The sequence below is a fragment of the Dendrobates tinctorius genome, unplaced genomic scaffold, assembly GCF_039654945.1.
Source record: "Dendrobates tinctorius isolate UK_male_01 unplaced genomic scaffold, ASM3965494v1 ptg000143l, whole genome shotgun sequence".
NCBI classification, from domain to species: domain Eukaryota; kingdom Metazoa; phylum Chordata; class Amphibia; order Anura; family Dendrobatidae; genus Dendrobates; species Dendrobates tinctorius.
Window position 1 is genome coordinate 9271666 of NW_027361810.1, and position 144179 is coordinate 9415844.

A 144179-nucleotide genomic window follows, 5' to 3' on the forward strand; every position below is an offset into this window, starting at 1 on the left:
GTATTATAGTAGTTATATTCTTGTACATTGGAGGCAGTATTATAGTAGTTATATTCTTGTACATAGGGGCAGTATTATAGTAGTTATATTCTTGTACATAGGGGGCAGTATTATAGTAGTTATATTTTTGTATATAGGGGCAGTATTATAGTACTTATATTCTTGTACATAGGGACAGTATTATAGTAGTTATATTCTTGTACATAGGGGGCAGTATTATAGTAGTTATATTCTTGTACATAGGAGCAGTATTATAGTAGCTATATTCTTGTACATAGGAGCAGTATTATAGTAGCTATATTCTTGTACATAGGAGCAGTATTATAGTAGTTATAGTCTTGTACATTGGAGCAGTATTATAGTAGTTATATTCTTGTACATAGGAGCAGTATTATAGTAGCTATATTCTTGTACATAGGAGCAGTATTATAGTAGTTATATTCTTGTACATAGGAGCAGTATTATAGTAGTTATAGTCTTGTACATTGGAGCAGTATTATAGTAGCTATATTCTTGTACATAGGGGCAGTATTATAGTAGTTATATTCTTGTACATAGGGGGCAGTATTATAGTAGTTATATTTTTGTATATAGGGGCAGTATTATAGTACTTATATTCTTGTACATAGGGACAGTATTATAGTAGTTATATTCTTGTACATAGGGGGCAGTATTATAGTAGTTATATTCTTGTACATAGGAGCAGTATTATAGTAGCTATATTCTTGTACATAGGAGCAGTATTATAGTAGCTATATTCTTGTACATAGGAGCAGTATTATAGTAGTTATAGTCTTGTACATTGGAGCAGTATTATAGTAGTTATATTCTTGTACATAGGAGCAGTATTATAGTAGCTATATTCTTGTACATAGGAGCAGTATTATAGTAGTTATATTCTTGTACATAGGAGCAGTATTATAGTAGTTATAGTCTTGTACATTGGAGCAGTATTATAGTAGTTATATTCTTGTACATAGGGGGCAGCCAGTATTATAGTAGTTATATTCATGTACATACAATAGGGGGCAGTATTATAGTAGTTATATTCTTGTACATAGGGGCAGTATTATAGTAGTTATATTCTTGTAAATAGGGGGCAGTATTATAGTAGTTATATTCTTGTACATAGGAGCAGTATTATAGTAGTTATATTCTTGTACATAGGGGCAGTATTATAGTAGTTATATTCTTGTACATAGGAGCAGTATTATAGTAGTTATATTCTTGTACATAGGGGCAGTATTATAGTAGTTATATTCTTGTACATAGGGCAGTATTATAGTAGTTATATTCTTGTACATAGGGGCAGTATTATAGTAGTTATATTCTTGTACATAGGGGCAGTATTATAGTAGTTATATTCTTGTACATAGGGGGCAGCCAGTATTATAGTAGTTATATTCTTGTACATAGGAGCAGTATTATAGTAGTTATATTCTTGTACATAGGAGCAGTATTAGAGTAGTTATATTCTTGTACATAGGAGCAGTATTATAGTAGTTATATTCTTGTACATAGGAGCAGTATTATAGTAGCTATATTCTTGTACATAGGGGCAGTATTATAGTAGTTATATTCTTGTACATAGGGCAGTATTATAGTAGTTATATTCTTGTACATTGGAGGCAGTATTATAGTAGTTATATTCTTGTACATAGGGGCAGTATTATAGTAGTTATATTCTTGTACATAGGGGGCAGTATTATAGTAGTTATATTTTTGTATATAGGGGCAGTATTATAGTACTTATATTCTTGTACATAGGGACAGTATTATAGTAGTTATATTCTTGTACATAGGGGGCAGTATTATAGTAGTTATATTCTTGTACATAGGAGCAGTATTATAGTAGCTATATTCTTGTACATAGGAGCAGTATTATAGTAGCTATATTCTTGTACATAGGAGCAGTATTATAGTAGTTATAGTCTTGTACATTGGAGCAGTATTATAGTAGTTATATTCTTGTACATAGGAGCAGTATTATAGTAGCTATATTCTTGTACATAGGAGCAGTATTATAGTAGTTATATTCTTGTACATAGGAGCAGTATTATAGTAGTTATAGTCTTGTACATTGGAGCAGTATTATAGTAGTTATATTCTTGTACATAGGGGGCAGCCAGTATTATAGTAGTTATATTCATGTACATACAATAGGGGGCAGTATTATAGTAGTTATATTCTTGTACATAGGGGCAGTATTATAGTAGTTATATTCTTGTAAATAGGGGGCAGTATTATAGTAGTTATATTCTTGTACATAGGAGCAGTATTATAGTAGTTATATTCTTGTACATAGGGGCAGTATTATAGTAGTTATATTCTTGTACATAGGAGCAGTATTATAGTAGTTATATTCTTGTACATAGGGGCAGTATTATAGTAGTTATATTCTTGTACATAGGGCAGTATTATAGTAGTTATATTCTTGTACATAGGGGCAGTATTATAGTAGTTATATTCTTGTATATAGGGGGCAGCATTATAGTAGTTATATTCTTGTACATAGGAGCAGTATTATAGTAGTTATATTCTTGTACATAGGGGCAGTATTATAGTAGTTATATTCTTGTACATAGGGGCAGTATTATAGTAGTTATATTCTTGTACATAGGGGGCAGCCAGTATTATAGTAGTTATATTCTTGTACATAGGAGCAGTATTATAGTAGTTATATTCTTGTACATAGGAGCATTATTATAGTAGTTATATTCTTGTACATAGGAGCAGTATTATAGTAGTTATATTCTTGTACATAGGGGCAGTATTATAGTAGTTATATTCTTGTACATAGGGCAGTATTATAGTAGTTATATTCTTGTACATTGGAGGCAGTATTATAGTAGTTATATTCTTGTACATAGGGGCAGTATTATAGTAGTTATATTCTTGTACATAGGGGGCAGTATTATAGTAGCTATATTCTTGTACATAGGAGCAGTATTATAGTAGCTATATTCTTGTACATAGGGGGCAGTATTATAGTAGTTATATTCTTGTATATAGGGGCAGTATTATAGTACTTATATTCTTGTACATAGGGACAGTATTATAGTAGTTATATTCTTTTACATAGGGGGCAGTATTATAGTAGTTATATTCTTGTACATAGGAGCAGTATTATAGTAGCTATATTCTTGTACATAGGAGCAGTATTATAGTAGCTATATTCTTGTACATAGGGGGCAGTATTATAGTAGTTATAGTCTTGTACATTGGAGCAGTATTATAGTAGTTATATTCTTGTACATAGGGGGCAGCCAGTATTATAGTAGTTATATTCATGTACGTAGGGGGCAGTATTATAGTAGTTATATTCTTGTACATAGGGGGCAGTATTATAGTAGTTATATTCTTGTACATAGGAGCAGTATTATAGTAGTCATATTCTTGTACATAGGGGCAGTATTATAGTAGTTATATTCTTGTATATAGGGGGCAGTATTATAGTAGTTATATTCTTGTACATAGGAGCAGTATTATAGTAGCTATATTCTTGTACATAGGAGCAGTATTATAGTAGCTATATTCTTGTACATAGGGGCAGTATTATAGTAGTTATAGTCTTGTACATTGGAGCAGTATTATAGTAGTTATATTCTTGTACATAGGGGGCAGCCAGTATTATAGTAGTTATATTCATGTACGTAGTGGGCAGTATTATAGTAGTTATATTCTTGTACATAGGGGGCAGTATTATAGTAGTTATATTCTTGTACATAGGAGCAGTATTATAGTAGTTATATTCTTGTACATAGGGGCAGTATTATAGTAGTTATATTCTTGTATATAGGGGCAGTATTATAGTACTTATATTCTTGTACATAGGGACAGTATTATAGTAGTTATATTCTTGTACATAGGGGGCAGTATTATAGTAGTTATATTCTTGTACATAGGAGCAGTATTATAGTAGCTATATTCTTGTACATAGGAGCAGTATTATAGTAGCTATATTCTTGTACATAGGGGGCAGTATTATAGTAGTTATAGTCTTGTACATTGGAGCAGTATTATAGTAGTTATATTCTTGTACATAGGGGGCAGCCAGTATTATAGTAGTTATATTCATGTACGTAGGGGGCAGTATTATAGTAGTTATATTCTTGTACATAGGGGGCAGTATTATAGTAGTTATATTCTTGTACATAGGAGCAGTATTATAGTAGTTATATTCTTGTACATAGGGGCAGTATTATAGTAGTTATATTCTTGTACATAGGAGCAGTATTATAGTAGTTATATTCTTGTACATAGGGGCAGTATTATAGTAGTTATATTCTTGTACATAGGGGGCAGCCAGTATTATAGTAGTTATATTCTTGTACATAGGAGCAGTATTATAGTAGTTATATTCTTGTACATAGGAGCAGTATTATAGTAGTTATATTCTTGTACATAGGAGCAGTATTATAGTAGCTATATTCTTGTACATAGGGGCAGTATTATAGTAGTTATATTCTTGTACATAGGGCAGTATTATAGTAGTTATATTCTTGTACATTGGAGGCAGTATTATAGTAGTTATATTCTTGTACATAGGAGCAGTATTATAGTAGCTATATTCTTGTACATAGGAGCAGTATTATAGTAGCTATATTCTTGTACATAGGGGGCAGTATTATAGTAGTTATAGTCTTGTACATTGGAGCAGTATTATAGTAGTTATATTCTTGTACATAGGGGGCAGCCAGTATTATAGTAGTTATATTCATGTACGTAGGGGGCAGTATTATAGTAGTTATATTCTTGTACATAGGGGGCTGTATTATAGTAGTTATATTCTTGTACATAGGAGCAGTATTATAGTAGTTATATTCTTGTACATAGGGGCAGTGTTATAGTAGTTATATTCTTGTATATAGGGGCAGTATTATAGTACTTATATTCTTGTACATAGGGACAGTATTATAGTAGTTATATTCTTGTACATAGGGGGCAGTATTATAGTAGTTATATTCTTGTACATAGGAGCAGTATTATAGTAGCTATATTCTTGTACATAGGAGCAGTATTATAGTAGCTATATTCTTGTACATAGGGGGCAGTATTATAGTAGTTATAGTCTTGTACATTGGAGCAGTATTATAGTAGTTATATTCTTGTACATAGGGGGCAGCCAGTATTATAGTAGTTATATTCATGTACGTAGGGGGCAATATTATAGTAGTTATATTCTTGTACATAGGGGGCAGTATTATAGTAGTTATATTCTTGTACATAGGAGCAGTATTATAGTAGTTATATTCTTGTACATAGGGGCAGTATTATAGTAGTTATATTCTTGTATATAGGGGCAGTATTATAGTACTTATATTCTTGTACATAGGGACAGTATTATAGTAGTTATATTCTTGTACATAGGGGGCAGTATTATAGTAGTTATATTCTTGTACATAGGAGCAGTATTATAGTAGCTATATTCTTGTACATAGGAGCAGTATTATAGTAGCTATATTCTTGTACATAGGGGGCAGTATTATAGTAGTTATAGTCTTGTACATTGGAGCAGTATTATAGTAGTTATATTCTTGTACATAGGGGGCAGCCAGTATTATAGTAGTTATATTCATGTACGTAGGGGGCAGTATTATAGTAGTTATATTCTTGTACATAGGGGGCAGTATTATAGTAGTTATATTCTTGTACATAGGAGCAGTATTATAGTAGTTATATTCTTGTACATAGGGGCAGTATTATAGTAGTTATATTCTTGTACATAGGAGCAGTATTATAGTAGTTATATTCTTGTACATAGGGGCAGTATTATAGTAGTTATATTCTTGTACATAGGGGGCAGCCAGTATTATAGTAGTTATAGTCTTGTACATAGGAGCAGTATTATAGTAGTTATATTCTTGTACATAGGAGCAGTATTATAGTAGTTATATTCTTGTACATAGGAGCAGTATTATAGTAGCTATATTCTTGTACATAGGGGCAGTATTATAGTAGTTATATTCTTGTACATAGGGCAGTATTATAGTAGTTATATTCTTGTACATTGGAGGCAGTATTATAGTAGTTATATTCTTGTACATAGGGGCAGTATTATAGTAGTTATATTCTTGTACATAGGGGGCAGTATTATAGTAGTTATATTCTTGTATATAGGGGCAGTATTATAGTACTTATATTCTTGTCCATAGGGGCAGTATTATAGTAGTTATATTCTTGTACATTGGAGGCAGTATTATAGTAGTTATATTCTTGTACATTGGAGGCAGTATTATAGTAGTTATATTCTTGTACATAAGGGCAGTATTATGGTAGTTATTTTCTTGTACATAGGGGCAGTATTATAGTAGTTATATTCTTGTACATAGGGGGCAGTATTATAGTAGTTATATTCTTGTATATAGGGGCAGTATTATAGTACTTATATTCTTGTACATAGGAGCAGTATTATAGTAGTTATATTCTGGTACATAGGGAGCAGTATTATAGTAGTTATATTTTTGTACATAGGTGCAGTATTATAGTAGTTATATTTTTGTATATAGGTGCAGTATTATAGTAGTTATATTTTTGTACATAGGTGCAGTATTATAGTAGTTATATTATTGTACATAGGGAGCAGTATTATAGTAGTTATATTTTTGTACATAGGGAGCAGTATTATAGTAGTTATATTTTTGTATATAGGTGCAGTATTATAGTAGTTATATTCTTGTACATAGGGACAGTATTATAGTAGTTATATTCCTGTACATAGGGGCAGTATTATAGTAGTTAAATTTTTGTACATAGGGGCAGTATTATAGTAGTTATATTTTTGTACATAGGTGCAGTATTATAGTAGTTATATTATTGTACATAGGGAGCAGTATTATAGTAGTTATATTTTTGTACATAGGGAGCAGTATTATAGTAGTTATATTTTTGTATATAGGTGCAGTATTATAGTAGTTATATTCTTGTACATAGGGACAGTATTATAGTAGTTATATTCCTGTACATAGGGGCAGTATTATAGTAGTTATATTTTTGTACATAGGGGCAGTATTATAGTAGTTATATTTTTGTACATAGGTGCAGTATTATAGTAGTTATATTCTTGTACATAGGAGCAGTATTGTAGTAGTTATATTCTTGTACATAGGAGCAGCTGTGGCCCCCGCCATTCTTCTGATGTTGGCCCCTCTGATCCTTCAGACCTGCTGCACTAGTCACCCTCTGCCTCTGGCCAGGGGAGCACTGAGATATAGCAGAGCTGTGGTGGTCTTGGCCCTTGAGTATCTGGAGGCTTTTTCTTGTGTCTCGCTCTGGGTAATGTAGGACAACAGGTTTCTGGATGGTCAGACTATGGTTAATTAATACTGAGTGCAAATATATCAATCGCAAGTCTAGACTCTTCATGCAGCCGCTGATGTATATAAAGAGGTAGAGCGATTATTAATACACTCCATGCTCCATATTTTATATTGTATTACAGGAGACGTCTCAATGAACGCGAGGCTGATTTCATGACCAAAGTGAAGTTCATGGGTCGCCCTCCCAGGGCTGTGGGGTACTCGGTACGGTCTCTCAAAGGGGAATGTCACAGTAGCGGTGACCCGGTCCGTGGCCCTGGGCGCCCATGAAAAAGGGGTTAAGTGATGGAATAAAGTTTATGAGTGAATGATTCGTGACGCCACCTGTGGTGCTCAGCAAATAGGGGGTTAAGCCGACGCTGCCAGCAGATCCTCTGGGACAGATGGTGTAAGGCAGCAAGGTGTATTAGCTCCCCACAGGTAGAGCTGTAATCCCAGGGCAGCGAGGATAGGTGTTGACGAAGAGGGTGCAGTGTCTGGCACAGGGATGAAGCAGTGCTGATGGGGTTGCAGGAAGAAGGCAATGACACAACAGGGTGCAGTTTCTTTACCTTTACTTTGCTTGGCAAATGCAGTCCAGTGTCCAGATTGCAGATGGCACAGGAGCTGGCTAGCCTGGAAGCAACTTAGGAATCTCTCTATACAGATGGGTTGTGTAGTCTCCTTCCTAGCGCTTACTTTTAGGTACTTGCAGTACTGTGTTACACTGAAGTTCCACTTGCTTATTCTCTTTAGAACTCCCTCGTATGGCAGACAGCTGTAGCCTTCCTCTTCTGGCTCACCCGTCGTTGTTGTGCCTCCGAGTCTTATGTGGGAATAGAGGATTTACAGCTTCCTATTCCTCCGGTTTCTGTTGCAGGACCATCAGTGTCTGTACAGCCTTGGAGACTGGGCTCCAGATCATGCGCTATCACTGGGACTGAGCTTGAACTCTCTGCTCAATCTCACAGCTCTTCTCCTCCACGTCCACACACGTTGCCCTCCCCACACGAACTCCTCTAATTTTCCCTCCTGGCCCCCAGAGAGTAGCTCCTCCCCCAGTTTTGGTTCAGAGCTCCCTTTGCTGGCCTGTAATGGAAACTGTGTTGTGTGTTGTGATTAACTGATAGAGAGATCCTTTATTGCTTCCAAGCATGACATCACCCTCCCTAGGAGGAAGGCAATGCCACTGTGGTGACCATACTCCTGGGGGCGCCACATTCACCCAGATAGAGGAAACTGAAATAAGATTCTAAGACCCTTATCATGTCATGAGCATTCACCCTACAGTAATCCCAAACATTTTCTAAGGTATCAGAGCCATTATCCTGTACCCCAAGTGTCAGTGGCATTATCTTGTACCCAAGTGTCAGTAGCATTATCCTGTACCCCAAGTGTCAGAGCCATTATTGTGTACCCCCAGTGTCAGTGCCATTATCCTGTACCCCCAGTGTCATTGCCATTATCCTGTACCCTGAGTGTCAGTAGCATTATCCTGTACCCCGAGTGTCAGTGCCATTATCCTGTACCCTCAGTGTCAGTGCCATTATCCTGTACCCCGACTGTCAGTAGCATTATCCTGTACCCCAAGTTTCAGTGCCATTATCGTGTACCCCTAGTGTCAGTGCCATTATCCTGTACCCCCAGTGTCAGTGCCATTATCCTGTACCCCGACTGTCAGTAGCATTATCCTGTACCCAGAGTGTCAGTGTCATTATCCTGTACCTCCAGTGTCAGTGCCATTATCCTGTACCCCAAGTGTCAGTAGCATTATCCTGTACCCCGAGTGTCAGTGCCATTATTGTGTTCCCCAAGTGTCGGTGCCATTATCCTGTACCTCCAGTGTCAGTGCCATTATCCTGTACCCCGAGTGTCAGTAGCATTATTCTGTACCCCCAGTGTCAGTGCCATTATCCTGTACCCCCAGTGTCAGTGCTATTATCCTGTACCCCGAGTGTCAGTAACATTACCCTGTACCCCGAGTGTCAGTGTCATTATCCTGTACCCCGAATGTCAGTGCCATTATTCTGTATCCCGAGTGTCAGTAGCATTATCCTGTACCCCAAGTGTCAGTAGCATTATCCTGTACCCCGAGTGTCAGTGCCATTATCGTGTTCCCTGTTGTGAGTTCATTTTTCCCTTCACCAGTGAGGTCTGATGAACTCCCTCTTCTGGAGGGAGGTAGTGAGGCTGATTACCAAGCAGCTGAGCAGGTAGATGATGACTGGGTCACAGGAACTGATGATTGGATAAAAGGCAGCCGACGCCTTGCTGCCTCTCCGGTGATTTTCCTGCTGGATTCTTGGAGACCAGTCTGATTTCTGCTTCTCAAAGCTAAGTTTTGCTCTGCCTTTTGTACACTTTAGTTCTGGTTTTGTTTGCCTTCTTTTTTGGAGTTCAGCCATCCCCGGCCGGGGGTGAGCTGAATTCCATTTTTGTCTCTGATCTGTTGATCTCTGGCTCTGTCTTCAGAATATACCTGAGTGCTGATATAGTCTTTCCTATCAGTCTGTTGGTTCATTTTTGGATAGGGTTTTTGCGGATTGCAGACAGCAGCTTTTCTATCCTTTCCTATTTAGTTAGCTTGGGCCCCATCATTTGCTCAGGCTATCTTTCTATCTGTGTTAGTGTTTTTCATCTTGCTTCACAGTCATTATATGTTGGGGGCTGCCTATTGCTTTGGGGTCTGCTCTGGGGCAGTTTAGATTTCCCCTTTCTGTCTTTAGGCTAATTTAGTTCTCCGGCTGTGATCGAGGGGTCTAGGGCACCGTAGGAACCCCCCACGGCTACTGCTAGTTGTTGTGGATAGGTTCAGGGGTTTGCAATCCGATAGCTTCCAACTTCTCTGGTTTTCTGGACTTAGCTATTATTTTTGTTTTTTCCTCCTTCGGTGACTCATCCATAACAGAATCACCGGCCATACCGCAGATCCTAGGGTACTCAATAGCAGGAAAGAATTGTAAGGGAAAAAAAAAAAGGTGTCAGAATTTCTTTGTGTATATTTTTTCCTCTATATCTCTTAGGCCGTAGGGGGAATTTTTTTTTCTCTCAATGGAGATGAAGCAATTGTCTGATCGTGTGGAGCAGCTCGCTGCGGAAGTGAGGGGAATTTCCGCCTATCTTACTGTTTCACCTGCTGCTGAACCAAAGATCCCCACTCCTGATGTGTTTTTTGGGGATCGGTCTAAATTTTTGAATTTCAAGAATAATTGTAAATTATTTTTTGCCTTGAAGCCTAACTCGTCGGGGAACTCCGCGCAGCGGGTTAAAATTGTCATCTCTTTGCTGCGCGGCGATCCCCAGGATTAGGCGTTTTCTTTGAAACCTGATGATCCTATTCTAAATAATGTGGATGCATTTTTTCAAGCCTTGGGGTTGTTGTATGATGAACCTAATGCTATTGATCAGGCTGAAAAGGCCCTGTTGGCATTGAGCCAGGGTCGGGATTCTGCAGAGTTGTACTGTCAAAAATTCCGAAGGTGGGCGGTCCTTACTGCCTGGAATGATGGTGCCTTGGCAGCTCTCTTTCGGAAAGGTTTGTCAGAAACCGTAAAAGATACTATGGTGGGATTTCCTGTTCCCTCTGGTCTTGACGATTCTATGTCATTAGCCATTCAGGTTGATCAGCGTTTGCGTGAACGCAGGACTGCACGAGAGGTGTTGCCACCTGTTGAACAAATTTCTGAACCTATGCAATGTGATAGAGTTTTGTCCAGGGCGCAACGTCAGGAGTTCAGAAGGCGTAATAAGCTGTGTTTTTTTGTGGAGATGCCTCGCATATTATTTCTGTCTGCCCTAAACGAGAGAAATGTTGTGCTCACACGTTTTCTGTGGGTGGTGTTCAACCTAAGTTTCTTCTGGCAATTACTCTGATCTGCTCCCTGTCCACATTTTCCGCCAAGGCTTTTGTGGATTCGGGAGCAGCTCTGAACCTGATGGACTTGGATTTTGCTAAACGTTGTGGATTTCCTATGACGCCTTTGCGGACGCCTATCTCCTTGAGGGGTATTGATGCTACTCCTTTGGCAAAAAATAAACCTCAGTTTTGGACCCAGGTGGTAATGCGGGTCGCCCCAGACCATCAAGAGAATTGCAGATTTTTGGTGCTGCATAATTTGCATGATACCATTGTTCTGGGGTTTCCCTGGTTGCAAATCCATAATCCAGTTTTGGTTTGGAAATCTGTGTCTGTGGTGAGTTGGGGTTGTCGGTGTGCCCTTAGTGATGCTCCTGTTTTCTCCACCTCTCCCCAGTCGCATGATGTTCCTGACTATTTGGCTGATTTTTATGATGTATTTAGTGAGAGTAAGTCTGCGTCTTTGCCTCCTCATAGGAGTTATGACTGTGCAATTGAGCTGAGCCCTGGGTGTAAATTCCCCAAGGGTCGGCTCTTCAATTTATGTACCCGAGCACGAGGCTATGCGATCCTATATTAAGTAGACATTGGAGAAGGGTCATATTAGACTATCCTCTTCACCCTTAGGTGCTGGGTTTTTTTTTGTGGCTAAAAAAGATGGTTCATTAAGGCCTTGTATTGACTATCGTGTCCTCAACAAAATTACTGTTAAATATCGGCATCTGTTACCCCTGATTTCTGATCTATTCTCCAGAGTTAAAGGTGCCTGCTGGTTTACCAAGCTTGACCTCAGGGGGGCGTATAATCTTATTCGCATTAAGCATGGGGATGAATGGAAGATGGCGTTTAATACTCCGGAGGGACATTTTGAGTACTTGGTGATGCCTTTTGGGCTCACTAATGCCCTTCTGTCTTCCAGTGCTTCATGAATGATATTTTCTGGGACTTTGTGGATAAATTTTTGATCATCTATCTGGATGATATTTTGATCTTTTCCAGGGATTGGGACACTCATGTGGAACATGTTCGGACTGTGTTCCGGATTTTGAGGTAGAATTCCCTGTATGTCAAGGGATCGAAATGCCTTTTTGGGGTACAGAGGATTTCATTTTTGGGATTCATTTTATCTCCGTCAACTATTGAAATGGACCCGGCCAAGGTACAGGCCATTTATGATTGGGTTCAGCCCACTTCTTTGAAGGCCCTCCAGAAGTTTTTCGGTTTTGCTAATTTTTATCGGAAATTTATAGCTAATTTTTCTAGTATTGCCAAGCCATTGACTGATTTGACTAAGAAGGGGGCTGATGTGCTGAATTGGTCTCCGGAGGCTGTTTCTTCCTTTCAGAAGCTGAAGCGAAGATTCACTTCTGCTCCGGTTCTGCGGCAACCTGATGTCTCACTCCCGTTTCAGGTAGAGGTGGACGCCTCTGAGATTGGTGCAGGAGCTGTTTTGTCCCAAAAAGATCCTGTGACATCTAAAATGAATCCCTGTGCTTTCTTTTCCCGAAAGTTCTCCCCATCCGAACGTAACTATGATGTGGGGAATCGGGAACTGTTGGCCTTGAAATGTGCATTTGAGGAGTGGAGACATTGGTTGGAGGGAGCTAAACACCAGGTCATGGTCCTTACTGACCACAAGAATTTGATTTACCTGGAGTCGGCCAAACGCTTGAATCCTAGACAGGCTAGGTGGGCCTTGTTTTTCACACGTTTTGATTTTGTGGTCTCTTTTCTTCCTGGCACTAAGAATGTCAAGGCAGACGCCCTCTCTAGGAGTTTCTTTGCTGATTCTCCTATTGTGACCAAGCCTGCTACCATCTTAGGCGAGGGGGTAGTTCTTTCTGCCATCTCGCCCGATTTGAGACGTGCTCTGGAAGAGTTTCAGGAGGACAAACCTGAGCGTTGTCCCAGTGGAAAGTTGTATTTTCCTGACCAGTGGAGGAAGAGAGTGATGATTGAAGTTCATTGCTCTGCATTAGCTGGTCATCCAGGTATTTTTGGTACTAGAGATCTGGTGAGTCGGTCTTTTTGGTGGCCCGCCTTGTCTTGTGATGTCAGGAATTTTGTGCAGTCCTGTGGGACTTGCTCCCGGTCTAAACCTTGTTCTCGCTCTAGTGGGTTGTTGAAGCCTTTGCCGGTGCCCAAGAGGCCACAGACCCATATTTCAATGGATTTTATCTCTGATATGCCTGTCTCTCAGAGAATGGCTGTTATTTGGGTGATTTGTGATAGATTCTCTAAGATGGTCCATCTTGTACCACTCCCTAAGTTGCCATCTTCCTCTGAGTTGGTGCCCTTGTTTTTGCAACAGGTGGTTCGCTTGCACGGGATTCCTGAGAACATTGTGTCTGACAGAGGAGTTCAGTTTGTGTCTAGATTTTGGAGGACTTTCTGTTCCAAGTTGGGAATTCAGTTGTCCTTCTCCTCTGCTTTTCACCCTCAGACCAATGGGCAGACAGAGAGAACAAACCAGACCTTGGAGTCATATTTGAGATGTTTTATTTCCGCTGATCAGGATGATTGGGTTTCATTTTTGCCCTTGGCCGAATTTGCTTTAAATAATAGAGCTAGTTCTGCCACTTTGATGTCACCTTTTTTTTGTAACTTTGGGTTTCATCCTCGATTTTCTTCAGGGCAGGTGGAGCCTTCTGCCTGCCCAGGTGTTGACACTGTGGTGGAGAGAATGCACCAGATCTGGGACCAAGTGGTGGATAAGTTGTCTCTCTCCCAGGAAAAGGCCCAGCGGTTTTCCAACCGGCGTAGGACCGTTGGTCCCCAGTTTAAGGTGGATGATATGGTTTGGTTGTCAACAAAAAATATCGCTATGAAGGTGGCTTCTCCTAAGTTTAAGCCTAGATTTATTGGACCTTACAAGATTTTGGAGATTATTAATCCAGTCTCTTTTCGGTTGGCTCTTCCTCTCACATTTAAAATTCATAATGTGTTTCATAAGTCCTTGTTGAAGAGGTTTGTTGAACCAGTAGTTCCTGTGGTGGCACCTCCTGACCATGTATTGGTTGAAGGTAACATGGAATATGAGGTAGAGAAGATACTGGATTCCCGTCTGGCTAGACGGAGACTCCAGTATTTGGTTAAGTGGAAGGGTTATGGTCAGGAGGATAATTCCTGGGTCTCTGCCTCTGATATTCATGCCGAAAGATTGGTGCGTGCCTTTCATCGGGCTCACCCTTATCGCCCTGGTGGCATGGATGAGGGTTCGGTGACCCCCCTCCTCAAGGGGGAGGTACTGTTGTGAGTTCATTTTTCCCCTCACCATTGAGGTCTGATGAACTCCCTCCTCTAGTGAAAGAAGGTAGTGAGACTGATTACCAAACACCTGGGCAGTTAGATGATGACTGGGTGGCTGGAATTGAGGACTGGATATAAGGCAGCCGACGCCCTTCTTCCTGGCTGGTGATTTTCCTGCTGGATTCCTGGAGACCAGTCTGATTCCTGCATCTCAAAGCAAAGTTTTTCTGCTCTGCTTTGTACTCTTCAGTTTTGTTTTTGTTTTGCTTTGTTTTTTGGGAGTTCTGCCATCCCCGGCCGGGGGTGAGCTGGATTCCATTTTTGTCTCTGATCTGTTGATATTTTGCTCTGTCTTCAGAATATACCTGAGTGCTGATATAGTCTTTTGAAGCCTAGCGACTTCAGGGCCTGTTTTTCCTATCAGTCGGTTGGCTCATTTTTATAGGGTTTTTGCGGATGGCAGACAGCAGCTTTCCTATCCTGTCCTATGTAGTTAGCTTGGGCCCCATCATTTGCTCAAACTATCTTTCTATCTGTGTTAGTGTTTTCATCTTGCTTCACCGTCATTATATGTTGGGGGCTGCCTATTGCTTTGGGATCCGCTCTGGGGCAGTTTAGTTTTTCCCCTTTCTGTCTTTAGGCTATATAGTTCTCCGGCTGTGATCGAGGGGTCTAGGGCACCATAGGAACCCCCCACGGCTACTGCTAGTTGTTGTGGATAGGTTCAGGGGTCTGCAATCCGATAGCTGCCAACCTCTTTGGTTTTTCTGGACTTAGCTGGTATTTTGTTTTTTCCTCCTTCGGTGACTCATCATAACAGTACCCCCAGTGTCAGTGCCATTATCCTGTACCCCAAATGTCAGTGCCATTATCCTGTACCCCAGTGTCAGTGCCATTATCCTGTACCCCGAATGTCAGTGCCATTATCCTGTACCCCCAGTGTCAGTGCCATTATCCTGTACCCCGAGTGTCAGTAGCATTATCCTGTACCCCGATTGTCAGTGCCATTATCCTGTACCCCCAGTGTCAGTGCCATTATCCTGTACCCCGAATGTCAGTGCCATTATCCTGTACCCCCAGTGTCAGAGCCATTATCCTGTACCCGGAGTGTCAGTAGCATTATCCTGTAACCCCACAGTGTCAGTGTCATTATACTGTACCTCCAGTGTCAGTGTAATTATCCTGTACCCCCAGTGTTAGTGCCATTATCCTGTACCCTGAGTGTCAGTAGCATTATCCTGTACCCCGAGTGTCAGTGCCATTATCGTGTTCCCCCCAGTGTCAATGCCATTATCCTGTACCCCCAGTGTCAGTGCCATTATCCTGTTCCCCGAGTGTCAGTAGCATTATCCTGTACCCCGAGTGTCAGTGCCATTATCCTGTACCCCGAGTGTCAGTGTCATTATCCTGTACCCCGAATATCAGTGCCATTATTCTGTATCCCGAGTGTCAGTAGCATTATCCTGTACCCCGAGTGTCAGTGCCATTATCCTGTACCTCCAGTGTCAGTGCCATTATCCTGTACCCCAAGTGTCAGTAGCATTATCCTGTACCCCGAGTGTTAGTGCCATTATCGTGTTCCCCCCAGTGTCAGTGCCATTATCCTGTACCCCGAGTGTCAGTAGCATTATCCTGTACCCCGAGTGTCAGTGCCATTATCCTGTACCCCCAGTGTCAGTGCTATTATCCTGTACCCCGAATGTCAGTGCCATTATCCTGTACCCCCAGTGTCAGAGCCATTATCCTGTACCCGGAGTGTCAGTAGCATTATCCTGTACCCCCACAGTGTCAGTGTAATTATCCTGTACCCCCAGTGTTAGTGCCATTATCCTGTACCCTGAGTGTCAGTAGCATTATCCTGTACCCCGAGTGTCAATGCCATTATCGTGTTCCCCCAGTGTCAGTGCTATTATCCTGTACCCCGAATATCAGTGCCATTATCCTGTACCCCCAGTGTCAGTGCCATTATCCTGTACCCCCAGTGTCAGTGCTATTATCCTGTACCCCGAATGTCAGTGCCATTATCCTGTACCCCCAGTGTCAGTGCCATTATCCTGTACCCCGAGTGTCAGTAGCATTATCCTGTACCCCCAGTGTCAGTGCCATTATCCTGTACCCCCAGTGTCAGTGCCATTATCCTGTACCCTGAATGTCAGTGCCATTATCCTGTACCCCAGTGTCAGTGCCATTATCCTGTACCCCGAATGTCAGTGCCATTATCCTGTACCCCCAGTGTCAGTAGCATTATCCTGTAACCCCAGTGTCAGTAGCATTATCCTGTAACCCCAGTGTCAGTGCCATTATCCTGTACCCCGAGTGTCAGTGCCATTATCCTGTACCCCGAGTGTCAGTAGCATTATCCTGTACCCCGAGTGTCAGTAGCATTATCCTGTACCCCCAGTGTCAGTGCCATTATCCAGTACCCCCAGTGTCAGTGCCATTATCCTGTACCCCGAATGTCAGTGCCATTATCCTGTACCCCAGTGTCAGTGCCATTATCCTGTACCCCGAATGTCAGTGCCATTATCCTGTACCCCGAGTGTCAGTAGCATTATCCTGTACCCCGAGTGTCAGTGCCATTATCCTGTACCCCCAGTGTCAGTGCCATTATCCTGTACCCCGAATGTCAGTGCCATTATCCTGTACCCCCAGTGTCAGAGCCATTATCCTGTACCCGGAGTGTCAGTAGCATTATCCTGTACCCCCACAGTGTCAGTGTCATTATACTGTACCTCCAGTGTCAGTGTAATTATCCTGTACCCCCAGTGTCAGTGCCATTATCCTGTACCCTGAGTGTCAGTAGCATTATCCTGTACCCCCAGTGTCAGTGTCATTATACTGTACCTCCAGTGTCAGTGCCATTATCCTGTACCCCGAATGTCAATGCCATTATCCTGTACCCCCAGTGTCAGTGCCATTATCCTGTACCCCCACTGTCAGTGTCATTATACTGTACCTCCAGTGTCAGTGTAATTATCCTGTACCTCGAGTGTCAGTGCCATTATCCTGTAACCTCAGTATCAGTGCCATTATCCTGTACCCCCAGTGTCAGTGCCATTATCCTGTAATCCGAATGTCAGTGCCATTATCCTGTACCTCGAGTGTCAGTGCCATTATCCTGTACCTCCAGTGTCATTGTCAATATCCTGTACCCCGAGTGTCAGTGCCATTATTGTGTTCCCCCAGTGTCAGTGCTATTATCCTGTACCCCCAGTGTCAGTGCCATTATCCTGTACCTCGAGTGTCAGTAGCATTATCCTGTAACCTCAGTGTCAGTGCCATTATCCTGTACCCCCAGTGTCAGTGCCATTATCCTGTACTCCGAATGTCAGTGCCATTATCCTGTACCCCCGTTGTCAGTGCCATTATCCTGGACCTCGAGTGTCAGTAGCATTATCCTGTAACCTCAGTGTCAGTGCCATTATCCTGTACCCCCAGTGTCAGTGCCATTATCCTGTACCCCGAATGTCAGTGCCATTATCCTGTACCCCCAGTGTCAGAGCCATTATCCTGTACCTGGAGTGTCAGTAGCATTATCCTGTACCCCCACAGTGTCAATGTCATTATACTGTACCTCCAGTGTCAGTGTAATTGTCCTGTACCCCCAGTGTTAGTGCCATTATCCTGTACCCTGAGTGTCAGTAGCATTATCCTGTACCCCCAGTGTCAGTGTCATTATACTGTACCTCTAGTGTCAGTGCCATTATCCTGTACCCCAATGTCAATGCCATTATCCTGTACCCCCAGTGTCAGTGCCATTATCCTGTACCCCCAGTGTCAGTGTCATTATACTGTACCTCCAGTGTCAGTGTAATTATCCTGTACCCCGAGTGTCAGCGTCATTATCCTGTAACCTCAGTGTCAGTGCCATTATCCTGTACCCCCAGTGTCAGTGCCATTATCCTGTACTCCGAATGTCAGTGCCATTATTCTGTACCTCGAGTGTCAGTGCCATTATCCTGTACCTCCAGTGTCATTGTCATTATCCTGTACCCCGAGTGTCAGTGCCATTATTGTGTTCCCCCAGTGTCAGTGCCATTATCCTGTACTCTGAATGTCAGTGCCATTATCCTGTACCCCCAGTGTCAGTGTAATTATCCTGTACCCCCAGTGTCAGCGTCATTATCCTGTACCCCGAGTGTCAGCGTCATTATCCTGTAACCTCAGTGTCAGTGCCATTATCCTGTACCCCCAGTGTCAGTGCCATTATCCTGTACTCCGAATGTCAGTGCCATTATTCTGTACCTTGAGTGTCAGTGCCATTATCCTGTACCTCCAGTGTCAGTGTAATTATCCTGTACCCCGAGTGTCAGCGTCATTATCCTGTAACCTCAGTGTCAGTGCCATTATCCTGTACTCCCAGTGTCAGTGCCATTATCCTGTACTCCGAATGTCAGTGCCATTATTCTGTACCTCGAGTGTCAGTGCCATTATCCTGTACGAGTGTCAGTAGCATTATCCTGTAACCTCAGTGTCAGTGCCATTATCCTGTACCCAAGTGTCAGTGCCATTATCCTGTACTCTGAATGTCAGTGCCATTATCCTGTACCCCCAGTGTCAGTGCCATTATCCTGTAACCTCAGTGTCAGTGCCATTATCCTGTACCCCCAGTGTCAGTGCCATTATCCTGTACCCCGAATGTCAGTGCCATTATTCTGTACCCCAAGGTTTCTCTTCTTTGTAACCTCACTCTATGTATTTTACACAATGAACATTTTACAATTTTTTGCTTTTTTGAGGATTTTATTAATATTTATTGCTAATTTCACATTTTTCTGGTTTTTCATATCTAGGATCCTGATTTGTCATGTGACGCTCAGCTCATTATTTCAGGATTCGGATCCTCCACTCCTGCACGTGTTCTCTCCACGAATTCCAGATTAATGGCTTTGCTGGGCACTAGAACAATTCTCACCATTTGGTTTTATTTCTTTTTCTTGGTAGTCATAATGAACCTCAAACATCTTTATTATCTGTAAGAGAGAGGAAGGGATGGAGTGAGAACAGTGACAGAGGCACAAGGGCACACAAGGCAGGGGCTGGTTTCTATTATTTTTTTCTACCATAGTGTTGTATTCACAGCTACATTGCTTAGTACTGCTGTATAATGTCCTCCATGCTGCCAGTTTTCTAGTAAGTGTTTTATAACACCCAGTGCTGGCTTCACATTTACACTACTCAGAACTGTTGTGAGTTCATTTTTCCCTTCACCATTGAGGTCTGATGAACTCCCTCCTCTAGTGAAGGAAGGTAGTGAGACTGATTACCAAACACCTGGGCAGCTAGATCATGACTGGGTGGCTGGAATTGAGGACTGGATATAAGACTGCCGACGCCCTTCTTCCTGGCTGGTGATTTTCCTGCTGGATTCTTGGAGACCAGTCTGATTCCTGCATCTCAAAGCTAAGTTTTTCTGCTCTGCTTTGTACTCTTCAGTTTTGTTTATTGTTTTGCCTTGTTTTTTGGGAGTTCTGCCATCCCCGGCCGGGGGTGAGCCGAATTCCATTTTTGTCTCTGATCTGTTGATATTTTGCTCTGTCTTCAGAATATACCTGAGTGCTGATATAGTCTTTTGAAGCCTAGCGACTTCAGGGCCTGTTTTTCCTATCAGTCGGTTGGCTCATTTTGATAGGGTTTTTGTGGATGGCAGACAGCAGCTTTCCTATCCTGTCCTGTTATGATTGAGTCACCGTAGGAGGCAAAAACAGAAATGCTAGCTAAGTCCTGAAAACCAGAGAAGTTGGCAACTATCAGATTGCAGACCCCTGAACCTATCAACACAACTAGCAGTAGCCGTGGGGGGTTCCTACGATGACCTAGACCCCTCGATCACAGCCGGAGAGATACATAGGCCTAAAGAAGGAAAGGGGAAATCTAACTGCCCCAGAGCAGACCCCAAAGCAATAAGCAGCCCCCCACATATAATGATGGTGAAGCAAGATGAAAACACTTACACAGACAGAAAGACAGGCTGAGCAAAGACGGGGCCAAAAACTACCTAGATAGGAACGGATAGGAAGGCTGCTGTCTGCAATCTGCCAAACCCTATCAGAGACAAAAGCCAACAAGCTGATATAAAAATGGCCCTGAAGCAACTAAGCTTCAAAAACTAAATCAGCACTCAGGTACTTTCAGAAGACAGAGCTCAAGGAACACTGCACACTCCAGCAGGGAGTGGCAGAATCCAAAAAGCAAGAAAAACAAAAAACAAATCTTAGATGCAAAAAGGCAAAACAGAAAACTTAGCTTTAGGAGAGCAGGAATCAGACTGGTGTCCAAGAGTCCACAGAGAAATCACCCGCAGGGCAGAAAGGGTGTAGGCTGCCTTAAATCCAGTCAGTGACTCCACTCAGCCAATCATCTTCATTAGTCCCAGGTGCCTGATAATCAGGCTCACTACCTTCCTTCACTAGAATAGGGAGTTCACCAGGCCTCAGTGACGGAGGGGAAAATGAACTCACAACAGTACCCCCCCCTTGAGGAGGGGTCACCGAACCCTCAACAACGCTACCAGGGCGATCAGGGTGAGCCCGATGAAAGGCACGCACCAATCTTTTGGCATGAATATCAGAGGCAGAGACCCAGGAATTATCCTCCTGACCATAACCCTTCCACTTAACCAAATACTGGAGTCTCCGTCTAGCCAGACGGGAATCCAGTATTTTCTCTACCTCATATTCCAAGTTACCTTCAACCAATACAGGGTCCGGAGGTGCCACCTCAGGCACAACTGGCTCAACAAACCTCTTCAACAAGGATTTATGGAACACATTATGGATCTTAAATGTGACAGGAAGAGCCAAACGAAAAGAGACCGGATTAATAATCTCCAAAATCTTGTAAGGTCCAATAAATCTAGGCTTAAACTTAGGAGAAGCCACCTTCATAACAATATTTTTTGATGATAACCACACCATATCACCAATCTTAAACTGGTGACCAATGGTCCTATGTCGATTGGAAAACCGCTGGGCCTTTTCCTGGGAGAGAGATAACTTATCCACCACTTGGTCCCAGATCTGGTGCATTCTCTCCACCACAGTGTCAACACCTGGGCAGGCAGAAGGCTCCACCTGCCCTGAAGAAAATCGAGGATGAAACCCAAAGTTACAAAAAAAGGTGACATCAAAGTGGCAGAATTAGCTCTATTATTTAAAGCAAATTCGGCCAAGGGCAAAAATGAAACCCAATCATCCTGATCAGCGGAAATAAAACATCTCAAATACGACTCCAAGGTCTGGTTTGTTCTCTCTGTCTGCCCATTGGTCTGAGGGTGAAAAGCAGAGGAGAAGGACAACTGAATTCCCAACTTGGAACAGAACGTCCTCCAAAATTTAGACACAAATTGAACTCGTCTGTCAGATACAATGTTCTCAGGAATCCCGTGCAAGCGAACCACCTGTTGCAAAAACAGAGGCACCAACTCAGAGGAAGAAGGCAACTTAGGGAGTGGTACAAGATGAACCATCTTAGAGAACCTATCACAAATCACCCAAATAACAGTCATTCTCTGAGAGACCGGCATATCAGAGATGAAATCCATTGAAATATGGGTCCATGGCCTCCTGGGGACCGGCAAAGGCATCAACAACCCACTAGAGCGAGAACAAGATTTAGACCGGGAGCAAGTCCCACAGGACTGCACAAAATTCCTGACATCATGAGACAAGGTGGGCCACCAAAAAGAGCGACTCACCAGATCTCTAGTACCAAAAATACCTGGATGACCAGCCAATGCAGAGCAATGAACTTCAGACATCACTCTTCTTCCACTGGTCAGGAACATACAACTTTCCACTGGGGCAATGCTCAGGTTTGTCCTCCTGGAACTCTTCCAGAGCACGTCTCAAATCGGGCGAGATGGCAGAAAGAACTACCCCTTCGCCTAAGATGGTAGCAGGCTTGGTCACCACAGGAGAATCAGCAAAGAAACTCCTAGAGAAGGCGTCTGCCTTGACATTCTTAGTTCCAGGAAGGAAAGAGACCACAAAATCAAAACGTGTAAAAAACAAGGCCCACCTAGCTTGTCTAGGGTTCAAGCGTTTAGCCGACTCTAGGTAAATCAAATTTTTGTGGTCAGTGAGGACCACAACTTGATGTTTGGCTCCCTCCAACCAATGTCTCCACTCCTCAAATGCCCATTTCATGGCCAACAGTTCCCGATTCCCCACATCATAGTTACGTTCAGATGAAGAGAACTTACGGGAAAAGAAAGCACAGGGATTCATTTTAGATGTTACCGAATCCTTTTGGGACAACACCGCTCCTGCACCAATCTCAGAAGCATCCACCTCTACCTGGAACGGGAGTGAGACATCAGGTTGCCGCAGAACCGGGGCGGAGGTAAATCTACGCTTCAGCTCCTGAAAGGAAGCAACCGCCTCCGGAGACCAATTCAACACATCCGCACCCCTCCTGGTCAGGTCAGTCAATGGTTTGGCAATACTAGAAAATTTTGCTATAAATTTCCGATAAAAATTAGCAAAACCCAAAAACTTCTGGAGGGCCTTCAAAGAAGTGGGCTGAACCCAATCATAAATGGCCTGTACCTTGGCCGGGTCCATTTCAATAGTTGACGGAGACAAAATAAATCCCAAAAAAGAAATTCTCTGTACTCCAAAAAGGCATTTTGATCCTTTGACATACAGAGAATTCTCTCTCAAGATCCGGAACACAGTCCGAATATGTTCCACATGAGAATCCCAATACTTGGAGAAGATCAAAATATCATCCAGATAGATAATCAAAAATTTATCGACAAAGTCTCGGAAAATATCGTTCATGAAGCACTGGAAGACAGAAGGGGCATTAGTGAGCCCAAAAGGCATCACCAGGTACTCAAAATGTCCCTCCGGAGTATTAAACGCCGTCTTCCATTCATCCCCATGCTTAATGCGGATAAGATTATACGCCCCCCTGAGGTCAAGCTTGGTAAACCAGCAAGCACCTCTGACTCTAGAGAATAGATCCGAAATCAGGGGTAACGGATACTGATATTTAACAGTAATTTTATTGAGGGCACGATAATCAATACAAGGCCTTAAAGAACCATCCTTCTTGGCCACAAAAAAAAAATCGGCACCTAAGGGTGAAGAGGATGGTCTAATATGACCCTTCTCCAATGCCTCCTTAATATAGGACCGCATAGCCTCGTGCTCGGGTACAGATAAATTGAAGAGCCGACCCTTAGGAAATTTACACCCCGGGTTTAGTTCAATTGCACAGTCATAACTCCTATGAGGAGGCAGAGACGCAGACTCATTCTCACTAAATACATCATAGTAGTCCGCCAAATAGTCAGGAACCTCATGCGACTGAGGAGAGGTGGAAAAAACTGGAGCCTCACTAAAGGTACACCGGCAACCCCAACTCACCACAGACACAGACTTCCAATCCAAAACTGGATTATGAATCTGCAACCAGGGAAACCCCAGAACAACGGCATCATGCAGACCATGCAACACCAAAAATCTGCAATTTTCTTGGTGGTCTGGGGCGACCCGCATGACCAACTGGGTCCAAAACTGAGGTTTATTTTTAGCCAGAGGGGTAGCATCAATCCCCCTCAAAGGGATAGGCGTCTGCAGAGGTGTCAACGGAAATCCACAACGTTTAGCAAAATCCAAGTCCATTAGGTTTAGCGCTGCTCCCGAATCCACAAAGGCCTTGGCGGAAAATGTGGACAGGGAACAGATCAGAGTAATCGCCAAAAGAAACTTAGGCTGAACACCACCAACAGAAAACGTGTGTGCAAAACGTTTCTCTCGTTTAGGGCAGACAGAAATAATATGTGAGGCATCTCCACAGAAAAAACACAGCTTATTACGCCTTCTGAATTCCTGACGTTGCGCCTTAGACAAAACTCTATCACATTGCATAGGTTCAGACGTCTGTTCAACCGGTGGCAACACCTCTCGTGTAATCCTGCGTTCACGTAAACGCCGATCAACCTGAATGGCTAAAGACATAGAATCGTCCAGACCAGAGGGAACAGGAAATCCCACCATAGTATCTTTTACGGCTTCTGACAAACCCTTCCGAAAGAGAGCAGCCAAGGCACTATCATTCCAGGTAGTAAGGACCGCCCACTTTTGGAACTTTTGACAGTACAACTCTGCAGATTCTCGACCCTGGTTCAATGCTAACAGGGTCTTTTCAGCCTGATCAATAGCATTAGGTTCGTCGTACAGCAACCCCAAGGCTTGAAAAAATGCGTTCACATTAGTCAGAATAGGGTCATCTGGTTTCAAAGAAAACGCCCAATCCTGGGGATCGCCACACAGCAAAGAGATGACAATTTTAACCTGCTGGGCAGGGCTACCTGACGAGTTAGGCTTCAAAGCAAAAAATAATTTACAATTATTTTTGAAACTCAAAAATTTAGATCGATCCCCAAAAAATACATCAGGTGTGGGGATCTTTGGTTCAACAGCATGCGAACGAGCAAGATAGGCGGAAATTCCTCGCACTTCAGCAGCGAGCTGCTCCACACGATCAGACACTTGCTTTATCTCCATTGAGAGAAAAAAAAAAATTCCCCCTACGGCCTCAGAGATATAGAGGAAAGAATATACACACACCTTTTTTTTTTTTTTTTTTTTAAACACAATTCTTTCCTGCTATTGAGTACCCCAGGTTCTGCGGTTTGGCGGGTGATTCTGTTATGATTGAGTCACCGTAGGAGGCAAAAACAGAAATGCTAGCTAAGTCCTGAAAACCAGAGAAGTTGGCAACTATCAGATTGCAGACCCCTGAACCTATCAACACAACTAGCAGTAGCCGTGGGGGGTTCCTACGATGACCTAGACCCCTCGATCACAGCCGGAGAGATACATAGGCCTAAAGAAGGAAAGGGGAAATCTAACTGCCCCAGAGCAGACCCCAAAGCAATAAGCAGCCCCCCACATATAATGATGGTGAAGCAAGATGAAAACACTTACACAGACAGAAAGACAGGCTGAGCAAAGACGGGGCCAAAAACTACCTAGATAGGAACGGATAGGAAGCCTGCTGTCGGCAATCTGCCAAACCCTATCAGAGACAAAAGCCAACAAGCTGATATAAAAATGGCCCTGAAGCAACTAAGCTTCAAAAACTAAATCAGCACTCAGGTACTTTCAGAAGACAGAGCTCAAGGAACACTGCACACTCCAGCAGGGAGTGGCAGAATCCAAAAAGCAAGAAAAACAAAAAACAAATCTTAGATGCAAAAAGGCAAAACAGAAAACTTAGCTTTAGGAGAGCAGGAATCAGACTGGTGTCCAAGAGTCCACAGAGAAATCACCCGCAGGGCAGAAAGGGCGTAGGCTACCTTAAATCCAGTCAGTGACTCCACTCAGCCAATCGTCTTCATTAGTCCCAGGTGCCTGATAATCAGGCTCACTACCTTCCTTCACTAGAATAGGGAGTTCACCAGGCCTCAGTGACGGAGGGGAAAATGAACTCACAACATTGTCCTATGTAGTTAGCTTGGGCCCCATCATTTGCTCAACCTATCTTTCTATCTGTGTTAGTGTTTTCATCTTGCTTCACCGTCATTATATGTTGGGGGCTGCCTATTGCTTTGGGGTCTGCTCTGGGGCAGTTTAGTTTTTCCCATTTCTGTCTTTAGGCTATATAGTTCTCCGGCTGTGATCGAGGGGTCTAGGGCACTGTAGGAACCCCCCACGGCTACTGCTAGTTGTTGTGGATAGGTTCAGGGGTCTGCAATCCGATAGCTGCCAACCTCTCTGGTTTTTCTGGACTTAGCTGGTATTTTGTTTTTTTCCCCTTCGGTGACTCATCATAACAGAATCAAAAATGGAATTCGGCTCACCCCTGGCCGGGGATGGCAGAACTCCCAAAAAACAAGGCAAAACAAAAAACAAAACTGAAGAGTATAAAGCAGAGCAGAAAAACTTAGCTTTGAGATGCAGGAATCAGACTGGTCTCCAAGAATCCAGCAGGAAAATCACCAGCCAGGAAGAAGGGCGTCGGCAGCCTTATATCCAGTCCTCAATTCCAGCCACCCAGTCATGATCTAGCTGCCCAGGTGTTTGGTAATCAGTCTCACTACCTTCCTTCACTAGAGGAGGGAGTTCATCAGACCTCAATGGTGAAGGGAAAAATGAACTCACAACACAGAACTGCTGTATAATGCTCTCCACTTTGCTGTTTTCTAGTGTTTTATAAAACCCCAGTGCTGGATTCACAGTTACACTGCCAGGACTGCTGACTAATATCCTCCATGCTGCTGTTGTTTTTGAACATGTACTGGATAGAAACAGGGGAGCAGAAATCCCTCATGTCTGTGTGAGCTGTATATGGAAAACATCTTTACAGCTAGTCTCTACTCACTAGCTCACAGATAACTGATCGTTAAAGACATAGGGGGCAAATGGAGAAAAATGCAGGATATACGTCATATGATGGCCAATGGCCTGTGTTACCCATCATGTACACAACTTACTCTGATTAGTCGCCTGTAATGACAGGTACGCCTCAGACCTACTTTTCAGTATTATGTTTTACTTTAGTTTTGCCTCGTAATGATAATGGTATCATTATCTTACTATATGGCATCTACTTTTGTTCGTTGGGAGGCAGCCACCTATAGACAGCTGATGAGTACAGTCGCCCGCTTCGCAACACTGTCAGAAACTAAAAGTGTCTGCTCCGTAGCATGCATGCTCCCTGTTCATGCAGTGCACACTATCATATGATGAATTTACCCTTGCTAGGGCCAAATACATCTCCAACTCGGCAATCCTCCTGCCAGTGCAGGCGCGGACCCCGTACCCAAACGGAATGGAGCTGAAAGGGTGGTGCTTCAACCGTCCACCACGTAACCATCTTTGGGGCAGTAACTTCTCCAGTTGCTCAAAGTTGTTCTCATCCCTGGAGATGGCGTAGTGATTCAGAACAAATTGTGTCTGCAGGATTAGAGATTACATAAGGACAAATCAATGATCTGGATTCAGAGCTACACTGCTCAGTCTTGTTGTATAATGTCCTCTATGGGGCTTTATCCAAACATGTGCTACATAGAGACAGGAGAGCAGGAGTTCCTCATGTCTGTGTGCTCTGTGTATGGGAGATGTCAAAGTCTACACCCAGTAGCTCAGAGACAAGTGAAAATTAAAGTTAGAGCCCACAGAGGGGAAAATTGGCGAATAATGTCCAGAATAAGTGCTATTTGTCATGTACACACAGCACAGTTTACTCTAAATAGCCACTGGTGATAATGTGTGCATTATATTTAGTTTTCAGTACTTTGTGAGAGATTTGTTCCCCTGGTGAGAAGGGTCTGCGATTCTCGTCTCATTTCATACAATAACAGCAAATACCTGCGGCCACCACTAGAGGGAGCACAATATATACATTTGTTACAGCTCCCAATGAATTCAATAGTAGATATAGAAATCCCTATGCAGTGAGCTCCCCCTAGTGGTGGCAGCAGGAACATAGGATTTTATCAATCAACTCTGATCAAATTCAATTTCAGTATGAAAAAAATCCATCATATATAAACATTAAAAAGGAAACTAAACAAAATCTGGTGGATCTCTCAGTGCAGCAGGACTCCCAGTTATCAGCCTGTTATAGGGGATATAGAAGCAAAGCATGAAGCCAGTGCATTTAAAGGGTTAAACGAAGGTCGTGCATTTTTTTTCCAGGAGCACCGTGCCGGTCGTCAGCCCAATAGCCCATTATATAAGAAGAGCTTATATGTTTTATCATTAACCCCTTCCTGACAGACGGCCCACATGTACGTCATCGGCGTGGGTAGTCCCTGGTGCCACGGTGGTGGTGGCACGTGAGTCCAGTAGTGGCTGACGGCTGTAACCGGTGGGATTGGCGATGTCTCTAACCCAGGCAACGTAGCACCAATAGTGATGGCAGCATTTTAGTACTCAGGGTTCCTTCACCCATCGCCTTCACCGCGCTGATGGAGTGCTATGGCGGCTGGAGGCTTAGTAATGGCCCCAGGTTACGGCCTTTTATGGTAGAGGAAGCATCGGATGTGGTTTGCAAGCAAAATCCAGATCAGAATTCCATGCATTTTTTGCATGACCACTCCACATGGAAGAAATGAGTTAACCCTTTTTTTTTTCCAAAATATTATCAGAAAAAAACTCCCTGCATGAACAGAAATATGGATTTGTCATTGGGAACAATTGGAAAAAAATTCAAAGCTCTAAATTGTTTTTTTGTTGTTTTTTTTCAAGTGGATTTTGGAGCTGAATCTGCATCAACATTTACATAATTTTATTTCCAGTGAATTATACCAGCAATTAAATGGTAAAATCCCTTAACCCCTTCACTCCTCAGCCATTTTCCGTTTTTTTGTTTTGCGGGGGGGGGTTCATTTCTTCCCCCTCTTCTTCCAAGAGCCGTAACGTTGTTAGTTTTCCGTTCACATAGCCGTATGAGGGTTTGTTTTTTGTGGGACAGTTATGCTTTCAATTGACACCATTCATTCTACCATATAGTGAACTGGAAAATAGGAAAAAAATTCAAGTGCAGTGAAATTGCAAAAAAAAAAGTGCAATTCCACAGTTGTTTTTTTTGCCATGGTATTTTCCGTGTTCACTATATGGTAGCACTGACCTGGCATTAGGATTCCCCGGCTCAGTACGAGGATGCAGACACCAAACATGGAACGTTTATTATTTTAGTGGTGAAAATTTTTTTGGGAAATTTGAATAAAAAAAAGTTTGCTTTTGTCGCCATTTTCCGAGGCAGGTAATGTTCTCATTTTTAGGCTCTGGGCTTATTTTTTGCACCCTGAGCTGACTTTGTGATTGATACCATTTTGGGGCAGATGTGATATTTTGATCTCATATTATTGCTGCTTTCCAAAGCTGCAGGAGCCAAAAAAACATAATTCTGCCGTTTCATTTTTTTTTTCTCTCGTTACGCCGCTTACCGATTGGATTAATTTATTTTATATTTTGATAGATCAGACGCATTTTTTTCAACTGCTTTATTTCTAACGGGGCAAAGGGTGATAGGAACTTTTGTGTTTTGTGGGGTTTTTTTTTCAACTTTTTATTGTCTTTAGTAGTCTTTTTAGACGTGAGTCTAGAAGCTGTGATCGACTGATCGCTTGTGCTACGTAGTAGGGCTTCAGCACTGCTATTTATAGCAGAAATCACGACCTCTTATGAATGCCGGCTACGTTCTGGCTTTTAAAGGAGGATTGTAATGTCAGGCATGGTGGTCATCAGCAGACCCCCGACTGTCATGGCAACAGTGTGAACACGTTGCGAGTGCGCCAATGGGACTGTGGAATTACGCACGCTCCTGTCAGTGCTTGTTGTCGGAGATTGGCAGCGAGATAGATCCAGGTTAACAGCAGCGGGTGGAGCAGTTGTTAGAGGCACATGATGGCTGATTAAGTCAGCCATCATGTGCAGGGAAAGATGCAAGCTCACACGCATCTTTTACAGTCGCGGTGATACTTATTGTACTTAATTGTTTTATTTATTTTTGAATTTGGAAAAAGAGTGAATCAAACTTTTTAAAATCTTTTTTTAAACTTTTATTGTTTTTTTTACTTTATTTTTTATCTTCTCTGGGGTATGTGAAACTGCAATCATCTTGGTCTATAGGAAGCGTGTGGCGCCCCTGAGGGTTCAGTTGCCACAGAGGTACTCCCACTCCTCAGGTAAGATGGAGACACCTGACCAGACTCCAGCACCTACATCCAGCACAGACACCTTGGAACAGCAGAGTCCCCTCTATGGCCCCTGCATGGTTCATGAAGGGTGCTGGGAGGTGGGTGGAGCTTAGTTTGCACTAGAGAGGGGGAAAGCTGACAGGAAGTTAGAGCAGTTCGCCAGAGAGGGATGGAGTGAGAGGACTAGATGCAGCAGCCTCCTGTGAGATGGAGCTGCTGGCAAGGAAAGGAAGAGAAAGATCAGTTCTTCAGAAGAAAGATAGATAGGGACGGAGCGTGTGGAGACGAGCTGGGGACTGGGGCTAGAGCAGAGCCCTTCCTTAAGTTAAGGTGCCAGGCGCCGGTATCCGAGGCTGTGTGAATGCCAGTGGTTCTACAGCAGAAACCGGAGGAATAGAAATTGTGACCACTTTATTCCCACCTAAGACTCGAAGACACAGCAGCAACGTGTGTGAGCCGGGACATGATTGTAAGGAGACCCTGAAGAAGGCTACAGCTGCCTGTCCTACGAGTGGAGTATAAGTAACAGCAAGAAAGAGGAACCTGAGTGTAATTCAGAACTGGAAGTACTTCAGATTAACGCTAGAAAAGAGACGTTCAGAAAAGGAATGGAGTGCTGGAAGGGTGCACGTCATCTGCCTTGGAGTTGGCTGAGCCCCTGACCTGGAGGACACAGCACTGAAGCAGGCACCTGTGTATGCCAGAAACGTGAGTAAAGCTTGGGAACTACATTCAGCTGTGTCTCTGCCTTCTTCCTGCGTCACCTTTTCAGCACTGCTACATCTCTGTGCCTAAACACTACACCATCTACCTCAACATCTACTACTGCTGCCCTGGGACTACAGCTCTGCCTGTGGAGAGCTGTTACATCTTTGCTGCACCACATCATCTGTCCCAGAGGAGCTGCACTGCAGCGCTGGTCCCCTTCTGACCAGATACCACAGGTGGCGTCACAAACTTAGGCTACTTTCACACATCCGGTGTGTGGGGTCCGGCGGCGTGCGGCGAAAAGCCGGGCTGCCGGATCCGGCCTGCAGCCGTGACACCGGATGTGTATGCGGCGAGACATACGGCTCGGACATGATTTAAAGGAGCCGCAGGAGGAGGTGGACAGAGGCAGCCGCTGAGAGATAGCTGCTGAAAGGGAGGTGAGGGGAGGGGAAGAGAGGAGACAGAGGAGAGGGGAGGGGAGAGGAGACGGGGGTGGAGAGAGGGACATGGGGGTTTAACACTTAGTGTCTCCAGGCGAGAGAATCTCTCTCTCTTGCCGGGCACTTGTGGGGTTAACCCCACAGAGAGATCTCTCTCTCTCACCCAGACACTGTGACTGTTAACCCCACAAGTGCCCGGCGAGAGAGATCTCTCACAAGTGTCCGGGTGACAGAGAGAGATCTCTCTCGCCGGGCACTTGTGGGGTTAACAGTCACAGAGTCCGGGCATGCGCTGTGGAAAAAGCCGGTCTGGCGCTGACAAAAAACGTTGCAGAGAACGTTTTTTGCAGATGCCGGACGGCTAATTTTTGCCGTGTCCGGCAACAACCGGACACAACGCATAACCATCCGGCACGATGCGGCGACCATGAAAGCTTATGGGACAAAACCGGATCCGGTTATGAAAAATTTTGCCGCATCGTGCCGGATTACAAAAACCGGATGTGTGAAAGAGGCCTTATCCATACATAAACTTTATTCATTTCCACTTATTTTACATGGACACCCAGGGCCACGGACCGGGTCACTGCCACCGCGACACCTCCCTTTAAGACACCGGCCCACTACCGAGTGAGTAAACCACAGCCCTGGGGGTGCTACAAGTGTATGTGGATACAATGTATTTTACCCGCAGATAAATCTGCTAAATTTTTTAAGAAGGAGATGCTTCAGGACATGTTGGCGTTTTTGTCCTGAAGTGACTTTTTTGGCTTGTTTTTAACCATTTCTTGAACACTTCTTTGTCATTTTTCCCTGCTAGAATTTTTAGACATTTTTCCAGTATTTTTGTGGCGGTTTTTGTAATTTTCTCCATTCAACAATGAAGAGACCGGTAACGCTTTCTGAATCACAAGTTAGCAAGAAGGTGACGGTCACAAGGGGGCATTCTCTGAGTCTGGAGGAGAAAAGGTTTTTCCACCAACATAGAAGAGGATTCTTTACTGTTAGGGCAGTGAGAATCTGGAATTCCCTGCCTGAGGAGGTGGTGATGGCGAACTCAGTCGAGGGGTTCAAGAGAGGCCTGGATGTCTTCCTGGAGCGTAACAATATCGTATCTTAGGCCTCATACCCATTGGCGATTAAAAAAACGGTCCGATTTCTGGACTGGAAAAAAGGGTGGAGTGTTATGCCAGTGTCATGCAATTTCTATCCATTTTTTTTCCCAGCCAATCTTTTTCTACAGTCATTTACAGGACCATTTACAGTGTTCCATACCACAGAATGGTGATGTATCCGTTAAAAACGGATGGAAAATGGATGGTCCGTTTTTTTAATCGCACCCATTGACTTCTATTGGCAAAAATCGCTGCAAATTGCAGCATGCTGCGATTTTTTTTCTCAGACCGATTTTGGCTGAGAGAAAAATTGCAAGTGAGATGTCACCCATTCACTAACATGGGTCAGAGTGCAATCCGATTAAAAATCGGATTGCAATCGTCCGATTTTATCGCCAGTGAGTATGAGGCCTTACAGTGATTTTTAGGTTCTTTAGAAGGACATAGATCTGGGGATTTATTCTGACAGAATTTTATAGGCTGAACTGGATGGACTAATGTCTTTTTTCGGCCTTACTAACTATGTTACTATGTTAGCAACTGCTCAAAACATGGCCACTCGTCTTCTGGGTGTTTTTGTGCCTTCCCATTGACGTCTACTGTAAAGTAGAGAGAGTCTTTAGAGCGGAAATCGTCTGAAGAAAGGAACGATCACTTATTTACCACTCGGCGTCTTTGGAAACCTCAAGGGTTAAAAGGGATAAAAGCCTGAACATACGAACAGTAAGTCGTTTTTAGGTACTGTAGGAAAGCAGAAGGTAAAGTCCTGGATGGCAGGAATGTGTCATTGAGGTGGCTAGCCTCAGTGATATAAATCCAGGAGGTGAAGGTGCTAGCAGCAATAGGTTGCTGAATGTTTTTTTTTTATTTTGACTGGATTTTGGGTCCAGGTTTTAGGAGCAACCAGAAGAGCTTGGGTGGGAATGGTCGCTCCCATATCTCCAGTCCAGGCTTTCCGGGTTTGATATAAGACAGCTTAGCTGTCTTAGAGCTGTTTGTATGTGGGAGGAGGAAAATTAAATAGCAACTATAAGTGACTTGAGGATTGGAACATAAGAGGTGCAAACTTGACTGAGCTGATTTCTAGCTTGGAGGTACCTTAGGGTCTCTTTGATGGCAGCCTTTAGTAAGGGCATCCGGGCGATGTCTTCTGCTGCAGGGGTATGATCAGGCCCGGATTGGCAATATAACCAACCGGGCATTTTCCCGCTGGGCCGCTGTCACGTGTGCCGCGGGTGGCAGCGCCCGATCATCTGGCCACTTGCCAGCTGCTGCGGCCACTGTTGCTCCTGCCGCCGGCCCTCTGCGGGCATGCGGTGATAGTTTCCAAGTTCCTCCCGCACTGCAGGGAGATAAGCCGCCACGCCCCCCCACGCACCCCATCCTCACACCCCATCCTCGCCTTAGCATGAGACCCCCTCCCCCCGCAGCCACTCACAGCGTCGCACTCGCTTGCCTGCTCGCTCTGTTCGCAGGACCTGTGATGAGGTCACAGGAGGGGAGGAGTCAGGCGGTCACATGATCAGGAGCCTTTGTCCAGACCCCCGATCATGTCACCCCTGACTCCGCCCCTCCTGTGACCTCATCACAGGTCCTGTGCGCTCAGCCTTGCCTCTACCATCTGCAAGACTCTGCTTTGCTATTGTCATGGTGCTGGTTGAGGTAAGTATGTGTGGGGTCAGGATTTACAGTGTGGATATAGCAGAGCTGTGTGTGTACGAGGTGTACGGAGCGGAGCCCTGTGTGTACGAGGTGTACGGAGAGGAGCCGTGTGTGTACGAGGTGTACGGAGAGGAGCCGTGTGTGTACGAGGTGTACGGAGCGGAGCCGTGTGTGAACGAGGTGTACGGAGAGGAGCCACGCATGTACGAGGTGTACGGAGAGGAGCCGGGTGTGTACGAGGTGTACGGAGAGGAGCCGCGTGTGTACGAGGTGTGCGGAGAGGAGCCGCGTGTGTACGAGGTGTACGGAGAGGAGCCACGCGTGTACGAGGTGTACGGAGAGGAGCCACGCGTGTACGAGGTGTACGGAGAGGAGCCACGCGTGTACGAGGTGTACGGAGAGGAGCCACGCGTGTACGAGGTGTACGGAGAGGAGCCACGCGTGTACGAGGTGTACGGAGAGGAGCCACGCGTGTACGAGGTGGACGGAGTGGAGCCGTGTGTATGGAGTGGAGCCATATGTGTACGGGATGTACGGAGCGGAGCCAAGTGTGTACAAAGCATACAAAGCGGGCTTTTCCCACGGACACAGGAGTACACGGCGGAGCCCCGAGGAGCATTTTAAAACACACACATGACGTTCCACCTGAAGTGATGTGCTGGAAGCTGACCGGAAATGAGATAATTTCTTGAGGAGATTGTGACAGAACCAGGAATGCTTCAGATCTATCACCGTGTCCTCCTCCGACAGCGCAGACAGCAGGATCGCCTTGGAATCGGGGATGCCGGCCATGTGAGCGGATCATGATATGTCCTGCACCAGGAGGCTCAGGTGGGCACTACAATGGGAGCTGGGCTGCTATAGTATATTTGTAGAATCTTTCTTTATTTCTTTCTCTCTTTTTCTTTCTTTCTCTGTTCTTTCATTCTCTGTTCTGTCTTTCCCTAATTTTCTTTCTCTCTCTAATCTTTCCTCTCTTTCTTTCTCTCTGTTCTTTCTTTCTCTCTCTGTTCTTTCTCTGTCTCTCTCTGTTCTTTCTTTCCCCTTTCTTTCTCGCTCTCTCTGTTTTCTTTTTTCTCTCTCTGTTTTCTCTCTCCCTTAGTGCCAGTCAGTGTGCCCATAATGCCAGCCACTGTGCCCTCAGTACCAGTCAGTGTGATCAGCAGTGCTAAATGGGTGCGATTAGGTGTGGACATGGGTGTGACTAGTTGTGAAATGGGTGTGGCTGGGCGTGGCCAAAAATTTGCAGCTGCGCGCGCCGCAGTCTTTGTCCATCTTTCCCTTCTTCAAAAGTTGGGAGGTATGATAGGGGCAGCTATGACCAGGGGGTCTGGTTGCCCAATAAAGAGCAGTTCTGCCAGGAATTCTGTAATCATGCATACAAAAGGGGACAGAGATTTGGGAGGAGTACTGTACCTAAAAGCAATAAATAGGACTGAGCTGAAATACTGGGCACAGCTCTGACTACATGTTATATAGCCGTGTTAATCTCCTCTCACTTCTTGTAAACTACAAGTGTACAAAGATATTATATAGTCACCATGTGACTAGTGGGCCTGTGTAACTTCAAATGCCAGGGCTGAATTTTAGTCCCAGTCCGGCCCTGGGTATGATCAACAGGAACAGCCTCTGTAACCTCATCATACAGGGACTGCTGGAGCTCCGGATCTTTTGCCAGATGATAGAGACCATGATAGTGTTTGATGTCTGCAGAAAGTTAGTAGGATTTGGATAAATGATGCAGGAAATAGGGTGAAATGGTTGCTGGCCATCCTGCACCGACTACAGACTGTCAGTAGCAGATTATGGCCCTCAGTAGTCGGCCACTAGGTCTAAACCAGAAGCGAATGTGCAGCAAAACTTGCAAAATAGAATCACAGAATTCTTATTTTTGAGATCTCTCCTTCTTTTTAGTAAACAGTAACATTTTTTTTGACCAGTCTGATACACAAATATCTGCTTTGCTATAATTTTGTTACAATGTATCAGTGCAGGTATTAGATGTGAATGGGTCTCCAGCCTCTGGATATAAAAGGCCACAATTCTTATCAATAACAGGGCTTTTGGTCCCTGTTTTGTCTTGTGGCGATCAGTGAGGTTTTTTGCACCAAATTCTTCAAAATTGTTCACATGGATCATGAATTCTATGCAAAATAAATTAAAGTTCTATATCTTTGTCTCCAATCTGTTTTGTGAGTTTTTACTTAAAAATAAATAAATCACATTTCCCTAAATGGCGCAAAATGTGCATTATAATAAGTGGCGTTCAAACAATCACTCCTGTGGGGCTGCAGGATATTTGTGCCAATTTTTTAACTAGTTGTAATTGATAAATATTTGTAAAAGAAAAACACCACTCAAATGGTGAACAAAAACAAACAAACAAAACAGGCAAACACCTAAAATAGGCAAATTAAAAGAAGATTTTGCGTAAATAAAAACATGTCACCCCCCCCACAAAACAATAGAAACAAAGTCACAAATGCAATAATTAGTAGAATCCAAACTGCGTCTTTCATCTGACAGCAAGCAGAGATTTTGAAAGTGTTGCAGAACTGATATACAGTGTGGCAGACTCATTAGCAGTGTCCGCTCATAGAACTATGAGCGGACACTACTATGTTCTATCATATATATATATATATATATATATATATAGCCCCCCCGACACTTTCCCCTCAGCCGGCTTTGATTGGTTCCTCTGGGAATAACGATCAACTTATGTAAGTTTCGGTAACCACTCCTGTGTTCGGTTTGAGAAACTGCCAAAAAAAAGAAATTTGTGATTCATGCCAAAGAAAAAATAATGTATATGCACGGTGTCCACGCCGGCCAGCAGCAGCTCGGCCACGCTGCCGTACACCTCCTCTACGCTCAGCTTCCCGCTAGAGAGCAGGTACGTCAGATATTCTCCCTGCACCTCCTCCCCGCGCTCCAGACGCTGCTGGATCTCACTCATCTTCAGATCCACCAGCTTCTTACCTGGAGGGAAGCAGAATATATACATGTATAAATCTAAGATAGATACAAAATAGAGAAATACAACATCCATCTGACATCCATCCAATGGCGGACACAGACAGAGGACCCCTGTGCAAGGACAATATATGGGTTCTTTGCAGTCCAATATCTCATTATAATGCACAAGCCCACCTAGGTAGAAGGGGGGGGGCTCATCTTAGGCCCCTGTGCAGCTGCACAGTTAGAACTAATGATATGTCTGCCCCTGTATCCATTCATCCATTCATCCATCATCCATAAATCCATCCATCCATTTATCTATCTATCCATCCAGCCATCATTTATCCATCCATTTACCTGTACATTCATACATTCATTCATTTATTCCTCCATTTATCCATCTATCCATCCATCCATCAATTTATCCTTCCATCCATCTATGACTAAATTCAAAACTGTTCATGTTCTCAATAGGTTATATTATTATTATTATCATTATTAGATGGGACATAATATTTTCTATTACACAATATTTTTTCCATGTGTCTTTTCTATCGCATCCTTTTTTTTTTTTTCCTCATCCATTTTCAAAAAGTGACGGTAAAGAGTCTTAGACTTTTTTTTTCCCCAATGACCCTTAGTAATAGATCAACATATCTTCTCCTTTGGACATATCCGCATGGAGAGGCCTCATTGATTATTATGGGGTCTGTCTTGGTTCCGATTTTTAGAAGAGAAAAACAATGTTCTGCATGTATAACTTTTTTTTTCCCATTCTAAACAAACTGATCCCACACGGAACCCATAGTAATCAGTGGCGCCCCTCTGCTCCTGTCCGCATTACTGTTGCCATGGATACCTTATTCCATATGTTCCTAGAACTGACTAATTTCCTGATCTGTCTTTCTAGCGGACTGAGCTCATGTTACTGATACAAAGCTCCAAATTTAAGAGGACATGCTAACACAAGGGACGTGAACAGAACCTTTCACTGTACGTTACTGTCAGCGCCCGGTTATTGTTTTCAGAGGGGTCACTTACTTTATCACTGTCTCCTCTCTGCCCCAGTCACTTGTGACCCGTACATTCCGCTATATCTCGGGGATCATTGATAAGAAGTTATATATATATATGTGTGTGTGTGTGTGTGTGTGCTCTGCAATCTCTCCCGGCCTTGGACTGGGTTTATATAATCTCCAGTCGATAAATTATAGATTCTGCTGGAAGGTCACTCGTTATCATAAATGATTGTAAACCCCTGAGGCAGAATCGATGGATAGGTTGATACATTGTATCAGTGCAGGTAAAATGTATCAGATGAGTTCAGGTTGTTTATCTCAAAGATGGTAGTTTACATTAGATACAACTGTAGCAAACCCTCAGCTGTGAGGAGTATTGTATTTATACATGCTTTTGATTCTGGATGTAACCAAGTATGTTCTCATTCACTGACAGCAACCAGAGATCCTGAAAATGGTAAGAAATTGAGGAAATATGTAAATACAATCTAAAATCTGTACAGATCTCAAAGGTCTCACAGCTGAAGGTTTGTTACAATTGTTTCCATTCTAGACAATCCTCTGTGAGAAGAATATGTGAAGTTTTGTCCTCTGTTTTTTAGCCATGTGGCACAGTTGCTGTGTGAACAGGCAGCGTAAGGGCTCATACTCTGCCTTTAAATCAGACAAGTACAATCCGATAAAAAGTCGGACTGCACTCTGACTAATGTTAGTCAATGATTCCGTGCCGGGACTGAGAAAAACGTCACAGCAGTCGCAGCATACTGCAAGTGGCCGCGTATATGGGACGAGACTCGCCAATGCAAATCAATGTGTGCCAGAAAAAAATATGGCACGACGAACGGACTATGCGTGTTCTGTCCGATTTGTACACACCCCTCTCCTAGAAAAAAACAGCAATCATCAGCCGAGTACAGTAAATTCACAGTGTGAACAGTCAGAATAGAATATATAGAAAGATGTCAGTGACATATATAATTAGTGCAGTGCGTGTGTAGTTTAATATATACATATTTAGCTAATAATTAAATAAAAGAACAAAATGGCATGGGATCTCCCTTATTTTTATTAACCAGCTGAGAGAAAGCCATCAGCTGGAGGCTGGTGTTATTATTCTGGGAAGGGGCCACTATCGATGTATCTTCGCAGCTTATAAATAGCAGCTCACAGCTGTCTGCATAGCCTTCACTGGTTATTAAAAAGGGGGGACCCCAACAAAAATTGTATTAAGTCCACCCTATTTTTAATTACTAGTAAAGGCTAAACAGACAGCTTCGGATTGCTACTAGTAGGCTCAGAAAGAACCATAGGTATTGGCCCCTTCCCTGACTAATAACACCAGCCCTCAGCCACTGCAGAAATGGCGCATCCATTAGATGCACCAATTCTGGCGCTTAGCCTTGGCTCTTCCCACTTGCCCTAGTGTGTTGGCAAGTGTGGCAATAGTTTTGGAGTTGATGTCAGCTTTGTATTGTCAGCTGACACCAAGCCCAGGGGTTAATAACAGAGTTATCTATCAGACACCCCCATTACTAACCCTGTAGACAAAATGAATAAAAACCCACACATAGAAATGTTTTTGATTAAAAAAACACTCCCCGACCCTGTTTTACCCATTTATTAACCTAAAAATAAAAATCTAAGCAATCCTCACCTGTCCGCCATTAATAAAAAATGATGAGGTTCCACGACGATCTCCAACTCTGCTACATCTGGATGGTGTGGTGAGCAGAGACATGAGAAATGTGACCGCTCAGCACGTCAGCCGGAACACAGTGATAGCACCGTGAGAACGCGGCTGCAGAGACGAGCGATGACGTAGTTAAGGTTACCGCCGGTCACAGGCAGCGATTTTCACGGTAAGCTCTATGTGAGCCGGCCTGTGAAATACTTTAACCTTAATGTCATCACTACTCGCAGTGTGAGAAGTTTCAAGTGAGGATTACTTTGATTTTTTTTATTTTTCATTTTAGGTTAATGGGTAAAACTGGGTTGGGGACTGTTTTTTTTCAATTAAAGGACTTTTCTATGTGTCTGTCTTTATTCATTTTGACTACAGCGTTAGTTATAGGGACAATGGGGGTGTCTGAGGCTTGATGTCAGTGAAGATAAAACAGCTGACATCAACCCCAAAACTATTATTTCACTTGCCAATGTACCAGGGCAAGTGGGAAAAGTCGAGAGGCTAAGTGCCAGAATTGGTGCATCTAATGAATGTGCAATTTCTGGGGCGGCTGAGGGCTGATGTTATTAGTCTGGGAGGGGGCCATTATCCATGGCCCTTTCATAGGCTATTAGGCTATGTGCACACGCTGCAGATTCACCTGCGTTTTTTTCCGCGCGGAACCTCAGGTAAAACCGCAGGTAAAGTGACCAGCGGTCCTGTGGTTTGGTCTGCGGATTTGCCCTGCGGTTTCACACCTCTACTATGTTAAAGGTGTGAAACCGCTGCGGAAACCGCCCAAACAATTGACATGCTGTGGTTTGTAAACCGCAGCAAAACCGCGCTGAAAAAAACCGCACTGTGAGCACAGCGTTTTTGAAACCCCATAGGGTTTCATTGTACTGTACTTTGTCAGCAGAACTGCTGCGTTTCCGCAGGGGCAAAACCGCTGCGGAAACGCAGCAGAATCCGCACCGTGTGCACACAGCCTTAACATCAGCCGCAGCTGTCTGTTTAGCCTTTGCTGATTTTTAAAAATAGTGGAGACCTCACGTCATTTTGTTTTGTTGGAGTCCCCTATTTTAATAACCAGTAGAGGCTACGCAGATGTCATTAGCTGTTATTAATAAGCCTTGAAGAACCATCAATAGTGGCTCCTTCCCAGAATAATAACAGCAGCCCCCAGCTGTCTGCATTCCCTCAGCTGGTTAATAAAAAAGGGGGGAACCCCACACCATTTTTTGTTAAAAGATTATTTAATAGGTTTAAAAATGCTAAACACCCTTTAGTGCCACATGAAAGGCAATAAAGGGTGCTAGTTTATTAAATGTAAGGGGTCTTCTGACATTAAATATCTACTGTATCTATCCATCTATCTATTATCTATCTATCCTATTCTATCTATCATAAATCTATGATGTATCTATCTATTATCTATCTATCTACAGTGCTTTGCGAAAGTATTCGGCCCCCTGGAACTTTTCAACCTTTTCCCACATATCATGCTTCAAACATAAAGATACCAAATGTAAATTTTTGGTGAAGAATCAACAACAAGTGGGACACAATTGTGAAGTTGAACGAAATTTATTGGTTATTTTAAATTTTTGATGAAATACAAAAACTGAAAAGTGGGGCGTGCAATATTATTCGGCCCCTTTAACTTATTACTTTGTTGCGCCACCTTTTGCTGCGATTACAGCTGCAGTCGCTTGTGGTATGTCTCTATCAGTTTTGTACATCGAGAGACTGAAATTCTCGCCCATTCTTCCCTGACAAACAGCTCGAGCTCAGTGAGGTTGGATGGAGATCGTTTGTGAACAGCAGTTTTCAGCTCTTTCCACAGATTCTCGATTGGATTCAGGTCTGGACTGTGACTTGGCCATTCTAACACCTGGATACGTTTATTTGTGAACCATTCCATTGTAGATTTTGCTTTATGTTCGGGATCATTGTCTTGTTGGAAGACAAATCTCCGTCCCAGTCTCAGGTCTTTTGCAGACTCCAACAGGTTTTCTTGAAGAATGGTCCTGTATTTGGCTCCATCCATCTTCCCATCAATTTTAACCATCTTCCCTGTCCCTGTCCCTGCTGAAGAAAAGCAGGCCCAAACCGTGATGATGCTGCCACCACCACCATGTTTGACAGTGGGGATGTGTGTTCAGGGTGATGAGCTGTGTTGCCTTTACGCCAAACATATCGTTTGCCATTGTTGCCAAAAAGTTCGATTTTGGTTTCATCTGTCCAGAGCTCCTTCTTCCACATGTTTGGTGTGTCTCCCAGCTGGCTTGTTGCAAAGTCTAAACAACACTTTTTATGGATATATTTGAGAAATGACTTTCTTCTTGCCACTCTTCCATAAAGGCCAGACTTGTGCAGTGTATGACTGATTGTTGTCCTATGGACAGACTGTCCCACCTCAGCTGTAGATCTCTGCAGTTCATCCAGAGTGATCTTGGGCCTCTTGGCTGCATCTCTGATCAGCCTTCTCCTTGTTTGAGATGAAAGTTTAGAGGGACGGCCAGGTCTTGGTAGATTTGCAGTGGTATGATACTCCTTCCATTTCAGTATGATCGCTTGCACAGTGCTCTTTGGGATGTTTAAAGTTTTGGAAATAATTTTGTATCCAAATCCAGCTTTAAACTTCTCCACAACAGTATCACGGACCTGCCTGTTGTGTTCCTTGATCTTCATGATGCTCTCTGTGCTTCAAACAGAACCCTGAGACTATCACAGAGCAGGTGCATTTATACGGAGACTTGATTACACACAGGTGGATTATATTTATCATCATTAGTCATTTGGGACAACACTGGATCATTCGGAGATCCACAATGAAATTCTGGAGTGAGTTTGCTGCACTGAAAGTAAAAGGGGCCGAATAATATTGCACGCCCCACTTTTCAGTTTTTTACTTTCCACAAAAATTTAAAATAACCAATAAATTTCGTTCAACTTCACAATTGTGTCGCACTTGTTGTTGATTCTTCACCAAAAATTTACATTTGGTATCTTTATGTTTGAAGCATGATATGTGGGAAAGGTTCCAGGGGGCTGAATACTTTCGCAAGGCACAGTATCTATCGATCTATTTTTAAATATACATAGAGAATGACAGAATATAAGAGCAGATGGTAAAAACCCATTACATACTTGATAAAACTCACATCGTACTCACAAGACACTTGTCCTACTTTTCAGGAACAACATCGGAACAATTTTATTTATGCTGTTGAATGCGAGACCTAAGACTAGAAAACTCCAATTCCAGGTCATGTGTCCTCCGAGTACACACCTTCAATGTGATTCAGCAGTTTTTCCAGTTTATTATGTTACAGTGATACAGTGGCATACCGTGCAGCTAGAATGATCTAACAGGTGTAGGAAATACTGAAATGTCGCCTGTAGTACAGTATATCTACGTTTGCAGTGAATTCTCACAATTCAACATCATTTACTAATCTAAAAGTTCAAAATTCAACACTGATTAATTTCCTAATATATCTTTGTACCATTCCAAGGTCCATTTTACTGACACAAAGCTGTAAATCTCCTCTATAGAATTAGATGATACCATGAAATCCACCTGCAGCCACCAGTAAGCGGAGCTCCCTGCATACAGAGACTCCTATAAGGTATCTCTGTATACATGGAGCTCCCCCTAGTGTTGACTGCAGACAGAATCTTATCATGTATCTCTGTATACATGGAGCTCCCCCTAGTGGTGACTGTAGACAGGATCTTATCATGTATCTCTGTATACATGGAGCTCCCCCTAGTGGTGACTGTAGACAGGATCTTATCATGTATCTCTGTATACAGGGAGCTCCCCCTAGTGGTGACTGCAGACAGAATCTTATCATGTATATCTATATAGCAGAGAACCTAACAATTTTTGTATGACTTAATGTTTACACTTTATTAATCTAAACAACTCTTTTAATTGATCCATGATCCCCTAAATGCTCATACTCTGGATAGTAGATCCTGTTACTTGGGCTAGGAAAAGCCTAAATGGAGAGTCTCTTCTTATGATCCTGACTTTTGGGACAATAAAAAGAAAAATTTCTTTCCAATATTAGATATCTTCTTCTTGCATTTATATAAAGAGATTGGGACAGGTCCACAATGACATGAGTCCTTGGTCTATCCCCGCTTAGTACTAGGAGGGAGACACCACAATGAAATACCTGAGACCCCTATTTGGTCTCATACTCACCGTAATCAAAGATATCGTCCCAGCCTTTGATGTAACGCATCCAGTATGGCAAAACCTTCCTGGTCCATGGCGGCAGGTAGGTGACATATACTGAATTCTTAAGCATAAACCCAATGGAGTCAATGAATTTTTGGTCTCGGGAGGAATCTGTTGGCTCATGCAGCCAATCCGGGTCTCAAATAAAATGTATGACACCCCTGCAGGAGAGAAGAGACATTTGGGGTCACGTGTGATAATTAACTGAGAGGGGTCGCGCAGTTTTATATTTTTGTAATGCAAAACACACGGTCCGTGGAAACACACATTTGAATGTGTCTACGTGTGTCAGTGTCTCTGGTGTGAAAACTGTCACCACACGTACCGGAGACACAGGATGTACCGGAGACACAGGATGTACCGGAGACACAGGATGTACCGGAGACACAGGATGTACCGGGGACATAAGATGTACCTGAGACACAGGATGGACCGGAGACACAAGATGTACCGGAGACACAGGATGTACCGGAGACACAGGATGTATCAGAGACACAGGATGTATCAGAGACACAGGATGTATCAGAGACACAAGATGTACCGGAGACACAAGATGTATCGGAGACACAGGATGTACCGGAGACACAGGATGTACCGGAGACACAGGATGTACCGGAGACACAAGATGGACCGGAGACACAAGATGGACCGGAGACACAGGATGTACCGGAGACACAGGATGTACCGGAGACACAGGATGTACCGGAGACACAAGATGTACCGGAGACACAGGATGTACCGGAGGCACAGTATGTACCGGAGACACAGGATGTACCGGAGACACAAGATGTACCGGAGACACAGGATGTACCGGGGACACAGGATGTACCGGTGACACAGGATGGACCGGGGACACAGGATGGACCGGAGACACAGGATGGACCGGGGACACAGGATGGACCGGAGACACAGGATGTACCGGAGGCACAGGATGTACCGGAGGCACAGGATGTACCGGAGGCACAGGATGGACCGGAGACACAGGATGGACCGGGGACACAGGATGGACCGGAGACACAGGATGGACCGGAGACACAGGATGTACCGGAGACACAGGCTGCAGATGATTTTCTGGATTAGATACACTTGGAGCAAAGTCCAATGAGTATATAAGGGTGTGTGCACACATTGTGGATTATGTTGCGGATCCACAGCGGAATTGGCCCTGCGGATCCGCAGCAGATTCTCCTGCATTGTACAGTACCATTAAAGTGTGCGTAAAATGAAAAACGCTGTGCACATGCTGCGGATTTTTCAGCGCAGATTTGCTGCAGTTTTAAATCCTCAGCATGTCAATTCTTTGTGCGGATTCCGCAGCGGTTTTACACCTCTTCCATTATAGAAATCCGCAGGTGTAAAAAAGCAGGGGAAAGCCGCACAAAAACTGCAGAAAATCAGCAGTAAATCTGCACTAAATCCGCAGGTAAAACACAGGTCATTTTACCTGTGGATTTAGCAAAATTTGCATGGAAAAATCCGCAGCAGAATCCGCAACCTGTGCACATAACCCTTAGTCATTTACTTGGTTTTCATGCAATAAGAGAGAAAAAAAAAAGAAACGATTCATATCTCTCAGCAGAGGTTTTGTAATTCTGGAGCACTGACTTAGAAGGTTTCCATATCTCATACAATGATTCCACCTTTTTTTTTTACAGTTCTGTGATGTGATTTATATTTCAAGTATTCATTCACCATTTCATTATCATTTCCCCCGGACAGAGAATAGAAACACTGAGACTCTACAGATGTAATACTCATGGCAGCTGCAGGTTTGGTACAGTTGCATCCAGTTTGTTAAAATCTTGGTGAGCTCTTGTGGGATTATCTACATTAATTACAATGGAAAACTCTCAGCTTTCTGTACTAGACCCAATTCACATGCTCATTTTCCTCGTACGCATCCTTAGGGCATACGCAGGGGCCATATTCACTGCTCGGTTTGACAGGGGCGTGAATCCTATATATGTTTGCATTTACACTCGTAAATGGCCAAATAACCCTGCAGCAAACTAGTAAGGTGTGAACAGAGGCTTAGAAGGAGGTAAAAGGAAGCTTTCAACCAGCAGACGGCCAGTCACGCAGGGCATGCTGGATCCGGACAAGTGATGCATATGCCCTGTCCGGTGTGCCTTATTCTCCAGAGACAGGATGAGACAATATTTCTGTCATCCCTTACACTCCTTACAGATTTGCAAACCAATTCTCTACTGTAGGGTAAATTCACACACTGAGTAATTGGGCGCAAACTTTTCAGGTGATTATCTGCAGCAAAACCCACGCTTGTTACGTGCAGATTTTGGTGCAGATTTTACCTTTTCTATTGCAAAGTGTAAAATCGACACTGAATTCTGCACACTGAAATAAGACGTTGCAGATTTCAGCACCAAAATTGTCAGCAATGTGTCAACTTATCCTTACGATTTTATAGCCCCGGCGAAGTGGATGAGTTTTAATTTAATCTCTTCCTCATGATGCGTTTTTTTTTTTTTTGCGTGCGGAGTTCATACAGAATTTGGCTTTGGTTGCATTTTAAAATCCGCAGCTTGTTAATACTTTGCGCAGAATCAGCACAGATTTTACCCTTCACAATGAAAACTTGCACCAAATCTGCTACAAAATCCATGTGTAACACTCGCGTATTTTGATGCAAATTCTGCTGTATGTAAACCCCAGATATATTGATGAAAAATCCGCACCAAATACGGGATGTGTCATCTTAGCCTAGGATTGTGCTCCCACATCATATTCCCTGTAGAATTTTCAAATCATAAAAACCGTAGAGAAATCAGCAGCCGAGGATTTTGCTGGTGAAAATGTGCGGATTTTTTGCAAATTTCACATTAAAATGGCAAAGGATGAAAAACGCAACTTCAATTGACCGACGCAGATTTATAATTCGCAAAAGACGAAGTTAATTCTCCTTCCAGATGCTGGTTGTGTTCTGGTCCTGGAGGACATCCTGAACACAGCGCGTCGTTTTATTAATGAGCATTTACCATGATCACCTGAAAATAATAAAGTCGAAAGTGATGACCAAGAGGGCGGCACTTCCAGTTTTATGGGGTCTTCATATTGACGCTCAGTGAATTCTCATACTCATTTATGAACAGTTTTGCGCTGTTTTATAAGAGAATTGCAACATTACTAGAATATAAGATACAAACTTGCAGAACCAGAACATGGACTTTACAGATTGCTTCTGCTGGTGTATGACTGGAATTGACTGGGAATACTAATCCATTTTGTACATAATTGAGAACTATTACCCTCATCATTGTCGCTCCCTCACCTTCAAAAGCGAATCTGTAGAAAACATTTGCAATGTCGCTGACTGTGTTTCCGGAGGGACTGTCCCTGCGCAGGTCCTGAAGTCTCTCCATCATGTCGGACACCACTTCATTAATGCTCCCTGCATACATTTTGGCTTCGGACGGCTTCAACATCTTTTTAGAGTGGTCCGAAGGGTGTGCCACCGATGTCCTTCCCTTGGTGCGTGATATAGATTTATCAATTAGTATTTTCTATTATTGTTTTCTTCAAAAATGTGCTGCATATTTGTGAAATCTCCAAGGGCACATAATAATGGACGATAAAGCAAAAATCAGAGAGGTTTCCTCTGCAAGATCTTCTCCATGACCTTACTTTGCTTCCTTCTCTCTCAAACTCCCTGCATAAAGGTTCTGTGTTAACTGTCTATTTCATGCTCTTTAAGAAGCTGCTTTGAACTGCTGCTCTAGGAAAAGTCTCTACTCGAACACTATTTACAAACAATCTCGCTGCTGGACCACGGGGGAGGGGAGCAAACAATCGAACACATGGGGAGTGTTATTAAATAGTGTTTTGCTATGAATATTGTAGAGCAGCAGTTCAAAGAAGCTTCTAAAACAGCACTTTCAGCATGGTGTCGAGAGAGTAGACAGAAAAATAAGGCATATGAGTATATTACAAGGATTCATAACTTTGCAAATGCTGATCAATACGGCAATTTAAAAGAAAAAAAGGTAAGTTACCCTTTAAAGGGGTGTTCCAGGATTTATATATTGATGACTGTAGGATAGGTCATGAATACCCATTGCCCCAACTAATAAGGTGTTTTCAGCAGCCATGCAGTCTAAATATTCCCACAGCACAGAGCAAGAACAGCACAGCTCCTTACACTATGTAGCAACCAATCTCAGCTCCTGCAATAGGAGCCCCCACAAACACAATAAGTAAATGTAAAATCCTGGCTGCCTGTAGCCACCACTAGGGGGAGCTCTCTGCAATTGGTATGCTGTAAGCTCCCCCTAGTGGTGGCTTTAGAATTCCCCCATCACTTCACTCTCAGTAGCAGGTGAGGCAGTACAGTGCTGGGACCCCTCTCACCAAAGCAGTGGCGTTGTCACCCTGTATGGAAAGCACAGTACTTATTGCATCCACCACCAGGGGGCAATCTACATAGTGCAGATCGCCCCCTAGAAGTGGTAGGAGGCTGGTGTGATTTTATATTTGTATTTGATGCTCCAGATTTTCTTCCTCCTGGTGTCTGTGAACGTAGGAGATTATATGGGGCACATGGCAGGAGAACATACAGCCTTGTTATTTACAGCTCTTACTCCGTGAAGGGTCCATAGGACAGATTCCTTTGGGTGTGATGATCCTTCCAGATGTCCATCTCATTTCTCATGGGATATTTTCCCTCCTGTCTCAGCACGAGCTCCATAATCTCTGGGTCCATTATATTCACCATCTTGTAACGCCCAATAACAGATCTGAACATCGGCCCGTAGCGTCTGTACTTTATCTGTTGATCAGAAATCGCCAATAATCAATCGATTATACAAAGTCAGACTTTTATATGGAGTGGGTGGGGGATTATAATACGGGGCAAACGGGAGAACCCACGGGTGTCTCGGCCACCCATCATTTATAGACATGATGATGGTGTCTGAGTGAAGCATCTATAGACGAGGGGGCCGTGGGCCACATGTTCCTGGCAACAGGGTGGTGCCAGCCACCTCATCTATCGTCTTGCTGCCCTGCATCCCACCTCTGGATGTTCACCCACATACTGCCGACTGCACGAGGGATCTTATGGGGGGGATACATTAATTTATGTGTTTAGTCTTGGGTCTGAATTTATTTCCAGATTGCCTTCAGGTCCAGAATTAATCTGGGGTCTGGGCTGGGATGCGCTACTACAGAGGCGGAGACGGCTGCAGACATTTTGCATTTGTAAATATTTACTTTTTGCTGCACTTTATGGGTATGTGCACATGTTGCGTTTTTTTGCTGCGGATTTGGTCCTGCGGATCCGCAGCAGTTTCCATGCAGTTTACAGTACCATGTAAACCTATGGAAAACGAAATCCGCTGTGCACATGCTGTGGAAAATTCAGCGCAGATTTGCCGCGGTTTATTTTCTGCAGCATGTTAATTCTTTTTTGCGGTTCCGCAGCTGCAGTTTACATTCCGGGACATCTCTTTCTTTCTCTCTCTCCTAATCCGCATGGCCAAAACGCACTATAATCTGCATGAAATCCGCTGGACAAATGCTAGAAAAATGCATGAATTTTACCCTGCGGTTTATGCCAATATATGCGGATTATCTGCAGAAAAATCCACCGACTAATCTGGAAAAAGTGTGCACGCACCCTATGGGTGCAGTGGTATCTGCTGCTTATGCAGGAGGTGGACCTATGTAACACTGCCCCCTACTGGCCAATTACTGGTATGATTATGCTTACTGGCAATATGAGCAGAAAATACAGCCCAGGCAGCGGGTCCGCACCTGGTGTTCACCCTTTAATTCCAGGGGTACCGAGACGTTCCCTGGTCACAAAATCTGCAGTAGTCACCGATTGCCAATTTACAGCTGATGTGCAGTCGTCTGGTAGGCAATGCTGGGCAAGTATCCAGCAGTAGTACTACAAATCACAGAATGGCAGGTAAAAGGGATGGTCGCCAAATCCCACCAAGGACAACATCTGCAAGGAGTTTGTATGTTCTTCCTATGTTTGGTGGGTTTCCTCTGGGTTCTCCGGTTTCCTCCCACATTCCAAAGATTTACTGATAGGGAATTTAGATTGTGAGCCCCATCGGGGACAGCGATGATAATGTCTTTAAAGCGCTGTGGAATTAGTGGCGCTATATAAATGAGTAAAACAAATAAATAAATGAAGCCCAGTAATCAGATTGCTGAGCGATCAAGTAGATGGTGGACCGCGCACATTGTCCGTGCGACGTGCGGGACCTCCATCATGGACTCTATTGTGGCAGCTGCTTCCAATGACCGGGCCGGAGCGCAGCGACATAGGAAGGACTCTTATTACACCTATGCAATGAATAGATCTGACCTGCAGCTCGTGTGTACGGAGCAGATAGCCCCCGATGAAGAACCAGTAGAGGTTGGTGAGAAGGGACGGTCCCGGCAAATCATCAAACAACTTCATCTTCTTGCCCTTCTCTGCTCCTACGGCAGCTGCAGCCCCATGTAAGCCTCTACCCTGGGAGACCCCAATCCTGCTGGTCTGCAGCAGGGGCGTGGGCCTTCCCTTTAAGAGTTGGGATCAGCAGAGCACCATGCCTACTCTCACTGATCCTGGCAACTTTTGCTGATTCTTTTTTTTTGGCTGAAGAAAGGATTTGTGTTAAACCCATAATTGTTTGGCCGTTGGGAAGGAATTTGGCAACACAGAAATGTCAGGGTGAAGTTTCCATCCAAGTCACAAAAGCCTCGCGCTAAGTGATGTCCTGGTGACGGCGCCGGCTGAGCCCAGTCCCAGGAGGCTGAAGACTGGATTACACCGCACTCTTCAGTGGCTTACAGCTTTATTTACAAATATTGCAAACTTCTACAATGTTTTAGTAAACTTTATAAGATCTCTGCTTGCGATCAGTGAATGGAAATATTCTTCTTTCCATCCAGGGGCTGCAGACCCCCTACACTCCTGTAACGTCTCACAGCTGACGGCGCCTGTTCTATTGTGCTGGGATACAATAGATGCGTTAAGGTTTAGAGGTGGTGAACACGATCCCGTCGACTATTGTAGGAAGTGAAAAATCAGGACAATCTGGTTCCGCTGAACTTGACCCTGAAATATTTCTATAGAATATGTAAGAAAATAAAAAAACCCTAAAGTAAGATCCCTCCAGAGCCGACGGTTGTCCTACAGGTGATGAAAAGATGCGATGATGTATTAGAAACATTATTTCTATTTGTTTTTCTTTTCTCAGTTTTCTGGATGCAGCCAGCAGTGTAAAGAATGGAGGATTTCAAATTGGCTGATAAGGAGAAATCCAGGAAGTCAGAATGCAAAAGTTATTTTCTTACAAGAACTTAATAAAATATAAACTATAACAGTAGAAGATGTAACTGGACAAGGGCATGGTAACCATTGTGAAACCTCCCTTCTTTACACTGCAGGCTGCGATTAGTGAACAGGAAAATGTTGCAAAATAGAAATGTTTCTTATTATGAGGAAAATTTATTTTTCTGTGTTTCCAGTCTCAAAAGGTTTGAAGTTATTGTATATAAGCCTTATTTCTATTCTCAATTAATTTTCAGTTCTCTGGATGCAACCTGCAGTGTAAAGTATGGAGGGCTTCAATCCGGTTGCTATAGAGTCGTCCTAGAAGATGGAATGCAAATGTCTCTTTCTTGCAAGAAATTATCACTAAAACAAATATCATTGCAGCACAAAATGTGACTGGACGCGGCCAGGGAAACTGTTATGAAAACCTCCATTCTTTACACTGCAGGCTGCATTTTCTTATTACACAGTGAATTTGTTATTTTCCAGTCTCTCTTCGTTGTAACTTTTATTAAAACAAGATCATTATAATAAACCTTAGACGTTAATCACAACAAACATAAAAAATCATCGTGACAAGTAAAGTGAAGACTTAAAGAAAAAAAAAAAAAAAGATGAACGCAGTCCTAGATTAGAGTCTACATGCTGTTTGAGTACCAGAGTATGGGCCTTAAGGTGTTTGCGGTTCCAGCTAAGCAAAAAAAAAAAGTCTAAATAATACGACCATGACTGTGCTAATCATATACTGCCATCCAGTGCTGAATAGTAACACAGTGCTGGCATCATCTGTGCACTGACTGGTGGTAGAATTTATATACAGTATGTGGGTATTATATGGTCACTGTATGACACTTAGTCAGCACTAAATGGCTATATGATATTAGCACTATATGGCGGTCATATTTTAGCACAGTATGTCACATTATTTGGCAACCATAATATGGAAATACAGGCGCTGCGCTACGCCATGACGATTTATATGATATGATCTCAGCTACTGATGAGACGTGACCGGTGCTGAGACGAGATAAAGTGTCCGTATTTACATCCAACTTCAGGCGGATTTTCTTTCTACGAACCGCAGATTTATTTTCTTGCTCGGCGACAGGACGATACGGGCGACGGATTTTACATTTTTCATCTTAGCGTCTGGTTTAATCTCGAACATCCTGATAATCTGCAGCAGAAAAAAAAAATATTTATGAATCCTAAACCAGAGGATAACGGTGTTATTTGCATAGAACTACTAGATGGGCACTATATGGCAGTGTTATATGCTCACTGTAGAGCACTGCTATTCGGGAAGTGTGTGGTGGTAACATTTGGCCACTAGATGGCACCATTACTTTAGGATACTGACCTTTTGTGCACTACATTGCGGCATTATTCGGCCACTGTATGGCGCTACTAGGTCGTTTTATGGAAAAAATTATATGGAAGTGACATGATACAATTATTTGTCCACTTTTTGCAACCATGTAACATGTTGACGTTTTGTAAAAAAAAAAAAAAAAAAAAAAAAACCGTAAAAGCAAAGTTTTAGTAAAGTTACTTCTTCCCATGAACAGCCATACCCGAGACAGCGCCAAGTGCATCTCCAGTTCTGCAATCCGCTTCCCCAAGCAGGCGCGCAACCCATATCCAAAGGGTATGGAACTGAAGGGGTGGTGAGCCATGCCGCCATCTCGGAGCCACCGCTGTGGATAAAACTTTTCTGCGTCTTTGAAATTGGCTTCATCCCTTGAAATGGAATAATGGCTCAGCGCAAAGAGGGTCTGAAAAGAGCAACATAAATATGGGATTCCAAGCCTGGGTAACCGGGCCGGAGACACAGCAAAGTCACAAAACTTACATTTTTGGGGAATTTATAGTCTCCGATCACCACTTCATGCTCATGAACAACTCTTCCATTGGTTGGAATGACGGGATAAAGTCTGCAGAGAAGGATGACAGCAAAAGACCAACAGTGACAACCCAACAGGCCCAGGGTGGCGGCAAACGTCGTCACCCACTATGTGTCACCTTCATACACGTTTAGTCTCTTATCTGTAAAAGTAAATGCTCCCACCTCAGGGTCTCCTTGATCACGGCCCTCAGTAAGGGCATGTGTGTGATATCGTCCGCCGTAGGGATGCGGTCCATGGGAACGGCCTTTGTAACCTCATCATACAAGAGTTGCTGCAGCTCCAGGTCTCGAGCCAAGTGATACAAGCACCAAGATAACGTGTTCGATGTCTGGAAACGGGAATGGACATAAGAAGGTATTATGGTGGAAAACTGCAGTATATAAAGAATTTACCAATACACATCTGTTTACTTGCAGTACCACTTCTCGCCACAGTGTGCAACAAATTCTTTCATAGAAGCCTAAGAAACAGCGCCCCCCCCCCCCCCCCCATCCCATGGTGGAAAGTTTTTAAACTGAATCAACTTCCCTTTCATTAAGGGTGAAGCTCTCCATGGTAGATACTTTTCTTTTTTTTCTCTTCTATGTCTTCTGACATGGAGAACAAGCCCCAGAACAGCTGATCCGGGGTGCAGATGACAGCAGCATGGTGCTGATAACGCTTTCACCCGAAAAATGAAATAGGCCAGATCTCATCTATCTGTGGATAGTTACACTGTAGGGATAGGAGACCATGAATGTATACGCACGGTGTCCACCCCGGCCAGCAGCAGCTCGGCCACGCTGCCGTACACCTCCTCTACGCTCAGCTTCCCGCTAGAGAGCAGGTACGTCAAATATTCTCCCTGCACCTCCTCCCCGCGCTCCAGACGCTGCTGGATCTCACTCATCTTCTTATCCACCAGCTTATTACCTGGAGGGAAATAAAATCAGGAATAGGATGGAGAAAATTATAATTACATAGGATGTATCCAGGCAAAGGTGTATCTAATCCTATCCTGTGTGATACGGACTGCTGAGCCATGTATCTAATCCTCTCCTGTGTGATACTGTCTGCCAAGCCGTGTATCTAATCCTCTCCTGTGTGATACTGACTGCGGAGCCGTGTATCTAATCCTCTCCTGTGTGATACTGTCTGCCAAGCCGTGTATCTAATCCTATCCTGTGTGATACGGACTGCTGAGCCATGTATCTAATCCTCTCCTGTGTGATACTGTCTGCCAAGCCGTGTATCTAATCCTCTCCTGTGTGATACTGACTGCGGAGCCGTGTATCTAATCCTCTCCTGTGTGATACTGTCTGCCAAGCCGTGTATCTAATCCTCTCCTGTGTGATACTGACTGCGGAGCCGTGTATCTAATCCTATCCTGTGTGATACTGTCTGCTGAGCCGTGTATCTAATCCTCTCCTGTGTGATAATGACTGAGGAGCCGTGTATCTAATCCTCTCCTGTGTGATACGGTCTGCCGAGCCGTGTATCTAATCCTATCCTGTGTGATACTGTCTGCCGAGCCGTGTATCTAATCCTATCCTGTGTGATACTGTCTGCCGAGCCGCGTATCTAATCCTATCCTGTGTGATACTGACTGCTGAGCCGTGTATCTAATCCTATCCTGTGTGATACTGACTGCTGAGCTGTGTATCTAATCCTATCCTGTGTGATACTACCTGCTGAGCTGTGTATCTAATCCTCTCCTGTGTGATACTGACTGCTGAGCCGTGTATCTAATCCTATCCTGTGTGATACTGACTGCTGAGCCGTGTATCCAATCTCATCATATATGACACTATACACTGTATCTAAGCTCTTGTGTGATTCAGTCTAGTTTATGTAGGTATGACATATGGATACAGCATCGGGCATCCCCCAGGACTACATCTCCCATCATGTACTGTGGATATAATCAGTGTAGACTTACTGAAATTGAATATATTGTCCCAGCCTTCCATGTAGAGCTTCCAGTAGGGGAAGATGCGCCTCGTCCACTCCGGCATGTAGGTCACAAATACCAAATTCTTGAACATTTGGCAGACAGAATCTATAAACCCCTGGGTTTCGGGAGGAATTTCTTTCTCCAAACATCCGATCCTGGTCTCAAACACGATGTAGGATACTCCTGGAGAGATGAGGTCAGAGAATAGTGATACATATTGTGCTGCCTGCAGCCTCTAGTCCAGTGTTTCTCAACTCCAGTCCTCCAGACCCACCAACAGGTCATGTTTTCAGGATTTCTTTAGTATTGCACAGGTGATGGAATTAATGCTTGAGCAGGTGTTGAAATCATCTGTGCAATGCTAAGGATATCCTGAAAACTTGACCTGTTGATGGGTCTTGAGGACTGGAGTTGAGAGAGGAAGCTGTGGAGCTTACTGCCTACTGCATATACCGGGGCTCCCTATAATAACACAGTATGCAGTGAGCTCCCCCTAGTGGCGGCTGCCAGCAGCCAGAATATTGTGTCTTTAATCTATATCATTACACGTGACTGTAAGCTGTGAATCAGAATAAGCTGGACTACAAAACCGGGAAGGTTTCCAAACTTCATTCCAAAATTATAACTATTAATGCACTGCAGTCCTGTGTTCTTACAGTCATTTTAATCCTTTATTTTGTAAGCAAATTAGTTTTTAAGTGTCCGCTGGGCGTTTCCAGACTATGCATATTTTTTAAGCGTATCTGGACGATAAAGGACCATCCTCGCTAATCCAGGCCCCTTTCCTTTGATGGACATGGATGATGCCTCCTCCGTCCTCTCTATACAGGGAACCAAAGCAATAATACCCAGAACAGTGGACAATAAAAAATACCGGACATACAGCTATTTCAATTAAAATGCCTTTATTTAATCAAAATTTGGCAAGCGGGAGTATTATACCAAAATGTGTGCCCGTATTAGGAATATACGCAAGAACTATATAATATATCGATCCTATAGACATATACTTAAACATTATGTCCGGCATTTTTTATTGTCCACTGTTCTGGGTATTGTTGCTTTGGTTTCCTTCCTATGTGTGCGGTCTCCACACCTTCTTAAGGCTCATTCACACGTCAGTGTTTGGTCAGTATTTTGCATCAGTGTTTGTTTGCCAAAGCCAGGAATGGAACTTACCGAGAAAAAAATATAATTGAAAGACTGACTCCTGTTCCTTATTTTGGAGACATTCCTGGTTTTGGCATACAAATACTGATGAAATACTGATCAAAAATACTGATGTGTGAAAGAGGCCTAATTAGGGCAGTTTCACACGTCAGTGTCTCCAGTACGTGTAGTGACAGTTTTCTCACGTACCGGAGACACTGACACATGTAGACACATTCGAATGAATGTGTCTATGCAGATGTCAGCGTGTTTTCACGGACCGTGTGTCCGTGTGCAAAACACGATGACATGTCCGTTTTTGTGCAACAGCACGGATCACACGGACCCATACAAGTCAATGGGTCCATGTAAACACGTACCGCACACGGATGCTGTCCGTGTGCGATCCGTGTGCGTTTTTAAAAGTCAAAGGGTTAACATTGAAAATAATTTTTCAAAAACACGGACAGCATACGGACGGTACACACGCATGGACATAAGGATAGCACACGGATGTCACACGGATGACATACGTATGCACACGGACAGCTCCGGTACCGGAATTATCTGGACGTGTGAAACTGCCCTTACAGAGCACCGGTGGTATTCTCTATTGGAGTATATTCTATAGTGATTTTTTTATGTGATTTTATGGTGTTTGCTGTATTTGTATTTCAATCCTCTCTTTACAGTAGAGAACTGGTGCGTTCGCTATGTTTGCCCTATTCTGACGGGAGCAATCTACTGTGTTATGCACAGATCCCAATGTAACTTCTGGTTTATCAGCTTCATTTGCCCATAGCAGCAGAAACCGTGCCAGACAGAGGGCACATGTCTATAAGGCCCAGAAAGGACTGAAGACAGATGGTAACTGGCGCATGCTCAGAAGAAAACTGACTCCTCAGACACCTTGCCCATGCACCGCTGCATTATGACCTCAAACCATCAGGTGGCAGTGGATCAGGAGATCGAGACTAAGGTGACAGATTCTATTGAAATTAGTCAATATAAGAAAAGATACTTAAAGGGTAAACAAGCACAATAAATAGATTTTTAGCCATGATATCTAACTAAAAGGGGCTACACGGAGGGGCGAAGCCAATGTTCTGCCCCATATCATGCCCATCTGCTGCTGATTAAAGAAATGTTTATACTCATGTATTTTTTATAGAGCAAATTGCCTTTAAGATATTTTCACGCATACTTTTAGTGTGTTTTATGACATTTGTATGCAATCAAAAAGTGCTTAAGAAGGCTGTTACCATTATTTACAGTTATCACCGAACCAAAGGATCCCAACGATCCCAAGAACGGGGCTCCAAAATACCCATCAGAATCAAGCTGTGACCATGCATGCGTGATCCTCATCGTCTCTTGGACTGCCAAGAGTTTCCAAACTATGAGACTGCTGGAGATGCTGAGTGCACTGCCATTTAGAATGAATGAATGAATGAAGAGCGTGTGCAGGTACAACCTTCACTTTGTGAGAAAAAAAAATGACCTTACAAGTTTGACCTAAAGTTCAGTGTGGTTATGTCATCAGCAAAAACTTGTTGATCACTTTTTTGTTCTATATTTTTGGGAAGGCAATGCAACAAAAAACATTTGATTTTGTATTTGTATTTTTTTTTTCCTTTCCGCTGATAAATAATCATATTGTATTACTTCATTATATATACAGTGTGTGTGTGTATATATATATATATATATATATATATATATATATATATTCTTTTTATTTGTGCTACAGGAAAAGAAGGTGATATTAATTTTTTTTTCAGTTGAATTCTTTTACAATACTCTGAATATTTCTGCTCTCCTATAAAATTGCTACTGCTCACACAGGAGCACTAACATGCAGACTCGGGGTCACAGGTCACTTTTAGGGCACCCCTAATGGCTGACCTGAGTCGGCCGCTGTGATGTAGCTAAATATCTCTATAATGTCCAATGCTCTTGAAAGTTTTGAAGACTGATACCTTCAAAAGCGAATCTGTACAGCTCGTTGTTGACATCATTGACGGTCTCGCCGGTTGGGCTCTGCCTGCGCAGGTCCTGGAGTCTGACCATGAAGTCTGAGACCACCTCGTTAATGCTCCCTGCGTAGCTCTTCGCTTCTATAGGTTTCAGCATCTTCTTGTTTAGGACTGTCCTGAGAGCGTGCCACTTCTCTCCTAGTCTGTAGAGACAAGAGATCAACATATCATTTCATGCTTGGATAATAGGAAAAGCATCGATTCTACATGGAGAATTGCAAAAATAGCAATGGCATAAACTCCTCTAATACACACCCATTATAGGAGTTCTCATATTATTCATGCTACACTCCTATGTCCCTATCTTTTGTGTATCTAATATACTTTGTGTCACATTCTCATCCTTTTCAGGATCTCTTCTTAATGTAGCACAAATAGAATATTCTAGTTTATATCCAGAGGCTGAAAACAAGACCTAATATGTTTCAGAGCTGAAGTTGTATCCAATCTAGACAATTGTTTGTGTGATAAACTCATCAGCAGCACAAATCTGTTATTATAGTTAGTTACAATGAATGTATCCGTCCAGGTTAAAAGTATCATTCCGGAGCCCACAGAAGAATATCTAAACTGGATACAATTGTAGCTAGCTCTCAGCTGAGAGGCATACTTAGTTCAGTCTAGTCAAAGGTTGGGTAATTAACTTTCCCGAGGGGCCACGTATATTAATACTGCATCACTTAATATTGAACAGAATTAAGTATACTAACATCCCCTATAGAATCATAGAATCCTAGAATGGTAGAGTTGGAAGGGACCTCCTGGGCCATCTGGTCCAACCCCCTGCTCAAAGCAGGATTCGCTAAATCATCCCAGACAGATATCTGTCCAGCCTCTGTTTGAAGACTTCCATTGAAGGAGAACTCCCCACCTCCTTGTGGCAGCCTGTTCCACTCATTGATCATTCTCACTGTCAAGAAGTTTTTTCTAATATCTAATCTGTGTCTCCTCCCATTCAGTTTCATCCCATTGCTTCTAGTCTTTCTTTGTGCAAATGAGAATAAAGATGATCCTTCTACAATGTGACAGCCCTTGAGATATTTGTAGACAGCTATTAAGTCTCCTCTCTGTCTTTTTTTGCAAACTAAACATTCTCAAATCCTGCAACCCTTCCTCATAAGACAGGGTTTGCAGACCGGTCACCATTCTGGTCGCTCTTTTCTGAACTTGCTCCAGTTTGCTGATGTCTTTTTTAAAATGTGGCGCCCAAAACTGGACACAGTATTCCAGATGAGGTCTGACCAAAGAGGAGTAGAGGGGGATAATGACTTCACGTCATCTAGACTGTATGCTTCTGTTAATACATCCCAGAATTGCATTTCCCTTTTTTGCTGCTGCATCACACTGTTGGCTCATGTTCAGTCTGTGATCTGTTAGTATACCCAATCTTTTTCACATGTGCTGTTGCTTAGCCTGTACATAGCCCCCTACATACTATATGAGAACAACCACAGCCCCTTATATAAAGTATGGGACCTCAAATAGCCTCCTATATACAGTATTAGCCCCCACACAGCCCACTACATACAGTATGATCCTCCACATAGCCTCTTATATATAGTATGAGCCCCCACATAGCCTCCTACATATAGAATGAGCCCCACATAGCCTCCTATACACAGTATGAACCCCCAAATAGCCTCCTACATATAGTATGAGCCCCACATAGCCTCCTATACACAGTATGAGCCCCCACATAGCCCCCTACATATAGTATGAGCCCCACATAGCTTCCTATACACAGTATGAGCCCCCCACATAGCTTCCTACATATAGTATGAGCCCCACATAGCCTCCTATACACAGTATGAGCCCCCACATAGCCCCCTACATATAGTATAAGCATCCACATAGCCTCCTATATACAGTATGAGCCCCACATAGCCTCCTATACACAGTATGAGCCCCCACATAGCCCCCTACATATAGTATGAGCCCCACATAGCCTCCTATACACAGTATGAGCCCCCACATAGCCCCCTACATATAGTATAAGCATCCACATAGCTTCCTACATATAGTATGAGCCCCACATAGCCTCCTATACACAGTATGAGCCCCCACATAGCCCCCTACATATAGTATGAGCCCCACATAGCTTCCTATACACAGTATGAGCCCCCCACATAGCTTCCTACATATAGTATGAGCCCCACATAGCCTCCTATACACAGTATGAGCCCCCACATAGCTTCCTACATATAGTATGAGCCCCACATAGCCTCCTATATACAGTATGAGCCCCCACATAGCCTCCATATATACAATGTGAGCCCCACATAGCCTCCTATATACATACAAATATCCCATAAACAGAAAAATAACAACACATATTCACCTCGTTCCTGTTCTCCCGATGCTCTGCTTCTGTCTCCTGTGTCTCAGCAGCAACATGATGAAAAACCGTCATTGTGTCAGCTGTCTCACACGCTGATTGGTGGAAAATGGAGCCAGCAGCCCTGTCCTCCACCAATATATTCAATGCTGTCTGCATTCTGAGGATGCAGATAGCAGCGACAGTAGGCAGCGGATGGACAGCAGGGGAGGAGGACATGGTGTGGCCTGTGGGCCACTGTTTTAGCCTTTCAGCTGTCTTATCCTGTTGGCCAGAGTGGAACAGCCAAAGGGCCAGAAGTAGCCCGCGGGCCGCGGTTTGCCCAGGTCTGGTCTAATCAAATATTTAGTACTTAAATATAAAAAGGAATGTCCCCATTCAATGACAAGAAACAGAGGAACAGAATGTAAAGAATATTAGAAAGTTGCAGACTTTTTTGCTTTTGTTACATGGTTTCCAAACCTCTCCTGTACTGAACTCACTCTGTGAAAGGTCCATAAGAAACGTTCCGAATTTCCCTATGAAGCCTCCAGAGGTCGAACTCATTCCTTATGGGGTATTTGCCCTCCTGTCGGACGACCATTTCTAATATGGCTGGATCTGCGACGTTGACTATCTTGAAGTTGCCAATCTCTGACTTCCACCATGGGCCGTAGCGCTTCTTGTATATTAGCTGATGTATATAGAGAGATTAAATATCAAAGAGATTGCTATTAGTGCAGTGATATATGGGCATTGTATGTCCCTGTCATAGTGATATTGCATGGGCAGCAGCATTATATGTCAGTATTATCTGTCCACAATATGGCACCGCTTTCACGTTAGTGCTATAGGGCTGTATGAGCGCTGTTTGCCGCTGTTATTTGTCATCTATACGTTTTGTGAGCACAGTTATTGTTGCATTATATGGCAGCATTATGGGAGTATTGTAGGACAATGTTCTTTGAGTACTGCCTGGCAGAATTATGTGAACACTGTATGGCACTATTCATGGGGCAGTATTACGTTCGTGCTCTGTTACTGATTTTTGACCAATTAATGGCAGTACTATGTGAACGCATGTTTTAATATCTTACTTTGATATAGAAACAAATCATATAAACCATTTTATTGCTTAGTATTGGGTTTTCGTCAACTTTACGGCTATATTCACACAATGCGATTGCACAACATATTTTTGAGCGATTTTCCTTAATCCCTGTAAAAGGGCAGGCATTTTAGACTATCACGGCAAAAATAGCATAGCATGAAAAAAAATGTATGAATAACAAAAGTATCACTAACATATAAAGCACCTTCAGGCCATGTTTCCGCATTGTATGAAGGCATTTTCTTTCGCTGCATTTTCTTTTGCTGTGTTTCCTTTTTTTTTTTTCTTGCTTGCAAAAATTCTGCAGCATTTAATACATGATTTCATGAATACTCCGGCCGCTGTACATTTAAAGAATCTGTTGAACATTGTAGTTTTGATACGTTTCTTAAAGGCTTTAAGGGTATGTGAACATGCTGCGGATTGTGCTGCGGATCCGCAGCAGATCCGCAGGCATTGTACAGTATAATGTTAGCCAATGGGATTTCAAATCCGCAGTGCACATGCTGCGGATTTTTCCATGCGGATTTGCTGCGGTTTTAAATCCGCAGCATGTCAATTCTTTCTGCGGATTCCGCAGTGGTTTGCCCCCGTGTTCCATTGTCCAAGTGTCAATCCGCAGAGGAAAACCGCAGGTCGCTTTACCTGTGGTTTTACCTGCAAATCCGTGTGGAAGAATCCTTAGGTGAATCCGCACTGTGTGCACTCACCCTTAGGTGGAACCAAAAGAAACAAATCTAAAAAGCAATTGCTTTTTAAATAAAGAATCCAAACATTACTGCACTAAAAACTCATTAAGAAATGCTGCGTCAAATCTACAAAAGGGGGAAACCACAAAAAAAAAACCTGCAGCAAAACCACAAATTGCTGTGGTTATGGTTTGGACATCTGCAGAAAAAATGCAGTGGTGAAAACACAATGTTTCTGCATTTGGCAGCGTAATAACATGGCCTTATGGCCTCTCCTATGCTTTACACTGCAGCTGTGGTTGTTGTGTGTAAGAATAAAATCAGCAGGAAGTCAATACATGAAGAACAGATTATATAGAATCTACAGTAACTGAACCAATGGGGAGAAAAGGAAAAGTCTCATTATTGATATTATTGTAAAGTTCTACACAACAAATAATAATCGATAAACATTTACATTACTGTGTGAATAAAACATTTTACACCTTTCACATACAATTGGTTCAAACATTTCAGAATAATTGTTGGCTGTATTTGAATAGAAATAGTCTTGTCGGTATAGTCCTACTGTCGGCCATTACACACATACAATTGTAACCAGTGTAGACAATGCTCTGTGAGCAGAACCCATCAGCAGCACAAAGAGCTACAGTAGCTGGCTACAAAGGATTCACAGAATTGTATCTACTTCTCAGCTCTGTGCAGCACTGACAATGGGCAGGATTGCTGTATCTGACTGTAAGAGGGTCTCATTCACTGACAGCAAACAAAGGTGGTGAGGAGCTGAAATATAAAGTGGATTAGAAAGTTGTAGAAGTGCTTGTGATGAGATTGTGCGTACACACAGTAGCCAATCTGAAGACATAGTGGAATGTAAAGCAAAGCTGCCGATGACCTCATATTATTTATGCTGAAGACACTCTCCAAAATAACCGAAGGGAGCGACAGCTCAAGGATTAGAGGCCATGGGGTAAGGCACTGGTGTCCACAGACTGTGCAAGAACAATATATAAGCCCTATAGGGTATGTTTCCATGTAGCGTATTGCCGGCACTTTGGACGCTGCGGAAACCCCGCTCCGCCCCAAGCGCCGTCCCCATTTCTATGCGCCATGAATCACTGCATTGTATCCATAGACTGTGTAATTTATCTTGCGTAGACGGAGCGTCTATGCAAGATAAATAGACATGCTGCAGTCTAAAAAGACGAGCCGCATGTCCGTAATTTCGGGTGTATCACCCGCGTTCTTGCACGCATAGTGGAGACGGGATTCCATAAAATCCCCTCCACTATGCTGTAACATCTGGACGCTGCGGATTAAACGCTGCGGCTGTACGCAGGGTTCAATCTTCAGCAAATCCGGATGAATTACACCATGTGGAAACAGGCCCTTACAGTCCAATACTTAATCAGAACTCAAAATTCTACCTGATTTGGAGCTGGATGTTGTAACCCCCCCCCTCAGTTGGGCCTCGGTGGTTGCCCAATGATGAGATCGCCCTTGGTGCACGGCGCTCCTTACGATAAGTGCAGCTAGAGTAAGAGAGGAAATGCTTCACTACAATTACCTCCTGAGCTGACAATCTACATTACATAAAGCCAAATAAGAAAAAAAATCATTTTTTCTATTTAGATACAATGGGGAAAAAAAAATATCAGAAACCAGCTCCGCGACTTTTGGTGCCAGGTCCCCAAGGCAAATATCAAGCCTCTATTGCAGATAACCTAAAAAGGTGAAGGCAGCGCACTAGAAAGAAAGTGTAAGATATAATGGACTTTTATTGTCATTTTAAAACTCACAACAAAATACTCAATGGATGGAGGACACTCTAAGATAGTATAAATCATTTACAGTTTCTTCCAGATCCACTGCTTCAAAGTTCTGTATTTTGTGTCCACAAGGATTAATTCTAATATTAGCACATAGCTCAGGAGTTGCCATTTAAGCAATTCCCTAATATACTGCACCATGTATTCAGTTATTTATGAGAACTACATGACTTTTTATCATTTTGTCTTCACAGCTCTCTGCAGCAAAATACGGCGCAATCTCACCAAATGCGAGGGTCCACCAGTTTACAATCCACCCTCCACCATTCTATTACTACAAGATACATGAAAGACATATATAGTCCACTCACTACTTTTCTGAACATAATTCTCCATCATATCCCATCTCACCCCAAATCACTACAAATATGGGCTGGTGAGCAGCTCATGCGGCCTTTATCTATCCCCATTCCCTCAAGATGGCTGCACCATCATTGTAAATAAGCCCCTGTACTTTGTCACCCCCACCTCATCGTAGATTGTAAGCTCTTACGAGCAGAGTCGTCATTATTTTGCTTTAATTATTGGATTATCTTTGACTTTATTACTTATGACTGTTTTATATGAACTGTTGAATTGTAAAGTGCTGCAGTATATGTTGGCACTATATAAATAAAGATTATTAGTATTATTATAGTCTGGAAACCTTGCAATTTGTTGCAATCTGTTCCGTTAGCTGTTAAAAGGTATCGACCACTGAGGACTCTCAAATCTTAATATTTTGCTACTACAAGCATCAGTGGAGTTTTAGCCTTCCAATTAGAAATGGTCCAGACATGAATATGTAAGATGATTTGTTCTTTATTGATCACGCCGGCATGGAGAGGGAATGACAGCTGCAGCAGATGTGAGCAGTCACCTGTCTGCCCCAATGCAGACTCTTTGAGTTTAAATAGAACAAGAGAAGGGTGTTCAAAATACAAAGTTTGCATAATAGCACATATGTTGGAATAAGATTGACCGTCAGCAATCCTTATCGACGTTACCAGAGAAGAAAAGGGATGACACCTTTATTTTTACATAAGACCAGGAAAGCCAGTTAGCAATCACAAAAGTTACACCCATGTCTTCACAATACATCAGCTGAATAAAGTTTCTAAGTCTAGGAACATAAATGTCATACATGTAAATAAATCTATATATATATATATATATATATATACTGATCAAAGAAATAAAGGGAACACAAACAGCCTGTTGCAAATGGAATAGTGTTCCCTTAATTTTTGCGAGAGCTGTATATATATGCTGCTCAAAAAAATAAAGAGGCCACTGCACAGTTTTATAAAAATCAGCTTCTCTCCGTGTCTGACAGCCATTCCAATCCAGTGTCAGGTGAATTCCATCCAGAATACACCTCATTCTACTTAATGTGCTTCTGATTAGGTGATCACCTGAACCAATTCTTATTTAACGAAGGAAAGTATAAAAAACCCTGCTGTGGTGTTCACAATCTTCTTGCAATAGGACAAGCTGGATGGCAAAACAAGTGCTAGTAATATTCCAAAAATTTCTAAGACGGCAGTCCATTACAACAAGGTCAAGCAGCAGACATTGGGGACAACAAAGCTACAGACCGACAGAGGGCGAAAACGACTCTCCACTGATCAGTATGACCGTCATCTTATTCGAATGTCACTCAGCAACCGCAGGATGACATCAAGTGACCTACAAAAGGAATGGCAAATGGCAGTTGTGGTGAAGTGCACGGTAAGAACAGTTCGTAACAGGCTCCTAGGGGCAGGGCTCAAGTCATGTAAAGCTAGAAAAAAAGCCTTTCATCAATGAGAAGCAAAGGAGAGCCAGGCTGAAGATTGCCAAAGACCATAAGGATTGGACCATGGAGGACTGGAGTAAAGGTAATCTTCTCTGATGAGTCTAATTTTCAGCTTTGCCCAATACCTGGTCATCTAATGGTTAGACGTAGACCTGGAGAGGCGTACAAGCCACAGTGTCTTGCACCCACTGTGAAATTTGGTGGAGGATCGGTGATGATCTGGGGATGCTTCAGCAAAGCTGGAATTGGGCAGGTTAATCTTTGTGAAGGACGTATGAATCAAGCCGCATACAAGGTTATCCTGGAAAAACAGCTGATTCCTTCTACTCAGGCAATGTTCCCCAACTCTGAGGACAATGCGCCATGCCACACAGCTAGGTCAATCAATGTGTGGATGAAGGACCACCACATCAAATCCCTGCCATGGCCAGCCCGATCTCCAGACCTGAATCCCATTGAAAACCTCTGGAATGTAATCAAGAAGAAGATGGATATTAACAAGCCATCACACAAAGAAGAACTGCTTACATTATTGTACCAGGAGCGGCATAAGGTCTCCCAAAAGCCGTGTGAGAGACTGGTGGAAAGCAGCCTAGACGCATGAAAGCTGTGAATAACAATCATGGGTATTCCACAAAATATTGATTTCTGAACTCTTCCTGAGGTAAAACATTAGTATTGTTATTTCTAAATGATTATGAACTTGTTTTCTTAGCATTATTTGAGGTCTGCATTCTTTTGTTATTTTGACCATTTCTCATTTTCTGAAAATAAATACAAAATTTAGTGCTTGGAAATTCGGAGACATGTCAGGAGTTTATAGAATAAAAGAGAAATTTACATTTTGCTCAAAAATATAAAGAGATAAATCAGACAAACTGAAAATTTTGCAGTGGTCTCTTAATTTTTTGCCAGAGCTGTGTATATATATATATATATATATATACACACAAGTACATTTGTTTACACGTATAAATATATATACATACATAAGTGAGGACTTTATTCCAATCATTATAACAACAAGATATTAATTTCTGGAATATTCATTTACTTCTAGGATGTGATGTAATAAACACTAGGATAATCTTTGGCACAACCATTCGGCCTTGAAACCAATTTGTTTATTGAAAATGTTTAAAAACCGAGTGGATCCGTAGATAATAATGAAACTGATGTGTTTCTGGCAATAGATGCCCATTGGCCCGGGGTCACACTACCGTATAACACGGACGAGTGCCATGTGAGAAAACATCCCATAGCACTCGGCCCCGTGTTAATCTATGGGGCAGATCACTTCTGCGATTATTTTCTCATGCCGAATCGGAGAACAATCACAGCATGCCGCGATTGGCGCCGAGATTCGGCCGAGTCTCAGGGCTCTCGCACCCATATAAGTCTATGGGTGCGAGTGACACAGCGCACATCGCTTGGATAGCGTCTGAGTGATGTGCGATATACGCCGACCCCAGCAATGGAGGAGATGGAGAAATTAGTTTCTCTGCCTCCTCCGCAGCTGTGCTCTGATTCTCTCTGTGTGAGATGCTCGGAGCGCCGTAGCAGGAGCCGAGAGTCATTAGCATATCGCATCCGATGCCATACACCAGTGTGACCCCGGCCTTTGTCGTAGTCTACTAAGGGCATCTATTGCCAGAAACGCATCAGACTAAATATTATCTACGGATCCATTCTGTGTTGAAACATTTTCAATAAACAAATTGGTTTTGATACCAGATGGTTGTGCCGAAGATTAACCTATTCCTGTCAATCTTGAATGCCCCCATCGGCGACCGTTTTCTCAGCACTGAAAATCGATCAACGTGGTGAGCTCAAGATATGTCTTCTTTGCAGCAATACAGACTAGTCAGCGACTAAATCTTTTTAATGACAATAACAAGAGCAGCGACCCCTACAGGTCCTCAGCGGGAGCCCCACATATAGAGCATAAAGAGGGGGCAAATCACCCTTTTGACACTGCAAAACAGGCTGCGAGGACATTCTGATACCTGTAGTTCCACTAGTGTAATAAATGAACAGCTGGTGTCGTAATAAAATCATGCTAAGGATTAATGTATTCAGTTATGCTACTTGTGCGAAGTTATTCTCAAGCTCTAATATTTGCATTTAAACATTTGCAATAAAAATTGTAATAAAATATTATGTAACAATTATGATAATAATAACAACACAAATCTCTGATTCCTTGTGCTTTCCTGGTGGACTCCGCTATCTGCAGTTTTTCTCCTGGTATTTCTTCCCATGTTCATTCTTTCTCTTTCAGTTTCCATACTATTTTTAGCTTTGTCACATTATCCCATATATGTCCTAGTTTCCCGCCGAGCCCGCATCTCTATACTTATCTCGTGCGATGGCATCCGCTGAGGATTTCCAGTGTGACGTTAATAAAACTTTTTAATATAGCGATACTTTATATTTAAATACGTCAACATTTGTAAGATATTAGTTTGCTGTCGGTGAATAGAAATGTCTTTTTTGACATGCAGAGGATGAGAACTAGAGACAAATCCTGTGAGCGCCACAGAAATAGCCTGATACATTGTAGCAAACTGTCAGCCACATGTACATCTGTGTGCTGCTCTCCAGGTGGTCTGCACATGTACCCACACAGCAGAGAGCAGGACCAGCAGGGGGGCTGCACCTCCAAAGTGCACTGCAGTGTTCCCACTCACTGACAACAAACATTAAGGCTATGTGCACACGGTGCGGATTCTGCTGTGGAATTTTCCGCGCAGATTTTGCTAAATCTGTAGGTAAAATGACCTTCGTTTTACCTGCAGATTTAGTGCAGATTTATCGCAGATTTAGTGCAGTTTTTGTGCGGATTTCCCCTGCAGTTTCCACAAGCAGATTTCTATAATGGAGCACGTGGAAAACTGCAGCAAAACCGCACAAAAGAAGCGACATGCTGCTTCTTTTAGGGTATGTGCACACGTAGTTTTTAGTCTCTGCGGATTTTGTAGAGAAAACCGCAGGAAATCCGCAGGACAAAGTGCTGCGGTTTTTCTGCGGTTTATCTGCGGATTATCTGCGTTTTTTCTGCGGTTTTGCCCTGCGGTTTTACACCTCATAATGGATGAGGTGTAAAACCGCAGCGTTTCTGCACCAAACAATTGACATGCTGCGGATTGTAAACCGCAGCAAAACCGCTCGGAAAAAAACGCAGCATGTGCACAGCTTTTTTTTATTTCCATAGGAAATAAAGGTACTGTACAACGCAGCAAAATCTGCTGCGTTTCTGCAGAGCCAAAAACGCTGCGGAAACGCAGCAGAATCCGCAGCGTGTGCACATACCCTTATTCTGCACCAAATCTGCGCAGAAAAATCTGCAGCATGTGCACAGCCTTTTTGTTTTACATAGCCTTAAATGGTACTGTACATCACGTGCAGTTCTGCTGCTTTTCTGCTGCAGTTCTGCAGGGCCAAATCTGCTGCAGAACTGCACAGAATCTGCACCGTGTGCACAGGGCCTTATTGTGAGAAATTAAAACATAAAGTCTATTAGAAAGTTCCAGAACATTTACACAGGGATTATTATGTACATAAAAAAAACAAAAACTCCTTAAGGCCTATCATGTGTTACTGTCATGTGGACTACCATGTGTGATACTGTTTGCTGAGCCGTGCATCTAATAATCTCCTGTGTGATACTGACTGCTGAGCCGTGTATCTAATCCTATCCTGTGTGATACTGTCTGCTGAGCCGTGTATCTAATCCTCTCCTGTGTGATACTGACTGCTGAGCAGTGTATCTAATCCTCTCCTGTGTGATACTGACTGCTGAGCCGTGTATCTAATCCTCTCCTGTGTGATACTGACTGCTGGGCCGTGTATCTAATCCTCTCCTGTGTGATACTGACTGCTGAGCCGTGTATCTAATCCTCTCCTGTGTGATACTGACTGCTGAGCCGTGTATCTAATCCTATCCTGTGTGATACTGACTGCTGAGCCGTGTATCTAATCCTATCCTGTGTGATACTGTCTGCTGAGCCGTGTATCTAATCCTATCCTGTGTGATACTGTCTGCTGAGCCGTGTATCTAATCCTATCCTGTGTGATACTGTCTGCTGAGCCGTGTATCTAATCCTATCCTGTGTGATGCTGACTGCTGAGCCGTGTATCTAATCCTATCCTGTGTGGTACTGTCTGCTGAGCCGTGTATCTACCCCCAAATCAGGTGGAATTGTGCTTTATGAGAAGCTATTGGGCTTCAATGGGTCCATATACTGTTCTTGCACAGGGCCTCTTCTGTCTGTGTCCGCCAGTGATAGATACTGTAGATAAATAGATTAGGGATGGACAACCCATTGGTGCCATCTGTGCAGGAGCTCAGGGGCCCAGAAGATAACAGGGCCACGTCCTCTTCCAAAGTAACTTTTGTCACAAACACATTGTATTCTGTTTTTATACTGGTTCTCTACAGTCTGTGTGAGCCCTTGAGATAGTAGATAGATAGATTAGAGAGATAGATGGATAGATAGATGATAGCTGAGTGACTATTACCTGCAGCTCGTGTGTATGGAGCAGGTAGCCCCTGATGAAGAAATAGTAGAGGTTGGTGAGAAGAGAGGGTCCTGGCAAATCATCAAACGACTTCATCTTGTCTCTCTCTGTTATTCCAGCAGCTGCAGCCCCATGTAAGCCTCTGCCCTGGGTGACCCCGGTCCTGCATGTCTGCAGCAGGGGTCTGATCCTGCTCCTGATGTCAGGGAGGTGGCAGCGGACCATAGAAGTGGATATCATGTCTGAAGTGAGGGCTGCTATCTCCTGGTGTTAGAGAGGAAATCCCTGAGAGAGACCTCCCACTAGTGACATCCTGAGGAAATCACTGCAGCATCATGAAAAGAGGAGTGGAAGGAGGGAGCTGCTTATCTGTGGGGCAAAATCCACCCTGAGTGTCCTGAAAAGCACTTTATGTTTAGGGAATTGTAATATACAGGTGCCTCTCACTAAATTAGAATATCATCAAAAAGTGAATTTATTTCAGTTCTTCAATACAAAAAGTGCCTCTCCTATATTCTATAGAGTCATTACACACAGAGTGATCTATTTCATGGGTTTATTTCTGGTAATGTTGATGATTATGGCTTACAGCCAATGAAAACCCAAAAGTCATTATCTCAGTAAATTAGAATACTGTATATACTCGTGTATAAGCCGACCCCCCCCTAATTTTGCCACAAAAAACTGGGAAAACTTATTGAATCTCGTATAAGCCTAGGGTGGAAAATGCAGCAGCTACTGATACATTTCAAAAATAAAAATAGATACCAATAAAAGTAAAATTAATTGAGACATCAGTAGGTTAAATGTTTTTGAATATCCATATTGAATCAGCCCCATATAATGCTCCATAGAGTTCATGATGGCCCCATAAGATGATCCATAGAGTTCATGATGGCCCCATAAGATGCTCCATACAAAATACAACCCATATAATGCTGTACAAAGGTAATTGCCCCATAAGATGCTCCATAGAATAATATGTCCCATATGCTGCTCCATAAAGGTTATGGCCCCATAAGATGTTCCATAGATTATGCCCCATATGCTGCCCCATAAAATGCTCCATAGATTATGCCCCATATGATACTCCATAGAATAGGCCTCATATGCTGCCCCATAAAATGCTCCATACTGTAGATTATGCCCCATATGCTGCTGCAGCAAATAAAAAAAAAAATGACATACCTGTCCTCGCTGGGGGCCAGGTGCCGGAGTCCTGAGCAGGCGGGGACACCGGCGCGCTATGAGGGACAGGTGCAGGTGTCTCCGCTGGCTCAGGGCGCCGGCACTTGCTATATTCACCTGTCCCCGTTCCACCGCTATGCACCGCTCTGTGTGCCGGGTCCCTCTGTCACTGACTGTTCAGGCAGAGGGTGCGGTGCGCACTAACCACATCATCGCGCCCTCTGACCTGAACGTTACAGACAGAGCAGTGCGCAGCGGTGGACCGGAGACAGGTGAATATCGCATATACTTACCCCCTCCTGGTGCGGTCTCTGCAGCCCCTTCTGCCACAGTTTCTGGCAGCACTTCCTTCAGCGGTCACATGGTACCGCTCATTAAAGTCATGAATATGCACATATTCATGACTTTAATGAGTGGTACCACATGACCGCTGAAGGCGCCTGAGACTGTGGGAAAAGCAGGGGGCTGCAGAGACCGCGCCTGGAGGGGGTAAGTATGATCTCTGACACCCCCGCTCCCCGATATGACTCGCGTATAAGTCGAGAGGGACTTTTAGCCCAAAAAAATGGGCTGAAAATCTTGGCTTATTACGTGGGTATATACGGTAATTAACGAAAACACCTGCTAAGGCTCCTAAGTGTTTATAAAGGTCCTTAGTCTGTTTCAGTAGCTCCACAATCATGGGGGAAAACTGCTGACCTGACAGATGTCCAGAAGTGTGTCAGTGACTGCCTTGCTGAAAAAAACCCCTATTAAAATATAACTTTTATTAAGTACAAAAAAAACAATATAAAATTGCACAGATGTCCCCTATTATAAAGCCTAGTAAAAAATGGGCTATTGTATTGCTGGAAAGAGATAAGGTATAACAGTCAAACCAAATCTAACCAGCTGAATCTGCCAATCCAATCATGTGATCAGAAAAACCTGAATCATAGCAGTTAAAAACTGCACAATACTATTATAGCCCAAAACCCTCAATAAAATGGAAAAAAAGGGGAAATGGACATAAAGATGTATAAAAATTGATAATACGTGCTACCATCTGATAACAATCTCACTCAGCCGATGTGAAGAAAAGAGTGACCTGGCCCTATAGAAAATGACTATCTGAACACCTACCTAGGGGCGGAGGTTGGCACCCTAAGAAATACGAGAATGGCGCCCCCGCTTGTGCGATGGCTATCCCTAATCTCCTATATCATCCTATAAGACGACAGATTAGAAACAGAGGGCCAGACGGCCTGTATCCATTTGCTTAGAATATCTTCATGAATGCAGTAAAGTGGATTTATACAATCATATATGCATGTGAGGAAAGGTAGAAAGTCCAGACAGTCTGAATAGAGGCATAACACTCACACACAGTAGAACCAGTTACATATAAATTTGTAGCAAATTATGCCCTTTCCCAAAACCACTATGTTATGTATATGAAGTATATATAAAAATTGTCACATCAAGTACCCAGATAAAAAACTGCGCATTAGACAAAATGATGAATCAATGGTAGGTAAACAGGTACGGCTTATCTGATAACAAATTGTCAGAAATCATGAAAGCAAACAAAGACACCACTGAATGTCCCAGATTTTCAAGTCTCAGTTTAAATTAGTAGGGGTGCTACAGCCACTCCAAATATCAGATATATATCGTACCCCTAGTTTAAATCACCAGATACTGACAACAATAGGCCCATTCATGGGAACCCCCCCCCAAAAAAAAAAAACTACTTATCTGTGAATATATACTCCTTCATAATGATATCCATAAGGTCCATGATAACATCATTCCTCAATTAGTCGGTTATAGGTAACCCTTGTTCACATTATACTTGTTAGTCAGTGACTGCCTTGCCCCGACGCATTGATGCAGTAATTGATGTAAAAGGAGCCCGACCAAGTAATGAGTGCATTTACTGAACATACATTTCAGGAAGCCAACGTTTTCAGATTTTACTATCATTTTTCAAGCTGGTGTTATAAAGTATTCTAATTTCCTGAGATAATGACTTTTGGGTTTTCATTGGCTGTAAGCCATAATCATCAACATTACCAGAAATAAACCCGTGAAATAGATCACTCTGTGTGTAATGACTCTATAGAATATAGGAGATTCAGTTTTTGTATTGTATTTTGTATTGGCCTTTTGCAGCTTACTAATTCTCCAACGCATGAAGACGGGAACTCCCTCGACTTGGTCTTCTCTCGGCTTTGTGCAGTGGATGATTTTGCAAACTCCAATCTCCCGCTCTCTAACCATAATCTTCTTTCATTCTCTATCAAGAACTGCCAGGCTGCTCAGGTCACCCCCACTGCCCATATTTATAGAAACATACAGGCCATTAACACCCAGAAACTTATGAAGAACTTGCACACTTCATTGGCCCCTATCTCCTCCCTCTCATGTCCTGATTCTGCATTGAAGCATTACAATGAAACACTTCAAACTGCCCTGGATGAATTTGCTGCTCCTATACATAGAACACCACAACACAGACGGCGACAACCCTGGCACACCCTGTGAACTCGTTTCCTGCAGCGGTGCTCCAGGTGTGCCGAATGTCTGTGGAGAAAATCCAACCTACACGAAGATTTCATCCATTATAAGTTTATGCTTCGAGCATTCAACACTGCCCTTCACCTCTCCAAACAAACCTATTTCAACACCCTCATCACCTCACTGTCCAATAACCCGAAACGTCTCTGACACTTTTCATTCTCTACTCAACCCAAGAGTACAGGCCCCAACCACTGAGCTCCGAGCTGACGATCTGGCCAATTACCTCAAAGAAAAAATTGACCAGATTCGACAGGAAATTATCTCCCAATCCCCTCATACCATGCACTGTCCTCTCTCCCTCACTGCATCTAGCTCACTCTCTGACTTTGAACCAGTCACAGAAGAAGTAAGCAGGCTTCTTGCATCTTCTCGCCCAACCACTTGCACCAGTGACCCATTTCCATCACATCTACTCCAGCCCCTTTCCCCTGCTGTCACCCCTCACCTAACTAAAATATTTAACCTCTCTCTCTCTTCTGGTATCTTTCCCTCCTCATTTAAGCATGCCATCATACATCCACTACTTAAAAAACCATCCCTCGACCAAAACTGTGCCGCTAACTATAGACCTGTCTCTAATCTTCCCTTCATCTCTAAACTCCTGGAACGCCTGGACCACTCCCGTCTTATCCGCTATCTCTCAGAAAACTCTCTTCTCGACCCTCTCCAATCCGGTTTCCGCTCTTTACATTCTACTGAAACTGCCCTCACTAAAGTCTCTAGTGATCTACTAACAGCTAAATCAAATGGTCATTACTCCATGCTAATTCTCTTGGATCTCTTTGCAGCATTCGACACTGTGGATCATCAGCTCCTCCTCACTATGCTCCGTTCCATTGGCCTCAAGGACACCGTTCTCTCCTGGTTCTTCTCCTATCTCTCTGACTGCTCCTTTACTGTATGTTTTGCCGGTTCCTTCTCCTCTCACCTTCCCCTTACTGTTGGGGTTCCTCAAGGATCGGTTCTAGGCCCCCTCCTCTTCTCCTTGTACACTGCCCCTATTGGTCAAACAATCAGTAGATTTGGTTTCCAGTACCATCTCTATGCTGATGACACCCAACTATACGCTTCTTCTCCTGACATCACCCAGCCTTTCTAGAAAACACCGGCGATTGTCTAAACGCTGTGTCTAACATCATGTTCTCACTATATCTGAAACTGAACCTGTCAAAGACTGAACTCCTTGTGTTTCCTCCCGCTACTAATGTACCTATACCCGACATTGCCATTTCCGTGTGTGGTTCTACTATTACTCCCCAGCAACAGGCCCGCTGTCTTGGGGTCATACTTGACTCTGAGCTTTCCTTCACCCCCCACATTCGATCACTGGCTCGCTCTTGTTATCTGCACCTCAAAAACATTTCTAGAATTCGACCTTTTCTTACTTTTGACTCTGCAAAAACTCTTACTGTTTCTCTTATTCATTCTCGTCTCGACTATTGAAACTCCCTTCTAATCGGTCTCCCTCTTACCAAACTCTCCCCCCTCCAATCTGTCTTGAATGCAGCTGCCAGGATCATATTCCTCGCCAATCGTTACACCGATGCCTCTACCTTGTGCCAGTCATTACACTGGCTACCCATCCACTCCAGAATCCAGTACAAACTTATTACCCTCACCCACAAAGCCCTCCATGGCTCAGCACCACCCTACATCTCCTCCCTTGTTTCAGTATACCATCCTACCCGCGCCCTCCGTTCTGCTGATGACCCGAGGTTAGCATCCTCAATAATCAGAACCTCCCACTCCTGTCTTCAAGACTTTACACGTGCTGCGCCAATTCTTTGGAATGCACTCCCCAGGTCAATAAGATTAGTCCCCAATCCCCACAATTTTAAGCGTGCCCTGAAAACGCATTTATTCAGACTGGCCTATCACCTCAACACATTAACCTAATCTATCCCTGTGTGGCACAGCCAAAAGTTTTACCATAACCAGATTTCCCGCATCATGTTCCCACATGCTTTATGCATCCATTAGCCCTCTGTGTCTGTACTGTTACACACTTAACATTATGGCTGGTCCATACAATCAGGGCAACTGTTACCACCCACCTTTCGTGTCTCCCCTTTTTTCCTCATAGATTGTAAGCTTGCGAGCAGGGCCCTCACTCCTCTTGGTATTTGTTATAATCTACTATATGTGATTATTGTTATGCTGTAATGTCTATTGTCTGTACAAATCCCCTCTGAAATGTAAAGTGCTGCGGAATATGTCAGCGCTATAGAAATAAAATTTATTATTATTATTGAAGAACTGAAATAAATTCACTTTTTGATGATATTCTAATTTTGGGTTAAGCACCTGTAAGCAGTTGTCCATTTCATAGATATCTTTGGGGCTATTCTCAAAATGCACCTGGAGGGGTCACATTCCCCCCTGATATTAGAGCATGAGTGCAGTTTATGGCAGCCTGCACAGAATCACTTTAACCGTTCATCTGCCACCAAATGTATTTATTTATTTTTTTATTTCTTCCTCACCAGTAACATCTTTTTTTTAGCAGAATGAGTTGAACTTTTTAACCCCTATCCGACAATGGTAGTAATAATGCGCCAACGTCAGAATCCCTCCCTTTGATGTGGGCTCCGGCACTGAGCCCACAGCTTTGTTTTGAACAGCTGACATGTGCCCTTAACAGTCGCGGGTGGAATCGCGATCCACCTGCGGCTGTCAACCTGTTAAATGCTGCTCTCAGTCTTTGACAGCAGTATTTCATTCGAGCTTCTGGAAAGCGCACCGGAAATCCCACCCATTGGTGACCCTGTCACGTGATCGTGGGTCACTGATGGGATGGCACGACAACCAGAGTTCTCCAGCAGACCTCTATGGTTTCCATTGCCGGATTGTATGAGCGCCGCTTAGTGGTCAGCACTCATTGCGAGTATTTCTGTTACACACAGGCGATCTGATCATCGCCTGTGTGTAGCAGAGGCAATCAGACAACTGCAGCTTCTAGTCTCCTATGGAGATATTAAAGCATGCAAAAAGTTAAGTTTTAAAAAATAAAAAATACATAAAAGTTCAAATCACCTCACGTACGCCCCATTCAAAATAAAACAATTAAAAAAATACACATATTTGTCATCATCGCGTTCAGAATCGCCCGATCTATCAATCAAAAAAAGAATTAACCTGATCACTAAACGGCGTAAAGAGAAAAAATAAAAAATGGCAAAATTATGTTTTTTTGGTCACTCCAATATAGCAATAATGGGCGATCAAAAGACTGTATCTACACCAAAATGGTATCAATAACAATGTCGGCTCAGTGCACAAAAAAATAAGCCCTCACCCAACCCAAGATCACAAAAAATGGAGACCCTACGGGTCTCGGAAAGTGGAGCCTTTTTTTTTTTTTTACCAAAGTTTGGATTTTTTTTCATCACTTAAATAAAAAAGAACCTAGACATGTTTGGTGTCTATGAACTCATAATGACCTGCAGAATCATACTGGTCAGACAGTTTTATCATATAGCGAACATGGTAAAAAAAAAAAAAAAACACAAATGTGGGATTGCACTTTTTTTTTGCAATTTCCCCACACTTCCCGTTTTCCAGTACATGATACGGTAAAACCAATGGTGTCGTTCAAAATTACAACTCCTCCCGCAAAAAAAACAAGCATTCACATGGCCCATTTTGACCAAAAAAATAAAAAAAAGTTATGGCTCTGGGAAGAAGGGGAGCAGAAAAAAGAAAATGCAAAAATGGAAAATGGCCCAGGGGTTAAGGGGTTAATGTCACTGTTTACTTTATTATATGCTGTACTAGAAAAATAAAAAACATATTTGTGGACTGAAAAAAACAAAAACAAAAGAAAACCTCAATACCTCCATGGTTTTGGCTTTTCATTAATTTGGTAAAGATGATCCGGTCACTTTATTCTGTGCCGGTCAGTGCGATTACACCAAGAACAAATGTGCAGAGTTTTTTCGTGTTTTACTACTTCTCTCTCTTTTTTTTAATTAAATAAATAAAAGTTTCTGTTGCCGTTTTCTGAGACTCGTAACTTTTTTTTATTTTCCATTGATGGAGCAGAATGAGGGATTGTTTTTTTTTTTTTCCAGGATGAATTGAAGTTGTTAATAGCATAATCTTCACATCACTTTATGATCATTTTTATTACTTTTTTTCGGAGGAGAGGAGGCCGAACAACATCAGTTTTGTTCTTTTGAAAATGTTTTTTTTAATGACATTTGTATTAATATGATATTTTATTATTTCGGATAGCAACCATGCAAAAAATATATATTTTTTTTTAAAGGGAAAGAAAGATTATTTAGAATTTTATATTTTTAAAATGTTTTCTTTTTTTTACATTTTTTTTCTCACTATAGGACTTGAACCTTCAATGGCGTGCTGATTTGCACCATAGCCGGTACCTGTTGTGTATGGCAGGTTCCTCAGATGCTTTATACACTTGCACTTATCAGGAAGGGGTTAAAGGGAACCTTGTCAGCACAGTTTTCCATATAGAAGTAGCGGCATAGCTGTATAGACATGCCACAAAATAAAATTATACCTTTTTTTTGGCACAGATTCGATGTTCTAGTCATGAGAAAACTAGTATAGCAGACACATGTAAATCAGGCTGGAGGTGCACTGGGGGGGTCAGTGCACTGGAATACCACTGTTATTGGGGTAGTTCTCCTACCATCATGCATCCTGAGGTTTATCTCCTCAATGTTCAGATGAGTTTTACTTCCCCCCCATGTTTCGCCATACTCTGGGCTCTCCATGAAGGTGATACACCTCCTTCTGTGACCTTCAGACTGCTAAATATTTATCTAGGATAGAAGATTATGTACTAAATATTAACCAATCTATTGATGTAACATCACCCAGGTCCCAGGTCACTCATCACCGCCTCTCTCAAAATCAGCACACTTCTCTCCTGAAATACTCTGTGCTCCTTGGGGCCCTGCTAATGCCACTGTGTCACTCTCAATCTGTGGCCGTCCAGAAAATAATGACATTCCTCTCCTGAAATCCTCTGTGCTGCTGAGACCCTGCTCCTCCCCCTGTATACCACCTTTTTGTCTGACCTCCCCCATAAGATCAGCACACTCCTCTCCTGAAATCCTCTGTGCTGCTGAGGGACGGTGCTCCTCTCACTGTATTCCTTTTCAACTGACCTCCCCCATAAGATCAGAAACCCCTCTCCTGAAATCCTTTAGTCTTTGATAGGTTTTCTAAGGGTGAGTGCACACAGTGCGGATTGAGCTGCGGATTTTTCCGCGCGGATTTGCAGGTAAAACCGCAGGTAAAATACACCTGGACAATGGAACAGGTGACAAACCGCTGCAGAATCCGCAGAAAGAATTGACATGCTGCAGATTTAAAACCACAGCAAATCCGCGCAGAAAAATCCGCAGCATGTGCACAGCGGACTTGAAATCCCATTGATTTGCACTGTACTGTACAATGTCTGCGGTTCCGCAGCAAAATCCGCACCGTGTGCACATGCCCTAACTCTCTGGTTACATAGTTACGATAGTTACGTAGGTTGAAACAAAGACCTAGGTCCATCAAGCTCAACCAGGCCCGGATTGGTAATATAACCAACCGGGCATTTTCCCGCTGGGCCGCCATCATGTGGGCCGCGGGCGGCAGCGCCCAATCATCTGGCTGCCGGCCCTCTGCGGGCACAGCGGTTAGGCTGTGTTCACACACAGCGTTTTTTTTGCGGTTTTTCCCGCAGATTTGCCAAAAAATCTGCGGGAAAAACGTCAAAAAGAAGCTTCCCATTAATTTCTATGCATTTTGCACACATTGATGCGTTTTTTACCGTGAAAAAAATGCATTGCGGTAAAAAAACGCAACATGCTCATTAATTTCGCTGTTTTTTTCTGCGTTTCTGGCTTTTTCCATGTGTCTAGAAACCACACGGAAAAAAAACGCGCAAAAATCGTGGTAAAAACGCACGGAAAACGCGCAGAAAAAAACGTGTGGTTTCTGGGAAGGGAGTCCTGTTTTTCAGCAGAAAATTTCTGCTACGTGTGCACTTAGCCTTATAGCAGCACGGTGGCTCAGTGGGCAGCACGGTGGCTCAGTGGTTAGCGCTGCAGCCTTGCAGCGCTGGGGTCCTGGGTTCGAATCCCACCAAGGACAACATCTGCAAGGAGTTTGTATGTTCTCCCCGTGTTTGCGTGGGTTTCCTCCGGGTACTCCGGTTTCCTCCCACACTTTAAAGACATACTGATAGGGAATTTAGATTGTGAGCCTCATCGGGGACAGTGATGATAATGTGTGCAAACTGTGAAGCGCTGCGGAATATGTTAGCGCTATATAAAAATAAAGATTATTATTATAGTTTCCAACCCTCCAGCACTGCAGGGAGATAAGCCGCTGTTCACAGGACCTGTGATGAGGTCACAGGAGGGGAGGAGTCAGGGGTCACATGATCAGGAGCCTTTGTCCAGATCCCTGGTCATGTGACCCCCTGACTCCGCCCCTCCTGTGACCTCATCACAGGTCCTGTGCGCTCAGCTTTGCCTCTTGGTGTCTGCAAGACTCTGCTGTTGTCATGGTGCTGGATGAGGTAAGTATGTGTGGGGTGAGGAGGGGTTTACAGGGTAGATGTAGCAGAGCTGTGTGTGTATGAGGTGTACGGAGTGGAGCCGTGTATGTACGAGGTGTACGGAGCGGAGCCGCGTGTACGGAGCGGAGCCGTGTGTGTACGAGGTGTACGGAGTGGAGACGCGTGTGTACGGGGTGTACGGAGAGGAGACGCGTGTGTACGGGGTGTACGGAGCGGAGCCGCATGTGTACGGGGTGTACGGGGTGGAGCCGTGTGTGTACGGAGTGGAGCCGAGTGTGTACGGGGTGGAGCCGTGTGTGTACGGGGTGTACGGAGCGGAGCCGTGTGTGTACGGAGAGGAGCCGTGTGTGTGTACGGGGTGTACGGAGCGGAGCCGCGTGTGTACGGGGTGTACGGAGCGAAGCCGCGTGTGTACGGGGTGTACGGAGCGAAGCCGCGTGTGTACGGGGTGTACGGAGCGAAGCCGCGTGTGTACGAGGTGTGCGGAGCCGCGTGTGTACGGGATGTACGGAGCGGAGCCGCGTGTGTACGAGGTGTGCGGAGCGGAGCCGCGTGTGTACGGAGCGGAGCCGTGTGTGTACGGGGTGTACGGAGAGGAGCCGTGTGTGTACGGGGTGTACGGAGTGGAGCCGTGTGTGTATGGGGTGTACGGAGGGGAGCCATGTGTGTACTTGGTGTACGGACCGGAGCCGTGTGTGTACTTGGTGTACGGAGTGGAGCCGTGTGTGTACAGGGTGTACGGAGTGGAGCCGTGTGTGTATGGGGTGTACGGAGAGGAGCCGCGTGTGTACGGGGTGTACGGAGCGGAGCTGTGTGTGTACGGAGAGGAGCCGTGTGTGTACGGGGTGTACGGAGCGGAGCCGCGTGTGTACGGGGTGTACGGAGAGGAGCCGCGTGTGTACAGAGCGGAGCCGCGTGTGTACGAGGTGTACGGAGTGGAGCCGTGTGTGTATGGGGTGTACGGAGAGGAGCCGTGTGTGTACGGAGTGGAGCCGTGTGTGTACGGGGTGTACGGAGAGGAGCCGTGTGTGTATGGGGTGTACGGACCGGAGCCGTGTGTGTACTTGGTGTACGGAGTGGAGCCGTGTGTGTACGGGGTGTACGGAGAGGAGCCGTGTGTGTACGGGGTGTACGGAGCGGAGCCGCGTGTGTACGGGGTGTACGGAGTGGAGCCGAGTGTGTACGGAGCGGAGCCGTGTGTGTACGAGGTGTACGGAGTGGAGACGCGTGTGTACGGGGTGTACGGAGAGGAGACGCGGGTGTACGGGGTGTACGGAGCGGAGCCGCGTGTGTACGGGGTGTACGGAGTGGAGCCGAGTGTGTACGGGGTGGAGCCGTGTGTGTACGGGGTGTACGGAGCGGAGCCGTGTGTGTACGGAGCGGAGCCGTGTGTGTACGGAGCGGAGCCGCGTGTGTACGGGGTGTACGGAGCGGAGCCGCGTGTGTACGGGGTGTACGGAGCGGAGCCGCGTGTGTACGGGGTGTACGGAGCGAAGCCGCGTGTGTACGGGGTGTACGGAGCGAAGCCGCGTGTGTACGAGGTGTGCGGAGCCGCGTGTGTACGGGATGTGCGGAGCCGCGTGTGTACGGGATGTACGGAGCGGAGCCGCGTGTGTACGGAGCGGAGCCGCGTGTGTACGGGGTGTACGGAGTGGAGCCGTGTGTGTACGGAGCGGAGCCGTGTGTGTATGGGGTGTACGGAGAGGAGCCGTGTGTGTACGGAGTGGAGCCGTGTGTGTACTTGGTGTACGGAGTGGAGCCGTGTGTGTACAGGGTGTACGGAGTGGAGCCGTGTGTGTATGGGGTGTACGGAGCGGAGCTGTGTGTGTACGGAGAGGAGCCGTGTGTGTACGGGGTGTACGGAGCGGAGCCGCGTGTGTACGGGGTGTACGGAGAGGAGCCGCGTGTGTACAGAGCGGAGCCGCGTGTGTACGGACCGGAGCCGCGTGTGTACGGGGTGTACGGAGAGGAGCCGCGTGTGTACGGGGTGTACGGAGCGGAGCTGTGTGTGTACGGACCGGAGCCGTGTGTGTACGGGGTGTACGGAGAGGAGCCGTGTGTGTACAGGGTGTACGGAGAGGAGCCATGTGTGTACTTGGTGTACGGACCGGAGCCGTGGGTGTACGGAGTGGAGCCGTGTGTGTATGGGGTGTACGGAGCGGAGCTGTGTGTGTACGGGGTGGAGCCGTGTGTGTACGGGGTGTACGGAGTGGAGCCGTGTGTGTATGGGGTGTACGGAGCGGAGCTGTGTGTGTACGGAGAGGAGCCGTGTGTCTACGGGGTGTACGGAGCGGAGCCGTGTGTGTATGAGGTGTACGGACCGGAGCCGTGTGTGTACGGGGTGTACGGATCGGAGCCGCGTGTGTACAGGGTGTACGGAGAGGAGCCATGTGTGTACTTGGTGTACGGACCGGAGCCGTGGGTGTACGGGGTGTACGGAGAGGAGCCGCGTGTGTACGGGGTGTACGGAGCGGACCTGTGTGTGTACGGGGTGGAGCCGTGTGTGTACGGGGTGTACGGAGTGGAGCCGTGTGTGTACGGGGTGTACGGAGCGGAGCTGTGTGTGTACGGAGAGGAGCCGTGTGTCTACGGGGTGTACGGAGCGGAGCCGTGTGTCTACGGGGTGTACGGAGCGGAGCCGTGTGTGTACGAGGTGTACGGAGCGGAGCCGTGTGTACACGAGGTGTACGGAGTGGAGACGCGTGTGTACGGGGTGTACGGAGAGGAGCCGCGTGTGTAAGAGGTGTACGGAGTGGAGCCGTGTGTGTACGGGGTGTACGGAGAGGAGCCGTGTGTGTATGAGGTGTATGGAGAGGAGCCGTGTGTGTACGGAGAGGAGCCGTGTGTGTACGGAGCGGAGCCGTGTGTGTACGGGGTGTACGGAGCGGAGCCGTGTGTGTACGGGGTGTACGGAGCGGAGCCGTGTGTGTACGGGGTGTACGGAGCGGAGCCGTGTGTGTACGGGGTGTACGGAGCGGAGCCGTGTGTGTACGAGGTGTACGGAGCGAAGCCGCGTGTGTACGAGGTGTACGGAGCGAAGCCGAGTGTGTACGAGGTGTACGGAGCGAAGCCGCGTGTGTACGAGGTGTACGGAGCGGAGCCGCGTGTGTACGAGGTGTACGGAGCGGAGCCGCGTGTGTACGGGGTGTACGGAGCGGAGCCGCGTGTGTACGGGGTGTACGGAGCGGAGCCGCGTGTGTACGGGGTGTACGGAGTGGAGCCGTGTGTGTACGGAGCGGAGCCGTGTGTGTATGGGGTGTACGGAGAGGAGCCGTGTGTGTACGGAGAGGAGCCGTGTGTGTACGGAGTGGAGCCGTGTGTGTACGGGGTGTACGGAGAGGAGCCGTGTGTGTATGGGGTGTACGGAGTGGAGCCGTGTGTGTATGGGGTGTACGGAGGGGAGCCATGTGTGTACTTGGTGTACGGACCGGAGCCGTGTGTGTACTTGGTGTACGGAGTGGAGCCGTGTGTGTACAGGGTGTACGGAGTGGAGCCGTGTGTGTATGGGGTGTACGGAGCGGAGCTGTGTGTGTACGGAGAGGAGCCGTGTGTGTACGGGGTGTACGGAGCGGAGCCGCGTGTGTACGGGGTGTACGGAGAGGAGCCGCGTGTGTACAGAGCGGAGCCGCGTGTGTACGGACCGGAGCCGCGTGTGTACGGGGTGTACGGAGAGGAGCCGCGTGTGTACGGGGTGTACGGAGTGGAGCCGTGTGTGTATGGGGTGTACGGAGCGGAGCTGTGTGTGTACGGAGAGGAGCCGTGTGTGTACGGGGTGTACGGAGAGGAGCCATGTGTGTATGAGGTGTACGGACCGGAGCCGTGTGTGTATGGGGTGTACGGAGTGGAGCCATGTGTGTACGGGGTGTACGGATCGGAGCCGCGTGTGTACAGGGTGTACGGAGAGGAGCCATGTGTGTACTTGGTGTACGGACCGGAGCCGTGGGTGTACGGAGTGGAGCCGTGTGTGTATGGGGTGTACGGAGCGGAGCTGTGTGTGTACGGAGTGGAGCCGTGTGTGTACGGGGTGTACGGAGTGGAGCCGTGTGTGTATGGGGTGTACGGAGCGGAGCTGTGTGTGTACGGAGAGGAGCCGTGTGTCTACGGGGTGTACGGAGCGGAGCCGTGTGTCTACGGGGTGTACGGAGCGGAGCCGTGTGTGTACGAGGTGTACGGAGCGGAGCCGTGTGTACACGAGGTGTACGGAGTGGAGACGCGTGTGTACGGGGTGTACGGAGAGGAGCCGCGTGTGTAAGAGGTGTACGGAGTGGAGCCGTGTGTGTACGGAGAGGAGCCGTGTGTGTACGGAGAGGAGCCGTGTGTGTACGGAGTGGAGCCGTGTGTGTACGGGGTGTACGGAGTGGAGCCGTGTGTGTACGGGGTGTACGGAGCGGAGCCGTGTGTGTGCGGGGTGTACGGACCGGAGCCGTGTGTGTATGAGTTGTACGGACCGGAGCCGTGTGTGTATGAGGTGTACGGACCAGAGCCGTGTGTGTATGGGGTGTACGGAGGGGAGCCATGTGTGTACTTGGTGTACGGACCGGAGCCGTGTGTGTACTTGGTGTACGGAGTGGAGCCGTGTGTGTATGGGGTGTACGGAGCGGAGCTGTGTGTGTACGGAGAGGAGCCGTGTGTGTACGGGGTGTACGGAGCGGAGCCGCGTGTGTACGGGGTGTACGGAGAGGAGCCGCGTGTGTACGGACCGGAGCCGCGTGTGTACGGGGTGTACGGAGAGGAGCCGCGTGTGTACGGGGTGTACGGAGTGGAGCCGTGTGTGTATGGGGTGTACGGAGCGGAGCTGTGTGTACGGAGCGGAGCCGTGTGTGTACGGGGTGTACGGAGCGGAGCCGCGTGTGTACGGGGTGTACGGAGAGGAGCCGCGTGTGTACAGAGCGGAGCCGCGTGTGTACGGACCGGAGCCGCGTGTGTACGGGGTGTACGGAGAGGAGCCGCGTGTGTACGGGGTGTACGGAGTGGAGCCGTGTGTGTATGGGGTGTACGGAGCGGAGCTGTGTGTGTACGGAGAGGAGCCGTGTGTGTACGGGGTGTACGGAGAGGAGCCGTGTGTGTATGAGGTGTACGGACCGGAGCCGTGTGTGTATGGGGTGTACGGAGTGGAGACATGTGTGTACGGGGTGTACGGATCGGAGCCACGTGTGTACAGGGTGTACGGAGAGGAGCCGTGTGTGTACTTGGTGTACGGACCGGAGCCGTGGGTGTACGGAGTGGAGCCGTGGGTGTATGGGGTGTACGGAGCGGAGCTGTGTGTGTACGGAGTGGAGCCGTGTGTGTACGGGGTGTACGGAGTGGAGCCGTGTGTGTATGGGGTGTACGGAGCGGAGCTGTGTGTGTACGGAGCGGAGCCGTGGGTGTACGGAGCGGAGCCGTGTGTGTACGGGGTGTACGGAGCGGAGCCGTGTGTGTACGAGGTGTACGGAGCGGAGCCGTGTGTGTACGAGGTGTACGGAGTGGAGACGCGTGTGTACGGGGTGTACGGAGAGGAGCCGCGTGTGTAAGAGGTGTACGGAGTGGAGCCGCGTGTGTACGAGGTGTACGGAGTGGAGCCGTGTGTGTACGGGGTGTACGGAGTGGAGCCGTGTGTGTACGGGGTGTACGGAGCGGAGCCGTGTGTGTATGGGGTGTACGGAGCGGAGCCGTGTGTGTACGGGGTGTACGGAGCGGAGCCGTGTGTGTGCGGGGTGTACGGACCGGAGCCGTGTGTGTATGAGGTGTACGGACCGGAGCCGTGTGTGTATGAGGTGTACGGACCGGAGCCGTGTGTGTATGAGGTGTACGGAGTGGATCCGTGTGTGTACGGGGTGTACGGAGAGGAGCCGTGTGTGTACTTGGTGTACGGAGTGGAGCCGTGTGTGTATGGGGTGTACGGAGTGGAGCCATGTGTGTACTTGGTGTACGGACCGGAGCCGTGTGTGTACTTGGTGTACGGAGTGGAGCCGTGTGTGTATGAGGTGTACGGAGCGGAGCTGTGTGTGTACGGAGAGGAGCCGTGTGTGTACGGGGTGTACGGAGCGGAGCCGCGTGTGTACGGGGTGTACGGAGAGGAGCCGCGTGTATACGGACCGGAGCCGCGTGTGTACGGGGTGTACGGAGAGGAGCCGCGTGTGTACGGGGTGTACGGACCGGAGCCGCGTGTGTACGGGGTGTACGGAGAGGAGCCGCGTGTGTACGGAGAGGAGCCGTGTGTGTACTTGGTGTACGGACCGGAGCCGTGTGTGTACTTGGTGTACGGAGTAGAGCCGTGTGTGTATGGGGTGTACGGAGCGGAGCCGCGTGTGTATGGGGTGTACGGAGCGGAGCCGTGTGTGTACGGGGTGTACGGAGCGGTAAACAACGCATCAATGTGCACAAAAGGTGCAAAATGCATAGAAATGACTGTGCAGCTTATTTTTAGCGGTTTTATAGTGAAAACCGCGGTAAAAACCGCTAAAAAAACGCTGTGTGTGAACACAGCCTTATAGTTTCCAACCCTCCAGCACTGCAGGGAGATAAGCCGCTGTTCACAGGACCTGTGATGAGGTCACAGGAGGGGAGGAATCATAGAATCATGGAATCGTAGAGTTGGAAGGGACCTCCTGGGCCATCTGGTCCAACCCCCTGCTCAAAGCAGGATTCGCTAAATCATCCCAGTCAGATGTCTGTCCAGCCTCTGTTTGAAGACTTCCATTGAAGGAGAACTCACCACTTCTCGTGGCAGCCTGTTCCACTCATTGATCACTCTAACTGTCAAAAAGTTTTTTCTAATATCTAATCTGTGTCTCCTCCCATTCAGTTTCATCCCATTGCTTCTAGTCTTTCCTTGTGCAAATGAGAATAAAGTTGATCCTTCTACAATGTGACAGCCCTTTAGATATTTGTAGACAGCTATTAAGTCTCCTCTCAGTCTTCTCTTTTGCAAACTAAACATTCCCAAATCCTGCAACCTTTCCTCATAAGACAGGGTTTGCAGACCGGTCACCATTCTGGTCGCTCTTTTCTGAACTTGCTCCAGTTTGTTGATGTCTTTTTTAAAATGTGGTGCCCAAAACTGGACACAATATTCCAGATGAGGTCTGACCAAAGAGGAGTAGAGGGAAATAATGACTTCACGTGATCTAGACTGTATGCTTCTGTTAATACATCCTAGAATTGCATTTGCCTTTTTTGCTGCTGCATCACACTGTTGACTCATATTCAGTCTGTGATCTATTAGTATACCCAAGTCTTTTTCACATGTGCTGTCACTTAGCCCTATTCCTCCCATTCTATATATGCTTTTTCCATTTTTATTGCCCAGATGTAGTACTTTGCATTTCTCCCTGTTAAAAACCATTCTGTTAGTTGCTGCCCACTTCTCCAGTTTATTTAAATCTTTTTGAATCCTCTCTCTCTCTTCTCTAGTATTAGCTATCCCTCCTAGCTTTGTGTCATCAGCAAATTTAATCAGTTTACCCTCAATTCCTTCATCTAAATCGTTGATAAAGATGTTGAACAATACAGGGCCCAGGACAGAGCCCTGTGGTACCCCACTTGAGACATTCTTCCAACTGGATGTGCAGCCATTTACGACCACTCTTTGGGTCCGATCACTAAGCCAGTTATGAATCCACCTAACAGTTGCCTTGTCCATTCCATACTTAATCATTTTTTCAATAAGGATTGTATGAGAGACTTTGTCAAATGCTTTGCTGAAGTCAAGATATACTATATCTACAGCATTTCCTTGATCCACCCAATCAGTGATACCGTCATAGAAGGAAATTAAGTTAGTCTGACATGACTTATTAGTTACAAACCCATGCTGACTCTGTTTAATCACTTCATTCTTATCCAGGTATTGACATACATGTTGTTTAATAATTTGTTCAAAGATCTTTCCTGGTATAGAAGTCAGACTCACTGGCCTATAGTTACCTGGGTCCACCTTCTTCCCCTTTTTGAAGATAGGAACAACATTTGCTCTTCTCCAGTCTTCTGGCACTTCTCCTGTTCTCCAAGAATTTTCAAAGATTATAGAGAGGGAATCAGGGGTCACATGATCAGGAGCCTTTGTCCAGATCCCTGGTCATTTCACCACCTGACTCCGCCCCTCCTGTGACCTCATCACAGGTCCTGTGCGCTCAGCTTTGCCTCTTGGTGTCTGCAAGACTCTGCTGTGCTGGTTGTCATGGTGCTGGATGAGGTAAGTATGTGTGGGGTCAGGAGGGGTTAACAGGGTAGATGTAGCAGAGCTGTGTGTGTACGAGGTGTACGGAGCGGAGCCGTGTGTGTACGAGGTGTACGGAGCGGAGCCGTGTGTGTACGAGGTGTACGGAGTGGAGCCGTGTGTGTACGAGGTGTACGGAGTGGAGCCGTGTGTGTTCGAGGTGTGCGGAGCGGAGCCGTGTGTGCGCGAGGTGTGCGGAGCGGAGCCGTGTGTGTATGAGGTGTACGGAGCCGTGTGTGTACGAGGTGTACGGAGCGGAGCCGTGTGTGTACGAGGTGTACGGAGCGGAGCCGTGTGTGTACGAGGTGTACGGAGCGGAGCCGTGTGAGTACGAGGTGTACGGAGCGGGCCGCGCGTGTACGAGGTGTATGGAGAGGAGCCGCGTGTGTACGAGGTGTATGGAGAGGAGCCGCGTGTGTACTCGATGTACGGACCGGAGCCGCGTATGTACGGGGTGTACGGAGCGGAGCCGTGTGTGTACGGAGCGGAGCCGCGTGTGTACTTGGTGTACGGACCGGAGCCGTGTGTGTACTTGGTGTACGGAGTGGAGCCGCGTGTGTTTGGGGTGTACGGAGCGGAGCCACGTGTGTACGAGGTGTACGGAGCGGAGCCGCGTGTGTATGGGGTGTACGGAGTGGAGCCGCGTGTGTATGGGGTGTGCGGAGCGGAGCTGCGTGTGTATGGGGTGTACGGAGCGGAGTCGTGTGTGTACGGAGTGCAGCCATTTGTGTACGAGTTGTACAGAGTGTAGTCGTGTGTGTACTTGGTGTACGGAGCAGAGCCGCGCGTGTATGAGGTGTACGGAGCGGAGCCGCATGTGTATGGGGTATACGAAGCGGAGCCGTGTGTGTACGGAGTGCAGCTATATGTGTACGGGATGTACGGAGCGGAGCCAAGTGTGTACAAAGCATACAAAGTGGGCTTTTCCCACGGACACAGGAGTACACGGCGGAGCCACGAGGAGCATTTTAAAACACACACATGACGTTCCACCTGTAGTGATGTGCTGGAAGCTGACTGGAAATGAGATAATTTCTTGAGGAGATTGTGACGGAACCAGGAATGCTTCAGATTCATCACCGTGTCCAGCGCAGACAGCAGGATCGCCTGGGAATCGGGGATGCCGGCCATGTGAGCGGATGATGATATGTCCTGCACCGGGAGGCTCAGGTGGGCACTACAATGGGAGCCGGGCTGCTATAGTATCTTTATAGAATCTTTCTTTCTCTCTTTTTCTTTCTTTCTCTGTTCTTTCTTTCTCATTCTCTTTTCTGTCTTTCCCTCATTTTCTTTCTCTCTCTCTGTTCTTTCTCTCTCTAATCTTTCTTTTTTCTTTCTCTCTCTGTCTCTGTTCTTTCTTTCCCCTCTTTCTTTTTCTTTCCTCTCTTTCTTTCTCTCTGTTCTTTCTTTCTTTTCTTTACTTCTTTCTTTATCTCTTTGTTCTTTCTCTGTCTCTGTTCTTTCTTTCTTTCCCCTCTTTATTTCTCTCTCTGTTCTTCTTTCTCTCTCACTCTCCTTTCTTTCTCTCTTTTTTCTTTTTTCTCTCTCTCTCTGCTTTCTCTCTTCCTTAGTGCCAGTCACTGTGCCCTCAGTACCAGTCAGTGTGATCAGCCGTGCTAAATGGGTGCGATTAGGCGTGCACATGGGTGTGACTAGTGAAATGGGTGTGGCCGGGCATGGCCTAAAATTTGTCCCTCTTTCCCTTCTTCAAAGGTTGGGAGGTATGATAGGGGCGGCTATGACCAGGGGGTCTGGTTGCCCAATGGATAGCAGTTCTGCCAGGAATTCTGTCACCGTGCGTACAAAAGGGGACAGAGCTTTGGGAGGAGTACTGCAACTAAAAGCAATAAATAGGACTGAGCTGAAATACTGGGCACAGCTCTGACTACATGTTATATAGTCATGTTACTCTCCTCTCACTTCTTGTAACCTACAAGTGTACAAAGATATTATATAGTCACCATGTGACTAGTGGGCCTGTGTAACTTCAAATGCCAGGGCTGAATTTTAGTCCCAGTCCGGCCCTGAGCTCAACCCTTAGTTTTCTGAGGATTATTATATTGCACTGAAGTGCTGGCCTCTAGCATATGATCTGCTTCTATGGTGAAACAACTCCCAGCATGTCTCCTTGTTGAGACCCAGAGATGACTTTCTGTATGTCATATGTAGGGGAGGTGCTGATTCTTTACATCTCTCCTGGGTATCTCGCGCTGACCGACCTTCAGACCTTTAAGATGTGGCCATCACAGCGCCGAGATCCCCGTAATATCTTAGCCTTGACCCAATGTATACAGAGACTGTTCACACATGACACTGCACAATTACGTCTCTAGATAGTGAGGACAGGCCAGCGACTGACACGGACGGCCACCGGGAGCAGGAATATATGAAGATTGTCCAGCTAAAAGGACAAAATGGAGAAGGAGAGCAAAAACAATTCAAGTCTGCAGCGTCAAGTCCTCCATTTCCTACTCTCCCATTCACTTACATGGGAGAGAGCTGCAATATTATTATTATTTATTTCTATAGCACCATAGATTCCATGGTGCTATACATGAGACGGGATTACATCAAAATACAAATATCACTTACATTAAACAAACTAATGGATGTGAATACTTTTCCGCCCAATGATGACAAAAGTATTCTCAGAGTGATACCTTTATTGGCTAACCAGAAAATATGTTTGCAAGCTTTCAGAGCTCCTTCTTCAGGCAAGATAACAAATGGATTAATAAGAAAAAAAAGCACAACATTTAAGGGATACTACATTAGGACATTTGTTCATTAGGTGGGAGTAGAGATGAGCGACTTTGCCTTTTTTAGGGTCGAGTCTGGTTTCATGAAACCTGACTTTCTCAAAAGTCGAGTCGAACGAAATCGGCCGACTATAGGGAAAAGTCGTGAAACACGAAACCCAATGCAAGTCAATGGGGAGAAAAGTCGGCAGTGAGTGGAGGACTGTAAACACATCTGGCATGAATTTTAACCCTAGAGGCGGCGAAATCTATCTCTCTCTTTTCTCTCTCTCTTTTCCCTCTCCCTCACCCTCTCTCTCCCACTCCCACTCCAGCTCCGCTCCGCTTCTCTCATTGGCTGAAGAAAGTCATGTGCAAGCATTCGGAGAAACCCGACTTTGGCGCTTGGGTCGCCGACCGCATGGCCAACTTCACACTGTGGTTGGGTTTCGTTTCATGCAACCCGACTTTGGCGAAAGTCGGCGACTTTTGAATCTGACCGACCTGTTTCGTTTAACTCTAGGTGGGAGGTGTGATGCCTCCTAAAGATAAGTCAAGGAAATCGAATTAGCATTTTCTTACAAATGGAGAGGCAGTCGGAATGATGTTCTTAGTTGTCTGGAGTCCTTCTGGTGGAAGTGTGAACTGTGTCCATATAGTGAGTCATAAATCCAGGTGTTATATTGAGTCCTAGTGTCAAAGTATTGAACATCCTTATAAGTTTTAATTCCCAAATTTTTCTCTGTCATCCTTAAAATGACCTTTTAGTGTTAAGACTTTTAAGTCTGTCATACAATGTCCAGTTCCAGAGAAATGTTTTCCCACAGGCAGGTCCATTTCATTCCTGATTATATGTCTGTGTAGATTCATCCATGTTTGTAGTTTTTGCATGGTTTCACCAATATAGATAGCTCCAGGGCACCTCGTGCATTGCATCATGTACACCACATTGGAGGATGTACCTGAAAAGGAACCCCTGACCTTATAGTCCTGATTTGTGTTTGGTACGCGGACTACATTTGTTGGTAATATGTGGGTACAAGTTTTGCATTTTTTATTGTTACATGGGAATGTGCCAGTCATTGATGGTGATGAGAGGACACTTCTGACAAGGGGATTCCTTAAGTTAGGGGGCTGTTTGTAGGAGAGAAGTGGTAGTTCTGGGAATATGTCTTTCAATTTGTGATCTCTGTGGAATATGGGATGGAGATCAGCACCAATTTTCCTTAGGATGCTCATGTGGGGGTTGTATGTGACCACAAGAGTCACCCTGTTGTCCTCTCTGTTTGTAATCCAGGAGGCTGCTTCTTGGGATTCTTGTAGCCCTGTGGATCTGTTCATCTATTACCAGTGGATGGTATCCTTGTTGTAGGAATGTATTCCTCAGTGATAGCAGCTGTAGTTCCCTGTCTTTACTGTCTGAACAGATCCGAATATATCTCAGAGCTTGACTGTAGATGATGGATTTTTTTTGTGTGTCTTGGATAAAAGCTGTTCCATCTAAGATATGCCGTACGTCCTATGGGCTTATGGTAAATTGATGTTTGTATGGTGTTGTCCTTGATGTATATGGTCATGTCCAGAAAATGTATTTCGGACTTTGAAAAGTTGAGGGTGAGCTTGATAGTTGGGTGGTATTTGTTGAAGTTATTGTGGAAGGTGAGCAGATCATCTTTTGAGCCTGTCCAGATTATTAGCAGGTCATCAATGTAGCGGAAGTATGCTAGAGGTTTAATAGAGCAAGATGACAAAAACTCCTCCTCCAGTTTCACCATAAATAGGTTAGCATATTGTGGGGACATTTTGCTACACATGGCGCTGCCCATACACTGTTGGTAAAATAGTTGTGATGGAGCACAAACTTGATGAAATGCAGTGTTGGTTCTGTGGCTAGGTTGTTCTTTTGAAGGAAATATTTGCATGCTGCAATTCCATCCTCATGAGGAATGTTGGAATCTACATCCATGGTGTTGTTGTAGCTGCTTTTTGTTCTGACCAATAGTCAGGTATGCCAGATCACCAGTGAGTCCAGATTATGAGGTTTTCGCCCTTCTGATGACAAGCGCTTGGAGACAAAGAGACTCAACACACACGAGCCGTGGTCAAATCACTTTATCTGACGTAATAAAATACAAGGCAATCTTTTATACCATTTACAACAATATGTAATTCTATGGAGCTCATGTAGCCCCCACCATCACCTTCAGGGTTATACCATGTTTACAATGTACCCAGAACATGTTGTTACTGACTATGGAGAACAAATATGATAACAAGTATAGCTTCCTTGAAAACAGAGACTAATAGTCTACATAAGAATAATTCTAGCAATATTAGGCAAAAGGCAATTGAAGTCTTAAAGGCATTTAAAGGGATATAAAAGCAAACCATTAACTCTTCTATATCAATTTCCCCCTTTTGTAAATGGTATAACCTTTGCCACAGGGTCAGCTGATGTCCACAAAGGATCTACTGTCTCTTGGGTCTAGTACCCATAAGGGGGCTTCCTACCTGCTTCGCCAATCCACCCTCAGTGTGGACACTCACTTTCCCCATCAGCAATGGCTACCTGGGGTCTATGATACACTACAGAAGGTTCAGCCTTAGATTCTTTTTTTATGCATACGTTATTCAGTAGCTTAAGTAATACATATATTAGCGCTTTTATGGCTACATAAAACAATAAGCAAAACAACAAAATTTTGCATACGAGTCTGTACAATGCCAAAAATCCATCCTGCAAGGCCATTAAACCAATTTGCTGGATTTAGAAAAGAGAATGTGTTACCCCACCAGGAGTCTCTCGTTGCACTGTGCTGTTTTAACCATTGGTCTCTAAGTTCACCTATTTTGTCTATACTGGCCCTGATCTGGAGATTGCCAGCAGGGTCGATATAATTACAACAGGTGGGACCAATTATCTGACACATTCCTCCTTCTTTTGCTGTCAGGTATACTATAGTATGTTGGTTAGTAACTATGATTAATTGTCTCTGAATTGTATTAGTTTCATTAAGAGCTTCAAGAATCTGGAAAATCTGATCACCCATGTAGTCGGTAGCTTCCACTAATTTATCCCACATTTGGGTTATGAAGGGGTATATTAGCATACTACTGAATATTTTATTTATTTCCCCATTTCTACTAGATGCGGCCTACCATTTGGCCAGGGTTTATTGTCTGCAGCCCTTCTATACAGAGTATGAATTGGAGCTGCTGCTGTGTCTATTTTACTATGAGGAACTATGAAAGTGGCTGGTGTTAGTTTGGCAAGAGTGCAGACCCCTCTTATGTCTGGGCTCACCCACCTGTAGGCACGATGTCCACAAACCAAGAATACTCCTTCAGGGAGAACACAAACGTGACCAGGGGTCCTGTATACATTGGTATAAACTCAAAAGTCCTGACATGGGCTTATAGGCATGTGGCGCCCCTGAGGCTCAGTCGCCACAGAGGTACTGCACCTCCTCCTAAGGTGTGGTGCCCCACCATCCAGGTAAGTTGGAGGCTCCTGACCACGCTCCAACACTCGCACCCCACACAACAAAGTAGTTCAGCAAAGCCACATTGCGGCTCCTTGCTTAGAGAGTAGCAGAGCACCTTTGGTGGTTTCCTGCTTGGAACACGAAATGTGCTGGGAGGCGGGTGGAGTTGAGAATACATAAAGGAGCGGGAAGGTTTAGAATTACAGGTCAGTCTGGGAGAGGAAGCCACTCAGAGAGGAGTGAGGAAAGAAGATCCCCGAGAGAGGGATGGAGGAAGGAGGTGCTGCAGCAGACCTAAGTGACCTGGGTCTGCTGGCACGGGAAAGGAAAGAAGGAGAAAGACATTGAAATAAAACCTGATCTTCCATAAGAGAGAGAGATTAGAACGGAACAAAGGAGTAAAAGGGAACAGAGAGGCAGTGGGTTAGAGGAAGAACCCTGCCTAGAAGTTCTAAGCGCAAGTCCGGGGCCCGGTCCCCGAGGTTGTATGGACACTAATGGTTCTGCAGCAGACACCGGTGGAGTAGTGGGCTGTAAATGCACTACTCTGTTATGATTGAGTCACCGTAGGAGGCAAAAATAGAAATGCTAGCTAAGTCCAGAAAACCAGAGAAGATGGCAGCTATCGGATTGCAGACCCCTGAACCTATCAACACAACTAGCAGTAGCCGTGGGGGGCTCCTACGATGCCCTAGGCTCCTCGATCACAGCCGGAGGACTACATAGCCTAAAGACAGAAAGGGAAATCTAAACTGCCCCAGAGCAGACCCCAAAGCAAAAGGCAGCCCCCAACATATAATGACGGTAAAGCAAGAAGAAAGAACAAAACACAGACTGAAAGATAGACTGAGCAAAGATGGGGCCCAAGCTAGATTAGATAGGAAAGGACAGGAAGGCTGCTGTCTGCAATCCGTGAAAAAACCCTATGAAAATAAGAGCCAACAAACTGACAGTAAAAAAGGCCCTGAAGACGCTAGGCTTCAAAAAAGGCTATGTCAGTACTCAGGAATATTCTGAAGACAGAGCAACAGGCAAAAGGAGATTCAGCTCACCCCAGCAGGGAATGGCAGAATCCAGAAAAGCAAGGAAAACAAAACACTAATGCAAAAAGGCAAAGCAGAAATCTTAGCTTTAGATGAGCAGGAATCAGACTGGTTTCCTAGAAGTCCACAGAGAAATCACCCGCAGGCCAGAAGGGCGTCGGCAGCCTTATATCCAGTCATTAACTCCACTCAGCCAGTCATCATCATCAGCCCCAGGTGTTTGACAATCAGGCTCACTACCTTTCTTCACCAGAAGAGGGAGTTCCTCGGGCCTCAGTAGTGAAGGGGAAAATGAACTCACAACAGTACCTCCCCCTTGAGGAGGGGTCACCGAACCCTCAACCACGCCACCAGGGCGATCAGGGTGAGCCCGATGAAAGGCACGCACCAATCTTTTGGCATGAATATCAGAGGCAGAGACCCAGGAATTATCCTCCTGACCATAACCCTTCCACTTAACCAAATACTGGAGTCTCCGTCTAGCCAGACGGGAATCCAGTACTTTCTCTACCTCATATTCCATGTTACCTTCAACCAATACAGGGTCTGGAGGTGCAACCCCCGGAACAACAGGTTCAACAAACCTCTTCAACAAAGATTTATGGAACACATTATGGATTTTAAATGTGACAGGAAGAGCCAAACGAAAAGAGACCGGATTAATAATCTCCAAAATCTTGTAAGGTCCAATAAATCTAGGCTTAAACTTAGAGAAGCCACCTTCATAGCAATATTTTTTGATGATAACCACACCATATCACCAACCTTAAACTGGGGACCAATGGTCCTATGTCGGTTGGAAAACCGCTGGGCCTTTTCCTGGGAGAGAGATAACTTATCCACCACTTGGTCCCAGATCTGGTGCATTCTCTCCACCACAGTGTCAACACCTGGGCAGGCAGAGGGCTCCACCTGCCCTGAAGAAAATCGAGGATGAAACCCAAAGTTACAAAAAAAAGGTGACATCAAAGTGGCAGAACTAGCTCTATTATTTAAAGCAAATTCGGCCAAGGGCAAAAATGAAACCCAATCATCCTGATCAGCAGAAATAAAACATCTCAAATATGACTCCAAGGTCTGGTTTGTTCTCTCTGTCTGCCCATTGGTCTGAGGGTGAAAAGCAGAGGAGAAGGACAACTGAATTCCCAGCTTGGAACAGAAAGTTCTCCAAAATCTAGACACAAACTGGACTCCTCTGTCAGATACAATGTTCTCAGGAATCCCGTGCAAGCGAACCACCTGTTGTAAAAACAGGGGCACCAATTCAGAGTAAGACGGCAACTTAGGGAGTGGTACAAGATGAACCATCTTAGAGAACCTATCACAAATCACCCAAATAACAGTAATCCTGTGAGAGACAGGCATATCAGAGATGAAATCCATTGAAATATGGGTCCATGGCCTCTTGGGGACAGGCAAAGGCATCAACAACCCACTAGAGCGAGAACACGAATTAGACCGGGAGCACGTCCCACAGGACTGCACAAAATTCCTGACATCACGAGACAAGGAGGGCCACCAAAAAGACCGACTCACCAGATCTCTAGTACCAAAAATACCTGGATGACCAGCCAAAGCAGAGCAATGAACTTCAGACATCACTCTCTTCTTCCACTGGTCAGGAACATACAACTTTCCACTGGGACAACGCTCAGGTTTGTCCTCCTGGAACTCTTCCAGAGCACGTCTCAAATCGGGCGAGATGGCAGAAAGAACTAACCCTTCGCCTAAGATGGTAGCAGGCTTGGTCACCACAGGAGAATCAGCAAAGAAGCTCCTAGAGAGGGCGTCAGCCTTGACATTCTTAGTTCCAGGAAGAAAAGAAACCACAAAATCAAAACGTGTAAAAAACAAGGCCCACCTAGCCTGTCTAGGGTTCAAGCGCTTAGCCGACTCTAGGTAAATCAAATTCTTGTGGTCAGTGAGGACCACGACTTGATGCTTAGCTCCCTCCAACGAATGTCTCCACTCCTCAAATGCCCATTTCATGGCTAACAGTTCCCGATTCCCCACATCATAGTTACGTTCAGATGGAGAGAACTTTCGGGAAAAGAAAGCACAGGGATTCATTTTAGATGTTACAGGATCCTTTTGGGACAAAACAGCTCCTGCACCAATCTCAGAAGCATCCACCTCTACCTGGAACGGAAGTGAGACATCAGGTTGCCGCAAAACCGGGGCGGAGGTGAATCTTCGCTTCAGCTCCTGAAAGGAAGAAACAGCCTCCGGAGACCAATTTAACACATCAGCACCCTTCTTAGTCAAATCAGTCAATGGCTTGGCAATACTAGAAAATTTTGCTATAAATTTCCGATAAAAATTAGCAAAACCCAAAAACTTCTGGAGGGCCTTCAAAGAAGTGGGCTGAACCCAATCGTAAATGGCCTGTACCTTGGCCGGGTCCATTTCAATAGTTGACGGGGACAAAATAAATCCCAAAAAAGAAATCCTCTGTACTCCAAAAAGGCATTTAGATCCTTTGACATACAGGGAATTCTCCCTCAAGATCCGGAACACAGTCCGAGTATGTTCCACATGAGAATCCCAATCCTTGGAGAAGATCAAAATATCATCCAGATAGATAATCAAAAATTTATCGACAAAATCTTGGAAAATATCGTTCATGAAGCACTGGAAGACAGAAGGGGCATTAGTGAGCCCAAAAGGCATCACCAGGTACTCAAAATGTCCCTCCGGAGTATTAAACGCCGTCTTCCATTCATCCCCATGCTTAATGCGGATAAGATTATACGCCCCCCTGAGGTCAAGCTTGGTAAACCAGCAAGCACCTTTAGCTCTGGAGAATAGATCAGAAATAAAGGGTAACGGATACTGATATTTAACAGTAATTTTGTTGAGAGCACGATAATCAATACAAGGTCTTAATGATCCATCCTTTTTGGCTACAAAAAAAAAAACGGCACCTAAGGATGGTCTAATATGACCCTTCTCCAACGCCTCCTTAATATAGGATCGCATAGCCTCGTGCTCGGGTACCGATAAATTGAAGAGCCGACCCTTGGGAAATTTACACCCCGGGCTCAGTTCAATTGCACAGTCATAACTCCTATGAGGAGGCAGAGACGCAGACTCATTCTCACTAAATACATCATAAAAGTCCGCCAAATAATCAGGAACATCATGCGACTGAGGAGAGGTGGAAAACACCGGAGCCTCACTAAAGGCACACCGACAACCCCAACTCACCACAGACACAGATTTCCAATCCAAAACTGGATTATGAATTTGTAACCAGGGAAACCCCAGAACAATAGTATCATGCAGATTATGTAACACCAAAAACCTGCAATTTTCTTGATGGTCTGGGGCGACCCGCATTACCACCTGGGTCCAAAACTGAGGTTTATTTTTAGCCAAAGGAGTAGCATCAATCCCCCTCAAAGGGATAGGCGTCTGCAGAGGTGTCATCGGAAATCCACAACGTTTAGCAAAATCCAAGTCCATTAGGTTTAGAGCTGCTCCCGAATCCACAAAAGCCTTGGCGGAAAATGTGGACAGGGAGCAGATCAGAGTAATAGCCAGAAGAAACTTAGGTTGAACACCACCAACAGAAAACGTGTGTGCAAGGCGTTTCTCGCGTTTAGGACAGACAGAAATAATATGTGAGGCATCTCCACAGAAAAAACACAACTTATTACACCTTCTGAACTCCTGACGCTGCTCTCTGGAAAAAACTATCACATTGCATAGGTTCAGACATCTGTTCAACAGGTGGCAACACCTCTCGTGCAGCTCTGCGTTCGCGCAAACGCCAATCAACCTGAATGGCTAAAGACATAGAATCGTCAAGACCAGAGGGAACAGGAAATCCCACCATAGTATCTTTTACGGCTTCTGACAAACCCTTCCGAAAGAGAGCAGCCAAGGCATTATCATTCCAGGTAGTAAGTACTGCCCACTTTCGGAATTTTTGACAGTACAATTCTGCAGAATCACGACCCTGGTTCAATGCCAGCAGGGTCTTTTCAGCCTGATCAATGGCATTAGGTTCGTGATACAACAACCCCAAGGCCTGAAAAAATGCGTTCACATTAGTCAGAATAGGATCATCTGGTTTCAAAGAAAACGCCCAATCCTGGGGATCGGCATGCAGCAAAGAGATGACAATTTTAACCTGCTGCGCGGAGCTCCCTGACGAGTTAGGCTTCAAGGCAAAAAATAATTTACAATTATTTTTGAAATTCAAAAATTTAGACCGATCCCCAAAAAATACATCAGGTGTAGGAATCTTTGATTCAGCAGCATGTGAATGAGCAAGGTAGGCGGAAATTCCTCGCACTTCCGCAGCGAGCTGCTCCACACGATCAGACAATTGCTTTATCTCCATTGAGAGAAAAAAAAAATTCCCCCTACGGCCTCAGAGATAAAGAGGAAAAAATATACACACTTTTTTTTTTTTTTTTTTATACAATTCTTTCCTGCAATTGAGTACCCTAGGATCTGCGGTATGGCGGGTGATTCTGTTATGATTGAGTCACCGTAGGAGGCAAAAATAGAAATGCTAGCTAAGTCCAGAAAACCAGAGAAGATGGCAGCTATCGGATTGCAGACCCCTGAACCTATCAACACAACTAGCAGTAGCCGTGGGGGGCTCCTACGATGCCCTAGGCTCCTCGATCACAGCCGGAGGACTACATAGCCTAAAGACAGAAAGGGAAATCTAAACTGCCCCAGAGCAGACCCCAAAGCAAAAGGCAGCCCCCAACATATAATGACGGTAAAGCAAGAAGAAAGAACAAAACACAGACTGAAAGATAGACTGAGCAAAGATGGGGCCCAAGCTAGATTAGATAGGAAAGGACAGGAAGGCTGCTGTCTGCAATCCGTGAAAAAACCCTATGAAAATAAGAGCCAACAAACTGACAGTAAAAAAGGCCCTGAAGACGCTAGGCTTCAAAAAAGGCTATGTCAGTACTCAGGAATATTCTGAAGACAGAGCAACAGGCAAAAGGAGATTCAGCTCACCCCAGCAGGGAATGGCAGAATCCAGAAAAGCAAGGAAAACAAAACACTAATGCAAAAAGGCAAAGCAGAAATCTTAGCTTTAGATGAGCAGGAATCAGACTGGTTTCCTAGAAGTCCACAGAGAAATCACCCGCAGGCCAGAAGGGCGTCGGCAGCCTTATATCCAGTCATTAACTCCACTCAGCCAGTCATCATCATCAGCCCCAGGTGTTTGACAATCAGGCTCACTACCTTTCTTCACCAGAAGGGGGAGTTCCTCGGGCCTCAGTAGTGAAGGGGAAAATGAACTCACAACACTACTCCCATCTAAGACTTGGGGGCACAACAGCAACTTGGATAGTGAGCCGGGACTCAGGAGTAGAGAGTCCCCGAAGCAGGCTACCGCTGTCTGCCGTACAAGTAGAGTTCTTGGGAGCATCTGTCAGGAGGCACTCCAGTGTAAATCGGTACTGGGAGTACTTCACACTTAAAGGCGCTATAGAGATGTTCAGAAAGGCACATGTTGGCGGAGCGTTGGAAGGGAGCATTTCATCTTGCCTGGAGGTTGACTGAGTCCCTGACCCGGAGGACACGGCATGGAGGCAGGCATCTGTGTGTACTACAGACCGTGAGTAAAGCTTTGGAACTGCAAGCCCTGGTGTCCTCCATTCATTCTTGCGCCAACGCATCCAGCCCCGCTACATCTGTGTACCAGCTTCTACACTGCTTGTGCTTCTCCTCTTCTCCCACATCCACACTGCCCTGGGGCTACAGCTCCATCTGTGGGGAGCTTCACCATCTTGGCTGCAACACACCACCAGTCCCAGAGGATCTGCATGCAGCGTCGGCCTAACATCTCACTTGCCGAACACCACAGGTGGCGTCACGAACTATTCATTCAAACCATTACACCCCCCCATTACTTGGGCGCCCAGGGCCACGGACCGGGTCCCCGCTGCTGTGACACATCCCGCTGATACCGGCCCGGTACCGAGTACCCCCACAGCCCTGGGAGGGCGACCCAGGCACACCACGTATTATTCATTTGTTTTCCACTTATACCAGATGTACATTTACCCCTTTCTTTCCTTACTGTATTATTTTACCCGTAGATGCTCTACAGCCTTCAACACCATCTTGGTACACCGTCTCATTAACCTGTGTTTGATCATGAGTGTATATACGGAAGCAATTATTGTCCTCACCACAGGTGTTTGCTCCAGTGTGTTGAAGACTGAACCACAGTCCATCATTGGGAATGGGGTCTGAGTGAGGGATTTCAGTCCTCCTCCTGGCGACCATATTTCCGGCATCTGAATCATATTCCCACCACCACATTTTTTCCTTAGGCCGCATTATATTAAACTAAAAACAGGGATTAGCGGCCCATCCGATTATAGCCAATGAGGCAGATATATCACGGGGCACATCTTTTCCCCAAAACCTAGATTGAGTCCAAGTCTCATGATGTATGCAGTGTGGAGTTAATACCTCCCATGGCTCCAGAGGTAAGGCTAAGTACGGCGTAGTCCTCGGTAGATACTGGGCTGTGTGTACAGATCCAACAGTCCTTCGGTTTCTGTCCTTTATAAGAAGAGCATGATGCCGAATAAGTTTGTTGTCCCAGTCAGCATTTAAGAGTTTGTCCTGTGTCTCTGCAGTGCGCAGTAACCCTGTCACTGCCAGCAAGGTGATGAGGAGTACAGTCATTCTACTGGTGAAAGGACCTTCTTGCAGTGACTGGCGTGGATCCAGGTGGGCTTTCCCTCAAGTTTTACTGAGGTGGATGTGGTCAGCTGGACTTGGAAGGGGCCGTCAAATCGTGGGTCCAGGCTCCTTCTCACGTGTCTGCGTATAACCACCCAATCACCTGGATTCATCTGGTGCACATCTGCACTGGCATTAGTATCTGGAATGTATGAGAACACGTTTATGCACCATATTAAGTCTTTGCTGCAAGGCCTGGACGTAGGCTGTCTCAGAACCGTGTTGCATTTGTAGCACCTGTGGGAAGTACAGACCAGTCTTTGGTGCACTACCAAACAGGACTTCAAAGGGAGACAAGCCTGTCTTTCTATTTGGAGTGTGTCTGACTGAAAAGAGTGCAAGAGGTAAGCACTCTACACAGCTCTTTCCTGTGTCTGCCATGGCCTTTTGAATTTTCAGTTTAAGTGTCCCATTCAGTTTTTCCACTTTCCCACTACTTTGTGGCCTATATGGTGTATGAAATGCTTGCTGTACACCCAGGGCCTGCATGACTTCCCTCATTATTTCTCCCGTGAAGTGTGTACCCCTATCTGTTTCTGTGGCTTCTGGGACACCATACCTGCAGATCAGTTCTTTCATCAGTTTGTCTGCAGTTGTTTTAGCATTTGCGCATTTTACCGGATAGGCTTCCGGCCAACCAACCAGAGAAGAGATCTACACATGCTAGGATATTTGCATACACTCCTACCTTGGTAGCTGTATGTCGTCAATCTGCAGTCTCTGACACGGGTAGAGAGGCCTAGATGTCGCTTTCTTAGGGACTTTTACTGTCTTACCTGGGTTGTGCTGTGCACAGATGAGGCATGATTGTACAAGTTTCGCGGCTGCGTAACTGAAACCAGGAGCGATCTAGAAGGCATCTACCATGGCACACATGTGACTTTTTGAGGTGTGAGTGGGGCCATGTGCTGCTTGTGCCATGATTGGGAACAGGGACTTTGGTAGGCACAACTTATCCTTATTCTCCCATACTCCGTTCGAGTTCAGCTCAGCTTCCAGTCTCCCCCGGTGTACCTTCTCTGTTTGGGCAGCCTTTTGCCGGAGGGATTTCAGGACATCTAGACCCAATGTGGCTGGAATACGCTGACTCCCCGCCACCGTCCACTGCTCTCTAGGCCGCCTTGCTGCTACTTTAGCAGCCTCGTCCGCCCTTCTGTTGCCCTCTACCTCCACGGAGTCACCTTTTGTGTGTGCTTTTACCTTGGCAATGCCAACCTGGACTGGTAACATCAATGCCTCCATCAATTGTTTCACCAGCTCTGCATTTTTAATGGGCTTCGAATCTGTGAAAATATTAGCGACTTTTCCTGCAGCGGCTCTACACGCCTCAGTGAGTGCCTTCAACTCTGCCTCCTGTGCCGACATTTGAGGAGAGAGTTGTTCCGCTCGGATTACCTTATGTGAGGATACTACTGCATATCCAGTGTAGAATCGTCCATCCTGGTGGTATCTGGAGCCATCTACAAAAAAAACTCAAAATCTGCATTAGGAACAGTTCTATGCAGTCATGTTCATGCGTCATGTCAAAGTATTCTTCCTCGCTCGCTAATACCAATTCCCCTTTTTCTGAATCCACAGGCAGGAGGGTGGCTGGATTCAGAACGTTGCATCTTTTGAGGGTGACATACTTAGGAATTAGTAGAGCACATGCAAGTCGGAGCTGTCTGGCCATAGACAGATGTTTTGGTTGAACTTGTACGAGTATGGCATGGATGTCATGTGGGGAATAAATTGTCAAAGGAGTGAGATCATACGGGTCTGGTGACAAACAGTCATAAAGTGGTTGCATCATTTGTGAAGCAGGCCTCATCCAAGGCCTACAGTAGGTCACTAAGCCTAGGAAAGAGCGTAGATGCTGATGTGACCGGTGTAGAGGGAGATTTTGAATTGCCTGTTTCCGGTCTTCAGTCAGGTGTCTGGTACCTTCGGCAATACAATGTCCCAAAAATGTCACCTTTTGTTTGCAATACTGTAATTTGTCACGTCAGACCTTGCAACCCTTTTCTGATAAAAAAAAACCTAGCAAGGAAACTGTGGCTTCCCTGCAGGACCTCTGGTCCAGGCAGAACAGCAAAAGGTCATCCATGTACTGTAATAGTACAATCAGCGGATGAGGTGATTGCCACTACTCAAGGACCCCTGCCATCGCTGCTGAATAGATGGCAGGGGGTTTCTTTCCCCCTTTGTGGGAGGACTGTCCAACAATATTGTTCACTCTGAGTAAAGGAGAAAGATACTGACAGTCAGGGTGCAGGGGTACAGAGAAGAATGCACCCACTAAATCAATGACTGTAAAACATTCTGACATCACTGGGATCTGTGACAGTATTGTGTGTGGATCAGGGACGATTGAGGTCACACTCTCTGTAACATCATTAATAGCCCTTAAGTCATGAACCTTTCTGTAAGTGTCAGCAAACCCTTGAGTCCTTTTCCCCTAATGGTGTACAAAGGGGTGTTGCAGGAGGAAGATCTTTGCACCAGAACCCCTGCCTTAACATACTCTCTAATATCTCTGCTCGGGGCCATTGATTTGGCTACGCTCAGGGGGTATTGCTTTAAACGAGGAGTGGTTCCTTTTTCCAATTTAATCATGACAGGGAATGGGCAGCCGACCCACATCAGTTTTTCCCCTTGCCCAAACAGTGTCTGGCACTTGTCCCATTTCCTCATCCTCAGGCATTTTGGTGTCAGGTGTTAGTTTCACCGCTTTTGTCATATACACCATTGCCGCAATCTTACACAAATGTTTATTTGAGAGGGGACTTGTGACTGTAATACCCTCTGGAGAGTACTGTATGGTGGCCGGGATCGCACGCAGCACATCTGCTCCCAGTAAATTCATAGGGGTATTGTCACTAACAATAAGTTTTGTAAGCACCTCTTGGCTATCTCGTAATTTTAGTCTTATCTGTTTAGTCATAAGGGCTTCTGTCACTTGCCCCTCTACCCCCACACATTCCACAATCTCATTAGTAATCATGTCTGGCATTATCAAATCTTTGTGTACCACAGCCCCGGCTGCCCCAGTGTCAATCAAAAATTCTGCCTCTTTCCCTCCTGGCATTGTTATGGTGGTCATCAAGGCAGGACCAGGTCCGGAGGGGACAAGAACAGGGCACACATTTGTCACTGGGTTGCCAGTTTCCTAGTCTGTTTGTGGAGGAGGTGGAAGATTGGTCTGCTTACTCTCCTTTATAGGGTTTTTGCAATGGCAGGCGTAGTGCCCATTCTCACCACAATTCCAGCACCTCACTGTTTCTAGGTCCCTTATTACGTCTCCACTTTTTTTCCTTGTGCTCCAGCATACATGACAGGTCGTCTTATTGTCCATGTTTGCTCAATTTCTTTAGCTACCTTAAGGAGGTCTTTCGGATCTACATATCTCCATTCAGGTCTGGCTGCCTGTACTGCGTCTCGTAACTCTTTGTTCATATCGTCAATGAATGCATTCACCAGTATTCTAACATCAAGTGGGTTTATGCAAATGTACCCCATGTCTGCCCATTTCAGCTGTAACCATCCAAAGTACATCTCTACCCTCTCTCCTTTTTGCTGTGTCACGTTAGTCAGGAGTACGGACTGCTCTGACTGTTCCACTGTAACCCATTGTCTTAGTGACTCACAGTACGTCTCCCCAGAGCGTGCAGATTTATCATCCATGCCCCAAGCCTGATTCTTTGCCACATCTGTATGTATCTTAATTATGTGTCCTAGTACGTCACCTGCCTTTAAACCTGCCAACCTCTCTAGGTCTGCCCAGCTACACTTATATGTCTGCTGTACTTCCTTTATGTGTCTGTAAAACGGGAATGGTTGGTCTTCAGGGTCAGGCAACTGCTTCAACAAAGTTAGCTGGTCAGAGGGGCTCCAGGGATAATACACCTGCATCTCTCTTTTTCTAGTCGCCCTTCTAGGTCCTGATGCGGCTGGTCATCTGATGTCTACTGTCAGCTTACTCCTCAGAGGTCAATGTCCCCATTACCCACTAACCATACTATTATGTCACTACATATGATCTTGTCTGGACAGGATTTAGTGCAATTTGCTTAGGTCAGTAGCACAGGTCACACAAATAGCTATTCAGTCTGGGTTTGTCTGAGTCTGATCACAGTGTTTACAAGTCCATCTGTTTTGTCTGGGTCACTGGTTAAATTTTGTCAATCAAAACATTCATAATACCCCTTCTATACTGCTGCACATTCTCAGACAACATTTATTCACTTGCTATTTTCTTCCCTTGTCTGTGCCTTTTTGTACATCCAAACATTCACACTCTGGTATTTTTGCCTTTTTCAATATTGGTCCCACTTGTTTTACTGCTTCCTTCTCTGTCTTTTACAATCTGCATAGCTGTCTTGGATCCCATTGGGGACACCGACCGTATACAGAAAAAGTTGCCCATGGCTTCAACCTTTCTCCCGACAGCTCACCTTTATTCTGAAATAATAAAAAAGAAAAAATGCCAGCTTACCCGGTTGGTTCAAAAGATAAGCTGCTATACTGTATAGGCTCTCAGCAACGGATAAATGACAGGAGCTCTTGCCAACAATAAATGTGAAAAGGAGATGAATCCAGCGAGCCAAGTTTGAAGTACATAAAAATATTTTTCTTTATTTCAGATTAAAAATATTTATCCATAGCAGCATATTATAAATATAGGCAGAGATAGGAAAATTACTGCTGTAAAGCGCATGGCAAGACGCGTTTCGGCTAAACCTTTATCATTGCCATAATACACATTGCTATTTTTCTGGGATATAAGAAGGAAAAGATCCTAAAATAGGTGGTGCTATAGTTAATTAAGCGTTAATAGATCACACTTGTGGGCATCCACCTATAAGATTAACTATTTAAAAACAAGTGTTAACCCTAACAAAAGCTAATACGCTAGCAGTAATTTTTCCATATATTTTACAAATATTTTACAATACATGATATAACAGAATATGTATATAAAGATTTTATTCTCATGTTATCCTCCACAATACTTCCATAATAAAATTTTTACTCAAATAAATATATATTTATGAACTTAAGACAGAGCAGGTTATAATTATTAACATAAGAATCATAATTTTTGGATTTTTAATAAATTCTAATTAAATCTTGTCTATTGTTTACAATTGGCATCCTAGTTTCCAAAGTAAAAATCCAAGCAGATTCTCTGTTAAGTAGTTTACGCTTTCTATCGCCCCCTCCGGTAGACCGTGTTACTAACTCTATTGCTTTAAACCTGAAGCTATCAAAATTGCCAGAATGATATTGTGAAAAATGCCTGGAGACCGCTGATGGATTGAAGCTGGAGGGGTTAATAGCATCAGAAATGTGTCTTCTAATTCTTTTCCTCAGTTTTCCCGTTGTACAACCTATATACTGTTTACAACATGATGTACAGTCAATCAAATATACTACATAGGTGGAATTACAGTTCAGAAAACTGTTAATAGGATATTCTTTGTTACTATGGAATGAGGAGAATGTGTTGATTTTATGAGCATATTGACAACAAGTACATCTCTTATTTCCACATTTAAAAAACCCCCTTTAAATTCAGCCAGGTGTCACTGGTTTCCAGCGAGGAGTTCAGATACAGACTGGGCGATAGTTTATCCTGCAAAGTAGGTGCTTTTTTTGCTACATAAGTAATTTGGTTTTCTGCAATAATTTGTTTTAGTTTTGGATCCTGGCTTAACACTGGAACATATTTCTTTATAATGGAAACTATGTTGTTATACTGAAGACTATAAGGAGTAGAGAAAATTTTTTTTTTTATTATTTGGAAATTGTGATTTTTTTTTGTTGTTTTTTTATTTATTATTAAATCCTTTCTATCAATATCCTTGACTATTTTGGTTGCTCTCTGTAACATCCAATTTGGATATCCTCTGTTTTTTAGTCTCATATTAACTAATTCCTGTGCATTTTTATATGTTTTTGGATCAGTCGAATTTCATTTATACCTTATGAGCTCTCCTATGGGGATATTTTTTTATCACATGTTGAGGATGGCAAGAATCAGCTGCCAGTAATGTATTTTTGGCAGTGCTTTTGCGGTAGGGGCTAATAAAGATTTTTTTCTTGTCATTTTCATCTAGACCTGCTGTTAATGTAAGGCTGTGTGCGCACGCTGCGGATTTTGCTGCGGTGTACAGTAGCATGATTCCCTATGGGAATCAAAAACCGCAGTGCAGACGGTGCGGAATTTTCCGCACGGATTATCTGCGGTTTTCAATCCGCAGAAAGAATTGACATGTCAATTCTTTCTGCGGATTCTGCTGCGGTTTGCCATCTCCTCCATTGAGGAGATGAAAAACCGCAGGGCAAAACCGCAGAGCAATCCGCAGGTAAAACCGCAGGTATTTTGACCTGCGGTTTCACCTGCGGATTTTACAAAATCCGCGCGGATGAATCCGCACCTAATAAGCAGCGTGTGCACACAGCCTTACATCTAGAAAATTCACTGAATTTTTATTCCAAAAATGTGTAAAGGCTAAATTGAAATCATTCACATTAATGCTGTTTATAAAACTGGAGGCTTCCTCCTGTGTTCCTTTCCATAAAATGACTAAGTCATCTATATAACTTCAATCCATCAGCGGTCTCCAGGCATTTTTCACAATATCATTCTGGCAATTTTGATAGCTTCAGGTTTAAAGCAATAGAATTAGTAACACGGTCTACCAGAGGGGGCGATAGAAAACGTAAACTACTTAACAGAGAATCTGCTTGGATTTTTACTTTGGAAACTAGGATGCCAATTGTCTTAAACAATAGACAAGATTTAATTACAATTTATTAAAAATTCAAAAATTATGATTCTTATGTTAATAATTATAACCTGCTCTGTCTTAAGTTCATAAATATATATTTTTTTGAGTAAAAATTTTATTATGGAAGTATTGTGGAGGATAACATGAGAATAAAATCCTTATCTATATATTCTGTTATATCATGTATTGTAAAATATTTGTAAAATATATGGAAAAATTACTGCTAGCGTATTAGCTTTTGTTAGGGTTAACACTTGTTTTTAAATAGTTAATCTTATAGGTGGATGCCCACAAGTGTGATCTATTAACGCTTAATCAACTATAGCACCACCTATTTTAGGATCTTTTCCTTCTTATATCCCAGAAAAATAGCAATGTGTATTATGGCAATGATAAAGGTTTAGCCGAAACGCGTCTTGCCATGCGCTTTACAGCAGTAATTTTTCCTATCTCTGCCTATATTTATAATATGCTGCTATGGATAAATATTTTTAATCTACGTTTGAAATAAAGAAAAAGATTTTTTATGTACTTCAAACTTGGCTCGCTGGATTCATCTCCTTTTCGCATTTATTCTGAAATGCCCTTCTAGTGTGCCTAACCTTATCTATGGGCGGCCACACGTAGCAAGTCAGAGTGAGCCTGCCAAGGTGTAGCGGGAAGGCTCCTTGCCTCTCACCCAGTAGACCTACAGGATGTAACGAGAAGGTTCTCTGCCTCTCACCCCTTAGATCAGCTGGCTAGAATAGGAATAGGCCTTTTTCCTTCCAGCCCAGCTCCATGGATTGTGGGAAGGCTGCTTCAACTTAGACAGCTCATCTCTCTTCTGAAATGTCCTTCTGTGTGTCTGGACCTCTGTCTTACAGCCCACACATAGCAAGTCAGAGTGAGAAGGCTCCTTGCCTTCGCCTCTCACCCACAACAAAAAAACCCGCTGACTAAAGTAAGAAGGCCCAAGTGTGATAGGCCTCTAACCTACTTTATCAGCCATACAGTCGGCTACCTCCTTTGTTGATCCACAATTTGCTATACAAATCAATCACACAACTAGAAGCAGGTTCAAAACACATTAATGACCAAACAATCACTTACAATCTCCAAACAATCACTTACGATTTCCTTCTAAATTAGGCACCATATTTTACTTTCAACTTCAACTTACAAATTTCTTTCCACTTCAATTAAGTACTGTTGCTTTAAAATGCACAAATCTAATAGCGAGCATTTCAGAACCACAGAGAATCTTGAGCGCAGCAGAGATAAGACAAGAGGAAACCGCGCAGCGGCATCATTCCCCCCTCCCATCAGAATGTAGTGTCCTTCATAAAGTAACAGAATGCCGTAGCTCTTTAGACTTAATCAAAATCAATTTCTACAAAAAAACCCTCAAAATCACAGGATTTCACTGTAAGAGCAGATAACTGTATAATGAAAGGTAACAATCTCTTGACACAAAATGATGTGTGATGATTCATTCATACGTGCTCATTGAGGGATTTTTTCTTTCACTTTTCAGTGGTCCACACAGCCTGCCTTTCTTGCGCTTTGGATTTGACACCTTAACCTACAGCCATGTCCACTGACACTCTGAGAACTCTGAGAACACCAAAGCCAACTTCTTAAACAACAAGAATCAATGAAAACCAAACACCACAGCCCTATACAAATACAGCCTCATATGATTTACTGCCAATCCAAAATCACACTGCACGCAGTCTATCCCAGGCTTTGTGCTACACAGTTCACCAGTACACAACCAGTTAGTATATTAGTATATTGCCAGAACAGATTAACAGATAATACAGATGACAATTATTATCTTATTAATCTATTATTCAACTCTCATACGGACATACCACTCACTGGTGAAGTGGGTTCTTTTGAACAGTGTTGTACAGTCTTACCCAGAGATATGTCGGCATCCTTAGAGAGGCTGCAGATGCAGAATCAATGTAAGAATAAATGTTCTCACCTGCTGCAGCCTGGATTGTGCATATTCAACCTCCCAGGAAGCTCCCACATAGGGATTCCGAATAGGCTGGTTTCCACGGTCCCCGTTGGGCGTCAAAAACTGTTGTAGCTGCTTTTTGTTCTAACCAACAGTCAGGTATGCCAGATCACCAGTGAGTCCAGATTATGAGGTTTTCGCCCTTCTGATGACAAGCGCTTGGAGACAAAGAGACTCAACACACACGAGCCGTGGTCAAATCACTTTATCTGATGTAATGAAATTCAAGGCAATCTTTTATACCATTTACAACAATATGTAATTCTATGGAGCTCATGTAGCCCCCACCATCGCCCACCATCACCTTCAGGGTTATACCATGTTTACAATGTACCCAGAACATGTTGTTACTGACTATGGAGAACAAATATGATAACAAGTATAGTTTCCTTGAAAACAGAGACTAATAGTCTTCATAAGAATAATTCTAGCAATATTAGGCAAAAGGCAATTGAAGTCTTAAAGGCATTTAAAGGGATATAAAAGCAAACCATTAACTCTTCTATATCAGTGGCTAGTATCGTGTCCTCCGGAAGTGGGCCCAGCGATGACAATTTGCAAAGAATATCTGTGGTGATCTGGATATAGCTGGGTGTGTGACTCACCAAGGGTTTCAGAATGTTCTCCACCCAGCCGTATGTATTAAACAAACTAACAATGACAGACTGGTACAGAGGGGAGAGGACCCTGCCCTTGCGGGCTTACATTCCACTGGATTATGGGGAAGGAGACAGTAGGTGGGGGTTGCAGAAGCTACGTAGGTGTTGAGGTGGCTGCGTGATCATTACAGGTTGTAAGCTTTTTTTGAAGAGATGGGTTTTTCAGGTTCCGTCTGAAGGATCTGAGTGTGGTGGATAACCGGACGTGTTGGGGCACAGAATTCCAGAGGATGGGAGATATTCGGGAGAAGTCTTGGAGGCAATTGGGTGTGGAGCGAATAAGTGTGGAGGTGAGTAGGAGGTCTTGGGAGGACCAGAGATTACGAGGGGGAAGATATCAGCAGATTAGTTTGGAAATATATGGACAAGAAAGGTTATGGATGGCTTTGTAGGTCAGTGTTAGTAGTTTAAACTGGATATGCTGGGAAACTGGGAGCCAGTGAAGAGATTTGCAAAGAGGGGAGAAACAGGAGTGTAGCGTGGAGAGAGATGGATTAGTCAGGCAGCAGAGTTAAGGATGGACTGGAGAGGTGCGAGGGTGTTAGAGGGGAGGCCAGAAAAAAGAATGTTGCAGTAGTTGAGACTGGAGATGATTAGGACATGCACAAGCATTTTAGTAGATTGAGGGTTGAGGAAAGGACGGATTCTGGAAATATTTTTGAGCTGGAGGCGACAGGAGATAGAAAGAGCTTGGATGTGCGGTTTGAAGGACAGGGCAGAGTCAAGGGTTACTCCAAGGCAGCGGATTTCCGGGACAAGAGAAAGTGTGATTTCATTTATTGTGATAGATAGATCAGTGCTATGAATGGGTCACCGAGGAGGAGAGCAAGCCCAAGCTAAGCCACAGAAAAGCAGAGAGGTTGGTAACTAAGCGGATTGCAGACCCCTGATCCCATCCACACAACTAGCAGTAGCTGTGGAGCGTACCTACGATGATCCTAGACGCCTTGGCACAGCCAGAGAGCTAACTAAGCCTAAAGCAAGAAAGGGGAAATCTAAACTGCCCCAGAGCAGACCCCAAAGGAATAGATAGCCCCCAAACATATATTGTCGATGAGACAAGGTGAAAACACAAACGCAGGAAGGGAAAATAGAGTGAGCAAATGATGGGGCCCACACTGACTATACAGGACAGGAAAGGAAAGACACTGTCTGCAATCAAGCAAAAAACCCTGCAAAAAGTCCAACACGTCTGATGCAAAAAACACTGAAGTCGCACAACTTCGCCCAGTATATCAGCACTCTGGTATATTCTGAAAGCAGAGCAAAAAGAGGCCAATCTAATAAGGGACAAAAACAAACTGGCACAAGCAGTAACATATGGACGGTGATTCAGCACAGCCCCAGCCGGAGCTGGCTGACCCACACAAGACTGAGAGAGACAAAACCAGATCAAATGCAAACAGAATAGCAAGTGAACCACTTAGCTGAACATGCAGGGACTGAGGTGGAAACATCAGACCTCAGGAGGCAGAAGAAAATCACCAGCAGGGATAGAGGGAGTCAGCTGTCTTAAATCCCAATCTGAAACCCCAGATCTCGAATCGTCATCCTCATTATCAGGTGGCAAGCCTCTGTTAATGAGATCAGCTACATTACCTCCAGTAACCACCAGGGGGAGCCCAGAAAGAGAACTCTCAACCCATCTGTCAATCTGACCAGCTCCACTACCTTCAGTAATAACCAGAGGGAGAACAGAAAGCGAATTCACAACAGATCAGGTAGGGAAGGTATGCGAGATGGAGAAAAGATAATTAGTTCAGATTTGACCGCGTTGAGCTTGAGGAAGCGAGAAGATAAGAAGAAGGAGGATATGGCTGATAGACATGCCTGGATTCTGGAGAGCAGAAAGGTGACGCCTGGGCCAGAGAGGTAGATCTGAGTGTCATCAGCATATAGATGGTACTGGAAGCCATAGGACTTTATGAGCTGTCCCAGGCCAAGGGTATAGATTGAGAAGAGAAGGGGTCCTAGGACAGAGCCTTGTAGGACACCAACAGAGAGAGGGCGAGATGAGGAGGTAGTGTGGGAGTAGAAAACGCTAAATGTGTGGTTGGTAAGGTATGAGGAGATCCAGGCTAGGGTGAGGTCTTTGACACCAAAGGAAGAGAGGATCTGTAGTAGGAGGCAGTGGTGTTGTGAGTTCATTTTCCCCTTCACCATTGAGGTCTGATGGACTCCCTCTTCTGGTGAAGGAAGGTAGTGAGGCTGATTACCAAGCACCTGGGCAGGATGATGATGACTGGGCGACGGGAGTTACTGACTGGATATAAGGCAGCCGACGCCCTTCTGCCTTGCTGGTGATCTCTCTGAGGCATTCTAGGAGACCAGTCTGATTCCTGCTCCTCAAAAGCTAAGTTTTCTGCTCTACTTTTTGCATTTGTGTTTTGGTTTTGTTTTGCATTGTTTTCCTTGATTTCTGTCATTCCCTGCTGGGGTGAGCTGAATTTCTTTTTGCTCTGTCTTCAGAAAATACCTGAGTACTGATATAGTCTTTTTGAAGCCTAGCGTCTTCAGGGCTTTTTTCCTTATCAGCTGTTGGCTCTTGTTTTGAAAGGGTTTTGGCGGATTACAGACAGCAGCTTTTCTATCCTGTCCTATCTAGTTAGCTTGGGCCCCATCATTTGCTCAGCCTATCTTTCTATCTGTGTGTTTTTTCATCTTGCTTCACCGTCATTATATGTTGGGGGCTGCCTATTGCTTTGGGGTCTGCTCTGGGGTAGTATAGATTTCCCTTTCTGTCTTTAGGCTATGTAGTTCTCCGGCTGTGATTGAGGGGTCTAGGGCACCGTAGGAACCCCCCACGGCTACTGCTAGTTGTTGTTGATAATAATAAATTTTATTTTTATAGCGCCGACATATTCCGCAGCACTTTACATTTCAGAGGGGATTTGTACAGACAATAGCCATTACAGCATAACAATAATCACATACAGTAGATTATAACAAATACCAAGAGGAGTGAGGGCCCTGCTTGCAAGCTTACAGTCTATGAGGAAAGAGGTAGACACGAAAGGTGGGTGGTAACAGTTGCTCTGATTGTATGGACCAGCCATAATGTTAAGTGTGTAACAGTACAGACACAGAGGGCTAATGGATGCATAAAGCATGTGGGAACATGATGCTGGGAACCTGGTTATGGTAAAACTTTTGGCTCTGCCACACAGGGATAGGTTAGGTTAATGTGTTGAGGCGATAGGCCAGTCTGAATAAATGCGTTTTCAGGGCACGCTTAAAATTGTGGGGATTGGGGACTAATCGTATTGACCTGGGAAGTGCATTCCAAAGAATTGGCGCGGCACGTGTAAAGTCTTGGAGACGGGAGTGGGAGGTTCTGACTATTGAGGATACTAACCTCAGGTCATCAGCAGAACGGAGGGCGCGGGTAGGGTGGTATACTGAAACAAGGGAGGAGATGTAGGGTGGTGCTGAGCCATGGAGGGCTTTGTGGGTGAGGGTAATAAGTTTATACTGAATTCTGGAGTGGATGGGTAGCCAGTGTAATGACTGGCACAAGGTAGAGGCATCGGTGTAACGATTGGTGAGGAATATGATCCTGGCTGCAGCATTCAAGACAGATTGGAGAGGGGAGAGTTTGGTAAGAGGGAGACCGATTAGAAGAGAGTTACAATAGTCGAGACGAGAATGAATAAGAGAAACAGTAAGAGTTTTTGCAGAGTCAAAAGTAAGAAAAGGTCGAATTCTAGAAATGTTTTTGAGGTGCAGATGACAAGAGCGAGCCAGTGATCGAATGTGGGGGGCAAAGGAAATCTCGGAATCAAGTATGACCCCAAGACAGCGGGCATGTTGCTGGGGAGTAATAGTGGAACCACACACAGAAATAGCAATGTCGGGTATAGGTACATTAGTAGCGGGAGGAAACACCAGGAGTTCAGTCTTTGACAGGTTCAGTTTCAGATATAGTGAGGACATGATATTAGACACAGCGTTTAGACAATCGCCAGTGTTTTCTAGAAAGGCTGGCGTGATGTCAGGAGAAGAAGCGTATAATTGGGTGTCATCAGCATAGAGATGGTACTGGAAACCAAATCTACTGATTGTTTGACCAATAGGGGCAGTGTACAAGGAGAAGAGGAGGGGGCCTAGAACCGATCCTTGAGGAACCCCAACAGTAAGGGGAAGGTGAGAGGAGGAGGAACCGGCAAAAGAAACAGTAAAGGAGCGGTCGGAGAGATAGGAGGAGAACCAGGAGAGAACGGTGTCCTTGAGGCCAATGGAACGGAGCATAGTGAGGAGGAGCTGATGATCCACAGTGTCGAATGCTGCAGAGAGATCCAAGAGAATTAGCATGGAGTAATGACCATTTGATTTAGCTGTTAGCAGATCATTAGAGACTTTAGTGAGGGCAGTTTCAGTGCAGTGTAAAGAGCGGAAACCGGATTGGAGAGGGTCGAGAACAGAGTTTTCTGAGAGATAGCGGATAAGACGGGAGTGGACCAGGCGTTCCAGGAGTTTAGAGATGAAGGGAAGATTAGAGACAGGTCTATAGTTAGCGGCACAGTTTTGGTCGAGGGATGGTTTTTTAAGTAGTGGATGTATGATGGCATGCTTAAATGAGGAGGGAAAAATACCAGAAGAGAGAGAGAGGTTAAATATTTTAGTTAGGTGAGGGGTGACAGCAGGGGAAAGGGACTGGAGGAGATGTGACGGAAATGGGTCACTGGTGCAAGTAGTTGGGTGAGAAGATGCAAGGAGCCTGCTTACTTCTTCTTCTGTGACTGGTTCAAAATCAGAGAGTGAGTTAGATGCAGTGGGGGAGGGAGGACAGTGCATGGTATGAGGGGATTTGGAGATAATTTCCTGTCGGATCTGGTCAATTTTTTCTTTGAAGTAATTGGCCAGATCGTCAGCTCGGAGCTCATATAGGTTCATGATAGGTTCAGGGGTCTGCAATCCGATAGCTGCCAACTTCTCTGGTTTTCTGGACTTAGCTAGTATTTCTGTTTTTGCCTCCTACGGTGACTCATTTATAACACAGTGGTCAATTGTGTCGAAGGCAGAGGACAGGGCTAGAAGGAAGAGTATAAAGAATTGTCTGTTAGCTTTGGCTGTAAATAAGTCGATAGTAAGTTTGGTCAGGGCAGTCAATGTAATGGTAGGGACGGAAGCCAGATTGTAGGGTGTCGAAGAGCGAGTTAGATGCAAGGTGAGAGGATAGTTCAGCATGGAGGTACTGCTCAAGGAGTTTGGAAGCAAATGGGAGCAAAGATATGGGGCGATAGTGTGGCGCCCCTGAGGCTCGGTCGCCACAGAGGTACTGCACCTTCTCCTAAGTTGTAGTGCCCCACCGTCCAGGTAAGGTGGGAACTCCTTTCCACACTCCAACACTCGCACCCCACACAACAGGGTAGTTCTGCACAGCCACATTGTGGCTCAGTGCTTAGAGAGTAGAAGAGCACCTCTGGTGGTTCCCTGCTTGGAACACTAGATGTGCTGGAAGGTGGGTGGAGTTAAGATGCATAAAAGAGTGGGAAAGTGTAGGATGTGAGGTTCAGTCTGACAGAAGGTCAGTCGGGTAGGAAGTCACTCAGACAGGAGTGAGGATCCCTGGAAGAAGGGATAGAGGAAGGAGTGCTGCAGCTGCCTCAGTGATCTGAGCCAGCTGGCATGGGAAAGGGAAAGAAGGAGAAAGACGTAGAACTGAAACTTAAGCTTCCATAAGAGAGAGAAAGACAAGTACGGAACGAAGGAGTAAGGAGAACAAAGAGGACATGGGTTGGAAGAGGAACCCTGCCTATAGGTTCTCAGCGCAAGGCCGGGGCCCAGTCCCCGAGGTTGTATGGACACTTATGGTTTTGCAGCAGACACCGGTGGAGTAGTTGGCTGTAAATGCACTACTCCCATCTAAGACTTGGGGCACAACAGCAATTGGATAGAGAGACGGGACTCGGGAGAGGGGAGTCCCCAAAGCAGGCTACAGCTGTCTGCCGTACAAGTAGAGTTCTTGGAACATCAGTCAGGAGGAACTCCAGAGTACTACGGTACTGGAGATCTTCTCACTTAAATGCGCTATAGAGGAGTTGTTCAGAAAGGTACATGTTGGCGGAGTGTTGGAGGGGAGCATTCCATCTTGCCTGGAGATTGACTGAGTCCCTGATCCGGAGGACACAGCACAGAAGCGGGCATTACTGACTGTGAGTAAAGCTTTGGAACTACATGCCCTGGTGTCCTCCATTCCTTCCTGCGTCCGTCTGCCTGACACTGCTGCATCCCCTGCGCCGGACACTTCACCACCTGAGTGTCCCCACATCCACACTGCCCTGGGACAACAGCCCTGCCTGTGGAGGGCTATATCATCATCGCTGAACCACACCATCTGTCCCGGAGGATCTGTCTGCAGCGTCGGCTTAACACCTCCCTTGCCAAACACCACAGGTGGCGTCACGAACTATTCCATTCCACTTAAACTACATTACAAATTCCCTTTGATTACTTGGGCACCCAGGGCCACGGACCGGGTCACCGCTGCTGTGACACATTCCCCTGACACCGGCCCGGTACCGAGTACCCCACTGCCCTGGGAGGGCGACCCAATAGCTAGACATAGCGCTCAGGACAAGGGATGGCTTTTTGAACTACAGCTTCTTCAATCATCGATCAGTGTGAACCTAGAAAACCCATTTTAATAACCTGTCCTAGGCATAGGTCATCAATATTAAAGTTACAAAACATCCCTATAAATGATAAAATGCTGCCTGATGCCCACACTAGGGGGAGCTCACTGCACATGAGTTTGTACAGTTCGCACTAAACTCAGTACTTTAGTGAGCTACCCCTATTGGTGACAGTTGGTATTCAGGAGTTTATCTTTTCTCTCAGGGATCTGTCAGTTTCAGACCCCTGTGATAGTTTGCCAGGTGACTAATTAAAAACTCCATGAGAAGGACGCTCCGCATTATTAAGAAGCCACAAGTTCAAGTGATATGAGAAAGAAAAAGTATCTCTGGTGCCGAATGGTGTCACATAGTGCAATGCTTCGGACAAGGAATTAAAACATTAGATATTTCATGAAAACTGAAGCATGATCATCATATAGTGAAAAGATTTGTGGCCAATACAGAGCACACATGTGTTCATGCAGATAAAGGCATAATGAGGAAGGTTTTTGCAGATAAAGGCAGAGTGAGGAAGATTTCTGCTAGACAAATTCATCAGATTAAGAGAGCAGCTGTTAAAATACCACCACAAAAAGCAAACAGCTTATATGAAGCTGTTGGAGCCTCTGGAGTCCAGGGAGCCTCAAGATGAAGGATCCTCCATGGCTGCAGTTGTGCATAAACCTATTATTCCACTGCTCCTAAACAGCACTCACAAGCAGAAATGGTTGCAGACAGACATGAAGACTCATTATAAAACAGTCTTATATACTGATGATGTCGTAAACCTTGGATGGTCCAGATGGATGGAGTATTGGATAACTGGTGGACTGCCACCGTGTCCCTACAAAGCTGCGATATCAGCAAGGAGGAGTCATGTTTTGGGGAGAGAGCCGATAGCCCCTTTAGGGTCCCTGAAGGTGTGAAAATGACCTCAGCAAAATATATAGAGTTGCTGATTGATCACTTTCTTCCATGGTACAAAGAGAAGAATCGTCTGTAAGAGAATAATATTCATGCTGACAATGCCCCGTCTCATGCTGCAAAGAAACCTCCAAGTCATTGGCTGCTATGGGCAAAAATGGAGAGAGACTCATGGAGCGGCCACCACCCTCCCCTGACCTCAGCACTCTTGAGAACCTTTGGACTATCCTCTAGCAGAAGATCTATGAGGGGGGAGGCCAATCACATCAGAACAGCAGATCTGGGGGCGATTCTGCAAAGAAATTCAAGAAGAAACTCTCCAAATACCTACAAGTTCAATGGAGGCAGAATTGTGGCGCTGACATCACAGAATCTCCGATGTTACATGGAACTTGGCTGTTAAGATGGTTTTGACTGAAAAAGCTTCTGATCTCAGAAAATGTGACGTCTTAATGCTGCAAATTCCACAAATGTCCTTTTCCAGTTCTTTACAACCTACAAAATGTGTGGAAACTGTTGTGCAGAATAATTTGATGCACTGTGATTTTTTTTTTTCTAGTTTTGTTCTCATTGGAGGTTTGTCCAATGAAATGTGATTTATATTTTAGCAGTTGATGACTTGAACTTTATATTGACTCATCTGCATCCACCATTTAGGAAAATCATTGCATAATATTTCGAAACACTAGGTATATACAGTATACCGATTGAGAAACAAAACACTTGGCCACTAGATGGCGCCACAGACCTTCATATGAAGATATTAAGCACACTAATCGCTCCAGGGGTTCTATAGAATCAACATTTAAGGCTCATTTACCACTGGATTGAAATGCGCTTTACAAACTGCAATGACTTCTTCATTTTGGCTCAAATTGCCCCAAATGTATCTATGAGGCCTATCTTGCATTAGCATTTGCAAATGGCAATTTCCTGGACGACAAGTAAATGCCTTTATTTTGTGGAAAAAAAAAGCACGATAGTGAAATTCATGGATTCGTGCATTCCTCGACCATGACACCACAAAAACACTAGTGCACGCGCCCTTATCATCTCGCGCCTCGACTACTGCAACCTCCTACTCTCTGGCCTCCCCTTCAGCACTCTGGCTCCGCTCCAGTCCATTCTACACTATGCTGCCCGACTAATCCACCTGTCTCCCCGCTACTCCCCAGCCTCCCCCCTATGTCAGACCCTTCACTAGCTTCCTGTCGTACAGAGGCTCCAGTTCAAAACCCTAACCATGACATACAAGGCCATCCACAACCTGTCTCCTCCATACATCTGTGCCATGGTCTCTAGGTACCTACCCGCACGCAACCTTCGATCTTCTCAAGATCTCCTTCTCTACTCCCCTCTTATCTCTTCTTCCCACAACCGCATACAAGACTTCTCCCGTGCTTCCCCCATACTCTGGAACTCTCTCCCCCAACAGATCAGACTCTCGTCTACCATGGAAACCTTCAAAAAGAACCTGAAGACCGACCTCTTCCGACAAGCCTACAACCTGCAGTGATCCGCAGTCTACTGAACCGCCGCACGACCCGCTCTACCCTCTCCTACTGTATCCTCACCCATCCCTGTAGACTGTGAGCCCTCGCGGGCAGGGTCCTCTCTCATCCTGTACCTGTGTGTGCCTTGTATTGCTCATGTTTATTGTACTTGTCTATATTTCCCCTTTTCACATGTAAGGCGCCATGGAATAAATGGCGCTATATAAATGTATAATAATAATAATAATAAAATACACTGGAGTAGCTGGCTGTACTCGGGGTAAACTGATCTTTTGCAGGTTCACTCCATAATAGACTTGATTGATGAGCTGTGTGGTTTATTCCCAGATCTAAGGGTTTAGCCTGATCCCTGAGATTCAGTCTTCATGTAAATTGTCTCTCAGTTCAATGTGCAATGAGCAATAACAACCCCATCCTGAATGATGAGCTCTGCCCCCCCTAGTGGTCACATCAGGTACTATGTCTTAGAGGGCAATGACCTATTCTTTAGTTTTATATGTTGTATTTTTTCATGTAATGATCTTTTTAAAAAAACAAACAAAATGATAAATCTTACAATTTTCACGCTGGCCTCAGAGGTTCTTTTAGAATCATGCCGCCTGTGCTTTCAGAAAGAGTTTTCAGCAGTCTCCTTATCAGCAGAGGCAGGATTTCAATGACAGGTAACACCTCTATACACAGAAAACAACACAAAAACCATCACTGACAGACACAGACTAAAAAAATGGCCACTGTGTATGAACAGTATATTTTCTCTTTGCAGTACTAATGCACCATTCCATCTGCTTTGAAGGTGGAAATGAGCCCTATTGCCTCATGGGCCCCTGTGTGGCTGCAGAAGTTGCATCAAGGGTATGTCTGCCCCTGAGAACTAACAACGTAATAAGTGATGTCACAGCTCACCTCCTCCTCCGCGCTTCCCAATGACTTTGCACACGCTCATTAGATGCCTCAATACAAAGGACGGGGTCAAAATTTGTTTATTGCAGCTAATGTACATAAGGATTTCCTGAAATAACAGAAAGTTACAATCTAAAAATGCCCCAATGTCAAGTGTGAAAATTACAAGATTTCTATATATTTTTAAAATTTTTAATAAAGGCTGTGATATGAAAAAAATATTGTCAAAATATATTTATCACAAAAAAGCGAATTTAGACAATAGGTCATTTTTCTGATACCCTGTAGTGTAGTCCATCAGACTTGAAAAGTGGTAAGCGGCAGCCGATGAGTGACACTGGGGGGCTTTGCTGCCATTGCGCAATTTCCTGACTGAGAGCCATAAATGTAACACTATGGGAACATTAATTCTGGTGTTTTGCTGGAGGAAGATGTGCGATCCTCTCTGCACTTGTCCATATAAAGGGGAACATGTCAGATTCCCAGCGGAGTGGTGCTCAGGCCGGACTGGATGTGAACACTTAATGCCATATTTATGCTAATGTCTCCTAAGAGGATATTTAAAGACCGGAGTGTGAAATTGCTGCATCCGGAACAAGAGCTTAAGAGATTTATGGGCATCATCTTCTCATTTATAGGGAGCAGTAAAGTGTGTGACACTGATGCTTATGTGAAAGGCAACTTTCCGCTGCACAGGTATGGGGTTGGCATCTTATACTCCAGTCACATCCAAAGCAGCAATCAAAATGTTTCTGCATGCAACTTCCAATTCATCATCCTAAATAATCATATCTGGCAACCTACATGCAATTCCATAATACTTTATTCTGTAGCAGGCATCATCCTAATGCAAACGCTACGTCCCCCATTGCACCACTGCATGAACCAGACCCAGCAGGGAGCACCAATGAGTCGTGGGCTCTTGCAGCCTGAGAACAGAATCCTGCAGAATTTTATATGCAGCTTTGGATGTGACTAGAGTATAAGTTACCATTATTTGCAGTTTTTGTTTTCTTTATTTGCAGTGTTATATATTGATACAATGGAAAAGCTTTGCAGCTTCCTGATGATGTCACCCGATGTTCTAAAAAAGAATGATGGCCGCTATCAGCGATGCTTTCAGAAAGGCCATTAAGAATGATGGTGTCTTTACTTTGGCTGCAGCCGCCAGGGCAGATTTGTACAAGGGTTTATGGAAAGGTGACAGGTCCACTTCAGCTGGCAGATCAGGGTGGGCAGAGATTTGTGGAAAAACAGTGCAATGTGTATAAAAATGTCAGAAAAGCTTTTAATGGTAAAGGGTTTATACACAGAGCGGCAAATGAAGCGTACCGCGGCGTTCACCGAGCCGTCCCGGCCTGTTGGCTCCACGGTATATTCTAAATACACAAGGTGAATCACAGCTCCAATGCAGCTGCAAATGGGGGGCAGCTAGAAAAAAATGGCTTCAAGGGTAATTCCACCCAAATCATGTAGCCAAACCAAAAACTCCATTAATTAACCCTCAGGGGTGGATTAAGGGTAGCCAGGGCCCGGGGCAGTTCAGACTCTGTGGGCCCCCCTCGTCACGTGACGGGGGTCACGAATCGTAGAGCCACACTCTACATAGAGAATAATGGCGCCTCCAGCACCGACCTCCACCCGCAGAGCCGCACTCCACATAGAGAATAATGGAGCCTCCAGCACCGACCTCCACCCGCAGAGCCCCACTCCACATAGAGAATAATGGAGCCTCCAGCACCGACCTCCACCCGCAGAGCCGCACTCCACATAGAGAATAATGGAGCCTCCAGCACCGACCTCCACCCGCAGAGCCCCACTCCACATAGAGAATAATGGAGCCTCCAGCATCGACCTCCACCCGCAGAGCCACACTCCACAGAGAATAATGGCGCCTCCAGCACCGACCTCCACCCGCAGAGCCACACTCCACATAGAGAATAATGGAGCCTCCAGCACCGACCTCCACCCGCAGAGCCTCACTCCACATAGAGAATAATGGGGCCTCCAGCACCGACCTCCACCCGCAGAGCCACACTCCACATAGAGAATAATGGAGCCTCCAGCATCGACCTCCACCCGCAGAGCCACACTCCACAGAGAATAATGGCGCCTCCAGCACCGACCTCCACCCGCAGAGCCACACTCCACATAGAGAATAATGGGGCCTCCAGCACCGACCTCCACCCGCAGAGCCTCACTCCACATAGAGAATAATGGGGCCTCCAGCACCGACCTCCACCCGCAGAGCCGCACTCCACATAGAGAATAATGGAGCCTCCAGCACCGACCTCCACCCGCAGAGCCCCACTCCACATAGAGAATAATGGAGCCTCCAGCACCGACCTCCACCCGCAGAGCCGCACTCCACATAGAGAATAATGGGGCCTCCAGCACCGACCTCCACCCGCAGAACCACAGTCCACATAGAGAATAATGGAGCCTCCAGCACCGACCTCCACCCGCAGAGCCACACTCCACATAGAGAATATTGGAGCCTCCAGCACTGACCTCCACCCGCAGAGCCGCACTCCACATAGAGAATAATGGAGCCTCCAGCACCGACCTCCACCCGCAGAGCCGCACTCCACATAGAGAATAATGGGGCCTCCAGCACCGACCTCCACCCGCAGAGCCACACTCCACATAGAGAATAATGGAGCCTCCAGCACCGACCTCCACCCGCAGAGCCGCACTCCACATAGAGAATAATGGAGCCTCCAGCACCGACCTCCACCCGCAGAGCCGCACTCCACATAGAGAATAATGGGGCCTCCGGCACCGACCTCCACCCGCAGAGCCGCACTCCACATAGAGAATAATGGAGCCTCCAGCACCGACCTCCACCCGCAGAGCCACACTCCACATAGAGAATAATGGAGCCTCCAGCACCGACCTCCACCCGCAGAGCCGCACTCCACATAGAGAATGGGGCCTCCAGCACCGACCTCCACCCGCAGAACCACAGTCCACATAGAGAATAATGGAGCCTCCAGCACCGACCTCCACCCACAGAGCCGCACTCCACATAGAGAATAATGGAGCCTCCAGCACCGACCTCCACCCGCAGAGCCGCACTCCACATAGAGAATAATGGAGCCTCCGGCACCGACCTCCACCCGCAGAGCCACACTCCACATAGAGAATAATGGAGCCTCCGGCACCGACCTCCACCCGCAGAGCCGCCCTCCACATAGAGAATAATGGAGCCTCCAGCACCGACCTCCACCCGCAGAGCCGCACTCCACATAGAGAATAATGGAGCCTCCGGCACCGACCTCCACCCGCAGAGCCGACTCCACATAGAGAATAATGGATCCTCCAGCACCGACCTCCACCCGCAGAGCCGCACTCCACATAGAGAATAATGGAGCCTCCAGCACCGACCTCCACCCGCAGAGCCGCACTCCACATAGAGAATAATGGGGCCTCCAGCACCGACCTCCACCCGCAGAGCCGCACTCCACATAGAGAATAATGGCGCCTCCAACACCGACCTCCACCCGCAGAGCCGCACTCCACATAGAGAATAATGGCGCCTCCAGCACCGACCTCCACCCGCAGAGCCGCACTCCACATAGAGAATAATGGAGCCTCCAGCACCGACCTCCACCCGCAGAGCCGCCCTCCACATAGAGAATAATGGAGCCTCCAGCACCGACCTCCACCCGCAGAGCCGCACTCCACATAGAGAATAATGGGGCCTCCAGCACCGACCTCCACCCGCAGAGCCGCACTCCACATAGAGAATAATGGCGCCTCCAACACCGACCTCCACCCGCAGAGCCGCACTCCACATAGAGAATAATGGCGCCTCCAGCACCGACCTCCACCCGCAGAGCCACACTCCACATAGAGAATAATGGAGCCTCCAGCACCGACCTCCACCCGCAGAGCCGCACTCCACATAGAGAATAATGGAGCCTCCAGCACCGACCTCCACCCGCAGAGCCGCACTCCACATAGAGAATAATGGAGCCTCCAGCACCGACCTCCACCCGCAGAGCCGCACTCCACATAGAGAATAATGGGGCCTCCAGCACCGACCTCCACCCGCAGAGCCGCACTCCACATAGAGAATAATGGAGCCTCCGGCACCGACCTCCACCCGCAGAGCCACACTCCACATAGAGAATAATGGAGCCTCCGGCACCGACCTCCACCCGCAGAGCCGCCCTCCACATAGAGAATAATGGAGCCTCCAGCACCGACCTCCACCCGCAGAGCCGCACTCCACATAGAGAATAATGGAGCCTCCAGCACCGACCTCCACCCGCAGAGCCGACTCCACATAGAGAATAATGGAGCCTCCAGCACCGACCTCCACCCGCAGAGCCGCACTCCACATAGAGAATAATGGAGCCTCCGGCACCGACCTCCACCCGCAGAGCCGCACTCCACATAGAGAATAATGGAGCCTCCAGCACCGACCTCCACCCGCAGAGCCGCACTCCACATACATGGCTGCTCTCTGTGCTGTGCGCACAGGACCTGTGATGAGGTCACAGGAGGGGAGGAGACAGGGGTCACATGATCGGGGGTCCTGACACCTTCCCTCCTGTGATCTCATCACAAGCCTTTGCACGCTACCAGCAGTATCAGCGTTCACGCTACTTGTAGATGCTGCTGGTAGCAGAGCACATAATGCCGCCCCCACGGTCACTCACTTTTAGGTGGGGAGAAGATGGAGTGCCATTGCAGCAGCCAGCAGGAATGTGGTGGGGGCCCCCTTAGAAGCTCTTGTGGTGGGGGCCCCGGGGCTGAAGCCCCGCCTGCCCTGCCTATAATCCGGCCCTGCGCGGTGGCGGATTATAATGGGGCAATTTACTGGCCTGGGCTGTGGGCCCCTTAACCCCACTGGGCCCGGGGCAACTGCCCAAATTGACCTCATTATAATCCGCCACTGTTAACCCTTGACTTCTATTAGCTGCTTGCATTGATTTCTAGTTTTGTGCTCACGAGACCCAATGAGTTCACAAAATATAGTAATGTAATGGCTTCATTGAGTGGTGATATCTAGAGATGAGCCAATCCGAACTTAAAAGTTTGGGGTTCATACTGTCCGGTGCTAAACGCAGAATGCGGACTTCTCCCGGAAGTCCATATCAATGTTCTGTGTTACGGGGAACGTCGACAGAGTTCCCCAGCTCAAAAGTTCGGTCCCCATTGTTTTCAATGGGAACTGGTTTAATTCTGGTACCCGAACCGAACTTTGGAATAAACTTTTGCGTGGGGTACCAGAAAGGGAACTTTCACGGGTCCACTCATCCCTAGTGATATCATTGCTTACCTTGTCAAGGTTCGGAGTGGCTCCATTGCGCCTTCTCGGCATATTTCTGCTCTGCATTTCATCCAGTGCCAAGATAATCCTGCTGTATGCAGGCTACATATGCATAGTGCTATAGCATTCAAATATTAGATCTATGTACGGTGTTTTCTCATCTTCTATCCTCAGGAGCGCGCCTCTCCCCTGCCTCCCAGATCCTGTTTGTCAGGAGTCGGTGCGCTACTAATGACTGACAGTTCGGACCAGCATCATGGCTGCGCCACCGGCCCATACTGTGAGCTCTTCGACAGATCTGCCATTGCAGCATCATAATAGCACAAGGACACTGAATCTGGCGGGATACGGTGGTTCTGTCAGCTTCAGAGCAACTCTTAGCTCAAATTCACACTTGGGGGTTTGCAGCGTTTTTTTTGGTGCGTTTTATTATGTAAATTCTCAGCTGCGTTTTACAGTATCAGCAAAGTCTATGAGATTTCAGAAAGCTCATGCACACAGCTTGCTTTTTGATTTTGGGCCTTTGCACAATGAAGCACGTCACTTCTTTCAACGTTTTCTTCATTGTTTTTCACCCATTGAAATGAAGGCATGGTGAAAAAAAATGCAAGAAAAAACACAAAGGAAAACATGCTTTTTTCTGTAGCTTCTTTCCTGCCAAGAGATCAGGTTTTGCTGCAGATAAAAAAATGCTGAAAAAACGCCTAGTGTGAACATACCCTTAAAAGCTCTTATAAAAAAAAAAGCTTCCCTAAACATCACTGATAAATTGCAGAGGTAGCTTGTAAGCTGGGCAATGAGTATTAAACTACAGAATTAAAAATTCCTCTGTCCTTGAGATTTTTTTAATGTATAAATTGTAAAATGTCTTGTTTTTATAAACCCTGCACAATTTTACCCACTGAAGATGTTGGAACAACGCTTTTAAAAGGATACATAATACCGCCATATATTGTCAGGATACTACTGCTATATGCAGCCTATGTTATAGCACCACATGTTGTAGTGCTAAAGTAATATACAGCATCCAGATAATAATATTGTCAGTTCACTCCCCATAAAACTACTTATTCGTATAAGAGTATGTGCACACGTAGTTTTTAGGTGCTGCGGATTTCTCCCCGCGGATTTTGTAAAATCCACAGGTAAATTTCAGGTCAAAAGACCTGCGGACTAGGCTGCGGATTAGGCTGCGGTTTTGCCCTGCGGTTTATCACCTCTACAATGGAGGAGATGGTAAACCGCAGCAGAATCTGCAGAAAAGAAGTGACATGTCATTTCTTTCTGCGGATTTGAAACCGCAGCAAAACCGCGCGGAAAATTACATAGATAGACATACATAGAGTAAAATGGTACTGTACAACGCAGCAGATTCTGCTGCAAACCCGCAGGGCCAGAAACGCTGCGGATCTGCAGCAAAATCCGCAACGTGTGCACATACCCTAAGGGTACATGCACATGAAGCCTCTCTTTTTCAGGTGGAAAGCCGTGAAGCAGCTAAAAAAAGTGAACTGACCATTTTTTAGGTGGCTGTCACTTGGAAGCTGCTCAATAGTTTATACAAAAATGTACAAAGAAAAAAAACACCTGTGAAAAGGACAAAAAAAACGGATAGAAAAGGAGCTCGATAACGTTATTGCAAACTCTAGATTGCAGTTGTTGCTGCTAAGGGCGGCCCAACCAGTTATTAGGTTTAGGGGGCAATCACTTTTCACACGCAGGGACCTCTAGGTTTGGATTTCTTTTTTCCTTAATAATAAAGACCTTCATTTATCTTTGTCTAATATATACATTTGTTTGGTGATCGGAAACATTTAAGTGTGACAAACAAGCAAAAGAATAGGAGATCGGCAAGGGGGCAATCACTTTTTCACGCAACTGTAAATAGTTTGTTTGGAGGGGGGATTTTGCTGATTCAATTTACATTTTTTTACCATTTGATATCAATGTACACTGTTACATAATACTGGGTGGTTTATTTTAGCGAGCCCCCCACCCAATACCTAAGCATATTCTCCTATGGTCCATCAGCTGAGCGTTATTGACCTCCACCCTGGATATCATTCCAGTTCACCATCCGTTGGGCTGGCTGGATGGATTAGCAGGGATCTGGTAATATCCTCTAATATAACAGTTCCTCTTCAGTTCCTTTTTACGACGCTGTTAACCCTTCTGTTACCAGTAAAGCCGTCAGGACACAACCAGGTAAGGTAGTGCAAGTTTCCCTGTATTGTAGGGGTTAATCCCCGGCCTCCTAAAGTCACCAAGTACTCACAGGTCTTAAATGATTAAAGTTGGATTAGCAGAATCCTGTAATCTCCCTACAAAGGTACAAATTGTCTTTGGGCCCCGTTACACTGCTCTCATTATAGGAAGCGCTTCCTATAGTCACACACTCACGTCCAGGGTCTCCTTACAGGGGTCGCCGCAAAACTATCTCAAATTTACGTGATCGTTATGGAGCAACAGGTTTAGAACATTCTCATTCTTTGGGTAAATAAGGTCTAGCTGTGTAAAGGCCCGGGGCCACCATTGGGATGAGAACTGCTGTCAGGGCTCCAACTAAATAGGTGTCTGCCTGCTCTTCAATACCAGTGAATAGAGATGAGCGAACCCAAACTTAAAAGTTTGGGGTTCGTACCAGACGGTTCGTGTCCGGTGCTAAACGCAGAACACAGACTACTCCCGGAAGTCCATTGAGAAGTTCAGAGTTATGAAGGAAGTCCGCTGACAGAAAATGTTTTTTTAAGATCCAAAGATCTGGTCTGCATTGTTTTCAATGGATTTCGGTTTCTGGTTCAAATTCGGGTACAGTTCTGGTACCCGAGCCGAACTCTGGACTAAAGATGGGGTCGGGTACCAGAACTCGATCTTCCACGGGTCCACTCATCCCTGCCAATGAATGCTGCTCAGGATTGCAGATATCCAGGAATTCCAGGACAGTACATAAAAATACGGAACTTTTTTGCCCTGTCCATAAAAACAAATTTTAAGGCTCCTGTAGTTGTTTTTGAAGCTGAAGACAGATTATTTTGACAGTAATTATCCTTATTTTACAGTTTACACTGAATGCATCTGATGTCTTCATATCAGAATTTTTGGCTGTAGACATTTGTTGCTTATGATCATAAAGATTTATGATGGTTTTACAATGTGTCCATAAAAAATATATTGTCTGTCCGTGATTTTTTGATAAGCCGTACATAAAAAAAAAAAAACCCTCAAGTTGACAACCCTTTTGCTGCAATCCTCCAGACTAGCCAGGGGCCCCTGTTAATTTAGGATCAGACTCAAAATAGAAAAAAATGCATGAACTAATATCGATGAAAACATCATAAAGCACAACACATCTCTAATATCCCAAATCTTCTTGCCACGTGCTATCCAATGATCCAGCATTTAATATAGATGGCAAATTTATTCTGACTGTAAATTGTCTGATAATCCAAAATCTTGCAAGAATGGAAGATAGAGCAGATAATCTATGGAGAATTCCAATATGACGACATCCTTGGGTTATATCATGTATGGAGAATAAGGGCGCAAAGCTGTGGATGTGCCTGTTTCACAGTTTTCTGGAGTAGATGCTTAATTTCCAATGTTACGATATTGGGACTAGATTGTTGCACCATGACCTCTCACCTTCTGGTCATAAAGAGTTAATTTTCATATACTGATCCCAGCGAGAGTCCATGGGAAGACTGAACCCTCCAGCCCCAGCTCCTCTACACACTTCTTCCCACCAGGAGCTCCAAGGTCACCCAAATACGCCTCAGATTGTGGTGGCGAGGAAGGTTGATACTGAGAGGGGAAATCAGTGCTCAGACTCCCAGCATGGAGGCTGTTACATAAACATTGCCCCATCACTCCCATCATTCTCTCAGGCTTTATACACTGTGACCAGGGAAATATTTATCAAGTCTGCAGAAGTAATGATGTTATTAAAGAAATTTCCAGCGTGGATCTTGTATTATGGTGCAGAACATTCGCGGTGGGTGAAAGGGTGGCTATACGTGAGATGCTGCACTTTCTGGTACCCTTTTCTGGCTCCCCATTTTTATATGTCATACGGTATACACAGAACTATTCCAAATAATGCTATCGTACCCCCTTCACACAGGAGGTGCCCATAATAGTGCCACACATTGGTCAACTAATACTTCTATACAACTTTCTAAATTGCAATGCTATACTTTACAGTACTACCGCCATACACTGCAAACCTAATGTTATGTATAGTGCCTAAGTAAATACTGCCATACAGTGCTCAAATAACACTTCAAACTAGATGTCTCAATGTGATGCTTCATAGTGCCGCCAACACCATACTCTGTAAAAAAGTGGTACTGTATAGTGGAGTACTGAAGGAGATAGCAGAAGAAATTTTTGAACCCCTCTCCATAATCTTTGAAAATTCTTGGAGAACAGGAGAAGTCCCAGAAGACTGGAGAAGAGCAAATGTTGTTCCTATCTTCAAAAAGGGGAAGAAGGTGGACCCAGGCAACTATAGGCCGGTGAGTCTGACTTCTATACCAGGAAAGATCTTTGAACAAATTATTAAACAACATGTATGTCAGTACCTGGATAAGAATGAAGTGATTAAACAGAGTCAGCATGGGTTTGTAACTAATAAGTCATGTCAGACTAACTTAATTTCCTTGTATGATGGAATCACTGATTGGGTGGATCAAGGAAATGCTGTAGATATAGTATATCTTGACTTCAGCAAAGCATTTGACAAAGTCTCTCATACAATCCTTATTGAAAAAATGACTAAGTATGGAATGGACAAGGCAACTGTAAGGTGGATTCATAACTGGCTTAGTAATCGGACCCAAAGAGTGGTCGTAAATGGCTGCACATCCAGTTGGAAGAATGTCTCAAGTGGGGTACCACAGGGCTCTGTCCTGGGCCCTGTATTGTTCAACATCTTTATCAATGATTTAGATGAAGGAATTGAGGGTAAACTGATTAAATTTGCTGATGACACAAAGCTAGGAGGGATAGCTAATACTAGAGAAGAGAGAGAGAGGATTCAAAAAGATATAAATAAACTGGAGAAGTGGGCAGCAACTAACAATGGTTTTTAGCAGGGAAAAATGCAAAGTACTACATCTGGGCAATAAAAATGAAAAAAGCATATATAGAATGGGAGGGATAGGGCTAAGTGACAGCACATGTGAAAAAGACTTGGGTATACTAATAGATCACAGACTGAATATGAGTCAACAGTGTGATGCAGCAGCAAAAAAGGCAAATTAAATTCTAGGATGTATTAACAGAAGCATACAGTCTAGATCACGTGAAGTCATTATTTCCCTCTACTCCTCTTTGGTCAGACCTCATCTGGAATATTGTGTCCAGTTTTGGGCACCACATTTTAAAAAAGACATCAACAAACTGGAGCAAGTTCAGAAAAGAGCGACCAGAATGGTGACCGGTCTGCAAACCCTGTCTTATGAGGAAAGGTTGCAGGATTTGGGAATGTTTAGTTTGCAAAAGAGAAGACTGAGAGGAGACTTAATAGCTGTCTACAAATATCTAAAGGGCTGTCACATTGTAGAAGGATCAACTTTATTCTCATTTGCACAAGGAAAGACTAGAAGCAATGGGATGAAACTGAATGGGAGGAGACACAGATTAGATATTAGAAAAAGCTTTTTGACAGCTAGAGTGATCAATGAGTGGAACAGGCTGCCACGAGAAGTGGTGAGTTCTCCTTCAATGGAAGTCTTCAAACAGAGGCTGGACAGACACCTGACTGGGATGGTTTAGCGAATCCTGCTTTGAGCAGGGGGTTGGACCAGATGGCCCAGGAGGTCCCTTCCAACTCTACAATTCTATGATTCTAAGTAGCAGCGCTGCTGAATTCCAAAGTAAACACCACTATATGGTACTTAGAGCACTGTATGGCAGATTTTTTTAATAATGGCATTATCATTAGAAATAGCACTAATAATGGCAATTAGAATCAGAGCGGTAATTAGGGCGAGCAGATCTGAAGCGGGCGGCTCGCAGAACTAGATGTCAAGGTGGAGAGAGAGAGTCTCCACTGACTGTGCTACCTGCAGGATGCAGAATAGTCTTGGGGTCTGAAGAACCGGAGTTTTACAGACTTAGGCCGGGGTCACACTAGCATAGAATACGGACGAGTGCTCTGCGAGAAAACATCGCCTAGCACTCGGACCAGTGTTAATCTATGGGGCAGCTTACATTACGTGTGTGTGAAATCTCAGCGTGCTCCGAATGTACGCGTATATCGTCCGAGACTCGCCAATGCAAGCCTATGGGTGTAAGAAAAAAAAAAAAATCGCACACCACCCGGACCATCCATGTAGCTTGCGACAAATACGCGCACATTTTCCTCATTTCAGCCAATTGAGCCATTAAACTCAATGGGGAAAATCAGTGAGAAATGTAAAGCCATACACATGTCACATGGATGTCATATGGATACACAGGTGCGAGAAAATCACATCATCGCATTGCAAGCGCATTGCACACGGATGGCCATACGGAGAACACTCGTGCGACTCTTGGCAGGGAGGCTCAATCCGATTTTCCATACGTTAAGCGTGATGCCGGCCTAAATCTCGTCCCGGAAAATTTTATTTTTTTTATTTTGAACTTTTGCCTTTCCTTTCCTTTCTTTCAAGAGTCATAAATGTTTTCTTTTTAAGTCAACATCATATATCAGGGCTTGTTTTTGAGGAACAAGATGTAGTTTGGAAGTTTGGAATGATATCATTACGTTACTGTGCAAAAAAAATGGAAAAAAATTCAAAGCGTGGTTAAAGGGTGAAAACCCCTCTAATTCTATCATTATTTTTTGGGATTTGGTAACACGATTCTCCTGGTCAGTACGATGACGGCGACACCAAACTTGTATAGTTTTTCTTTATAGTTTTGTGTCTTTATTTTCTGCGACCCCTGTCTGTTACTGCATCGGGATCCCTGTGTGTCAACATTGGTTTTCTACAGTTCATCAGTATTGGGGTCTCCCTATCAATCACCATATGAAGGTCCCACTATGAATCAGTATGGGGGTCCTCTTTCTGTCACCATATTGGAGTCCCCCCTCCCGTGTACAAGTATTGGGTCCCTAGTCTTTCATTGTATTGCTGTCCCCCTGGTGTGTCATTATTGGGGTCCCCCTTAGTTTCAGTATTGCGGATCCTTGTCTGTCACAATATTGGAGTCCCCTTGGTCGTCAGTATTGGGATCCCCCCATGTGTCAGTATTGGGGACCCCTGAGTGTCAGTGTATTGGGGTCCTCCTGTATGTCAGTATTGGGTTTCCCTGGTTGTCACTCTATTATGGTCCCCCTTGTGTCACTATTGGGGTCCTCCAGTTCATCAGTGTTTGGTCTCCCTATCAACCAATGTATAAAGGTTCCACTGTGCATCAGTATTGGAGTGCCATGTCTGTCACTGTATCAGGGTCCACATGTATCAGTATGGGGTTCCCCTGCATGTCATTATTGGAGTCCTCCTGAGTTTCAGTATGGGTCACTGTGTTAGGGTCTCCCTTGTGTCAGTATTGATGTCCTATGTTTGTTACTATATTGGAGTTCCCCTGTGTGTCAGTATTGGGGTTCCCTGGTTGTCACTGTTTTGGGATCCCCCATTGTGTCCATATCGGGGTTCCCTGGTTGTCAGTGTATTGGTGTCCCCCTGTGTGTCAGTATTGGGGTTCCCTGGTTGTCACTGTTTTGGGATCCCCCATTGTGTCCATATCGGGGTTCCCTGGTTGTCAGTGTATTGGTGTCCCCCTGTGTGTCAGTATTAGGGTTCCCTGTTTGTCAGTGTATTGGTGTCCCCCTGTGTGTCAGTATTAGGGTTCCCTGGTTGTCAGTGTATTGGTGTCCCCCTGTGTGTCAGTATTAGGGTTCCCTGGTTGTCAGTGTATTGGTGTCCCCCTGTGTGTCAGTATTAGGGTTCCCTGTTTGTCAGTGTATTGGTGTCCCCCTGTGTGTCAGTATTAGGGTTCCCTGGTTGTCAGTGTATTGGTGTCCCCCTGTCAGTATTAGGGTTCCCTGGTTGTCAGTGTATTGGTGTCCCCCTGTGTGTCAGTATTAGGGTTCCCTGTTTGTCAGTGTATTGGTGTCCCCCTTTGTGTCAGTATTAGGGTTCCCTGGTTGTCAGTGTATTGGTGTCCCCCTGTGTGTCAGTATTAGGGTTCCCTGGTTGTCAGTGTATTGGTGTCCCCCTGTGTGTCAGTATTAGGGATCCCTGGTTGTCAGTGTATTGGTGTCCCCCTGTCAGTATTAGGGTTCCCTGGTTGTCAGTGTATTGGTGTCCCCCTGTCAGTATTAGGGTTCCCTGGTTGTCAGTGTATTGGTGTCCCCCTGTGTGTCAGTATTAGGGTTCCCTGGTTGTCAGTGTATTGGTGTCCCCCTGTGTGTCAGTATTAGGGATCCCTGGTTGTCAGTGTATTGGTGTCCCCCTGTGTGTCAGTATTAGGGTTCCCTTGTTGTCAGTGTATTGGTGTCCCCCTGTGTGTCAGTATTAGGGTTCCCTTGTTGTCAGTGTATTGGTGTCCCCCTGTGTGTCAGTATTAGGGTTCCCTGGTTGTCAGTGTATTGGTGTCCCCCTGTGTGTCAGTATTAGGGTTCCCTGGTTGTCAGTGTATTGGTGTCCCCCTGTGTGTCAGTATTAGGGTTCCCTGGTTGTCAGTGTATTGGTGTCCCCCTGTGTGTCAGTATTAGGGTTCCCTGGTTGTCAGTGTATTGGTGTCCCCCTGTGTGTCAGTATTAGGGTTCCCTGGTTGTCAGTGTATTGGTGTCCCCCTGTGTGTCAGTATTAGGGCTCCCTGGTTGTCAGTGTATTGGTGTCCCCCTGTGTGTCAGTATTAGGGTTCCCTGGTTGTCAGTGTATTGGTGTCCCCCTGTGTGTCAGTATTAGGGTTCCCTGGTTGTCAGTGTATTGGTGTCCCCCTGTGTGTCAGTATTAGGGTTCCCTGGTTGTCAGTGTATTGGTGTCCCCCTGTGTGTCAGTATTAGGGTTCCCTGGTTGTCAGTGTATTGGTGTCCCCCTGTGTGTCAGTATTAGGGTTCCCTGGTTGTCAGTGTATTGGTGTCCCCCTGTCAGTATTAGGGTTCCCTGGTTGTCAGTGTATTGGTGTCTCCCTGTGTGTCAGTATTAGGGCTCCCTGTTTGTCAGTGTATTGGTGTCCCCCTGTGTGTCAGTATTAGGGTTCCCTGGTTGTCAGTGTATTGGTGTCCCCCTGTCAGTATTAGGGTTCCCTGGTTGTCAGTGTATTGGTGTCCCCCTGTGTGTCAGTATTAGGGTTCCCTGTTTGTCAGTGTATTGGTGTCCCCCTGTCAGTATTAGGGTTCCCTGGTTGTCAGTGTATTGGTGTCTCCCTGTGTGTCAGTATTAGGGTTCCCTGTTTGTCAGTGTATTGGTGTCCCCCTGTGTGTCAGTATTAGGGTTCCCTGGTTGTCAGTGTATTGGTGTCCCCCTGTGTGTCAGTATTAGGGTTCCCTGGTTGTCAGTGTATTGGTGTCCCCCTGTCAGTATTAGGGTTCCCTGGTTGTCAGTGTATTGGTGTCTCCCTGTGTGTCAGTATTAGGGTTCCCTGTTTGTCAGTGTATTGGTGTCCCCCTGTGTGTCAGTATTAGGGTTCCCTGGTTGTCAGTGTATTGGTGTCCCCCTGTCAGTATTAGGGTTCCCTTGTTGTCAGTGTATTGGTGTCCCCCTGTGTGTCAGTATTAGGGATCCCTGGTTGTCAGTGTATTGGTGTCCCCCTGTGTGTCAGTATTAGGGTTCCCTGGTTGTCAGTGTATTGGTGTCCCCCTGTGTGTCAGTATTAGGGTTCCCTGGTTGTCAGTGTATTGGTGTCCCCCTGTCAGTATTAGGGTTCCCTTGTTGTCAGTGTATTGGTGTCCCCCTGTGTGTCAGTATTAGGGTTCCCTGGTTGTCAGTGTATTGGTGTCCCCCTGTGTGTCAGTATTAGGGTTCCCTGGTTGTCAGTGTATTGGTGTCCCCCTGTGTGTCAGTATTAGGGTTCCCTGGTTGTCAGTGTATTGGTGTCTCCCTGTGTGTCAGTATTAGGGTCCCCTGGTTGTCAGTGTATTGGTGTCCCCCTGTGTGTCAGTATTAGGGTTCCCTGGTAGTCAGTGTATTGGTGTCCCCCTGTGTGTCAGTATTAGGGTTCCCTGGTTGTCAGTGTATTGGTGTCCCCCTGTCAGTATTAGGGTTCCCTGGTTGTCAGTGTATTGGTGTCTCCCTGTGTGTCAGTATTAGGGTTCCCTGGTTGTCAGTGTATTGGTGTCCCCCTGTGTGTCAGTATTAGGGTTCCCTGGTTGTCAGTGTATTGGTGTCCCCCTGTGTGTCAGTATTAGGGTTCCCTGGTAGTCAGTGTATTGGTGTCCCCCTGTGTGTCAGTATTAGGGTTCCCTGGTTGTCAGTGTATTGGTGTCTCCCTGTGTGTCAGTATTAGGGTTCCCTGGTTGTCAGTGTATTGGTGTCCCCCTGTGTGTCAGTATTAGGGATCCCTGGTTGTCAGTGTATTGGTGTCTCCCTGTCAGTATTAGGGTTCCCTGGTTGTCAGTGTATTGGTGTCCCCCTGTGTGTCAGTATTAGGGTTCCCTGGTTGTCAGTGTATTGGTGTCCCCCTGTGTGTCAGTATTAGGGTTCCCTGGTTGTCAGTGTATTGGTGTCCCCCTGTGTGTCAGTATTAGGGTTCCCTGGTTGTCAGTGTATTGGTGTCCCCCTGTGTGTCAGTATTAGGGTTCCCTGGTTGTCAGTGTATTGGTGTCCCCCTGTGTGTCAGTATTAGGGTTCCCTGGTTGTCAGTGTATTGGTGTCCCCCTGTCAGTATTAGGGTTCCCTGGTTGTCAGTGTATTGGTGTCCCCCTGTGTGTCAGTATTAGGGTTCCCTGGTTGTCAGTGTATTGGTGTCCCCCTGTCAGTATTAGGGTTCCCTGGTTGTCAGTGTATTGGTGTCCCCCTGTCAGTATTAGGGTTCCCTGGTTGTCAGTGTATTGGTGTCCCCCTGTGTGTCGGTATTAGGGTTCCCTGGTTGTCAGTGTATTGGTGTCTCCCTGTGTGTCAGCATTAGGGTCCCCTGGTTGTCAGTGTATTGGTGTCCCCCTGTGTGTCAGTATTAGGGTTCCCTGGTTGTCAGTGTATTGGTGTCCCCCTGTCAGTATTAGGGTTCCCTGGTTGTCAGTGTATTGGTGCCCCCCTGTGTGTCAGTATTAGGGTTCCCTGGTTGTCAGTGTATTGGTGTCCCCCTGTCAGTATTAGGGTTCCCTGGTTGTCAGTGTATTGGTGTCCCCCTGTCAGTATTAGGGTTCCCTGGTTGTCAGTGTATTGGTGTCCCCCTGTCAGTATTAGGGTTCCCTGGTTGTCAGTGTATTGGTGTCCCCCTGTGTGTCAGTATTAGGGTTCCCTGGTTGTCAGTGTATTGGTGCCTCCCTGTGTGTCAGTATTAGGGTCCCCTGGTTGTCAGTGTATTGGTGTCCCCCTGTGTGTCAGTATTAGGGTTCCCTGGTTGTCAGTGTATTGGTGTCCCCCTGTCAATATTAGGGTTCCCTGGTTGTCAGTGTATTGGTGTCCCCCTGTGTGTCAGTATTAGGGTTTCCTGGTTGTCAGTGTATTGGTGTCCCCCTGTGTGTCAGTATTAGGGTTCCCTGGTTGTCAGTGTATTGGTGTCCCCCTGTGTGTCAGTATTAGGGTTCCCTGGTTGTCAGTGTATTGGTGTCCCCCTGTCAGTATTAGGGTTCCCTGGTTGTCAGTGTATTGGTGTCCCCCTGTGTGTCAGTATTAGGGTTCCCTGGTTGTCAGTGTATTGGTGTCCCCCTGTCAGTATTAGGGTTCCCTGGTTGTCAGTGTATTGGTGTCCCCCTGTCAGTATTAGGGTTCCCTGGTTGTCAGTGTATTGGTGTCCCCCTGTGTGTCAGTATTAGGGTTCCCTGGTTGTCAGTGTATTGGTGTCTCCCTGTGTGTCAGTATTAGGGTCCCCTGGTTGTCAGTGTATTGGTGTCCCCCTGTGTGTCAGTATTAGGGTTCCCTGGTTGTAAGTGTATTGGTGTCCCCCTGTCAGTATTAGGGTTCCCTGGTTGTCAGTGTATTGGTGTCTCCCTGTGTGTCAGTATTAGGGTTCCCTGGTTGTCAGTGTATTGGTGTCCCCCTGTGTGTCAGTATTAGGGATCCCTGGTTGTCAGTGTATTGGTGTCTCCCTGTCAGTATTAGGGTTCCCTGGTTGTCAGTGTATTGGTGTCCCCCTGTGTGTCAGTATTAGGGTTCCCTGGTTGTCAGTGTATTGGTGTCCCCCTGTGTGTCAGTATTAGGGTTCCCTGGTTGTCAGTGTATTGGTGTCCCCCTGTGTGTCAGTATTAGGGTTCCCTGGTTGTCAGTGTATTGGTGTCCCCCTGTGTGTCAGTATTAGGGTTCCCTGGTTGTCAGTGTATTGGTGTCCCCCTGTGTGTCAGTATTAGGGTTCCCTGGTTGTCAGTGTATTGGTGTCCCCCTGTGTGTCAGTATTAGGGTTCCCTGGTTGTCAGTGTATTGGTGTCCCCCTGTCAGTATTAGGGTTCCCTGGTTGACAGTGTATTGGTGTCCCCCTGTGTGTCAGTATTAGGGTTCCCTGGTTGTCAGTGTATTGGTGTCCCCCTGTCAGTATTAGGGTTCCCTGGTTGTCAGTGTATTGGTGTCCCCCTGTCAGTATTAGGGTTCACTGGTTGTCAGTGTATTGGTGTCCCCCTGTGTGTCAGTATTAGGGTTCCCTGGTTGTCAGTGTATTGGTGTCTCCCTGTGTGTCAGTATTAGGGTCCCCTGGTTGTCAGTGTATTGGTGTCCCCCTGTGTGTCAGTATTAGGGTTCCCTGGTTGTCAGTGTATTGGTGTCCCCCTGTGTGTCAGTATTAGGGTTCCCTGGTTGTCAGTGTATTGGTGTCCCCCTGTCAGTATTAGGGTTCCCTGGTTGTCAGTGTATTGGTGTCCCCCTGTGTGTCAGTATTAGGGTTCCCTGGTTGTCAGTGTATTGGTGTCCCCCTGTGTGTCAGTATTAGGGTTCCCTGGTTGTCAGTGTATTGGTGTCCCCCTGTCAGTATTAGGGTTCCCTGGTTGTCAGTGTATTGGTGTCCCCCTGTCAGTATTAGGGTTCCCTGGTTGTCAGTGTATTGGTGTCCCCCTGTGTGTCAGTATTAGGGTTCCCTGGTTGTCAGTGTATTGGTGTCTCCCTGTGTGTCAGTATTAGGGTCCCCTGGTTGTCAGTGTATTGGTGTCCCCCTGTGTGTCAGTATTAGGGTTCCCTGGTTGTCAGTGTATTGGTGTCCCCCTGTCAGTATTAGGGTTCCCTGGTTGTCAGTGTATTGGTGTCCCCCTGTGTGTCAGTATTAGGGTTCCCTGGTTGTCAGTGTATTGGTGTCCCCCTGTGTGTCAGTATTAGGGTTCCCTGGTTGTCAGTGTATTGGTGTCCCCCTGTGTGTCAGTATTAGGGTTCCCTGGTTGTCAGTGTATTGGTGTCCCCCTGTCAGTATTAGGGTTCCCTGGTTGTCAGTGTATTGGTGTCCCCCTGTGTGTCAGTATTAGGGTTCCCTGGTTGTCAGTGTATTGGTGTCCCCCTGTCAGTATTAGGGTTCCCTGGTTGTCAGTGTATTGGTGTCCCCCTGTCAGTATTAGGGTTCCCTGGTTGTCAGTGTATTGGTGTCCCCCTGTGTGTCAGTATTAGGGTTCCCTGGTTGTCAGTGTATTGGTGTCTCCCTGTGTGTCAGTATTAGGGTCCCCTGGTTGTCAGTGTATTGGTGTCCCCCTGTGTGTCAGTATTAGGGTTCCCTGGTTGTCAGTGTATTGGTGTCCCCCTGTCAGTATTAGGGTTCCCTGGTTGTCAGTGTATTGGTGTCCCCCTGTGTGTCAGTATTAGGGTTCCCTGGTTGTCAGTGTATTGGTGTCCCCCTGTGTGTCAGTATTAGGGTCCCCTGGTTGTCAGTGTATTGGTGTCCCCCTGTGTGTCAGTATTAGGGTTCCCTGGTTGTCAGTGTATTGGTGTCCCCCTGTGTGTCAGTATTAGGGTTCCCTGGTTGTCAGTGTATTGGTGTCCCCCTGTGTGTCAGTATTAGGGTTCCCTGGTTGTCAGTGTATTGGTGTCCCCCTGTGTGTCAGTATTAGGGTTCCCTGGTTGTCAGTGTATTGGTGTCCCCCTGTCAGTATTAGGGTTCCCTGGTTGTCAGTGTATTGGTGTCTCCCTGTGTGTCAGTATTAGGGCTCCCTGTTTGTCAGTGTATTGGTGTCCCCCTGTGTGTCAGTATTAGGGTTCCCTGGTTGTCAGTGTATTGGTGTCCCCCTGTCAGTATTAGGGTTCCCTGGTTGTCAGTGTATTGGTGTCCCCCTGTGTGTCAGTATTAGGGTTCCCTGTTTGTCAGTGTATTGGTGTCCCCCTGTCAGTATTAGGGTTCCCTGGTTGTCAGTGTATTGGTGTCTCCCTGTGTGTCAGTATTAGGGTTCCCTGTTTGTCAGTGTATTGGTGTCCCCCTGTGTGTCAGTATTAGGGTTCCCTGGTTGTCAGTGTATTGGTGTCCCCCTGTGTGTCAGTATTAGGGTTCCCTGGTTGTCAGTGTATTGGTGTCCCCCTGTCAGTATTAGGGTTCCCTGGTTGTCAGTGTATTGGTGTCTCCCTGTGTGTCAGTATTAGGGTTCCCTGTTTGTCAGTGTATTGGTGTCCCCCTGTGTGTCAGTATTAGGGTTCCCTGGTTGTCAGTGTATTGGTGTCCCCCTGTCAGTATTAGGGTTCCCTTGTTGTCAGTGTATTGGTGTCCCCCTGTGTGTCAGTATTAGGGATCCCTGGTTGTCAGTGTATTGGTGTCCCCCTGTGTGTCAGTATTAGGGTTCCCTGGTTGTCAGTGTATTGGTGTCCCCCTGTGTGTCAGTATTAGGGTTCCCTGGTTGTCAGTGTATTGGTGTCCCCCTGTCAGTATTAGGGTTCCCTTGTTGTCAGTGTATTGGTGTCCCCCTGTGTGTCAGTATTAGGGTTCCCTGGTTGTCAGTGTATTGGTGTCCCCCTGTGTGTCAGTATTAGGGTTCCCTGGTTGTCAGTGTATTGGTGTCCCCCTGTGTGTCAGTATTAGGGTTCCCTGGTTGTCAGTGTATTGGTGTCTCCCTGTGTGTCAGTATTAGGGTCCCCTGGTTGTCAGTGTATTGGTGTCCCCCTGTGTGTCAGTATTAGGGTTCCCTGGTAGTCAGTGTATTGGTGTCCCCCTGTGTGTCAGTATTAGGGTTCCCTGGTTGTCAGTGTATTGGTGTCCCCCTGTCAGTATTAGGGTTCCCTGGTTGTCAGTGTATTGGTGTCTCCCTGTGTGTCAGTATTAGGGTTCCCTGTTTGTCAGTGTATTGGTGTCCCCCTGTGTGTCAGTATTAGGGTTCCCTGGTTGTCAGTGTATTGGTGTCCCCCTGTGTGTCAGTATTAGGGTTCCCTGGTAGTCAGTGTATTGGTGTCCCCCTGTGTGTCAGTATTAGGGTTCCCTGGTTGTCAGTGTATTGGTGTCTCCCTGTGTGTCAGTATTAGGGTTCCCTGGTTGTCAGTGTATTGGTGTCCCCCTGTGTGTCAGTATTAGGGATCCCTGGTTGTCAGTGTATTGGTGTCTCCCTGTCAGTATTAGGGTTCCCTGGTTGTCAGTGTATTGGTGTCCCCCTGTGTGTCAGTATTAGGGTTCCCTGGTTGTCAGTGTATTGGTGTCCCCCTGTGTGTCAGTATTAGGGTTCCCTGGTTGTCAGTGTATTGGTGTCCCCCTGTGTGTCAGTATTAGGGTTCCCTGGTTGTCAGTGTATTGGTGTCCCCCTGTGTGTCAGTATTAGGGTTCCCTGGTTGTCAGTGTATTGGTGTCCCCCTGTGTGTCAGTATTAGGGTTCCCTGGTTGTCAGTGTATTGGTGTCCCCCTGTCAGTATTAGGGTTCCCTGGTTGTCAGTGTATTGGTGTCCCCCTGTGTGTCAGTATTAGGGTTCCCTGGTTGTCAGTGTATTGGTGTCCCCCTGTCAGTATTAGGGTTCCCTGGTTGTCAGTGTATTGGTGTCCCCCTGTCAGTATTAGGGTTCCCTGGTTGTCAGTGTATTGGTGTCCCCCTGTGTGTCGGTATTAGGGTTCCCTGGTTGTCAGTGTATTGGTGTCTCCCTGTGTGTCAGCATTAGGGTCCCCTGGTTGTCAGTGTATTGGTGTCCCCCTGTGTGTCAGTATTAGGGTTCCCTGGTTGTCAGTGTATTGGTGTCCCCCTGTCAGTATTAGGGTTCCCTGGTTGTCAGTGTATTGGTGCCCCCCTGTGTGTCAGTATTAGGGTTCCCTGGTTGTCAGTGTATTGGTGTCCCCCTGTCAGTATTAGGGTTCCCTGGTTGTCAGTGTATTGGTGTCCCCCTGTCAGTATTAGGGTTCCCTGGTTGTCAGTGTATTGGTGTCCCCCTGTCAGTATTAGGGTTCCCTGGTTGTCAGTGTATTGGTGTCCCCCTGTGTGTCAGTATTAGGGTTCCCTGGTTGTCAGTGTATTGGTGCCTCCCTGTGTGTCAGTATTAGGGTCCCCTGGTTGTCAGTGTATTGGTGTCCCCCTGTGTGTCAGTATTAGGGTTCCCTG

General features: G+C 45.3%; 1 protein-coding gene, 1 long non-coding RNA gene and 1 pseudogene across 2 annotated transcripts; 1 reads left to right on the forward strand and 2 right to left on the reverse strand.

Annotated features, from left to right (window-relative positions):
- Positions 1-19176: 19176 nt before the first annotated feature.
- On the reverse strand, positions 19177-50393 carry LOC141049120 (sterol 26-hydroxylase, mitochondrial-like; annotated as a pseudogene).
- Positions 50394-51674: 1281 nt separating this feature from the next.
- LOC141049210 (sterol 26-hydroxylase, mitochondrial-like) lies at positions 51675-70719 on the reverse strand. Its single transcript, XM_073545414.1, has 9 exons — positions 70448-70719; positions 61024-61214; positions 58150-58349; positions 55007-55204; positions 53837-54000; positions 53250-53416; positions 53034-53115; positions 52756-52956; positions 51675-52358 (listed from the first exon to the last, which is right to left on the reverse strand). Exons 1-9 carry the CDS (start codon positions 70685-70687, stop codon positions 52236-52238), a joined length of 1566 nt encoding a protein of 521 aa, XP_073401515.1. The 5' UTR covers positions 70688-70719; the 3' UTR covers positions 51675-52235.
- Positions 56202-64648, forward strand: LOC141049211 (uncharacterized). The gene is made up of 3 exons (XR_012220284.1): positions 56202-57149; positions 57445-57637; positions 64344-64648. It is a non-coding gene; the product is annotated as an uncharacterized lncRNA (long non-coding RNA).
- Positions 70720-144179: the final 73460 nt, after the last annotated feature.

Coding starts and splice junctions, on each gene's coding strand:
- LOC141049210 (XM_073545414.1), bottom strand. CDS start 70,687: ATGATATCCACTTCTATGGTCCGCTGCCACCTCCCTGACATCAGGAGC. Junction 55,205..58,149: donor GTACAGATTCGCTTTTGAAG/GTATCAGTCTTC, acceptor TCATCTCTCCAG/GAGTATCCTACATCGTGTTT. Junction 52,359..52,755: donor TGCACTTGGCGCTGTCTCGG/GTATGGCTGTTC, acceptor TTTCTGCTGCAG/ATTATCAGGATGTTCGAGAT.